The 144,179-nt window shown below is 39.1% G+C and overlaps 4 protein-coding genes, 1 long non-coding RNA gene and 1 pseudogene across 5 annotated transcripts; 2 read left to right on the top strand and 4 right to left on the bottom strand.

Annotated features, from left to right (window-relative positions):
* Nucleotides 1–12,505: 12,505 nt before the first annotated feature.
* On the bottom strand, nucleotides 12,506–13,452 carry LOC104098716 (uncharacterized). The gene is made up of 2 exons (XR_686820.4): nucleotides 13,195–13,452; nucleotides 12,506–12,927 (listed from the first exon to the last, which is right to left on the bottom strand). It is a non-coding gene; the product is annotated as an uncharacterized lncRNA (long non-coding RNA).
* Nucleotides 13,453–58,781: 45,329 nt separating this feature from the next.
* LOC138907613 (uncharacterized) lies at nucleotides 58,782–60,785 on the bottom strand. Its single transcript, XM_070198217.1, has 3 exons — nucleotides 60,497–60,785; nucleotides 59,564–59,753; nucleotides 58,782–59,445 (listed from the first exon to the last, which is right to left on the bottom strand). Exons 1-3 carry the CDS (start codon nucleotides 60,783–60,785, stop codon nucleotides 58,782–58,784), a joined length of 1,143 nt encoding a protein of 380 aa, XP_070054318.1.
* Nucleotides 60,786–68,047: 7,262 nt separating this feature from the next.
* On the top strand, nucleotides 68,048–69,848 carry LOC104098718 (AAA-ATPase At3g50940-like). Its single transcript, XM_009605528.3, has 2 exons — nucleotides 68,048–69,229; nucleotides 69,367–69,848. Exons 1-2 carry the CDS (start codon nucleotides 68,162–68,164, stop codon nucleotides 69,805–69,807), a joined length of 1,509 nt encoding a protein of 502 aa, XP_009603823.1. The 5' UTR covers nucleotides 68,048–68,161; the 3' UTR covers nucleotides 69,808–69,848.
* Nucleotides 69,849–70,268: 420 nt separating this feature from the next.
* LOC104098717 (bifunctional dihydrofolate reductase-thymidylate synthase-like) lies at nucleotides 70,269–80,319 on the bottom strand (annotated as a pseudogene).
* An 11,319-nt stretch (nucleotides 80,320–91,638) lies between these two features.
* On the bottom strand, nucleotides 91,639–93,268 carry LOC138907612 (uncharacterized). Its single transcript, XM_070198216.1, has 5 exons — nucleotides 93,158–93,268; nucleotides 92,531–92,576; nucleotides 92,109–92,399; nucleotides 91,880–91,995; nucleotides 91,639–91,776 (listed from the first exon to the last, which is right to left on the bottom strand). The coding sequence occupies exons 1-5, from the start codon at nucleotides 93,266–93,268 to the stop codon at nucleotides 91,639–91,641; spliced, it is 702 nt and encodes a 233-aa protein (XP_070054317.1).
* Nucleotides 93,269–129,987: 36,719 nt separating this feature from the next.
* LOC138907611 (uncharacterized) lies at nucleotides 129,988–130,524 on the top strand. Its single transcript, XM_070198215.1, has 2 exons — nucleotides 129,988–130,334; nucleotides 130,380–130,524. Exons 1-2 carry the CDS (start codon nucleotides 129,988–129,990, stop codon nucleotides 130,522–130,524), a joined length of 492 nt encoding a protein of 163 aa, XP_070054316.1.
* Nucleotides 130,525–144,179: the final 13,655 nt, after the last annotated feature.

The following is a 144,179-nucleotide window of genomic DNA, read 5'->3' as shown; positions in this document are numbered from 1 at the left end:
TTCCTTTTATAGGTTTGCCTAAGACCACCGAACTTAGGCCTTTGGAAGGGCTTGAGGACATGTCCTTGTCCATTAATCCATCTATTACGGGACAGCCCGGGGCTACCGCGGGGAAAAGAAGAAGAGGAAAAGAAAATCTTCGGGCTCCTCGGGTTTCGAGGTGACCAAAAAGAAGAGGGTGGCTCGTAAGCCCAAAAAGAGTACCAGCTCTGGGGTTCCAGATTCCGACTCACTTCTCAGGCTCAGGAATGAGTCGAAAGAAGACGATATTTTTGTTGCCCATGGATCGACTCCTCCCAGGGAGCAGGCCACAGCTGTGGGGATGGACCGTGAGACCAACCACCCTCTGACTCAAGAGATCCAGATGGAGACAGGGGCTGAGACCCCCGAGAAGCTGGTTGCACCAAAGAAAGCGACCGGTGTAATAGAAATCATGGGAATGCCTTCTTACACCGAGTCCATGCTTGAGGGGGCCCAAGCAGGAAAAGAGAAATCAAATGAAGGAGTCCACGGTGCACACGATCCACTTCATTCCTTCTTCAATGGTGTGGATTGTCTATTTTGGAAGATTTTTCAAGGCTGGGCGACCTGGAAGTCCCGAAGAATGATATATCTTCGGAGGCTGGTGGGCCGAGTTCAAGCCCAAAGCTGGTTGAACGGTTTCCCGCTTAGAGTGTTGACCTTGGTCACAAGAGAGCGGTTATTCTCACTGTCTCGGAGGATGCCCAAGTTCTATCTACTCCCGTGAGGGTAGCCAGGTACGTCTGATGCCTGGTGACCGAAGATGACTGGGCAAAAATGAACGAGGTGGATGTGCCGTGTCTTTCCAATGAGGCGGCAGGCGCAGTACCGGGTAAGGCATCATTATATTTTCTTGAATTTTACTTAGGTTTTGATATCTCTCACGACTTTCATCATTTTGCAGGCCTCGGTACTTCACCACGAGAGCTTCCTCCTGTATCGTGTCGAGGTTAATAAACTCAAACTCGAGCTCAAAGAGCAGGTTCAAAAGAAGGATACGTACAAGCTCATCAGTGAGAAACAAGACAATGTCGTCAAGGACTTTTAGGCCGAGCTGGATAGGGCTCAGAAGGAAGCATTGACCCTAAGGCGGGAACATGCCGACCTGATCGAAAAGGTAAAGGACTTTGAGGCTATAAATGAGGAACTAGTCATAGTGGATAACGACAAAACCTCACAGGTCTAACAGAAGATCGACCAGATCGACCAGCTCCGAATCAAGATAAATGAGGTCCAAGCCATGGCCGATGGGTGGAAGAGCAAAATGGACCTACTGGCTTCAGAGAAGGAAACCACCCAAGCAAAGCTTACATCGGTAGAAGTTCAACTTTGGGTGGCGAAGAAGAAAGCCAACAAGCGGTCCCAGCTGAATGACAATCTCCGAGCACAATGGAGCTCAGCTCTAGTAGAGCGGGACGCCCTCGGTATAGAAGACAAAGCAGTAAAGTCCAAGTTGGACACAACCTGCGCCGATGCCGAAGCGATGGTGGCCCTGTACAAGGCCGATGTCAAAGCAGCTGAGGCCCCCCGAACACCAATGCCGAATATATGAGGCGATTATCTCAAAGGGAAACCCTTGAAGAGATTCATGCCCGAGGCTTTGACATGTCGGCCGAGATCAAGGAAGCAAAAAATTTTAAGGCCAAGGCGAAGAAACTTTCCGAGCCCGAAGGTGCTAAAGACTCTAAGGGTTCTGATGGATCCGAAAGTTCTGACGATTTTGGCGACTAATCAGGCCCCAGTGAAGATCAGGCATGAATGCCTTAGAACCTTTTTAGTTTTTGTCTTATGTATATTTTTTGTTTATATTGAGGCCATTTTTGTTAGGCCTTTGTAAATACATTCTGGAATATATAAAATCTCCCTTTCTGGCAATTTTGAGTCTCTACCTTTTTAGCATCTTTTCATAATTTCTATTCTTGCAAATATTTCTAATGCCTTAGCATAGAATCAAATGTAGTAATAAATCGTTCAATTTCGGACGTCTGAACAGAGCCTGACTTTGATGCAACTTTATTTGCTCGAGGCTTTGAAAACTCGGAGTGACCAAAATATTTTAAGTGATTTTAGACAATGATTTTGTCGAGGGTAACCTTTCAACAGGTTTTGAATTTTTATGAAGGCCTTATGTTTTTATTACGATCTTCGGACGTCTCTGATCCTTTTTTAGGGTGGTTGTAGCCTTTGTGTTTAGGCACTACCTAATAGATTTTGTGCCTTCGGGATTTGGTAGCCCGAGTTGCCTGAAGACTATTAGTATAACAGTCCCCGAGTAGGGGTAGCCCTTGGGCTTAATAGTCTCCGAATAGGATTAAGATATATGTATTAAGAGGCAAAAATATGTGATAGCAATGTAGAAACCTTCTTTCATTTCTGTGTGTAAAGTACATGATCGAAAGCGGGCAAAATCTTGTATCACGGCTAAGGTGGCTATGTGGGCACGGTTCACTTGACATTTGGCCTGTACAATAAATCCTAACCACCGAGCCTAAGCTATTCAAGTATAATGTTTCCTTCTTTCCTTGCTAAGAACCTTAACTCGAGGGTGATTGCCCTTGTATTCGAGGTCGTTCTTGAGAGGACTCGGATATTGTTGATGCGCCCATTGACTTCGATTTAAGACCAGCCTACAAATCTAAGATAGCACGATTTGCTGTTGCCTTGTTAAAAAACTTGCCGAAAAAACCATCTGGGACAAAATTGGTTCGAGAAAAAAAAGAGTGCAACGCATGCTTTCGATCCCAATTGTAACATTCTACCTTGGTCATTGCCTGCAAGTGTTAGTCCGATTCATAATATTATTAAAAAGTAAATGAGATTGTACCTTAGCAGTAGTGCCACTTTAAGTGCGTCACGTTCCAATTATTCCGTAGCTGCACACTATTTGCTGCGGTAATTCTGACGACTCAATATGGTCCTTCCCAATTCGGCCCCAGCTTTCCCTCATTCGGGTTCCGGGTGTGTAGTGTTACTTTCCTTAACACCAAGTCCCTGATCTTGAAGTGTCATAGATTGGCTCTTCGGTTGTCATATCTTTCTATCCGATGTTTCTGGGCGGCCAACCGGACTAGGGCGCCCTCACGCCTATCATCCAACAGTTCCAGGCTCGTGCTTAGGGCCTCACCATTTGATTCCTCAGTCACATATCGGAACTTGAGGCTCGGTTCTCCCACTTTGACTGGTATCAACACTTCGGCACCACTGACCAATGAAAACGGGGTGGCCCCGGTACTAGACTTCGAAGTTTTACGCTATGCCTACAAGATTTCGGGCAATATTTCTTTCCATTTCCCGTTGGCATCAGTCAACCTCTTTTGTAGGTTTTGAAGTATGGTCGTGTTTGTTGATTCCGATTGTCCGTTCCCACTAGGGTAATATGGTGTCGATAGTATATTAATAATCTTATGGTCTTCGAAAAACTTATTTACCTTTCTGCCGATGAATTGCTTCTCATTATCACATACGATCTCGGTGGTATCCTGAACCAGCATATTATGTGGTCCCAAATGAAGTCAATGACTTCTTTTTCCTAGAATTTCTTGAACGCTTGAGCCGAACCTATTTAGAAGAATAATAGTTCATTAACAGTATGAATTGAACCTTACCAGGAGCCCACGGCAAGGACCAATGATGTCCATTCTCTACTTCATGAATGGCCATGGGGACAAAACCGAATGTAGTAGCTCTCCGGGTTGATGGATCATCGATGTGTGTCTCTAACAGTCGTCGCATCTTTGTACGAAGTCCTTTGCATCTTTTGCTATATCGATCCAGTAATAGCTGGCCCTGATTATCTTCCGAACCAAAGATTCTGCCCCTGAATGGTTTTCGCAAGTGCCTTCATGAACTTCTCTAAAGACATATTCGGTATCTCCTGGCCCCAATCATATGGCGAGCGGGCCATGGAATGTTCTTCTGAACAGAGTCCCTTCAGACTGGCTAAACCCAACCTCTTTCGTGCATAGAGCTCTAGATTCTTTAGGATTAGAGGGAAATTTATCAGTCTTCAAATAATCTATGTATTTGTTTCTCCAATCCCAAGATAAACTTGTTGATTTTAATTCGGCATGTCCTTCTTCTACTACCGATTCCATGAGTTGTACTACTGTTCTTGAACTGAATTCATCGTCATCAATCGATGACCCCAAGTTAGTTAGAGTATCGGCTTCACTATTTTGATCTCGGGGCACGTGTTATAGGGTCCATTCCATTAATTGATGAAGCGTTACCTGCAATTGTCTAAATACCTTTGCATTTGTACCTCTTTTACTTCGGACGTCCCATTGTCCCTTCGGACTGGCGCCAATTTTTGGAGGTGAGGATACCTTTTTTCGGCCTAGCCTAGAGTTCTACTAACATAGTAAATAGGAAATTGCATACCTTCCTCTTCTCGGACTAAGACTCCATTTACCACCACCTCGGGTACTGCCAAGTAAAGGTACACCTGCTCATCCGCCTTTAGAGTATGGAGCAGGGGTGGACTCTAAAGGTACCGTTTGAGTTCTTCAAAGCTAGTTGGCACTCTAGAGTACAAGAAAAGTTATTCTTCTTCTTCAGTAATGATACCGATGGCTTTTGTCTGAGGACCTCGATATGAACTAGACCAGGGCGACCATGCGCCCAGTTAGCCTTTGAACGGCCTTGACACTGTTCACCATGGTGATGTCTTCTATATCTTTGATTTTATCGGGGTTGATCTCGGTCCCTCAATTGGACACCATGAACCCATGAAATTTTTCGGACCAGACCCCAAATGTGCATTTTTCGGGGTTCAACTTCCTATTATATCTCTTCAATATGTCAAAGGTTTCCTGAAAATGTTTCAAATAGTCCTTTTCTCGAAGGGACTTAACTAAAATATCGTCACTATAAACTTCCATCGATTCTCCTATCTGTTCTTTGAACATCCAATTTACAAGGCGTTGATAAGTGGCACTGGCATTCTTTAGTTCGAACGGCAATACATTATAGCAATAAGTGTCAAATTTAGTGATAAAGGAAGTTTTTCTTGATTGCTCGGGTCCATCTAGATTTGGTTGTACCTAGAATAGGCGTCGAGAAAGTGGAGTATCTCGTGCCCGGTTGTCGCATCGATCATACGATTGATGTTAGGCAAAGGAAAAGAGTCCTTAGGGCATGCCTTATTCAAGTCTTTTTAATCTACGCACATACTTAATTTATTTTCCTTTTTAGGCACTACCACTATGTTAGCTAACCTGTCCGGGTATTTAACTTCCCAAATGAAACTTATTTTAAGGAGTTTAAATACCTCGTCTTTGATGAAGGCATGCTTGACTTCGGACTGAGGCCTCCTCTTTTGTTTAACCAACAGAACTTCTGATCCAAATTCAGCTTGTGAGTGGTTATCTCCAACGGGATCCCTGTCATATCAAGATGGGACCAGGCAAAACAAGATATGTTAGTTTAAAAGAAACTAATGAGTTCTTTCCTCATCTTGGGGGTCAACCCCGTGCCCAGGTATACATTTCAATCCGTCAGGTGTTCGGTCAATATAACTTGCTCCAGTTCTTCGACCGTAGATTTAGTGGTGTCGATATCATCAGGAGATATGAACGATCTAAGAACTCCGTAATCATCTCCCTCATTGACTTCTAGTTCCTCCGGTCCGATCGGGACCGGCATCGATGATTACTATTTAACTTTGGCCTTTCTGGTCGGCTCCCTGCTTTTTAATGTCCAAAAGGCAGGTACTGGGTTTACTTCATTGACTGCAAACAAATCCTTTACAACCGGCTGCTCTCCGTCCAATGTCTTGATCCCTCCCGATGTAGGTAACTTTAATGCATGTTACAAGGTTGAAAGTATCGCCCTCATGTTGTGAACCCATGGTCTTCCCAATAGAGCATTATATCTCATATCCCCTTAGATCACATAGAATTTTGTTTCCTGAATGGTCCCGACGGTGTTCAACGGTAGGGTTATCTCCCCTTTAGTAGTTTCACATGCCATGTTAAATTCGTTCAACACCCGGACTGCTGGCACTATATGGTCTTATAAACCCTGCTCTACAACCCTTGATCTAATGATGTTGGCCGAGCTACATGGATCAATCAACACACATTTAACTCAAGATTTATTTATAAGTACACATATTACCAGTGCTCCATTATACAGTTGTACGATGCCTTTGGCATCCTCATCGTTGAACGAAATGGTTCCTTCCGGGATATAGTCTCGGGTTCGTTTTTCCCTTGTGATGGATACCTTAGTGTGCTTTAGTATTAGTCCCTGGGGACATCGAATCCTCCAATGATCATGTTGATGATGTGTTGAGGTTCTTCTTGTTCGGTCTGTTTGTTGGAGTCCTTGTTCCTGAAGTGATTTTTGGCTCGATCACTCAGAAATTACCGGAGATGCCCGTTACTAAATAACCAGGACACTTCTTCTCTTAATTGTTGGCAGTCCTCGGTTCTAAGGCCATGAGTGCCATGATACTTACACATCAAGTTAGGGTCTCTCTGGGTAGGGTCAGACTGTAATGGTTGAGGCCACTTGGTATCCTTGATGCGCCCGATGGCAGATATGATACTGGCTGCATCGATATTAATGTTATATCCCGTTAACCTTGGTGCCTCCCTGGCCCGAGTGGCCTGTCGAAACCGTTTTTACTCATGAGTCCCGGCTATTGTGGCCTCAATCATTCCTCTATTTGTTTCTCGTAGTGTTAAGCCTAGATCTGTTACCTCTTCGATCTCCGTTATACAGTTGATACCGGTATCTGTTCAGTCTTGGTTCATGATCGATGACTCTCTTAGACCTGTCATTAGTTCTGATGGGATAACCAGACTCGGAGGGGCCCCCAAGTTGATCGTCCTCGACTCTAATTTTTGACTGGCACCTGCTACAGACGTCGGCCTACGTTACCGCCAGGTATTGTATCAAATTCTATTTCAACTGCTGTGAAGCCAAGGAGCTTCAGGGGGTTGAGTCCTTGAGTGAATGCCTGAACGACCCAATCATCCGCAACCAGAGGCAGGTCCATCCGTTCCATTTGAAACCTCGATACGAATTCCCTGAGCATTTCGTTGTTTCTTTGTTTTACCTTGAAAAGGCCTTATTTTCTGGTCTCGGCCTTGATGGCCCCGGCATGCACTTTCACAAAGGCATCTGTAAGCATAGCAAGCGAATCAATAGAATTTGGGGGGTAAGTTGTGATACCATATCATTGCTCCCTTTGACAGGGTTTCTTCAAACTGTTTTAATAAAACTGACTCGATTTTGTCATCTTCTAAGTTATTTCCCTTTATGGCCCACATGTACGATATTACGTGCTCATTTGGATCTATGATTCCATTATACTTCGGAATATCGGGCATACGAAACTTCTTCGGAATTGGCTTCGGTGTCGCGCTAGGAGGAAAAGGCTTTTGGACAAATTTCTTGGAGTCCAGACCTTTCAATATCGGGGGCGCTCCTGGGATTTGATCAACTCTGGAGTTATAGGTCTCCATTTGTTTGCCATTGGCCTCAATTTTCTTCTCCCCCGATTTCACACACTTTGTCAGTTCCTTAAGCATTTTTATTCTTTCGGGGTTGGCCCCGGGCTCAGCTTCACCCGGCCTTTCTGTGACTTGCTCATTTCTTTGGGTGTTTTCATGGGATGGTTCGGGCTAAAATCTGCTGGGGGTGTGGCTTTGATTCTGCAGTTGTGCTATCGCCGCCTGTTGGGCATGAAACATTTCGAAGATCGTCCGCATATTGATTCAGTCTCCTTCACCTTCGGGCGTACCTCAAGTCGTTGGTTGGGCTCTCCGCGAATGTTGTTTTCCGGGTCGGTCGACAGGTTAGCATCGATGGTAACATGTGAGTTGGCATCTATCGGGTCTGCAACTGGGACTCCGTTGGGATCAGCAGGGGGCACCTCGTTTCTAGGTACTACATTGTTATTTTCGCAATGATGGACAGACTCATCATCAACGTTTAAGTGAGCAGACTGAGAGTTTGACATTCTTAGGTAGATCTAAAATTAAAATCTCAAAGAACAAGCGCAAAATAGAGTGTGTTATGAAAAATTATATCAAACTACCACTACTATCCTTAGCCCCATGGTGGGGGCCAAATTTTTTACCCTTAAAAATGGATAACAGTTAAATTTATACACAATTTTAAGGATATGTGGACTAATTAACTACAAGTGTCTAATAACGTTAGATGAGAAAATTAAAGATAGAATAAACAACCAAATCAGTAGTAGTATTGAGCTCGGTTATGAGCTTAACAATTAGCATGCATTCGATTCGGAGCCAAATATTTATGAAGAACAATGAGCTAAAATAAGAACTTTGAATAACTTTTAGAAGCAGAGAAAAGAAATGTATGTTGCCTTGCTATGCCTGTTTTAGTGTGTCTCTTGAATAAAAATTATCTCCTTTATATAGTAGGAGAGTATCATCCCTAGTACAATTCTAAAAAAGGTAAAAAATCTTCTTTTTCATTAATTACTGATCTGCTGCCGATACAGGCCGAGATTCACATCGTAATACCCGGTCTGGCGCGGATATCACGGCCCTTCGCTAGCTGTGTGCACTGCTTTGTAGTATTTTTCAGAGTCATGGGGCTCGAACAGGGCCCGGGACATGGTCTCGATAGCTTCGAGGGCAGGTGTTTTGTTCGGGCCTTGATACGAGAGGTTCCCAAGTTCGATTTCGATTCCTTGTAGTTATGTCCTTGCTTCGTTTGTCCCACCGAAAAATCGGGGTGCTCATTAGCCCTGGTTACCCGTATACACTCTTCATATTCAAAACCCTACATATTTTTTGTCTTTCTCTTTAATATTCTTACTCACATTCTTTCTCCAAGATTTTATTAGTTTAAGTGTTCGACAATACTTTTAAACTTCCAATAGCTCTATATTTCTATTGCTCTATAATAACTTATTTAAAATTAACAATATCTCAAGAAAGACTAAATGAGTTGAGTAGAGTATCAATTGAAAAAAGAATTATTTGAAAAAATATTTATAAAAATATTATTAACAATTTTATACCTTATAAAGCTAGAAGAATATTTCAAACAAAAATATATACAATAAATTCTTTTTAAAAATTTATGCCTCATATTAAATTTTGACCCCGCATATACTTGAGCGGCCCCTAATTTCTTGGCGTTGAGCTATCTGCATGGAAGCCAACTCCCATGTCGCTTACTACTACGATGACCCTTACTTGATTTCTGCTCCGTTACATATTCACAAGATCTAATCATATCTTATAATTACCTACACTATCTTGACTATGACAATACGTAAAAGATTTGTATCATACTTTATATTCATAATACGTAGGAAGCTAACTCAATCCAAAAAGTATTAAAATCTCATGTTGAGTCATTATGGTTTTAGTATTCTCAAAAGAATAATTCTTTTTCAAGGAAGATTAGACATATCGCGTGTGGACAATAGAAGCAAGGTGATGATGGCTACTCACTTCATGCATTCACACGTATTATTAGCATAGTTCCATGACCTTTTTGGATCCTAAAAAAGTTTCATAACCTTTTTACTATTGATATTATTGTTATTTGTTTTGCCATTATTTTAAGATAAAATAACCAAAGTAAATATAGTTGTGGAATATAGGTATATAATATAAATTCGGATTTTAAATCATGCTACTGTTTTAGTAGTAAACCAGTAATATGAGTATTGAATATCTTAGATGTATAAGAAAGCATAAAGAAGTATATGGGCAAAAGCAGATGTAGAAATTGACTTGGTTTTGCCAGCCTTTGTCCTTTCTTCAATTTCCAAAGAAGCACCTCTACCTTTTAATGCACTTAACTATTTTGATATTTCAACAAATCGTCTCTACCCTACTTTTATTCCTAAATCCTAACTAAGACACATGATCTTAGAGTTTTTTTTGCAAAATTTCTTTCCTGAAGGACAATGTCGGATGGGATAGGCTAGATCATAAAAAATAGAAAATAATAAACAAAATTATAGCTATTGTCGTTTGTAGAGCTTAATAAGTAAAAGCTGAATCGGGATTTAAGCTTTATGGTTTTTAAATTTTAGGATAGCATCATCCGGTGTTAGTAAGTGGGTTTTGAATTTAATATTTAGATATACTTAGTGAATTTCATAATACAAATACATGATTTGAACTAAAGCTATTGAGTTTAACTTAACTAGTACATCGACTTCTAGCTCCACTCCTGTCAATAAAAGGTTGAGACCAAAATGTTAAATATATTTGAGGAAACAATCGAAAAATATGAACGCATGTTCATATCTATCACTAAATTAGATAAAATACTTTTTTTTTTAGTATGTTCCAAAATAAGTGACACATTTCTAAATTTAGAAATAATTCAACTTTAAACTATTCATTTTACCCATTTTACTCTTAATGAGAAGCTTTTATAACCACACAAATATCATGGCCCCACAAAGTTTTTACCCCTTAAGTTTTTAAGGTCATAAGTTTCAAAAGTCTTTTCTTTTTTGTTAAACTTCATGCAGAATGAAACTAACTCATCTAAATTGAAATGGAGGGAGTACTATTTAGCAATATGTATCTGATACCATCTACATCGATGTTCACCACCAAAATTATTAAAAAGATCTCTCTTACTATTAAGACATAGAGGAATATAACTGGAACACCCTCTGAATATAGTCGCAAGAAGTTATTTTATTTTATTTTTCTTGTTTATCCAAAGTGAGACAAAGAAATAAAAAAATCGTAGCTGCTTCTAATTTCACCTAACTAGTAGTGTTCCGAACCTATTTTCTTTTTGGTACATTTCAAAAAGAATGAACTTTTTCTAAATTTAGAAACAATTTAGTTTAAACTTCAAATTATACCTTTAATGAGAAGTTTTTATAACCAAACAATTACTCTGGATTTCTTTTAACTTATTTAGGACCACAAATTTCAAAAGTCTTTACTTTTTCTTAAACTCCGTGTCCACTCAAACTGCATCACATAAATTGAAACGGGAGTACTGTTTTAGTTAAATGGATTTTCGTAACCTTTTAAAAGCATTCCACTATCTCATACGTATTGTTTTATTCGACCTAACAATCTTATGTTCATAGGTTGGCCGCTTTTAGATGTCTATTTCCTTTTCTTTCTTCTTTTCACCAACCCATTGCTGTCTTACTTCCAATTTCCAAAAGTGGAAACTCCTGTAGAAGTAACAAGTGCCCCCAAGAGAGTTGAATTTTTCCCCGATTAGCCCTTAACTCCTAAAGTGCGCAAATATTAATTTATTTTAGGAACAGAAAGACAAAGAATCTTGAATAATAATGCTTAATTGGTAAGTATTACTCTGACATTTCTCCTTCCTTTACCACTTGCAAATCAAGAGAGAACGTACTTAACTCACAGCTACCAAGCTTCAGAAGGGTTAATTAATAGTCTTAACCGTGTACTTATAAGACCACAAACTGAACACAATTAACATAAATAATCTGCCACACCTCCTTTTTCCCGCAGGATAGGGATAGCGGAGTTTTTCCAATTTAAGTGACATTAATCGAATTGAGATTATTTGTTTATTTTCAGAGTCGTCACTCGGAATTATTTATTTACGGTGTTCCGAGTCACCATTTATTTTAAAATCTCAAATCGAGGAAGTTTTGACTCTGTTTTAAAGTCTGCAAAAACCAAAAAATCGGGTAAGGAATTCTGTTAACCCGGGAGAAGGTGTGAGGCACTCCCGAGTTTCGTGATTCTAGCATGGTCGCTTAACCATTAATAATTGGCCTAATTATCTGATTTATTATAAGTTTTAAACCTATTGTGCATTTTTAACCTTTTACCGCTTATAATTATTTATGGAATTATTTTGGAACAAGTCACGATGTCGTACACTTGTCGTTTTGGTACACGTCGCAAACCGCGACACATGAAATGCACCCGCAATTTACGACGTGTTTATTTTAATTATTGTTTGAAGTTATGGTCGGGTCACATGAAATCCACACCCAAATGGGATTTACGTATTACGACTATGCCACGGGAACCGTACCCATAGTTTTGATGATTTAATTACGCGCCTAAAGCAAACTACAATGTTTATGGATTGTTAATATCTAGGTTTGAGATAAAAACATGAAGGTCATTTGTTTTGGATGGACTGCAGATATTCTCGCCTAAGTCCGCTGGGGGTGATGAATTGGTAAAAAGGAAAAACTCTTATTAAGGATTTCAACATGGCCCAAGTATATAGGATGGGCCTAAGACAGATTCCAAATTTGTAGGGCATGGACTGAAGTTATACTAAAAAAAGATTCATAGAATCTTCAATTTATAAATACATCGTACTCAAAAAACCCTTCAGGGTCTGGCCCAATTATATTAGCTTGACTAAAATGAAACTGGCCATCATGACTAGCCCAATAGCACAGGAAGATTACATTGCACAAAGAAGCATTAATTAATAATTTAATAAGCATGAGAATTAGGAAAAAAAAAACTACTAGTTAACAGTTTAATTAATTACAAGTACTAAAGAGTTCGCAAGAATTTCACACGATGCTAAATGTAGTAGGATTTACAAAGTTTTTCCCTAATATTAATCTACATGCCATTAATGAATTAAAATAAACCGTGACAACCACTGTAATTATCACTTAATATATCTAAACACATATTTCTAAAACTCAATACAATGGAGCTTAAGGTTACAACAAACTGTCCATTAATCAAATTTTCCTAACAAGACAAAAAAAAAACTAAATGAAATTGTCTAAAACTTTATTAGAGCTGGTTCTATTTCAGCTGAGCCCTCTCCCATAGAATCAATCTCCTGAATCTTACTCCATTTGCCAGATTCTCACCTTACATGTTCCTGATGCAATCATGACTTACTCTGATTTACACATGGGTTGCTGTGGGCTGACTCCATGTCCTTAACTCAAACAATGCTCAATGGTCACTACTCAAAATGCCGTAAATTTCATAATAACAATTAGTTCAATTGAATGCAAATAAACCAAGTCTAGATCCAACTTTATAAAGGTTATGCAGATTTAACTCATTTCAATCATGAACTAAGCTTATACAAATATCATTTAGCTTGAAACCAATTAGCTATACCTTAACTAACTAAAAAAAACACAGCAACAGAATCAATAAGCACAGCTAAACAGAATTCCAGCTTTCATTAAATATCAAGTTCAACATTTGAGGTTTCAGAATATACCTAGATGCAGAAAACAGCACTTAACAAGACCAAATAAAGGTCAGAAAACCAGAAGGGCAAAGCTCAGCAATCCAAAAACAGCAGCAGCAAACAAATAATAACAAAGAACAGCTCCAGAATCAAACTTTAAACTTGAGATATCTTAGGAATTCTATGTGTGTTTTTTCTACTATTAATGCAGGAATTGAAAAGGAAAATGCAAGAGTTTTCTATTGAGAATGCAGAGAATTCAATGTGTTTTCAAATAAATCAGTGTGTGTGTTATGAAAGAATGTGAGTGCCTTTATATAGAGCAGGAATGTAAAGGGATAGGAATGAGAGGTATTCCCTTAAAATCAGGAAATAGGCATCTTCCAAAACAGAAAAATGGACAGCTGTCCAATTTCTGGCACCTTCCTAAAACAGAAAATAGACAACTGTCTAATTTCTGGATATTTCACTCTTATCCTTATCTTTTTTCTAATCAGCTTGGGACATCTGTCCCTGTTCTAGAAACTTCCTATCTATTTTACCTTATTCCAATTATTTTATTACACTTTAGTCCCTACCATTATCTTCTAGAACCTTCCAGACACTTCTAGATTTAGACTCCCTGATTTTAATTTTCAATTAACTCCCTTAAGGTTTCTATTATTACCCCTTCAACCCTTTTAATTCCAATTGACATTCAACATCAGCAACCAAACAATCAAAAACCAACTCAAAGATCAAATGAAAATAGAAACAAACGACTAATTCACCTAACTACATTACTAAACTAATTAAATTAATTAAATTAATCTAAATAATATGCGATTAAACTAAATATCATGCAATTAACTTAAATAAACCTATTTTAATTGAACTAATCAAATAACAAATTAAACACCTAAAATCAGTGATTCAGAGAAGAAAAAAATATAGAAAAGAGAAATGAGGGTATACCTAAATCGGATTGACTTGACAAAAGAGGTCTAGTTGCCAAAACTTCTTTTGCCAAGATACCCGTCTGGAACGTGAATCCCTGACAGGAGATCTTGGCAGGAGGATCTTTGAACAAACTAGTTAAGGGCTGAGGTTTGATTAGAAGAAAAAATCAGAAAAGGGGAAAATCTAGGAGTTTGGCTTTTTTAGATCTGAAATTGAAGGGATTTGGTGAGGGATTTGGGAAAACTAACGGTATATTTGGGTTGAGGGTGAAGAGGGGATTGTAGGGTAGGATTTTGAGGCGGTTTGGAGATCGATCGCCGCCGTGGGCGATTTCTGGCGGCGGTTTAGGGCGGCTATTAGAGAGAGGTGAGAGATGAAGGGTGAGGGGTTTAAGGTGTGATTTTGGGTGTATTTGGAGTGTCGCCGCCACCGTAGGCAGTTTTCGGTGTGCAGCGACATCGGAGGATTTTGTGGCGGCTAGTAAGTTGGGGGGAGATGGAGAGTGAGGGAGTGGAGGGGTTAGGGGTGTTGAGGATATATATATATATATATATATATATATATATATATATATATATATATATATATATATATATATATATATATGTCCTAACACCCCTAACCCCTCCACTCCCTCACTCTCCATCTCCCCCCAACCCCTCCAATATATATATATATATTTTAGGGGAGGGGAGTTCCGAGCCGTTAGATCCAAAAGGATCAACGGCCAGGATTGCTCATAATTAAAACGGGGTCGTTTTATTGGTGGGGGATTTGGACCGGACTAGGGCTTGAGCTGGGCGAGATTTGGTTAAAGGAATTTGGGCCATTGAAGCTTTGGCCTAGTTATAACACATTTCTTTAGTTCCTCTTCTTTGTATTTTCTTCTTTCTTCTTTTTTTTAAAATAATTTTAAACCCTCAACTAATTAATTAAAAACCTAGATTAGGTCCTAAATCAAATCTTAATTATGAAATGACCCTAATTAACTATTTCTTACATTTGAACAATTAATTTACTTTAAAACTAATGAAGGAAGTTACTAATTTAAAACTAGAAACTAAAAATGAGCAATATTGTTTTTTTGATTTTTGTTTTAATAGTGCATTCAACTTATGCAATTAGATTCTAAATGCAATTAAGACTTACAAATGCAATGTAATGATGATTTAGATATTTTTTGCTATTTTCTATGATTTTAAAATGCTAAAAATGCATGAAAAATGCGACTAAATACAAATAATTACCAAAAATTCTTAAAAAATCTTAAAAATAAATAAGAAAAATCTATTTATTGATTTTGTGGAAGTATTTTTGGTGAGGCAAAAATTACATGCTCACATAGTCAAGTACCAATTGAGAACTGATAGTGATTATGTGACGTTTGTACTATTTCTGCTGATACGTTCGATGCTAGCACACTTCGTCGAATTAATCAACAACAAAAAAATACAGTTGAGAAAAAAAAATTGTGACTTGCTTTACCTTTGGTATGTCTTATGTGGTCTATTTAGACTTCAAGCATGGACAAATTTGTTTGATCCTGCTCAAGCACCAAATCATGGTAATTTACTATGATTAAGTGATCAATGTAGATAAAGGATTCATGTTATTTAATTATGGTTAAGTAATAAATCTTATATAATAGACATATCATGCATGCATTACTTTGATAGTTTGACGCATAGGTTGCGTTCGGGATGTATTTTTCCTTTAATCATTTAGGGTGCCCAAGATAAGTATTCAAAGTAAACGGCAATTCAATCAACTGCAGTTTCTTCCTATTTTCGTGTTCTTTGGAAATGTCAATAGTTGTTACTTTCTTATTACTAAATTTATCTTCTTCTTTTTCTTTTTCTTTTTTATTATTATTACTCTTTCTCGAAGAAGATTGTCACAACCCAAAACTAAATCATGTCGTGATGGCGCCTATCATGGTACTAGGCAAGCCGACACATTACCAAAATACATCAATATTTCATTTAAAAGATAAGTCAAATCTTTTCATAATAGAATCTTCATAAAGGAGTTCAACTCAAAATAAAAATGCGAAAAAGACAGCCCGACATCGGGGTGTCACTAAGTCATGAGCAACTACTACAAACTATCTGATAACAACAAGACTAACATAGTCTGGGAGAAACCCATACAACTAACGGGAAGATAAGGAAGAAGAAAAGCAGGGCTGCGATCGCCAGGCAGCTACCTTGCTATCTCTGATGATCCGCTACTGAGTATATCAACAACCGTTACCATGGCCAAGAATGCCTGGATCTGCACACAAGGTGCAGGGAGTAACGTGAGTACACCAACTCAGTAAGTAACAGCAGTAAACAAAGGCTGAGAAGTAGTGACGAGCTAGATGCAAGTATAGTTCATATCACAAAATTCAGTAAGGTACGGCATGCTTTAAAACCAGTGTTTAAGTCAAATCAGCTTGTTTAAATCCAGTTCAGGTAAAATCAATTAAAAATATCTTTCAACAGTTCTCAAACAAGGACTCAAAGTATCTATGAGCCCAAATGATGAAATCATATACCGCCCCTCGGGAAAACATCACCCAATCCTCCCAATCACTCCAACCTCACAATCACTCATGCCTCACAATCACTCAGCACTCGGCACTCGGCACTTGCACTCAGTAGGTACCTGCGCTCACTGGGTATGTGTACAGACTCCGGAGGGGCTCCTTCAGCCCAAGCGCTATATCAATGCCCATCATGGCAGAATCAATAAAACATGCTGCAGCGTGTAGCCCGATCCCATAAATGTCCTCACAAATTAGGCCCTCGGCCTCACTCAGTCATAAATCTCTCCAGTCTCTCTGGCTCTCAGAAATCAAAGTAATCAGCCCAACCAACATTGATATGATGCATCAAATAAAGTGACAGAGACTGAGCTATGATGTAAAAATGTATGAACATGACTGAATACAGATTATCAACCAAAACAGTGAGAGGACAGCAAGAAAAAACCTCTAAAGATCCAAACAATACTGGCATAAGGCTTAAACATGGCATCCAGCATGATTTACAGTACATCTTTCTAAAACACATAGGAAGCATATAGCTACAACAGGATATTCAACTTTAAAGTTGCTAAGGGACGGACCAAGTCATAATCCTCAACGGTGTACGCCCACACGCCCGTCACCTAGCATGTGCGTCACCTCAAAAAATAGTCACGTGACACAAAATCCGGGGTTTCATACCCTCAGGACTAGATTTACAATAGTTACTTACCTCAAACCGAGCAAATCTCTACTCCGCGATGCTCTTGCCCCTCGATTCGGCCTCCAAATGCTCCGAATCTAGTCACAACCAGTACAATACTATCAACATATGCTAAAGGAATAAATTCCACAAGGAAAACTACAAATTAGACTCAAAACCCGAAACTGGCTCAAACCCGCCCCCGGGCCCATGTCTCAAAATCCGAAAAAAGTTACAAAACTTGAAAGTCCATTCACTCACGAGTCTAACCATACAAAATTTATCAAAATCCGACATCATTTGGTTCCTCAAATTATACTCTCCAAAATCCCAAGCCCTAACCCCCTATCTTTACTCCTAAATCCCACTAATTAGATGAGAAAATAACGGGAAAACACCATAGCTAGGAGTATTAGAGCTCAAGTAACTTACCTCAGTGAAAATCCCTTGAATCCCCTTCAAATATTACCCCAAAAGCTCCAAGGTCCAACTTGAAAATGGTGGAAATGAGTAAAAATTCGCGAAGTCTTCTATTTATAGGTTATGCCCAGGCTTTTTGCATCTGCGGCTCAAAATGCACACTTGCGGAGCCGCTTTTGCGCAACAATCTCCGCATCTGCGGAAAATCACTTAAGTGCCATCTCCTCACCTGCGCTCCCTATCCACTTTTGTGACCTCGCAAGTGCGGAAAAGACCTCGCACCTGCGGCCACTGCCAGTCCTCCTCTCTTCTGCTTCTGCTGGAAACTACCCGCTTCTGCGGGCTCACTGATGCGCACACCCATTCGCACCTGCGGTTTTCCCCAATCCAACTCACTTCCGCATCTGCGCCAATCCTACCGCACCTGCGGCATCGCACCTGCGGCAATACCCTCGCATGTGCGATAACACCAGCAGTAGGCCAACTTCAACAATTCTCCAAACGTCAAACTTGATCCGTTAACCACTCAAAACACACCCGAGGCTCTCAGACCTCAACCAAATATGTCAAAATGTCATATAACCCCATACGAACTTAGTCGAGCCTTCGAATCACCCAAAACAACACCAAAATACGAAATTACCCTCGGATTCAAGCCTAAGAACTTCTAAATTTCTAAATTTTACAAATAATGTTGAAACCTATCAAATCACGTACGAATGACCTCAAATTTTACACACACATCACAAATGACACCACAAACCTACTCCAACTTCCAAAAATCCATTCCGACCCCGATATCAAATTTTCCACTGTCGACCAAAATCGCCAAATTTCTAATTTTCGCCAATTCAAGCTTAATTCCACTAGGGACCTCCAAATTACATTCCGTACGCACTCCTAAGTCCAAAATCACCTAACGGGGCTAACAGAATCATTAAAATCCAAATCCGAGATTGTTTACACATAAGTCAACATCCAGTTAATTTTTCTAACTTAAACTTATCTCAAAGAGACTAAGTGTCTCAATTCACTCTGAAACCACTCCGGACCCGAACCAACTAACCCAGTATAACACAATAATGTTGAATAACACAAAATAAGCAGAAATGGGAGAAACGGGACTATAACTCTCGAAACGACCGGTCGGGTCGTTACAAAGATGATGGACATAAAGTCGGTTTAGTGGGAAAGAGTAGACTATAATTGACTGAAGAAGTGTCTGTTTTGGGAAATAAAATAGGGATCTTTACGCAAATGGACGGTCAAATTCGTTGTTTACTCTTTTTAGGTAATATACATAGATGATACAATAATTATACACGATTATACACATATTATTTATAGATATATATATATTATATAGTCGACGGCTATTTTAGGTTTAAGCACTTAAGTAGGAGGTATACTGGTTAGAAAAAGCAAACAGTAAATTCGACCGGCTATTTGGATAAAGATACCTATTTTATTGAAAATAAATTATTTCCAGTTTCAAATTGCTGAGGTGTTTGTGTTTAATAAAAAAATAGTTTTTATGGTCAAAACAAATAAAAGTATAATTCGAGTGTCTAATAACCAATTTTACTTCACTTTTTCAAATACAGATGAATAATAAATAATAAAAATAGAATATTGAGATAATAAGAAAAAAGAAATCTTATTGATAATTCCAGCTTCCTTCCAAAAGGAGAGAATAAGATCTTCAAATAGTAGAGAATAAAAATATAAATAATTGATAGTATAATTTTGTGAATTTCTTGATGAGAGTACAAGATATGGTAAGAGGGTATATATAAGGGTACAATTTGTAACTGTCTTACCCTACTTAATTCATGCCCGTACTAATATTTATTATATTGATTACCCGTTACATGGGTGATTTGCAATGGTTATGGTAATGTAACGATCCGACCAATCGTTTTGAGTATTTTTACTTTGCTCTGTGGTTTGAGAGCATGAGTATCTCCGTATGATGTATTATGACTTATGTGAATCGTCAGTTTGGTTTTTAGGTTATTCAGAATTGATTTGGAAGAATAAATTTCATGATTGAAGCTTTAAAGTTGGAAGAGTTGACCAAGTTTGACTTTTGTGAATTTGACCTCGGATTGGAGTTTTGATGGTTTCGTTAGGTCCGGATGGTAATTTTGGACTAGGGCGTATGCCCGGATTTGCATTTGGATATTTCTAGAAGGTTTCGACGCGAATTGGCGAAAGTTGGAAACTTGAAGGTTTGGAAAGCTCATAAGTTTAACCGGGAGTTAAATTTGAGGATATCATATTCGGATTGTGGTTCCGGAAATTGGAATAGTTTTTATGTCATTTGGGACTTGTGTGCGAAATTTAAGTTCATTCCGAGTTGATTTGATATGTTTCAACACGAGTTTTGAAAGTTGAAAGTTCATTAAGTTTGATTTGAGGTTCAATTCGTCGTTTCGATGCGTGATTTGTGGTCTCGAGTGGGTCCGTGTTATGATATGGGACTTGTTGGTATATTCGGACAGGACCCCGAGAGGCTCGGGAGAGTTTCAGTCATGGTTCAGATTAATTTGGAAAATTTAGTTAAGGCTTGTTTGTGCTGGTTCTGGTGTTTCCGCATCTGCGGAAGAATGAACGCAGATATGGACAATTGGACGCAAAATCGGAGACTGTGCTAGGGGCAGGAGTCTGCAAATGAGTTTTCTTCGTATCTGCGAAGGCGCAAATGCGACGCATAAGGGCGCAGAAGCGAGAGGCAGTGCATGTGCGTGAAGTTTGTTCGCACCTGCGTTTGTGCAGAAGCGAAGATTTTCCGCAGGTGCGATGGGCTGGCTGGCAGTGCTTTTCTGCAAGAGCGAGATTATGGTCGTCGCGCGAGTCCGCCGAAGCGGAACTTTGTTCGCAAAAGCAAAAAATGCTGGGCAGATGCTTTAAATCGAGGTTTTGCTTATTTTATTCATATTTGGAGCTATAGACCTCAGACTGAGACGAGTTTTGACTCGATTTTCACCATATTGATTGGGGTTAGTGTTCTCTATTCATTTTTATTATATTTCACGAATCTATCTTTGTTTTCGGCATTTGATTGAGGATTTCAAGAGAGAAAATTGGGGGATTTGGGGGGAGGTTGTCTAAAATTTCATAAAGTGAATTTTCGGGTTTTGAGCATCGATTCAGAGTCGGATTTGGGTAAAACTAGTATGGTTGGACTCCTAATTGAATGGGTTGTAAGATTTTAAGAGTTTCATCGAGTTTCGAGGTGCGAGCCCGGGTTTGACTTTTTGGTTGACTTTGGGATTTTGATTAAAGATTCAACCTTTATCATTTGGAATTGTTTCCTTAGGCAGTATTTGATGTATTGGAGTTTTTTTTTGGCTAATTTTGAGTCGTTTGGAGGTCGGTACATGGGGGATAGCATTTTTGGAGCGTCGTTTGGCTTGCTCGGTGTTGGATTTGGCTTGTTTGACGTAAGTAATACTTCTAAACTTAGTGCTAAGGGTATGAAATCCCGAATTTCATGTTATGTGATTGATGTTGAGGTGACATGCATACTAGGTGTCGGGCGTGTGGGCGTGCACCGTAGAAATTGTGATTTAGTCAATTCCATGGAACTGTATAGCTATCTTATCTGAAGATTTTTACTGTACTCCATGTGTTAGAGCACTTGAGCTGTAATTTATGCTAGAAATTATGTTTAGGCTATATGCTAGTACTATTGGGACCCACAGTGGTCGTTCTTTGTTGTTGAAATATTTGCGTAATTGCAGTTATGTACTTAGTCGCATTCATCATTACATATAATATCTCAGTCTCTATTATCGTATATTGTCACATCTCGTGTCATTGATTTGGGCTGCTTAGCATGAGTGTTGTGATTCCGAGAGAATGGAGACACTAATGACTAAGTGAGGTCGAGGGCCTGTTGTGAGTGATATTTATGGGATCGGGTTGTACGGCGTAGCAGGCTTTATTGATTCATTCCAGGATTTGGCTTATTATAGCGCTTGGGTTGGATCTGCCCCTACGGAGTCTGCACACCCACAGTGAGCGCAATTGCTATTGATTTTTGGGCTAGATCTACCCTGGATTTGTTTACATGTGGGTTGGATCTGCCCTGTACAATACTTAGTGATTGAGCGTGAGTATTATTTATGTTTGGGCTGGATCTGCCCTGCATAGTACTGAGTGACTGAGTATGCTGAGTATTGAGCTTGATGAGTGAGAATACGCGACAGTGAGATCGAGTACTCTGAGAGTGTGAGCACATGATTTCATCACTGAGATGCATTGCATTTGACATGCGTACTTGAGATACAAGCATAGAGATTCATTTCCTCATGCTACCCCGATTTGGTGACATTCATGATTTTACTTGCATATCGACATGTAGGTATAGAGATATACTTTTCTCATGCTATCTGAAAATAAAATATCTTAATTACTATTGAAAGATTTTTGGAAACAATCACAGTTTTCAGACTTACTCATATCTTTGGTGATTTGGTAAAAAGAATTGAGTTTTACTGACATTTTGGAAAACATGCCTATCTTCATGTAACTGTGAACGAGTTGAGAATCATACCTCTGAGTTATTTTTCTTGCACCATTTTTATTATGTTGTTATGAACTGTTGCTGGTTATTGGAGTTGAACTCTGACCCGTGTCCCAACTCGTCACTACTTTCAACCTAAGATTAGGTTTGTTACATATTGAGTACACATGGTCGGTTGTATTCATACTACACTTCTGCACCTTGCGTGCAGATGTTGGATGGTGATGTTGGAGTGTATGGCGGGAGATGGATTTGAAGATGTACATACGTTCCAGTTATGGCTATTACTTGTCCTAGGTAGCATTAGATTCATATTCTGTTCATTTACATTTCAAACAGATGTTATAATTATTTCAATTCAGTTTTGTGAAAATCTAAATCTTAGAAGCTCATGATTTGTTCTACCTGTCCTTAGGAAATTCTTTGTATAAAAAGCTATCTTTTCTTCTCTTAATAAATCTCATTAAACTAGTTAGTTTTTAATTGGCTTACCTAGCGGATTAGGTTAGGTGCCATCATGACTAGTTGGATTCTGGGTCGTGACAAGTTGTTATTAGAGCTTTAGGTTCATAGGTTCTACGAGTTATTAGCAAGTGTCTAGTAGAGTCTTGCGGATCGGTATGATGATGTCCATACCTATCTTCAAGAGGCTACAGGGCATTTAGGATAAACTTCCCATCTTTCTTTCCTTATCGTGCAGCATTGATTCAGCTTGAAGCGTAACTCTTTGAATTCCTTCCATGCACTCGTATGCACATGTGAGCGCTCGGTATCAGTTGCGCATCGACGGCTGGTGATTCCATGGATGAGGTGCGAGATATGATTTCTATGTGCTGATGATGGGCCAGTCTGGAGGACTTGAGGCCGAGTTTTGACTGTAGCTTGAGCACGAGGATTTCGGTTATCTGAGCACATGCTTTTAGACTTATAGGTCTGGTTATGTCCCTATGAGTTGAATTCGTGTCTCGATGAGTGGATGGATGGCTATATGATGAGTATGATGACAACAGAATGTGTTCATGTGGTTTGAATGTGACATGAAGAGTTTTCTTGAGATGTGAAAAGGACTATTGGGTGCTTGATTTCTGTCTTGATGTGATGTATAGTCTCGAGTTATGAGAGTGTTGAAAAGTTTTTCATGTTGTTTAATTGTGGAACAAAGTAGATTTTCATGTCTTGTTGATGAGTTCAGACTCGAGAAAATTAAGTGATTCCGTAGTAATTGTGGCTATGAAAGGGTATAAAGGGATGTCAGTTTGAGGCTAAGTACATGCGAGGTAATCTTCGGATGTGTGATACTTATGATGTTGTGTGGAGACTTTCTTTTCTACCAATGGGTTATAATTGTGCGATTTGAGTTTGGATTGGTTGTAATAGTTGACCTGACCGTTATGAGGATGAATGCGAGATTCGCAGATGATTTGAGGTATTAGATGGTTTGTGTTACATGGGTTTATGAAGGATTTAGTTGAATCTCACTGCGGTAGTATGGCAGTAATGCGGTATGGTTATTGTAAGTTACCAGATGTTTGATTCCATGGATTTGAGCCAAGTGGGGGAGTCTGCTATCGACGAGTTGATTGCACGGTTATGTGTAGTATCGGTTTTGATTTGAGGTATACTTGTGAATCAGTTATGACTTACAGAGGTTGAGATCGAGGATGACTCGAGTAAGGGAATTTCTGCATACGGGTTATATTACACTTTATGGGTATATGGAAATCATGGAATGAGTTGAGTTGTTATTTGTGATGGAAGTAGTGCGCAAGGTGTAGGAATTTGCTCAGTTACGTTAAGGCAAGGTTACTTCTTTGGGGTGTTGTGCTAATTGAGCATAGGTCGTCCGGCCCGTTTGGGCGGTGCAATTGAGATTTGAGCAGAGTGGATGACTCTCGAGAAGGTTCTAATGTATTCAAGATTATATGCGGCAATTGAGAATTTTCCAGATTTGTATATGGTTAAGATCTGAGATTCGTATTGGATGGTGTCGAGACTCGTAGTATTTCTATATCATTATAGATTCTATATTTCAGTATCCGGAAGGTGAGGGAAATGGCTTTAGATTCATATAAGGTCTCTTCAGAGTCAGTGTCTCGGTCGTGGTACTTTTGGGATGCTTAAGAGGGAATACGGCTTATGGGACTTAGGGAGATGTGGTTTTTTTGCTAAGATCTCTTATGGTGAACTTTGGGGTAAGGATCGTGGTGTTCTCGCAAGGAGAAGTATCAACTTGAGGGTAATTTGGAAGGAACTTGGATAAATGGAACAGCTTAGTAGTAGGTTATATCAACACGGCAATGGATATGATTGGTCCTTTAGGTACTTATGATGTGGTGAGTTCCAACAGGTGTTTTGTGTCAATACCCTTGGGCTTGGCAACCTGCGTGGCTTGGTTGAGTTAGAGAAATTCAGTTCCCGTGGCTTTATTATGTGCAAATGGATTTCAAAGTGTTCTCGATGGTTTCTACCACGGTTTGAGATAGATATATCCTACCGACGCGATGAGCATGCTGCGTATTGTGATTTTCTACTAGATGGGATCATATGAAAAATTCCTGGCTAATTGAGTATGTAGTTTGGACTCAGAGTGTTAATAAGGTTCTCGTGTCTTCGTATAATGGCCTAATAGAGGCGGCGCGTCGTGTGAGATTGACATTTGCATGTGTAAGGTCACAGATTCAGTTTTAAAGGGAAGGCCACGAATTCTTAGACAACATAGACAGTTTTAGATGACTAGATGAATGCTATTACTAATTGGTATTACCTGAGTAGAGTGTATATTCAGAAGGCGCAGTGTGTTTTGACTTGCGGATGCTTCATGGTATTGTAATACTCGCCTAGTTGATCAGCTGATGATATTCAGATTTTGCTATGTGGCACGTAAGAATTATAGAAGTATTCCTTTCTGGATGATCATGTATGAGAGATGTGTTAAACATTCGGGCAGTGGAGCTGGGATCAAATATAGTGACTCGTGTGTTCTATGGATTTGGAGACTGGGAGTTCTCAGAGGCACACTGTTTAGTGGTTGTTGACTATGAATATGTGGCCAAAGCTAGCAAGATGATGGTATGCGTTATGGTTAGGTCATTGTGGACGTTTGGAGGGTTTTGCATCTATTTGTTGATGACCAGAGTTGATTTGGGGTCCATTGGTAGGCCCAATGAGGATGTGTATTCTATACTAGGCCGGATTAGTTGACTCTGTACTGCTATAGTTGAGGGATATTCCATTTGGTTAGAATTGATCTCATTCGTATCTGGTATGATCTATGTGTTACTCTTCTATTCTACGAGGGGTTGTAATTTGTTGGCTATATGAGCACACGGTGTGGTTGTTTTTGGGCTTTATTGCGAACTTTATGTGATTTGGTGATTGGGGTGTGGAATGGTTGATTGCGCCTTGGTTATGGTCCTTTCGGGTTTTTGGTATTGTATTATTTGCTTCTCTGTGGTTATGGTGATGCACCTTGTGTACTTGAAATTGTGTGTGGTTGTGGATTTGGAGCATTGTGGTTTGAGGTATTTCATATGGACCGATGTTTGGATGGGGTCACGTATTGCAGCGAAGTTATGTCTTGGTTATACCATGTATGATAGGCTCATAGCATTGCGTTTGTGGTGGTACTTGTTGAACCTGCAGGACGGTTCTCTCGTTTGAGTCATTTTCCTTATTTGAGTACATTTGAATGGTTGCTTATTGGTGCACAGATTGCACGGTTGTGACTTTAGCTTGTATTGGTATGGCATGTCAATGGAATAGTTGTTCTTGATGAGGTAAGGTCATTGGACCTAGAATGGATACTATCGGATTTGATTGCGGTATGTTTGGAAGAATAATATCGGAAGTCAGCTCAGAACTTTCTTTGGTTCCTGTCAGACGAGAGAGAGCTCCATGGCTTGTTGATCTGATGAGTGGTTATAAGTTTCTGCGTGTTCATTTCATCATCTGCAGTGTACGAAGGTTTTTGAATGAGGTTTTGTTTGATATGAGGTTTATTACCAGTACCACATTTATTTTTAAGAAACTGCGGTGATTAGAAATTATTGCTATGAGTATTTGAGTTATGTGGTATATAATGTGATTGTGTCCTGGGTTATGGTTATGACTCGACCTAGTTTGTTCAGACTTATACAATGTATAGATGCAAGATTTGGGCCTTATAGGAAATTTCGGATGTTGGAAAAATTGTATTCTAAGGTTTATGGGCTAAGATTGAATTAAGATTCTTCAATTATGATGTGTCGGCAGGGTTATATTGATTATTGTGATGTGGGATCACCCCCGGGTATGTGCCTTGTAAGATTACACGGCGATTTGATGGCTTTGGAACGACGCTTGACACATTCGAGGATGAACGTATGTTTAAGTGGGGAAGAATGCAACGACCTGACCAGTCATTTTGAGCATTTGCACTTCGCTCGGTGGTTGGAGGGCATGAGTATCTCTGTATGATGTATTATGACTTGTGTGAATCATCGGTTTGGTTTTCAGGTTATTCAGGATTGATTTGGAAGAATAAATTTCATGATTGAAGCTTTAAAGTTGGAAGAGTTGACCAAGTTTGACTTTTGTGAATTTGACCTCAGATTGGAGTTTTGATGTTTTGTTAGGTCTGGATGGTGATTTTGGACTAGGGCGTATGCTCGGATTTGCATTTGGATATTTCTAGAAGGTTTCAACGCGAATTGGCGAATGTTGGAAACTTGAAAGTTTAGAAAGCTTATAAGTTTGACCGGGAGTTGACTTTGAGGATATCATATTCGGATTGTGGTTCCGGAAATTAGAATAGTTTTTTTATGTCATTTGGGACTTGTGTGCAAAATTTGAGTTCATTCCGAGTTGATTTGATATGGTTCAACACGAGTTTTGGAAGTTGAAAGTTCATTAAGTTTGATTTGAGGTGCAATTCGTCATTTTGATGCATGATTTGTGGTCTTGAGTGGGTCCGTGTTATGATATGGGACTTGTTGGTATATTCGGACGGGGCCCCGAGAGGCTCGGGAGAGTTTCAGTCATGGTTCGGATCATTTTGGAAATTTTGGTTATGGCTTGTTTGTGCGGGTTCTGGTGTTTCTGCATATGCGGAAGAATGGACGCAGATGCGAGTCCGTCGATGTAGACAATTGGTCGCAGAAGCAGAGACTGGTCTGAGGGCAGGAGTCCGCAAATGCATAGTTTTCTTCTCATCTCCGATGGCACAGGCGCATGAGGGCACAGAAGCGATAGGCAGTGCAGGTGCGTGAATTTGTCCACACATGCGTTTGCGCAGAAGCGGAGATTTTTCGCAGGTGCGATGGGCTGGTTGGCAGTTCTCTTCCGCAAGAGCGAGATTATGGTCGCAGACGCGAGTCCGCAAAAGCGGAAATTTGTTAGCAAAAGGGAAAATGGCTGGGCAGAAGCTTTAAAATCGAGGGTTTCGTCATCTTATTCATATTTGGAGCTATAGACCTCGGATTAAGATGATTGTTTAAGCAATATTCACCATATGAATTGGGGTAAGTGTTTATCTACTCATTTTTTATTATATTTCATGAATATATCTTTGTTTTTGGCATTTGATTGAGGATTTCAAGAGAGAAAATCGAAGGTTTTTGTCTAAAATTTCATAAAGTGCATTTTCGGGTTTTGAGCACCGATTCGGAGTCGGATTTGAGTAAAACTAGTATGGTCGGACTCGTTATTGAATGGGTTGTCAAATTTTGTGAGTTTCATCGGGTTCCAAGGTGCGAGTCCGGGTTTGACGTTTTGGTTGATTTTGGACTTTTGATTAAAGATTCGACCTTTATCATTTGGAATTGTTTCCTTCGGCATTATTTGATGTAGTCGAGTTGTTTTGGCTAGTTTTGAGCCGTTCAGAGGTTAGTACGCGCGCGGATGGCATTTTTGGAGCATCGTTTGGCTTGTTTGGTGTTGGATTTGGCTTGTTCGAGATAAGTAACACTTCTAAACTTGGTGTTTAGGGTATGAAATCCAGAATTTCATGTTATGTGATTGATGTTTAGGTGACGCGCATGTTAGATGACAAGCGTGTGGGCGCGCACCATAGAAATTATGATTTAGTCGATTCCATGGAACTGTATAGCTATCTTAGCTGAAGATTTTTACTGTACTCTATGTGTTAGAGCACTTGAGATGTGATATATGCTAGAAATCATGTTTAGGCTATATGCTAGTACTATTGGGACCCACAGTGGTCGTTCTTTGTTCTTGAAATATTTGCGTAATTGTAGTTATGTACTTAGTCGTATTCATCATTACATATCATATCTCAGTCACTATTATCGTATATTGTCACATCTCGTGTCATTGATTTGGGCTGCTTAGCATGAGTGTTGTGAGTCCGAGAGAATGGAGACACTAATGACTAAGTGAGGTCGAGGGCCTGTTGTGAGTGATATTTATGGGATCGGGTTGTACGGCGCAACAGGCTTTATTGATTCATTCCAGAATTTGGCTTATTATATTGCTTGGGTTGGATCTGCCCCTACGGAGTCTGCACACCCACAGTGAGCGCAATTGCTATTGATTTTTGGGCTAGATCTACCCTTGATTTGTTTACATGTGGGCTGGATCTGCCCTGTACAATACCGAGTGACTGAGCGTGAGTATTATTTATGTTTGGGCTGGATCTGCCCTGTACAGTACTGAGTGGCTGAGCGTGCTGAGTATTGAGCTTGATGAGTGAGAATACGAGACAACGAGATTGAGTACTCTGAGAGTGTGAGCACATGAGTTCATTACTGAGATGCATTGCATTTGACATGCGTACTTGAGATACAGGCATAAAGATGCATTTCCTCATGCTACCCCGTTTTGGTGACATTCATGATTTCACTTGAATATCGACATGTAGGTGTAGAGATATACTTTTCTCATGCTATCTGAAAATAAAACATCTTAATTATTATTGAAAGATTTTTGGAAAAAATCACAGTTTTCAGACTTACTCACATCTTTGATGATTTGGTTAAAAGAATTGAGTTTTACTCACATCTTTGAAAAACATGCCTATTTTCCCGTAACTGCGAACGAGTTGGGCATCATACCCCTGAGTTATTTTTCTTGCACCTTTTTTATTATGTTGTTATGAATTCTTGCTGGTTATTGGAGCTGGACTCTAACCCTTGTCCCAGCTCGTCACTACTTTCAATCTAAGATTAGGTTTGTTAATTATTGAGTACATAGGGTCGGTTGTATTCATACTACACTTCTGCACCTTGCGTGCAAATGTTGGATGTTGATGTTGTTGTGTACGGTTGGAGCTGGATTTGAAGTTGTACCTGTATTCCAGTTATGACTATCACTTGTCCTTGGTAGTATTAGATTCGAATTCTGTTCATTTACATTTCAAACATATGTTGTAATTATATCAATTGCAAAAATCTAAATCTTAGAAGCTCGTGATTTGTGCTACCATTCTTTGGGAAATTCTTTGTATAAAAGTAGTTGTATTATCATTTCTTCTCTTAATAAATCTCATTAAACTGGATAGTTGTTAATTGGCTTACCTAGGGGGTTGGGTTAGGTGCCATCACGACTAGTTGGATTTTGGGTCGTGACAGTTAATAACAACCGATTGCGCATAATCTAAGATTATGTTGATTTCTTTCCATATTCGCGGCTATTAATGAACCTTCCTCCTTCGTGATTTTTAATTATCCATCTCGCACTTATTTCCTCTTTTCCAGCTATTAGGTATGGTATCTTTGTGAACCATCCCATGGGTGTTTTGTCCATGCCTTCTCTAATCTTCACTTTTTTTTATCGTTTTTACTCCTACTCCACCTGTCAGCATATTATTAGTCCACGTTACGAGTTTATTTTTCTACCAATACAGATAGTCCCCCCACTTTCTGCATATTCTCAACTGAATATTTGGGAAGTGAAGATTTTATTTATGGCGGGAATATCTTATCGCTTCTTTCCGATATCATTATGATTTGCTTCAGAAGCAAAGAGATATATGTCTCTTCCTTTTAATTCTCTAGACACGTGTCTTATCTTGATTGGCTCTACAGTTTGCAGCAACTTTTTAGGGTTTTTGCGGTTGTGTCAGTTCGATGTGAAACTTCCATGATGACAGTCCATGATGACATTTTTCTCTTAAAAATACCGTATCATACATCTTCCAAAACTTCTTTTACTCTCTTTCATTTTCACTAAATTGTTTTTGCAACTCTCTCTTGCTCTTCGTGCTTTTGTTTTATTCAACAACGGCTTCCCAATTCAAACCCTTCTTCATCCTCTGATCCTCGTTGTGCTATTATAGTAGATGAACTCCCTTCTACTATGGCTTCAGTTAGAAGTAGGAACAGAGGTGGTAGGCTTCGTAGCCTAGGTTCCATATCAAGTCGAAGCACTACTTCTTCTAAGAAGCTTCTTCGAAACCTTCTTCTTCCTCCAAATCTAAATTCACATTCACTCCTGGATCTTCTTCTAAAGCTAGGGATCAAAATGAACCACTGCCTAAACCTTTAGTTTCAAAGATTATTCCTCAAGAATTTTCTTTTATCTCTAATTATGAGGCATGGAGTAAAGAATTTTCCTCCATAGCAGCACTTAACCCTGTTGATCACTATCCTTCCCTGATTAAATCAGGTCTTCTTCCTCTCATACATAGAGAATGTCATTGGAATCCTGATTTCCAAATCACAATCCCTAGTATTGATGATTAAATAACCACCTACCGTGAAGGTTATTCGTTCATCTACACTTATCATTTTACCTTAGGATTTAAGCCTCCAATTAACCCAGTGATTCTCGAGTTTTGCCACTATTTCAATGTTTGTCTCGGGCAAATAGGCTCGATAATATGGTGGCCAGTAGCTTGCCTTCGCTACTTGTCAGTCTTAGTTTCCGCCCCTTTCGTGTTTTGAAATCTCCCCCATCTGTATTCCCCAAAAACTTTTTGTGCGGGTGCTTTCACACTCGCAACAAGAAGTAAATACATCTTGGTTAGTTGTAACACCTCGGAAAATTTCGAAGTACTTAAGTGTAAAGCCCGGTAGAATTTGCAAAGAAAATAATATTTCATGGTGCCGGAAAGTAAAGGAAAAGTTTTGGCGAAAAAGTGCATTTCTGCGTCCATTATGCGACCGCAGAACCACTCTGCAGACCGCATAATGGCCGCAGAGTGAGGCAGTTAATTGGGTCAGTTGGAAGCAACTATGCAGTCGACTATGCGACCGCATACACAGACAGTTCTTTTGGCTATTTTGTAACCAATTATGCGGCCGTTATGTGATCCGCATATCGATTATGCGATCGCATACCTTGTTCCGGAGCTCCATTTTGGGTTTTTAAAACCCGACCCTATTTCGTTAAATACACTCTTTGGGCCATTTTTGAGACATAATATGATATTTTAGAGTGAGAGAGAGTGCCCTAGAGTGAGAAGGTATTCTTCAATAATTGTTCTTCAATTCTTGCTCAAATTTTGGAAGATTAAGTAGGGAAACTCACTAGGTCTTCATCCTAGAGGTAAAATTCTACACCCTAACCCTCAATTTCGAATTTTGTCTAGAAATGGGTAATAAGCAAGATAATTTCTGGGCAAGAGGGTTGTTTATTTTACATGCATGTGTTATCAAAGGGTGTAGAAAGATTGTTGAGCTAAAAATGATAAAGATTGGATTGTGGGATGATGGAATCCTCCATAAAAGGACCTTGAACCTTAATCCACACTTAGTGTTTGATAAAATGCTCAAATGAGCTGAGACCATGAATATCTTCCTAATTATGGTTCAATTTTGTTATGTCTCAAATAGATTGGGATTGCTAGAATTTCCGGAACGTTGTAGTAATTTAAGGAAAGCTCAATTGAGGTATGTTGGCTAAACTTTCTCTCTTGGAATTGAATTCCATACTGTTTTCGTGAGTTTCAAAGTATGGGTTGCGTATTAAAATGTTGTGGCTTGAATCGTATTTCAAATGAAAGCTAGTATGCCAAATTGTGTGAGAAAATCTCAATATTCTGAAGACTCTTAATTGCTCATACGTATACCTAAAGTCTTGATTGGGAATGTCTTATTGTTGATAACCTAAATAGATGGTTGGAAGTGAAATCAGTAAATTGGGAATATAAAGTGTGGCCAACGTGCCAATAGTGAAAGTTATACTTGTGACCAATGGTGCCAATGAAATGAAATAATGTGATAAAGATTATGAAATGAGCTTTGACTCAACTATTCCAAAATTGACTTCGACAATATAATCGGCTAAAAGTTTATGAACTCAAGTGATGCCCATATGTGGCTGTTTTAGCTAATGATATGCTTTGTAAGTAATTTTCAATGTGTTTTGCGTTCTTACATATTCGTGAGTGGAAATTGTGTATGATTTTAACTTGTACTTTGATTGCCAATCATTTTACTCCATTTATTGGAAAGAAATCGATTGTGTTTAAAGCCTTCATTACTAATGAATTTAAAGTTGTAATTTCCGGAATATTCTACTTGTTGATAATTATGATGATGATCTATGAAAGGGAAGAAATGAAAGTGTGGAATATGAAATACGGCCATTGCGCCATGAATAAAGAATCATATGTATGGCCAAGAGAGCCAATGAAATAATAATGTTGTAAGTGGTTGAAAGTACGGATTAGGTGATATATGGTGTGAAAGGTTATGAGATGTACGTATTTGTACTTTTGTTTCCAATATGTTATGAAACCCTATGGACGGTCTATGAAACGCATAGGTATATTGTGTTATGAAATCATGTGGACTGTCTATGAAACACATATATATATATATTGTGTTATGAAACCCTATGGACAGTCTATGAAACGCATAGGTATATTGTGTTATGAAATCCTATGGACTGTCTATGAAACGCATAGATACATTGTGTTATGAAATCCTGTGGACGGTCTATGAATGCATAGGTACATTGTGATATGAAATCCTGTGGACGGTCTATGAACGCATAGGTACATTGTGTTATGAAATCCATTGTGATATGAAATCCTGTGGACGGTCTACGAAACACATATGTGCATTGTGTATAAGAGGTATAGATGTACGGTATGAATAAACACTATGGACGGTCTATGAAACGCATAAGTGTATAATATGATATGTGAACACTAAGGACGGTCTAATGAGACACATTATTAATGTAGACAATAAGTGCCCCTTTTGTTGTCCTTGTTTGTACGGGTCGTTTCAATTACATTATATTATGTGTCCCACGTATAGATCATATGGGCATTCTATTTTGAAAGAGGATTTCTAGATATACATACTAGTGCTATTCGACAGTACTAACGTCCCTTTTGCCGGGGGCGCTGCATTTTTAATGGATGCAGGTGGTTCTACAACATGTGGCATTGATCAGTGATAGCAGTACACTCCTTTCAGCTGATTTAGTGAGCCCCACTTTATTTCGGGGTCATGTGTCTTTTGTTTCTCATGTACTTTGTGATTGAGGTATAGCCGGGGCCTTGTTGCCGGCATTTCCATATTACTCTTCAGTTGTACTTAGAGGCTCCGTAGACAGGTTATGGGTGGTATTTGATGTTGGGAATTGGATTAGAACTGTTGGTATTTGGCAACATATTTTTCATTAAATCTATAAACTCGTACTATTTTGGAAATATTGAATGATATTGTTAATGGGAATGAAATGGGAGCGGTTAATAAAATCTCTTCAGTATTTGATTAACGGAGTACATCTCCTCTTTATTCACGAATGAATTTGGGTAGAAGGAATCTAACAGGCTTACTCGGTCGGGTTCACTCGGTTGAGCGCCGATCTCACTCCTCGGTTTTGGGGCGTGACATTAGTCCTGAAGATGATCATGACTGAGGCTGATATGCTCGGTTAGTGGATGTCCCAACACATGCGTTAGTGGGAGAAATGAATATGATTTTTCCCGAAAAGTAAAATTTTGCACGTAAGTGTTTTCCTTTATTTTTACATTCTGCCATTTTTCCTCTCTTAGAATACTAACCTTATCGCTCATGTTTTCTTCTTTTCCAACAATAATAAAAGTCTTTGGTAAGCTTCTTGACTTCCATAATTGGGTAGAAAAGATGTTATCCGTTGATCCTATGGAGCAAAGATCATGGAATTTTCTATCCCTAAAATTTGAGTGGAAAGTCAAAACTCACGGTATGTTACTTTAGTTTGCCGTGAATTTTTTTATGCTTATTTCGAAATCCTTTTTGATTTTCAGGATTTGCAATCTGTGGAGTACGTTTCGCTCCTTCTCCTGCAGCTAGACTTGATGTCAACACTGCTTAGGAGTAGATTTTGAATGTGTCCTCTTCGAAGAGGGAGAATAAAGTATCCCTCGCCTCTGATGAAGAGGAAAAAGATGAAGGTTCCTTGAAGAGGCCTCGGGTTAGGAGGTGAGTCATTTTATATGATAAATCCAATGTCCCTCGAAACCAGCCTTCAAACTCTGTGCCTTTTCACTTGGTTGATGAGCCTGAAGATATCCCTGTGGAGATTTCAGAGGAAGAAGATGTTGAACCTGCCTTAAACAATCCTTCAAATCCTGTTGAAAGATATTTTGCTCAAGGATTCGAGGGTGAAAGGAATAATTTGGCTTCGTTTCTGAAGAACAACCTCTTGCTACTCTTCCTATGAGTCTCATTGCTCCCGCTGCTATCCCTCAAGATGAATCTGGTCCTTCTACTGGGAGCGGTATGAAACAAGTTATGATCGAAGTCCCCAAGGGTATGAACTTGCTGAAGAAATCTCACTAAGCTGCGATTTGGTTGAAGCCTTTGATCAGTCCCCTCTAGAGGAAAATAATTCATTCTACCATCAAGGTATGTCTTTCCTCTTTTACTTCTTTCATTTCTTCCTTCCTTAGGTTTATAACATCTTTCCCCTCGTCTTTTTGCATATCAACTTAACAGGTACGATGCTAATAAGGAGATTGGCTTGGCAACAAATTGCAGAGTTAAGCACGGAAGCTGACAACTGGAAAGAGAAATATGAGAGCCTTAAACTGGAGAAGGATGTCTTGGCCGGCGACAAAGATACTCTAGAGCAATAGCTTAGGATCATTATTGCTAAGTTAGCAATAATGAAGGCTTCTGTAAATGAGGCAGAGAAGGAAAAAGCAAGGATGGAGGGCACTTTGCTGAGCAGCATTCAAGGGTCACTGAGGAGATTTGAAGTTTGAAAGAACTTCTGAATCAAAAAGAAGTGTACGCAGGTGATCTGTTCCAAGCATTGACTCAAGCTCAAGAAGATCTTCACACCTCCTCCAACAGAGTTAAGTTCCTTGAAACTACATAAAACCTTTGAAGGTTTCATATGAGGCTGCCGAAGCTGAAAAAGAAGAATTGAGGGCTGAAATTGAACAGTCGGAGAAAGACTACGAGACTCTTGAGGACAAACTAACTTTGGACGTGAGTTGGGCCTTCCTGAACACTCGTCTTGAGACTTTGACTGAGTCTAGCCAAGATGTATCACCCCAGAAAATTTTAAAGTATTTTAAGGCCATTAAGAAGATTGACATGTGCTAATTATATTAATTCGGGTATGAACAAGGACTAATGATATGGATAATACCAATTAATCATGATAATATGTTTACAATGTATATTAATAATGGTTTATGGTCTAAGAAGTACCATAAGGCTAAGTTAAGTTGGAAACTATATGATGGGCTAAAGTTTCAAATGACTTTACACAAGACCTAAATTTAAACAAGAACAACTCCCAATATATGAAGTTATGTGGTTTAATACCTATAAAATTAAAGATCTATGTATCTAGTTTTTAATGCTTCAAACTGTTCGTCATTTGGATATTTCTACAAGATGTTATAATCTTTTTACTGAAGGGTAGCACTGTAGCCATGCAGCTACGCGAGCTGTGCGTAGCTACGCTGCCTTGTGCATAGCTGATTCTATCAACTAGTGAAATGAAGAGGAAGGGAGCGTAATCAAAATTATAAAAGTGGCTATTTCGGGGAGAGAGAAAGTGATGGAATTTTGGACAAGGGTTTGGGTTCTAGAGAGAAAGAGGAAGTCTCCCATCATGAATACACTTCAAGGTATGTTTATTTGGTATAAGAATGATTATATAACATCATTTGATATAACACTAACATTATTATGGATCAAAATCCATAGAAAATGGGTTAAATCTTCATGAACACCAAAAGGAGAAAAGTGAGATTTTTCCACCAAGAGAAAATTTTTTACTTGAGCTTCACATATGATGATATATTGGAGTATGAGTTGCATGTTTATGAAGTTTATTTGAAGTTATAATGGAGTATTATACAAACCTAAGAGTGGGTCTTGAAAATAATATTTTGAATGAAGAAGAAGGTGAATAGTTGTGAGTTGATATATATGAAAAGATTTTGAGTTTTTTAATGATGTCAATAGACTTGATAACCTAATTGATGGGCGAAATAAAGGGGGAATCGCCATTTGGCTAAGAAATAATACTAGTTCAAGAATTGGATGTTCGTGAGCATAGAGTTTTATTGGAGAAGATAATGCATAGTGACTTGGTGATGTAAAGTAAAGAATATAGTATCATTAATGACTCTGAATGAGTATTTAATGATACGAATCGAATTGAATAGGCTAATTGGTGGACCTATTAGATAATTTGGAATGGTTGAAGGCTTGTTGCCAAATTGTGATGCCTAAATAGATATTAATTAATATTTTTTTATTTGTTTTGATGTAAATAGGATACCTAATAGATATTGAATTGTTGGCGATATTTGAGCATTTTAATCAGTGTAGCATTATTTGGAGCCTGAAGGTTGAGGTAAGTTGATAAAGACTTACGCTTCTTGAAGGATTTTCTCTAAAAGCATATTTTGAGTTAATATGTGATATTATTTATAAATGTGCATCCATACTTGTGGGGAGAAGCGGGAAGGATGTCACCATGTGTTTCTAAGTTTGTTGCTTATGAAGTGTCATGTGATTTTATAAAATTCTTAGTTTCAAAACTTGTTCGCAAGATGACACTTAAGGAAAACCTTATAAGTATTATTAAAACTTATATGTGTATAAGAGTATAAAATATTTTAATGTTAAAGATACGTTTTCATGAAAAAGTATGCCTTTTGAAATTTGACCAGTAGAGTGGCACTTATTGTATCTTTAAAAGATTAATGTTAAATTGCTAAAGGCTTTAGCATGGAAAAGTTATTCTTTTGATATTGTTTAAATGGTTTGGATTGACTATGAAAATTATGATTTGATAAAAATAGATCATTTGAGGCTATTAGACTAAGAATCTATTTTTGAAATTTTAATTTTTTGGAAGTTACTAGTAGAGACTACCGAGATTCATTCGAATATTAAGTTCTTTACCATGGAACTACGTGTGTCGGTGTAGGGTCACATTCCAAGGTTAAGTAGAAGTTTGTGGGATGAAGTACCCATTGAGAGGGAAAATTACTATTACTTAAAGTAATAAGGTTAAGTCGACTCGTACGGGACTACAGAAAGCCGCCCAGACAAGTAGGGTCGAATACTTTTTGCTAGGTTGATCACCTAGTAGTTGTTAATTATGTCGGTGTCGCTATCGTACTCCTGGTGAAAGATAATGATTTACTTAAGTTTAGGCCTAAGGAGCCGAAACAGATTTCAGTGACCAAATGCAATTGAAATGGGTTTATATGACTTTTATTAAAACCTTGAATTGATATAAATGTTCTGAAAACTTATATTATGGTTCACATTTCAATTGTCTTTTCATTTAAAATGACAAATAGCACGATTTATATAACTATTTATCACTTTATATCAAATATTGGTTGCATAGTTTTTGTAAAATATTTTCTCAGGAACTTGAGTTAGAGATTGTCTATGACGCTTATTGAGTACCGTGGTGGTGTACTCAATCCTCAGGGGCCCCTCTTCAACGTTCCGCGTACTTTACATATTTCTGAATGAGGAGTATGATACGTGACATGCAGACATGGCTAGGGTGACTCTCTTCCCAAGGTATACAGTGAGGCACCACTCCTATTTTGTGGTAGCTATCATATTGTCTTCTTATTTTATGTTAGTCGGGCATTGGTCAAAATATTCAGTTATATTTCATGCTATAGAGGCTCCGTAGATAGTTGTTATGAGTTGTAGTAACGGGATGGTACACGACATATATGAAAAGATATTTGTTGTATTTGATCTCATTACTATTATGAAAGGGTTCATGGGTAAATTTGAATTGGAATAATATTTCATCATTTAACTTGAAAATATATATGATTTTCAAAGAGCTTCCATAGTTAAATTGGTTTTCATACATATGGTTTGGGTACATCATATAGTTTGGTTCGCTCGGATCGGGTAGTGTGCCGGGTGTCGATCATGTGGTTTTGGGTCGTGACACTAGAAGGCTTTGATCTCGAAAGATTGCCAGGGGAAAGGAAGAAATCGATTCTACTCAGCAAGATCAAAGTTTCTCTACACCCGAGGATGAAAACTCTAATGGTGATTTAAGCAAAGACGGTTCGGAGGCTAATCATGTTGATCCCCAGCCTTCATCTTCTAGTCCCCAAGTTTATCCTTCCGCTCCTTCCCACGATTCTCCTTACTTTTAAAACAATTATTTTTATGTTTTCTGGATACTTTTGGACGTTTTGATTTATTTTGTGGAAACGTTTATCAACATCAATGTTAACTTTCAACATGTTTTATGTGTGCAATTGGTCTTTAACTTTTGAGCCTTTTTTTGCTTTATATAAGTAGAATGAATACTTTAATATATCGTGACTTAATACACACAGTCTTACTTATAAAAGAGGGCCCCTTTATGCAATCGACACTAATGAAAATGATGTCTCATCTTCATGTTGGTGTAAGAATATTAATATGAAGTAATTTAAAGAAGTTTTATTTGAACTTCCGAAGCAAATATTCATATACAATATTTTCATAATTGCTTTCTTGTAGCAGGTTTATAAGTATGGGTATATTTATCCCGTGACTATTTTAATAGCCTTAACCTAATGGCTCTTTGGAGCTTTCTATTGAATCATTAATTCTTCACTTTCCATTCAATCTTTGAGCTTGAAAAATTAAAATTTTCTTCAAAGTTTTGTTTGAAAACAATCTTGAGATATGCTTCTCCCATATGTATAGTCCCCCTAGTGTTTGAGCTTTGATGTATGAAAACTTGAACACTGGATCAACTTTCCTCCACTGTCCTTTTCCTAAAAAGGAGAAACACACGAGACTTGGGGGTAATGTTTTAGATGATGACTGCGGAATGCTTCCCATCAGAATTGTTATAACCTTGACTGAGAATAATTAAATATTCCGCTTAACTTTTGGGTCTAATGTCATCATCTGGTATGGGTTAGCTTTTTGCCTATCATCTAAAAAGGTTAGTAAAAATTATATGAGAAAATAAATAAAGAACTTTGAGATACCTGACCGTAAGTACTTGTTCAAAAGTAGTATTTCTTCAAGTGTACTGCATTCCGATTGGAAGGTAACACTTTTCTGTCTATGGTCTCCAATTCGTATACTCTTTTCCCAACAATTCCTCGAACTTGATATGGTCCTTCCCGATTTGGACATAATTTTCCTGCATTTATCACTTCTGTTGACTGAAACACTTTCTTAAGGATGAAGTCCCCAATCTTAAAATATCGAAGATTTGCTTTCCTGTTGTAATATCGTTCAATCCTTTGCTTTTGCGTTGTCATCCGTATTAAAGTTGATTCCCTTCGCTATTCTGCAAAAATTCAAATTTGTTTGAAGTTCTTCCTCATTCGATTGGTCATTTGCAAGTTCAAGCCTCAGGCTTGGTTTTCCTATTTCTACTGGAATTAGTGCCTCAGTATCATAAACAAGTGAAAATGGTATTTCCCTCCGTGCCTTTTTTTTGTCGTTGTTTTATAGGCTCATAATACCCAGGTAGTACGTCAGGCCACCTGCCTTTTGATGCTTCCAAATGCTTTTTTATATTGTTGACAATGGTTTTATTTGTCGACTTCGCTTGTCCATTAGCTACGGGGTGATATGGTGCTAAAGAAATCCTTTTGATTTTTCATCTTTTGAAAAAATTAGTGACCTTTGCTCTCACAAATTGTGGTCCATTATCACATACAATTTCTCTTGGAACCCTGAATCTACATATTATATTTCTCCGGATGAAGTCGATAACTTCCTTTTCTCGTACCTGTTTGAAGGCACCTGCTTCAACTCACTTAGAAAAATAATAACTTAAAATTAATAAAAACTGCACCTTTTTGGTGCTTGCGGCAAAGACCTATGATATCCATTCCCTATTTCATAGACAGCTACGATGCGATAAATGAATAAAGCAATTCTAATGTTTGATGCATATTATTTTCATATTGTTAGCATTTAATGCACCTTTTTACAAAGTTTCCCGCCTCGTCTTCCATTTTTTGCCAGTAATACCCTGCTCTTACTAGCATTTTCACTAGTGACCTTCCACTAGCGTGATCTCCACAATATCATTCATGTACCTCTTGCACTATGTATTCAGTTTGTGAGGGCCCAAGGCATCGATCTAAGGGTCCACCAAACATCTTTCGATACAAATTGCATTCTATTAAACAATATCGAGCTACTTCCATTCGTAACCATTGGGATTGTTTTTATCCTCATGTATCCATAATTCAAATAATTCATGAATTTAATTCTCCAATCCCACGTTAAATTATTAAAATTTACCTCATTCTTGGCTTGATCAAGCACTGAGTGGAATAGATGCACTACGATTGTATTTTTGTATTTGACACGTCGGCTACTGCTCCCAAGGTTTCCTATGCATCAACTTACGCATTCTTTTCTCTTGGAATTTGAATTTCTTTCCACAATCGGAATTGGCGCAATAATTTCTATACTTTTTTCAAGTATTGCTGCATTTGTGTTTCTCTAGACACGTAATTCCCTTAAATTCGATTGACTACAAGTTGTGAATCGCAATTGATTTCAACCTGATCAATTCCCATCGCTTTTCCAAGTTCCAAACCTGCAATTACCGCCTCATATTCGGCTTCAATATTAGTTATAGGGACATTTTATTGCAGGTCTAATAATTTCCTATGAAGGTGAAGTCAATACTCAAACTTGTTCCTTTTACATTTGAGGATCTATCTTTGTATAATGTCCAAGTCCTCAGATTAGATCCGCTAAATACCCGCACCTCATTTTCAGCTTCAGGAAGGTACGCTCGAACTAAAATCTGCTACCAAATCGGGTAGTACCTGTGACTGTATGGCAGTTCGAGGCTGATAAACAATATGATATTCACTTAGTGTTATTGCCCATTTAGCTAATCTTCCTGATAATTCATGTTTATGTAACGTATTTCCTAATGAAAAAGTAGTTACAACAGAAATAGGATGATATTGAAAATAGGGTCGTAACTATCTTGATGTCATTATTAATGCGAGTGCTAATTTTCTAAATAAGGATATCATGTCTCCCCATCCAACAAAGAGTTCCTAATATAGTAAATTGGAGATTGCGTGCTTTTTTCTTTTGGCACCAATACCGCACTTACTGCCATTCTGATACAGCTAAGTAGATGGGTAATATCTCTTCATCCCTTGGCTTTGATAATATAGGCAGTTTTGATAGATATAATTTCAAATCTTTCAAAGCTTATTGACAGTTATCTGTCTAGTCAAATTGATTTTGATTTTTCAATAATAAGAACAATTTAAAACATTTCTTTGAAGGTCTATATATGAATTTTCCCAAAGCTGCTACTCTTCCAGTTAAACTTTGTACTTCCTTTTACTCGTAAGTACATCCGTTATCTCTTCTATTTCTTTAATCTGAGCTGGATATACTTCGATCCCATGTTATAAACAAGGAAACCTAAAAATTTATCTGAGGCTACACTGAAGGCGTACTTATCTGGGTTCAGCTTCATGTTGTACTTGCGAAGTATGTCAAAGGTTTCATTCAAATGTCTGAGATGATCTTTTGTTTACGGTGATTTTACTAACATGTCATCGATGTAGACTTCCATTATTTTTCCCAAATAGTCTTAAAATATTTTGGTCACCAACCTCTGATACGTGGCTCCATCATTTTTCCAAGCCAAAAGACATGACTTTGTAGCAATAAGTCCCCATGTATGTAATAAAAGAAGTTTTTTCGTCGTCTAGGGGATCCGTTTTATTTGACTATATCCAAAATAAGCATCTAAGAAACTTAAAAGTTCATGACCAGCAGTAGAATCAATTAATTGATCTATATGTGGCAAAGAAAATGAATCTTTAGGGCATGCCTTATGTAGATCAGTATAATCTACACATACTTCCCACTTTCTATTTTTCTTTGGCACTACAACAATATTGGCTAACCAGTCGCGGTACTTTACCTCACAAATTGAACCAATTTTCAGAAGTTTATTGTAACGACTCGACTGGTCGTTTTGTGTATTTGAGCTCCATTTCCCCTTTTGATGCTTCACACATGTGAATTTATGGTTTTATGACTTGCAGGGTTGGTTAGTTTCGTTTTTGAAAGATTTTGGGTTGATTTTGACCCTTGGTTTTGGCTTAGAAGTCTTAGTTAGAAATGTTGATCAAAGGTTGACTTTTGTAAAAACGACTTTAGAACGGTGTTTTGATGGCTCTGATAGGTTCATATCGTGATTTAGGACTTGAGCGTATGCCTGGAATCAAATTCGGGGGTCAGTAGGTTATTTTATGTTGTTTTGCTGAAAGTTGGCAATTTGAAGTTTAGAAGAATTTTCAAGTTTGACCACAGGTTCTTTTGGCTATCGGGTTCCGAATTTGGTTTTGGAATTTGGAATAAGTCTATTATGCTATTTATAACTTGTCTACAAATTTTGGTTTCATTTGGAGTTGGTTTGATAGGATACGGACTCTTGGTTACAATTCTAGAAAATCTTGAACTTTTCTTTGAAATTCATGTGTTTTGATGTATGATTTGTAATTCTAGAGGTTATTTTTGTGTTTCAATCGTACGAGTGAGTTTGTATGATATTTTTAGACTTTTTTGGATGTTTGGTTTGGAGCCCGCAGGGTTCGGATGAGCTTCAGACGTGTTTCAAAAAGGTTTGGACTGAAATAGGATTTTCTGGTGTGCTGGTGCTATGATGCCACAATTGCGTGCACCAGCCTCGCAATTGTGAAGTGGGAAAGGGAGATTAGATATTGCAAATGTGACTTTTCCCTTTGAATTTGCGAAGAAAGTACAGGTCTGGGTTGGGTCACATTTGCGACCAATTGGTCGCTTTTGTGAAGAAAGTCAGCTTTGCAATTGCGAAGCCTTGTCGCAATTGTGATGTCTTAAGAGGCTATCAGGGTTCGCAATTGCGATACCTGTTCCACAATCACAAAGGTTCGCGAATGTGAACTCAAGGCCGTATTTGCAATATCTGCAGCTAATCAAAAGGGTTGGGAGTTTGGATTTAAGTCTCATTTTTCATATTTCAGAACCCTAGAATTGGTAGGAGGCAATTTGGAGAGGGGATTGTTTTCTGCAAATATTAGGTAAGTGATTCTAATTAATTTCCAACTATATTTCATGATTATATCTTAGATTTAACATCAAATTTATGATAATTAAAGAATAAAATTGGAGAGTTATGTCAAAGTTTTGAAAAATGAAGATTTGAGTTTTGAGAGTTGATTTGGACTCTGATTTTAAACAAAACACATATATGGACTCGTGGGGTTACTTTATCTATTGTAATTGGTTTCCCTTGCATTTTTTGATCCTATTAAATTGTTTTTGGTTAGATTTGAGTCGTGTGGAGGCAAATTTTAGGGGAAAAGCTATTTTCAAGGGTTGATTTGACCTAGTTGAGGTATGTATCTTGCCTAGCTTTATGTGGGGGAACTACCCCTTAGGATTTGGGTTGTTGTGTATTAATCATACTATGTGTAAAATGTGTACACAAGGTGACGAGTGTGTATACGGGTTATATGTGGTATTTTGACCGGTTTAGACTTTTTGACTTTTTTCATGCATTTAATTAAATTTTTTATAACATGTTATATCCTTCATTGTTAAATTTACTCTCACATGCTCTAATTGACATTGTTAGTGTTTATTCTATCCTTTTTTGTTGTAAGTGCTCTCATATGCTTTAGTTGAAGTTACTACCTCTCTTCTTGTCTTGTTACTCCTTTATTATTAAATTATTGAAGTTGTTATTTCGTGGAATATCTTCTTGTTAGGTTATTGATGTTGAAGTTATGGAAGCCATTATAACATTAAGGTTGAAGTTGTAAATTGTTCAGATATCTTTCCTTTGAGTGTCCCTCATTCATTTGTTGTTATTGAGATTTTTGTATACACTGTGGTTGAGCCATGGGCTATTTGCTGTGGTAATATTGGTATTGTTGATTTTGGCAAGTTGTGGCATATGGGCACATGTAGTGCGAGTTGTTATTATGTTGTGGTATTGATACGCATGCGGTGGTACAAGGATAGGGGTTGATATGCATGCGGTGAGATAAGGTGAGATTTATACGTGTGTTGCTAGTAAGGGAATTACTTAAAGCCACGTGGTGAGATAATGGGGCTAAAAAGTGTATAGCTATTTCGGGAAAGGAGTTTTCAAAAATAAATGCAAGGCTTATGCGGTGATATAAGTAAAGGTTGTGATTTTAAATTGGGAAATGTGGAAATGAGGCGGTACCTCGGTTGTGATTCTTGTTGTGCATTCTATGTTAAAGAGGCTTGTTGGTTCAACAGTTTGTTATCTCTTTATTTGTCTTACTTGTACTTGTCATATTGATTTCTTGATGTTCTTATCATGTGCTCACTCCTTTTTGCCTTTATTTCTTTAAATTCCGTTGTTAGCTTACATTATTGATCTGCTTTATTGTCATTTTTTTCCTCCTCGTCCATTATTTGCTTGTACTTTACCTTGTTCAGTCTCTTATCTTAGTAGGTGTCTTGACTTAGTCTCTCACTTCTCTACCGAGGTTAGGCTTGATTCTTACTGGGTACCATTGAGGTGTACTCATACTACGCTTCTGCACATTTTTGTGCAGATCCAGGTACTTCACCTCATGCTAGGCATCAGTTATTTGACCATACATTTCAAAGACTTCAAGGTATAGCAGCTTTGCGCTTGCAGGCCTCGGAGTCACCTTTTGTCCTTACTTTTACTACTGTTTACTCTTCATTTAGATAGTATTGTACTAGGGATTTTCAGTATATCTTTATAGAACTTATGACTCAGTTCCACCGGTTTTGGGAGTTTTGTTACAGATGTTTTGTTTGGAGTTATTGTGAGTTTTATCGATTTATCTTTTTATCTTAGTTGTTAATTCTGTTAAGATATCAATAAATGTTAGGCTTACCTAGTCTTAGAGACTAGGTGCCATCAAAACATCCTAAGGTGGGAAATTGGGGTCGTGACAAGTTGGTGTTAGAGCTCTTGGTTCATAGGTCCTACGAGTCATAAGCAAGTCTAGTAGAGTTTTATGGATCGGTATGGAGACATCTGTACTTATCTTCGAGAGGTTACAGAACTATTAGAAAATTCCACTCCTTTGATTCTTTATCGTGCAAATTTGTTGACTTTGAAATCTGAATCTTTATCTTTCTATTCTCTCACAGATGGTGAGGACACACACTACTGGATCAGAAAATCAGACACTTACACCTCCTGCTAGAGTCGCGCGAGGTTGGGGCCGGTGTAGAGGCTGAGGAGGGGCATGTGTTGCAGCCAGAGCACCTGTCCGAGCAGCGACTGATGAGCCACCAATAGCTCCAGTTGGGGGACAGTCACCTGAGACACTTGTTGTTGCCCCTGGACTTTAGGAGACCCTAGCATAGTTTTTGAACATGTTCGAAACTCTAGCTCAGGCGGGATTGATTCCCATTGCACCAGCCACATCTCAGGCTAGGGAAGGAGCTCAAACTCCTGTGACTCATACCCTAGGGCCTGAGGTTCTGGGTCCACATTGATTAGGTTCTGGGTGTCATGCTAGAACAACTCGTTATACCAGTTCGGCCTGAGGTTAGGCGAGAGGCATCTAAGGAGGAGTAGAGAAGAATTGAGAGGTTCAAGAAGTATGATCCTCCTATATTCAATGGCACAGCTAGCGACATTGCTTTGGGTTTTCTAGAGAGGTGTCATCGTATTCTCCGCACCGTGGGCATTGTGGAGATGAGTGGAGTTGCTTTTACTATATTTTAGTTGTTAGGAGCAGTGTATTGGTGGTGACAATCTTATGAGGAGGGTAGGCCAGCTGATGCAGACCCACTGGCTTGGGATCAGTTTTCAGAGATATTTTTGAGAGAGTTTGTTCCCCTAATCCTTCGTGATGAATGGCGCACAGAGTTTGAGCAGCTGCTTCAGGGGACTATGTTAGTATCAGAGCATGCTATCAGGTTCAGTGAGTTTTCTCGACATGCACCTACCTTGGTTTCTACAGTTAGAGAGCAACTCCGCAGATTTATCGAGGTGCTCAACTATGGTCTTAGATTCAATATGGCTTGAGAGTTGGAGATGGATACACTGTATCACAGGTGTTAGAGATTACACATAGGTTGGAAGGTATGCGAGGTCATGAGAGAGAGGACAGGGAGGCTATGAGGCCTCGCGATTCAGGAGGATATAGTGGTGCCCGCACTCTAGTTGCAAATCGTCATGGCAGAGGCTATGTGCGCCACCCATTTTATTTAGCACTTCTAGCTACTAGCAGTGCTCCTGCTATTCCAAGGTCCCAGGTTGCCTATTTTGCTCAGTTACTTTCTAATGCACCTCTTGAATGGGATGCCTTCAGTGGTGAGTCTAGCCGACCAGGCCAAGGTTAGTTTCAGTAGCCACACCCACCGAGAGCGTTTTTTGAGTGTTGTGATACCAAACATTGGTGAGGGACTACCCCAGACTTTGGAGGGGTGTATCTCCACAGACTACATAGTTTCCACGGATTCCACAGGGCCTACAAGGTTCGCAGGTCATAGTTGTTGCTCAAGTTGCCATTCCACCTGCCCTACAAGCTAGGGGTGAAGGTCAGGCGGGTAAAGGTTGCCCTAGAGGGGGAGGCCAGGCTCGTTTCTATGCTTTTATCGATAGATCAGAGGTGGTTGCATCGGATATTGTCATCACACGTATGGTTTTGGTTTGTCATAGGGATGCCTCAGTCTTATTTGATCCGGGATCCGCTTATCCGTATGTGTCATCTTACTTTGCTCCATATTTCTCATGATTCTTTGAGTTCTCCTATATATGAGTCTATGCATATGGGAGATTCTATGGTTGTGGACCGTGTTTATCGATCATGCTTATTCGCTGTAGGTGGTTTTGAGACCAGAGTTGATTTATTATTACTCAATATGGTAGTCTTTGATATGATCTTGTGCATGGATTTGTTTTCACCCTATCATGCTATTTTGGATTGCCACGCCAAGACCGTGACATTAGCTATGCCAGGTTTGCCGCGGTTGGAGTGGAGGGGCATATTGGATTATATTCCTAGCAAGGTTGTGTCATTCCTTAAGGAACAGCGGATGGTTGAGAAGGGTTGTAAAGCATATCTATCCTTTGTAAGGGATGTTAGTGCTGATACTCCTACCATTTAGTCGGTTCCGGTAGTGAGGGATTTCCCAGATGTGTTCCCAGCAGACCTTCCGGACATGCCACGTGATAGAGCTATCGATTTTTGTATTGACCTAGTGTCGGACACTCAGCCCATTTTTATTCCATCATATCGTATGGCACCAACGGAGTTGAAGGAGTTAAAGGAACAACTATAAGAGTTTCTTGATAAGGGTTTCATTTGGCCTAGTGTTTCACCTTGGGTGTTCCAACTCTGTTTGTGAATAAGAAGGATGGTACTATGCGGATGTGTATTGGTTATAGACAGTTGAACAAGGTTACAGTGAAGAACAAATACTCACTACCATGCATTGATGACTTATTTGCCCGGCTTCAGGGTGCCACTGTTCTCGAAGATTGATTTGCAATCAGGGTATCATCAGCTGAAGATTAAGGATTCGGATATTCCGAAGACTGCTTTCAGGACTCGGTATGGTCACTACAAGTTCCTCGTGATGTCATTTGGGCCGACCAATGCCCCAACAACATTTATGCACCTGATAAATAGTGTATTCCAGCCATATCTTGACTCATTCATCATTGTGTTTATTGACAACATCTTAGTATATTCTCACAACTGAGAAGACCATGAGCAGTATCTAAGGATCCTGCCCCAGACCTTGAGGAAGAAGAAGTTATAAGCAAAACTCTCCAAGTGTGAATTCTGGCTTGATTCGGTGGCATTTTTGGGTCATATGGTGTCTAGTGAGGGGATCAAAGTAGATCCAAAGAAGATTGAGGCAGTTCAGAGTTGGCCTAAACCATCTTCATCTACTGAGATTCAGAGATTCCTTGGTTTGGCTGGACATTTTCGCCATTTTGTAGAGGGTTTCTCATCAATTTTTGCACCTTTAACCAGATTGACCCAGAAGGCTGCTCCTTTCAGATGGTCTGAGGAGTATGAGGCGAGCTTTCAAAAGTTCAAGACTGCATTGACTACAGCCCCAATATTGGTGTTGCCTACGGGTTTGGGGTCTTACACTGTGTATTATGATGCGTCATGTATCAGACTTGGCGCGATACTGATGCAAGACGGTAGGGTGATTGCCTATGCGTCTCGGCAGTTGAAGGTTCATGAGAAGAATTACCCAGTCCATGACTTGGAATTGACAACTATTGTTCACGCATTGAAGATTTGGAGGCATTATCTGTAGGGTTTCCCATGTGAGGTCTATACCGACCACCGGAGTCTCCAACATCTATTCAAGGAGAAAGATCTTAATTTGCAGCAGCTGAGGTGGTTAGAGTTGCTGAAAGACTATGATATCATTATTTTATATCATCCCTGGAAGGATAATGTGGTGTTCGATGCCTTGAGTAGAAAGGAAGAGAGCATGGGTAGTTTGGCATACTTATCGGCCATAGAGAGGCCACAACCCATGGATGTTCACTCTTTGGCCAATCAGTTTGTGAGACTGGATGTTTCGGAGCCCAACCAGGTTCTTTCTTGTGTGGTTTCTCGGTCTTCTATATATGAGTGCATCATAGAGCGTCAGTATGATGACCCCCATTTGCTTGTCCTTATGGACACATTACAGTACGGCGATGCCAAGGATGTTTCTATTAGAGATGGCAAGGTATTGCAGATGCAGGGTCGGATTTGTGTGCCCAATGTGGATGGGGTGAGTGAGTTGATTCTTGAGGAGGCCCACCGCTTGTGGTATTCTATTCATCCAGGTGTCATTAAGATGTATCAGGATTTGAGGTAGCATTATTGGTGGAGAAGAATGAAGAAAGATATAGTGGAGTTTGTGGCTCGGTGCTTGAACTATCAGCAGTTGAAGTATGAGCATTAGAGGTCGGGCGGTTTGCTTTAGAGACTTGAGATTCCCAAGTGGAAGTGGGAGCGTATTACTAAGGAATTCATTGTTGGACTCCTACCTACTTTGAAGAAATTTGATGCAGTATGGGTGATTGTGGATAGACTGACCAAGTCGGCACATTTCAATCCAGTGGTGACCACCTATTCTTCAGAGCAGCTAGCTCAGATCCACATCCAAGAGATTGTATGTCTCCATGGCATACCAATGTCCATAATCTCCGATCGAGGTACACAGTTCACGTCACATTTTTAGAGAGCCGTGCAAGGTGAGCTACGCACACGGGTTGAGTTTAGTACATCATTTCACTCCTAGACGGACGGACAGTCTGAGCACACCATTCAAATCTTGGAGGATATGCTACAAGCTTGCGTTATGGATTTCAGGGGTTCTTAGGATCAGTTCTTGCCGCTTGCAGAATTTTCCTACAAAAACATCTACCAATTGAGTATTCAGATGGCTCCTTATGAGGTTTTATATGGGAAGCAATGTCGTTCTCCAGTTGGTTGGTTTAACCTGGGAGAGGCTAGGTTATTGGTCACTGATTTGGTTCGGGATGCCTTGGAGAAAGTCAAGTTAATTCCGGATCGACTTCGTACAACGCATTCTAGATAGAAGAATTATGCTGATCGAGGGCTCGTGATGCAGCATTTATGGTGGGAGAGAGGGTTTTGCTTCGGGTTTCACCCATGAAGGGTGTGCTGAGGTTAGGGAAGAAGTGCAAGTTGAGTCCTAGGTATATTGGCCTTTGGAGATCCTTGAGAGAGTTGGTGAGGTGGACTACAAGCTTGCATTGCCACCCAATTTATCGACAGTTCATCCGGTGTTCCATGTTTCCTTGCTCGGGAAGTATTATGGTGATCTGTCCTATGTATTAGATTTCATCTCAGTCCAATTGGACAAGGATTTGACTTATATTGAGGAGCCGGTGGCCATCTTGGACCGACGGGTCTGAAAAATAAGGTCAAAGAACATTGCTTCGGTAAAGGTTCAATGGAGGGGTCATATGCTCGAGGAGGTGACCTGGGAGACCATGCACGACATGCGGAGTTATTATCCTCTCCTTTTCACCACTTCAAGTATGTCACTATGCACTTTCAAGGACGGACATTTGTTGTAAGAGGAGGAGAATGTAATAACCCGGCCAGTGGTTTTGATTATTGAGCCCCATTTCCCCTTTTGGTGCTTCACACGTGCATTTGTGGTTTTATCACTTGCGGGGTTGGTTAATTTCGTTCCGGGAAGATTTTAGGTTTATTTGGACCTTTGGTTCTTGGCTTAGAAGTCTAAGTTAGAAATATTGACAAAAGGTTAGCTTTTGTGAAAACAACCCTGGACCGGTGTTTTGATGGTTCCAATATATTTGTATCATGATTTGGGACTTGGGCGTATGCCCGGAATCGAATTCGGAGGTCCGTAGGTTGATTTGTTTTATTTTCCTGAAAAATTGGCAATTTGAGGTTTTGAAGAATTTCTAAGTTTGACCATAGGTTGACTTTTGGCTATGAGGTTCGGAATTCGGTTTTGGGACTTGGAATAGGTCTGTTATGCTATTTAGATATTGTCTGCAATATTTGGTGTCATTTGGATTTGGTTTGATATGATTCGGACACTTAGTTGCAATTCTAGAGATTTTTGAACGTTTCTTTGAAATTCATGCATTTTGATGTTTGATTCGTAGTTCTAGATGTTATTTGTATGTTTTGATCGTGCGAGCGAATTCGTATGATATTTTTATACTCTTTTGGATGTTTAGTATGGAGCCCCAAGGGGGCTCGGATGAGTTTCGAACCTATTTCATAAAGGTTTGGACAGAAACAAGATTTTCTGGTGTGTTGGTGCTCTGATGTTGCAATTGCGAGCACCAGCCTCATAATTGTGAAGTGGGCAGGGGAGCTCAGATGTCGCAAATGCGGCTTTCCCTTCACATTTGCGATTACAGTACATGCTTGGGTTAGGTCTCATTTGCGACCAATTGGTCGCTTTTGCGAAGAAAGTCAGCTTTTCAATTGCGAAGCCTTTGTCGCAATTGCGATATCTAAAGAGGCTGCCAGGGTTTGCAATTGCGATCCCTATTTCAAAATTACGAAGGTTTGCAAACACGAACTCAAGGTCGCATTGCTATATCAGCAGCTGATCAAAACGGTTGGGAGTCAAGATTTAGGTCTCATTTTTCATATCTTAGAACCCTAAACTCGGTAAGTGGCGATTTGGAGAGAGAATTTTCATCTCAAAATATTAGGTAAGTGATTCTAAGCACTTTCCAACTATATTTCATGATTATATCATAAATTTAACATCAAATTTATGAAAATCAAAGAGGAAAATTAAGGATTTTTATCAAAGCTTTGAAAAATGAAGATTTGAATTTTGAGAGTCGATTAAAAGAGGCTTGTTGGTTGAACAGTTCGTTATCTCTTTATGTGTTTTACTTGTATTTGTCCGTATTGATTTCTTGATGTTCTTATCATGTGTTCACTCTTTGTTGCATTTATTGCTTTAAATTCTGTTGTTATCTTACACTATTGAACTATTTTATTGTCATTTATTTCCTCGTCTTCCATTATTTTCTTGTACTTTACCTTGTTCGGTCTCTCTTATCCTAGTAGGTGTCTTGACCTGACCTCGTCACTACTCTACTAAGGTTAGGCTTGATACTTACTAGGTACCATTATGGTGTACTCATACTATACTTTTGCATATTTTTGTGCAGATCCATGTACTTCGGCTCAGGCTAGGAATCATCGATTTGACCATATATTTCGGAGACTTCAAGGTATAACTGCTTGGTGCTTGCAGGCCTCAGAGTCACCTTCTGTCCTTACTTTTACTACTATTTGCTTTTCATTTAGATGGTGTTGTACTAGGGATTTTCAGTATATTTCTGTACAACTTATGACTCAGTTCCACCGGTTTTATGAATTTTGTTACAGATATTCTGTTTTGGAGTAATTATGAGTTTTATCGATTTATCTTATTATCTTAGTTTCTAATGTGGGAAATTGGGTCATGATAGTTATTTACCTCCTCTTGAATTACGTGATTTTTGAATACTCCATGTTTTCTCTTCTTTTGCTTCACTGGAGGGTGTAATGGATCTTCATTCAACTTATGAGTCATTACCTCCGGTGAGATACCAGTCATATCTAAGGGCGACCAGACAAAACAATCAGCGTTAGTGCGTAAACAATTAACTTACTTTTCAACTTCGGGCTTAGGTTTTTCCCAACATAGACTTTTCTCTCGGGCTAGTAAATGAATAATACAACAACTTTGAGTTCTTCCATAGTTATTTTAATAGTTTCGTTCTCCTCTGGCTCTTGGATCATGTCAGGTCTCGCATTTATATCTGCTTCATTCCCCGCACTTTTAGTTGAGGTAGAAAATAAATTCTTCTCAGCTGAACAATGTAATTTCTATTTTTCATCTTCATCTTTGGATGGTTTGCTCGCCACAGCAACTGCGTTGGTTTCTCATGACGCTTGTTGATCTCCCCTGATCTGACGAATTCCCCACTGTGATGGAAATTTGATAACCTGATGCAAAGTTGACGGTACTGCATCCATGTAATAAATCTATAGCCTTCCTAAAATTATGTTGTAAGCCATGTATGCATCCACCACTTGGAATTCGGTGTCTTTCACGACACCCTTAGTAAATATAGATAGTATAATTTTTCCCTTTGTTATTTCACTAGAATTAACGAACCCAAACAAAGATCGAGCTGTGGGTATCACGCGATCAGTTGCTTGCATCTCATCGACCACTCTTAGTAATATGATATTCACAGAGCTACCTGGATCAATCAAAACTCGCTTGACATTAGTATCATGAACAAGTAAAGAAATTATCAGCGCATCATTATGATGGATGAACAAGCCATCTATATCCTCATCGTCAAATCTTATGATATCTCCTTCCAAGACTTATCGAATCCGCTTTCTGTGGGTCACTAAAATTTTGGTTGTTCTTTTTGATGTCATGTATGTAACTCCATTAACCTCCTCAACCTCGGTTATTACATTCACCATCCGTTTTTGGCGATGGAGGCTTCGATGGTTCTTCCCTATTTTTCATATAAGACTGCTTTCTTTTCTCACTAAATAGATCAGTGAGATAACCCTTTTTAGGAAAGAATCAACCTCCGCTTATAAGATCCTGCAATCTGATATTCTGTGAACGTGATCATTATGGAATTTACACCAGAATTCCTGACTTCTTTTTCTAGGATCTGATCTCATCTCTTTAGGCCACCGCACCTTATTACCCATGCCTCTTAACACATCTACTAAATCAAAAGTGCTGATGTTGAAATTGTAATCTCCTATTTTTGATCAAAAATTTTGATCGTTGATTTTTGTCATACCCCGTTCCTTTCCAAATCGAGAAGAAGAACCTACCTCCTTTTGTCGTGATCTTTGATCAAACCGTGCATGTTCTGGTTATGGCTTAAGATCTCGCCCCGCAGGTCCCATGTAAGGTTCGTACCTATTTTTTCTAGATCTCCTTTTTGGTCTGACCATCTAGATCCGAACCTCTCCTCCACCTTTGGTTGGGATACCTTATCTTTCTCTAGTCATAACTTTGTGCTATACCTGTTATAAATATCATTCCAAGTAGTTACAGGAAATTCATGTAAACTCTTCTTTGATCTTCCTGTAGCTTTTGAAATTCTCTCGTTCAGGTTGCTGGCAAATGCCATTGTTGTCCAACTATCAGGTACACGAGGTAACATCTTCCTTTAACGCCGGAATCGATCCATGAATTCTCAGGGCAATTCTGTACTTTCATGTTTCATCTCGAATATATATATTCCATTCTTTTTCTACTTTTTGAGCTCCCAAATATGTTTTTATGAATGAATCCGCAAGCTCAGCAAAAGAGCCAATTAAAATTTCAGGTAAGAGAGAGTACCATATTAGTGCCCCTTTCATAAGGGTTTCACAAAAACTTTTCACCAACACAGATTCAATTTCCTGCTTTGTCAAATCATTGCCTTTACTCCTGTAGTAAATGTAATAACGTGATCTCGTGTGTCACGATCCTAATTTCCCAACTTAGGATGTCGTGATGGCACCTAGTCTCTAAGACTAGGTAATACTAACATTAATTGATAGCTTAACAGAATTAACAAATAAGATAATAAGATAATTTGATAAAACTCATAATAACTCCAAAACAGAACATCTGTAACAAAATTCCCAAAACTGGTGAACTGGGTCATAAGCTCTACAGAGATAGTCTAAAAACCTCTAATACAAGACTGTCTGAGTAGAAGATAAACAACAGTAAAAACAATGACTGAAGGTGACTGAGGCCTGCAAGCACCAAGCATGTATACCTTGAAGTCTCCGGAATGTATAGCCAAATCACTGATGCCTAGTCTGAGATGAAGTACCTGGATCTGCACAAAAATGTGTAGAAGTATAGTATCATTACCCCACAACGGTACCCAGTAAGTATCAAGCCTAACCTCGGTCGAATAGTAATAAGGCCAAGTCAAGACACCTGCTAGGATAAGAGAAACTTAACAAGATATAGTATAGGCAAATAATGGAAGACGAGGAAATAAATGACTATAAAGTAGTTCAGTAATGTAAGCTAACAACGGAACTTAAAACAATAAAGGCATCAAGGAGTGAACACATGATAGGAACATAGAAAACAATACGAACAGAATTAAGGAAAATAAAGAGATACTAAAATTGTTCAACCAACAAGCCTCTTTAACATGGAATGTACAAAAAGAATCACAACTAGGGTACTACCTCATATCCGCATTTTATAATTCAAAATCGCAACATTTCCTTATACCGTCACATGAGCCTTACATTAAGATATTTTTTAAAACATTTTTTCCTGAAATAACTACACGCATTTTAGCTCCCTTATGTCACCGCGTGGCTTCAAGCAATTCCCTTACTAGCAACACTCACATAAATTACCACCTTATGCTGCCGCATGCAAATTAACTCCTATCCTTATACCGTCGGATGCGTATCAATATCACAAAATAATAACAATATGCCAAACTCAACAATACCAAAGTTACCACAACATATAGCTCACGGCTCAACCACAATACGAACAAGAATCTCAATAACAACAAAATGAGTGAGAATTTCTCAACAAGGAAAGATATCTCAATAATCAACAACTTCAAACAAGAAAAAACCAACAATAAAGGAGGTAAAATAACAATAAGAGAGATAACAAAGGCAATTCAAGCATATAATAGCATGTTTGAAAATAAAGGATAGAGAAGGGGATAACAACATCAAGTAAAGCATGTAAGAGTAATTTAGCAATGGAATATCTAACATGATATTTAAATTTCTAATTAAATCCATGAAAGAGTCTAAGAGTCTAAACCGGTCAAAATACAACATATAAGCATGTGTACACACTCGTCACCTCGTGTACACATCTTTCACATAATCCAGATAACACATATCACCCAAGTCCTAAGGGGTAGTTCCCCACACAAAGTTAGGCAACATACTTACCTCAAATAAGCTAAATCAACACACTAGTATGCCTTTCCCGCGAAAATCCAACTCCGGATGGCTCGAATCTAGCCAAAATAACTTAATACCATAAATAAAAACCATAGGAATCGATTCCGGATAATATAGTTGCGATCTTTAAAGAAAATCAAAAAGTCAACTCAAAAAGTCAACCCTGGGCCCGCACCTCGGAACCCGACAAAACTTATAAAATCCCAATACCCATTGTGATACGAGTCCAACCATACTAAAATTATCCAATTCTGACCTCAAATCGACCTTCAAATCCTCAATTTATAGTTTAGGAAAGTTTTCACAAAATCCCCAATTTCTCCAACACAGGTCACTAATTAAATGATAAAAATAATGATGAATCATGATTATTGAACAAAACCGAGTCAAAAACATTTATCCTGATCCAATCCTTGAAAATCCCCTTCAAAATCGCCCAAAATCGAACTCTCTAACTCAAAATATGAAAAATTGAATAAACCCTCGATTCACCTCTATTTTTGCCGAGGCATCCATACCTGTGGAAAACTTGTCGCTTCTATGACTCCGCGTCTGCAAAAAATGCATCGCAGATGCGGCTTCAACTATGGCTCAGGGAATTCTGCTCCTGCGGACAAAACGTGCACCTGGGCTTCCACTTCTATGAACCAAAAGGCGCTTTTGCGCGTCCGCTTCTATAGTACCTGACCGCACTTGCGGTCCTGCGACAACTGGCTATATCTATTTTGGCAGAAGATCCGTATCTACGAATACGCACCTGCGCAAGGACCTCCGCGCCTGCGGACCCAACTCACCTAGCCCCATTTTGCACCTATGGTCGTTGGACCGCTTCTGTGGTGCTGTACTTGTGATCATACCCCTTGCAGGTGCGGTTGTACCAGATCTCAGCTAATCTTCAGCGCAATCATCCTAAGTCCAAAATGAACCCGATTTCAATCTGAATCACACCTACAGCCCTCGGGACCCCGTCCAAACATACCATCAAGTCCCAAAATAAAACATGAACTTACTCGAGGCCTTAAATCACATCAAATAAAATCAAATCTACGAATCGCACCCCAATTCAAGCCTATTGAATTAATGAACATTCAACCTCTAAAACTAATGTCGAATCATACCAAGACAACTCCGAATGAGCTCAAATTTTCCATGCAAGTCCCAAATGACACAATGGACCTATACCAACTCCCGGAATCACAATCGGAGCCCAATATCAATAAAGTCAACCCTCGAACCAACCTACGGACCTCGAAATCAATATCTAGACATACGACTAAGTCCAAAATTACCATACAAAGCTATTAGAACCATCGAAACTCCATTCCAGAGTCGTCTACACAAAAGTCAAATTGAGTCAACTTTTTCAACTTAAGCTTCCAACTTTAGGACTAAGTGATTCACTCTGGAACTCGCCTGAAACCAAAATCAACCACCCTAGCAAGTCACATAACCATAATAGAACATAGCAGAGACAATAAATAGGGGAACGGGGCTACAATACTCAAACTGACCGGTCATGTCATCACATCCTCCCCCTCTTAAAAAGCGTTCATCCTCGAACGAGTATAGGGACATACCTGAAGTGCTGAAAAGGTGAGGATAATGGCTATGCATATCATGACTGGTTGACCCTTTCATTGAACCTTCACTGAAGCAATGTTCTTTGACCTCAACTTTCGGACCTGCCTGTCCAAGATGACCACTGGCTCCTCAACATAAGTCAAATCCTTGTCTAATTGGACTGAGCTGAAATCTAACATATGGGACGGACCACCATAATATTTTCGAAGCATCGAAACATGGAACACAGGTGAACTACCGATAAGTTGGGTGGAAATTCAAGCTTGTAGGCCACCTCCCCCACTCTCTCAAGGATCTCAAAAGGACCAATATACCTAGGGCTCAACTTGCCCTTTTTCCCGAATCTCATCACACCCTTCATGGGTGAAACCCGCAGCAAAACTCTCTCTCCCACCATAAATGCTACATCACGAACCTTCTGATTAGCATAACTCTTCTATCTAGATTGTGTTGTATGAAGCCGATCCTGAATCAACTTGACTTTCTCCAAGGCATCCCGAACCAGATCAGTGCCCAACAACCTAACCTCCCCGGCTCAAACCAACCAACTGGTGAATGACACTGCTTCCCATATAAGCCATCATAAGGAGCCATCTGAATACTAGATTGGTAACTGTTTTTGTAGGCAAATTCTGCAAGAGGCAAGAACCGATCCTATGAACTCCCAAAATCCATAACACAAGCACATAGCATACCCTCTAAGATCTGCATGGTGCGCTCGGACTGCCCCTCCATCTGGGGTGTGTACTGAACTCAACCTGCATGCCTAACTTATGTTGTAAGGTCCTCCAGAAGTGTGATGTGAGTTACGTGCCTCTATTAGATATAATGGACACCGGACGCCATAGAGACGAACAATCTCACGGATATAGATCTGAGCCAATTGCTCTAAAGAATAGGTAGTGACCACCGGAATAAAATGTGCCGACTTGGTCAACCTATCCATAATCACCCACACTGCGTCAAATTTCTTCAAGGTCCGTGGAATCCCAATAATGAAGTCCATGGTAATACACTCCCACTTTCACTAGGGAATCTCAAGTTTCTGAAGCAACCCGCCCGGCCTTTAATGCTCGTACTTCACCTGCTGACAAATCAAGCACCGAGCCACATACTCCACCATATCCTTTTTCATTCTTCTCCACCAATAGTGTTGCATCGAATCCGGATACATCTTAGTGGCACCCGGACGAATGGAGTACCGCGAACTATGGGCCTCCTCAAGAATCATCTCATGCAACCCATCAATATTGGGCATACATATCTGGCCTTGCATCCTTAACACCACATCATATCCAGCAGAAACCTCCTTGGAATCGTCGTGCTGCATCATGTCCCTAATTACAAGCAAATGGAAGTCGTCATACTGACACTCTCTGATGCACTCATACAAAGAAGACCGAGAAACCACGCAAGCTAGAACTCGGCTGGGCTCCGAAATATCCAATCGCACAAACTGGTTGTCCAACACCTGAACATCCAATGCTAATGGCCTCTCACCAGCTGGAATACATGCAAGGCTACCCATACTCTCCGCCTTCCCACTCAAGGCATCGGTCACCACATTGGCCTTCCCGAGATGATACAAAATAGTAATATCAGAGTCTTTCAGTAGCTCAAGCCACCTTCGATGCCTAAAGTTTAGGTCCTTTTTGCTTAAACAAGTGATGTAGACTACGATGATCTGTGAATACCTCGCAAGACACGCCATAGAGATAATGCCTCCAAATCTTCAAAGCGTGAACAATAGCTGCCAACTCTAAATCATGAATATGGTAGTTCTTCTCATGGGGCTTCAACTGGTGTGAAGCATAAGTAATCACCCTACCCTCCTACATCAACACACACCTAATACTAATTTGTGATACATCACAATAAACCGTATATGAACTCGATGCTGAAAGCAAAACTAGAACTGGAGTTGTGGTCAAGGCAGTCTTGAGCTTCTGAAAGCTCTCCTCGAACTCGTTAGACCACCTGAATGGAGCACCCTTCTGGGTCAATCTAGTCAAAGTTGCAGCAATAGACAAGAAACTCTCTACAAAACAGTGATAATATTTGGCCAAATCAAGGAAACTCCAAATCTTAGTAGCTGAAGACAGTGTAGGCCAACTCTGAACTACCTCAATCTTCTACAGATCTACCTTGATCCCCTCACTACACACCACATGACCTAGAAATGCCACTGAATCAAGCAAGAATTCACACTTTGAGAACTTTGCATACAACTTCTTCTCCCTTAAGGTTTGGAGCATGATCCTCAAATGTTGCTCATGATCTTCCCGGCTATGAAAATATACCAAGATGTCATCAATTAATACGATGATGAAAGAATCAAGATATGGCTGAAATACACCGTTCATCGGGTGCATGAATGTTGTTGGGGCATTGGTTAGCCCAAATGACATCACTAGGAACTTGTAGTAACCATACTGAGTCCTGAAGGCAGTCTTCGGAATATCTGAATCCTGAATCGTCAGTTGATGAAACCCTAACCTCAAACAATCTTTGAGAGCACTCTAGCACCCTATAGTTGGTCAAATAAGTCATCAATTCACGGCAATAGGCACTTGTTCTTGAATGTAACTTTGTTCAGCTGCCTTTAATCAATGAACATCCGCATAGAGCCATCCTTCTTCTTCACGAACAAAACTGAAGCACCCCAAGGTGAGACACTCGACCGGATGAAACCCTTATCAAGCAACTCCTGAAGCTGCTCTTTCAATTTCTTCAACTCCATAGGTGCCATACGATATGGTGGAATAAAAATGGTCCAAGTACCCGGCACCAAGTCAATACCAAAATCAATATCCCAATCATGTGGCACACCCGGTACGTCTACTGGAAATACATCTGGGAAATCTCTCACTACCAGAACTGACTCTACATTATGAGTGTCAGCACTGATATCTCTCACAAAGGCCAGGTACGCATCATGCCCCTTCTCAACCATCCTTTGTGCCTTAATAAAGGACAAAACTCTGCTAGGAATATAATCTAATGTACCCCTCCACTCCAATCGCGACAAACCTGGCATAGCCAGTGTCATAGTCTTGGCATGACAATCCATAATAGCATGATGGGAAGACAACTAGTCCATGCCAAGATCACACCAAAGTCTACCATATTGAGTAATAATAGATCAACTCTGGTCTCAAAACTACCAATAACAAATAAACACAACCGATAAATACGGTCTACAATAATAGAATCTCCCACAAACATGGACACGTATACGGGAGAACTCAAAGAATCACGAGGTATATCCATATACGGAGTAAAATAAGATGACACATATGAGTAAGTGGATCCTGGATCAAATAAAACTAAGGCATCCCTTGACAAACCGGAACAATACCTGTGATTACTGCATCTAAGGCGATAGCCTCTATCCTACTCGAAAAAGCATAGAAACAAGCCTAGCCTCCCCTAATAGGACAACATTTGCCTTCTTGACCTCCACCCCTAGCTGACAGTGCAGGTGAGGAGGAAACTGGAGTGACAACCATGGCTTGCGAACCTTGTGGACCCTGTGAAATCCGTGGAGCCTGTGCAGTCCGTGGAGGTGCACCCCTCCTAAGTCTGGGACAGTTTCTCACCATGTGTCTAGTATTGCTACACTCAAAATAAGCTTTCGGTGGGCGCGGCTACTAAAACTGATCTTGGCCTGGTCGGCTGGACTGGCCGCTGAAAGCACGCCAAGTGGAAGGTGCACCAAAAAGTGGTTGTGCATAGTGAGCAACCTGGGGCCTAGAAATAGTCGGAGCCCTGCTAGAAGTTGGAAGTGATGAATGAACTGGATGACTCATATATCCCCTACCATGACGGGTTGTAGCTGCAGTGTGGCCACCACTAAATCCTCCAGTACCTCGAGGCCTCTTGGCCTCCCTGTCCTCTCTATCTCGGCCCTGCATGCCCTCCAACCTCCACCTGCTGATACGGAGTGTCTGTCTCCAACTCTCGAGTATGCTGAATCTAATACCATAGTTGAGCCCCTTGATGAATCTGCGTACTGTCTCTCTAACTATAGAAACCAAGGTAGGTGCATATCGGGACAACTCACTGAATCTGATAGCATACTCTGACACTGACATAGCCCCCTAATGTAGCTACTCAAACTTTGTGCGCCACGCATCGCGAAGGGTCTAGGGAACAAACTCTTTTAGAAACATCTCGAAAAATTGAGCCCAAGTGAGTGGGGTTGCATCAGCTGGTCTACCCTCCACGTAAGCCTGCCACCACTGGTACGCTGCTCTTGACAGCTGAAATGTAGTAAAAGCAACTCCGCTTACCTCCACAATACCCATGGTACGAAGAATACGGTGGCAGTTCTCTAGAAAGCCTTGTGCATCCTTGGTAGTTGTGTCACTGAAGGTAGGAGGATCATATTTCTTCAACCTCTCAAGTCTCTTTTGCTCCTCCTCGAATGCCGCTAGCTTGACCTCAGGCTGAACCGGAACAACAAGTTGTGCTGGTATAACCCCCGGAACCTAATCAACATATACCCGCTGCTCTAGAGTGTGGGTTGTGGGAGTGTGAGCTCCTCCCATAGCCTGAGATATAGCTAGTGCAAGGGGAATCAATCCTGCCTGGGCTAGAGTGCTAAACATGATCAAAAACTGCACTAGGGCCTTCTGAAGTCCAGGAGAAACAACAAGCATCTCGGGTGTTTATCTCCCTACCGGAGCTACTGGTGGCTCCTCAGTCGCTGCCCAAGCAAGTACTCTGGCTGCACCATGTGCCCCTTCTCGGCCTCTACCCCGACCATCAGTGCGTGTCCTCACCATCTGTGTGAGAATAGAAAGACAAAACTCAAATTTCGAAATCAACAAATTCACATGATAAGGAATCAAAAAAGTGGAATATTCCTAACAGTTCCATAGTCTCTCGAAGATAAGTACAGATGTCTCCTCACCTATCCACAAGACTCTACTAAACTTGCTTATGACTTGTAACACCTATAAACCTAGAGCTATGATACCAACTTGTCACGACCCCAATTTCCTACCTTAAGATGTCATGATGGCACGTAGTCTCTAAGACTAGGTAAGCCTAACATTCAATGATAACTTAACACAATTAGTAACTAAGATAATAAGATAATTCGATAACACTCATAATAAATCCAAAACATAACATCAGTAACAAAATTTTCAAAACTAGTGGACTGAGTCATAAGCTCTACAAAGATAGTCTAAGAACCTCTAATACAACACTATCTAAGTAGAAGATAAACAACAGTAAAAACAATGACTGAAGGTGAGTCTGAGGCCTGCGAGCGCCAAGCATGTATACCTTGAATTCTCTGGAATGTATAGCCAAATCACTGATACCTAGCCTGAGATGAAGTACCTGGATCTGCACAAAAATGTGCAGAAGTGAAGTATCAGTACACCACAACGGTAACCAGTAAGTATCAAGTCTAACCTCGATAGAGTAGTGACGAGGCCAGGTCAAGACACCTGCTAGGATAAGAGAAGCTGAACAAGATATAGTATAGGCAAATAATGGAAGACGAGGAAATAAATGACGACAAAGCAGTTCAATAACGTAAGCTAACAACAGAATTTAAAACAATAAAGGAGTCAAGGGCTGAACACATGATAGGAACATCAAGAAAACAATACGAACAGATACAACTAAGGCAAATAAAGAAATAACAAAACTGTTCAACCAACAAGCCTCTTTAACATAGAATGTACCACAAGAATATCAATTGAGGTACCACCTCATATCCGCATTTTACAATTCAAAATCACAATCTTTCCTTATACCGCCACGTGAGCCTTGCATTAAGATATTTTTGAAAATATTTTTCCCGAAATAGCTGCATGTACTTTAGCTCCCTTATGACGTCGTGTGGTTTCAAATAATTCCCTTACTAGCAACACGCACATAAATTCTCACTCCTTATACCGTCGCATGTGCATGAATATCACAACACAATAGCAACGCACACCATAAGTGCTGATATGCCACAGCTTACCAAAATCAACAATATCGAAGTTACCAAAATATATAGTCCACGGCTCAACCACAATACGAGCAAGAATCTTAATAATAATAAAATGAGTGAGAACTTCTAAACAAGGAAAGATTTCTCAATAATCAACAACTTCAAACAAGAATAACCTGACAATAAATGAGGTAATATAACATTAAGAGAGATAACAATGGCATATAAGAGCATGTTTGGCAACAAAGGATAAAGCGGGTGATAACAACATCAAGTAAAGCATGTAAGAGCAATTTAACAATGGAATATCTAACATGATATTTCAATTCCTAATTAAATGCATGATAGAGTCTAAGAGTCTAAACCGATCAAAATACCATGTATATGCCTGTGTACACATTCGTCACCTCGTGTATGCGTCTTTCACATAATCCAGATAAAACATATCACCCAAGTCCTAATGGGTAGTCCCCCCCCCCCCCCAACACACACACAAAAAGTTAAACAAGATACTTACTTTAAACAAGCTAAATCAAATCACTAGTAAGCCTTTCCCGCGGCTCGAATCTAGCCAAAATAACTTAATACCTTAAATACAAAGGATAGGAAATGATTTCGGATAATAAAGTTGTGAGCTTTAAAGTAAATCAAAAAGTCAACCCGGGCTCACACCCGGAACCCGACCAAACTTATAAAATTCAAACACTCATTCCAATACGAGTACAGCCATACTAAAACAATTCCGACCTCAAATCAACCTTCAAATCCTCAATTTATAGTTTAGGAAAGTTTTCACAAAATCCTCAATTTCTCCAACTCAAATCACTAATTAAATGATAAAACAATGATGGAATCATGATTAATGAACAAAACCGAGTCAAAACACTTATCCCGATCCAATCCTTGAAAATCCCCTTCAAAATCGCCCAAAACCGAGCTCTCTAACTCAAAATATGAAAAGTGGAATAAACCCTTGATTCGCCCCTATTTCTACTCAAACATTCTGTACCTGCAAAAAACTCATCGCTTCTTTTACTCCGCATCTGCGAAAAATGCATCGCACATGCGGCTTCAACTAAGGCTCAGGGAATTTCGCTCCTACGGACAAAACGTGCACATGCTCTTCCGCTTTTGTACACCAAAGGGCGCTTCTGCGCGTCCAATTCTGCGGTACATGACCGCATCTGCAGTCTTGACACAACAGACCAATATCTGATTCTATGGAAGATATCCGCACTTGCGGATGCGCACTGCGGAAGGACCTCCGCGCCTGTGGACCTAGCTCACCAAACCCCATTTCACACCAGCGACCGTTGGACCGCTTTTGTGGTGCCATACCTGCGGTCGTGCCCCTCGTAGGTGCGGTTGCACCAGATCTCAACTGATCTTCAGCAATCATCATAAGTCCAAAATGAACCTAATTTCTATCCGAAATCACACCCGAGGCCCCTAGGACCCCGTCCAAACATACCATTAAGTTCCGAAACATAATACGAACCTACTCGGGGCCTTAAATCACATAAAACAATATCAAATCAATGAATCGCTCTAAATTCAAGCCTATTGAATCAATGAACATTCGACTTCTTAAACTAATGTCGAATCATATCAAACCAACTCCGAATTAGCTCAAATTTTGTATTCAAGTCCTAAATGACACAACGGACCTATACTAACTCCCGAAATTACAATCCAAGCCCGATATCAATAAAGTCAACCCTCATTCAAACCTATCAACTTTTCAAACCTTCAACGCTTCATCTTTCGCCAAAAAGCCTCAAACCAACCTACGGACCTCCAAATCAATATTCAGTCATACGCCTAAGTCCAAAATCACCATAAGAAGCTAATGGAACCATCAAAATTCCATTTCGAAGTCGTCTAGACAAAAGTTAAACTCCGGTCAACTCTTTCAACTTAAACTTCGAACTTTGAGACTTAGTGTCCCAATTCACTCCGAAACTCACCCCAAATCAGACGAACCATACCGGCAAGTCACATAACCACAATTAAACATAGAGGAGGCAATAAATAGGGATATGGGGCTATAATATTTAAAACAACTGGTTGGGTCATTATATCGTGGTTCGATAGTCCCATCATATTTAGGAATATCGGGCATTTTAAACTTTTTCGGTCTTGGTAATGGTGTTGCACTTGGCTTCCATGGTTGTGGTGAATACTTGTTAATATCCACTCCTTTAATCACAGGCGGTACTCCCGATATCTGTTCTATCTGCTTATTTTGTTTCTTGAGTTGTTTCTGCAAAGTTATAAGTAAATTCTGTAAATTAGAATTATTTGGCGTACCTAACCCTCTGGCTCCAAATTTATTTGGGTATTTCTCCACTTTCAGAGTTTTCAAGTCCTGACTGAGGATTTTTCATAGTTGTATTAACTAGTGGTGGAGCCTGAACAACACTCGGTAACCCAGTTGCAAAAGCACGCAGAGCTTCACCAATTTACTACGCAATAAATTGCTTCAAGTCATCTTGCACATTTAATTGTTCCTCATGTTGTTGTCCCGCATTACGATTAGCGGATCTGACAGGTGAATTTTCTCGTAAACACAGTGGAGAATGTGTGGTGAATTTTCTCGTAAACACAGTGGAGAATGTGTGGGCGTGTTGTGTGGAGGAGTCCCTCCTTGCTGTCTATCCTCAACCTGAACAATTTGATTAGTGACAGACATAATTTATTGCTAAAGACAAAATATGTAAATGAAAAGTGAAAAAATTACTAGATTTTTCGATAACTGAACCAATTTGTTTAACCAAAAAATAATTTTTGTGGCCCAAAACAGATAATACTATAATTCGGGTTCCTAATAACCAATTTTACTCATTTTTCCTAATATAGATGAATAACAAATAATGAAAATAAAATATTGAGAGAATAAGGAAATAGAAATCTTATTGATAATCGCAGCTTTCTTCCAAAAGGAGAGAATAAGATCTTCAAATAGCAGAAAATAAAAATATAAACAATTGATAGTATAATTTCGTGAATTTCTTGATGAGAGTACAAGATATGGTAAGGGGGTTTATATAAGAGTACAATAAGTAATTGTCTTACCCTACTTAATTCCTGCATGTTACTACAATATTTATTACATTGATTACTCGTGACATGAGTAATTTATAATGCTTATGGTAACAACAACCAATCGCACATAATCATGGATTATGCCGATTTCTTTCCGTATTCGCGGCTATTAATGAACCTTCCTTCTTCGTGGTTTTTAATTATCCATCCCGCACCTATTTTCTCTTTTCCTGTTATCAGGTACGGTATCTTTGTAGACGATCCCATGGGTATTTTGCCCGTGCCTTCTCTAATCTTCACTCTTCTTTATCATTTTGACTCTGCTTCTCCATTTTTATTTGGAAGTATCTAATTGGAATACCATAACCCAAAGTTAATCTTCAAAGTTGTGTTTGCTTCCCAGAAAATATGGAAAATTTTCGGAAAAGAAGCAAACGCATTAAACTGTTAGAACGAGGAGTATAATTTATGACCAAATAAAGATTTCTAACAATATCATAAATTGATGGTGGAAATTGTTGATACCAAAGAAACAATGTATTCCAATGGTATGTAAACACTAAACACGCTAAAGACTTGGGTCTTAGGCTGGCCGGTTGACCGTGAAAGACTCTGCAAAAAATTGACCTAAAATTTTATTATAAAGTCTATGTTTACAATGGATTAATATACTTATGTCGACGTATAAAACATTTTTACTACTATTGCATTTAAACTTCTTGCAGCAGGTTTCTAGATCTATTTCTAGGTTAGTAATCTCACTTATTTTGGATGATTACTTGTACTTACCTTTTACATAACCTGCTACTCCCTCTAGTCTAGTTTATTTGATTGTTTTTGGTTATTTTTACACATCCACCTTTTAGCATTAATTAACAATAAAATTGACCATATTAACCTTAATTTATTCATTAGAAATATAATAAATACTCCTATGCTCTTTACTCTAAGGACAACTTTGAAAAAAGAAAGTTAATTCCATTTTGATATCTGAAAAAATCAAATATTATGGACCACCAAAAAAAAGGCTAAAAAATTAATTAAAGTGGACCAGAAGGAGTAATATAAAACTCTTTTATACTGTCAGTATTTAAAATTTAAACTCATTCACAATTGCTTCAGAGTGGGCTTCTATGTACAAGAGCATGTAGTCTATGGAGGTATCTACAAAGTCATGCATTTCCAAGACAAAACAACCCAAGAACAAGGCAAAGTCATGCAAACCTAATCCTCCAAGTTCGATGAAATTCATTGGCCAAATACAATGACCTTTTAGTTCCAATGCATTGCTTTCAACGACATTATGTTTCAAGAGGACAATATGTAGATAAATAGACCTTGGCTTCATTACAGAAAACCAAAAAAAAATAAGCCTGAAAAATTCTTGAACATCTTGTTACCAGAAAAAGTAAGAAAATCAATTATCTTTTACCATTTCCAGCTACATGATTTCAAGTGTTCTTTCTGATATTAACATGCCATCAGCCAGAACGATCATTTCTTCCACAGCTTCCATAGCTGCTACAGCCATGGTGGTTCGGTCCGTAGCCCGAGACCTAATCCCTTATGAACTCCAACATTATGTTTACTTGAGCATCCGTGGCTTCTTCAAATCATTTTCTTCTGAAATGGTTTTGATCATTGAAGAATTTGATGGACTAGCCAGCAACCAAATCTATAAGGCTGCTGAAGTCTATTTAGGCACCAAGGTTTCCATTTCTGCTGGTAGCTTCAGAGTGAGTATGCCAGAGAAAGAGACTAAGATATCCACCTTGGTAGCCAAAGACCAAGTGGTGTTGGATAAGTTTAATGGTATTCAGTTCAAATGGAGGCAAGTTACTAGGCAGGTTCAATCCAAGAGGACCAATTACCCTGGTCAATCTTCTACTCAGTCCGAACTTCGGTACTTTGAGCTATGCTTTCACAAGAAATACAAGAATATGGTATTTGAATCCTATTTCCCTTTAGTCATCAACGAGTCAAACAAGGCTAAAGAAGAGAGGAAGACCCTCCAAATTTATACTATGAATAATGAACACATGAGGAGATACTCATACAATTCAGGAGATTATACATGGAACTCCATCAAGCTAGATCATCCTGCAACTTTTGACACATTGGCTATGGACAGAGAGCTCAAGGAAATGATTGTCTGCGATTTGGACAGATTTGTTAGAAGAAGGGATTTCTACAAGAAAGTTGGCAAGGCATGGAAACGTGGGTACTTGTTATATGGTCCTCCGGGGACTGGGAAATCAAGTTTGATAGCAGCCATGGCTAATTACCTTAACTTTGATATATATGATCTGGAGCTAACTGATATACGTGCAAATTCAGACCTTAGGAGAGTCCTACTTTCCACAGGAAACAGATCAATCCTAGTCGTGGAAGACATTGACTGCAGCCTCGATATTGAAGATCGCAAAGCAGAAGAACAGACTTTGAAGGCACTCAAACCTCATATAACGCAAGCTCAAACTATAAATATAGTTAGGAAGCCAAAACCTCAGGAGGTAAGTCTCACTTTTCTTGCATCCTATACCATCCCACGTTTAGATAAAAAATTAATGACATTTTTCAAAAAGCATATATTGTTGGTACACCAAAGTTAAATTCTTAATGATTGTGTTTCTTTATTGAATATTGTTAGGTTACGTTATCAGGGTTGCTAAACTTCATAGATGGGTTGTGGTCAAGCTGTGGAGACGAGAGGATAATAGTGTTTACGACGAATCACAAAGACAGGTTGGATCCTGCCCTGTTGAGGCCAGGCAGAATGGATGTGCACATCCACATGTCCTATTGCACTCCTTGTGCTTTCAAGACATTGGCTTGGAATTATCTTGGAATTGAGGACCATCCTCTTTTCCCTGAAATCCTTGATCTTTTAGACGAGGCAATGGTGACCCCTGCTGAAGTGGGTGAGCAATTGCTAAGGAATGAAGGGGTCGAGACTGCTTTGAGCAGTCTCCTTGATTTCATCTACAAGAAAAAGAAAAAAGCTGATGAAATCAAGGCAAAAGGTCTGGAAAATGAAGAAACCGAGGGAAAATTAGTTGTTGTGATTTCTCAAGGAGTAAATTACGATTAAGAATTTTATAGTTAATGGACATTCTTTCAGTTTAACTTCGATAGTTGAAGTGCATTTTGTTGAGAAAAGCATCATCTACTATAGTGAAAAAGAATGTTCTTCAAAAATAGAGAGCTGATGTTGGGTATATCAATGTACACTTAACTTGATTAATAAACCATTAGAGCACCTTTAATTGATAAGTAATAACTAAACAAACAGATGGTCTTTTCAGGAACTTTAATCTAATCCACTGACAACTGTCACACCTATACAGCAGGAGGATGTAAAAGGTCTAACGGGGTTAAACATCTCTAATAATCAAACTAAGACATCAAGAATTCACCCAGAGACAGTTGCAAAGCAACCCACCACAATATTTAAAAGTTGATTAGGCTGAAATTTCATTTCCATTCCCACTTTCCACAGTTAACCAAGTTATGTTAAGATGAGAACTAAATGGATTGTTCACACTTCGCAAATGGATTAAGACATCACAAATATAATAACTAGTGCTAGAAAATATATGATGTCAAGTACCAGAAGCTACACGCAATTCTCGTTCAAGCTTGTATGTTCTTAACAGTGATGGCTACAAATAATCACATTGGAACAATATAGTTGGGAAGACAACTACATCCACACAATAGCTCCTGCGTTTTGTTCAGCTCAAGAGAAAGGGCATCATCGAAGAAGTGATAGCCTCATTTCAATAACCAAAAAGCTAAAAGACAAAAGGAAGTAATGGCATTCTAGATCACCTTAGAAACTGTGACTCTGGAACTAAAGCATTCGGAATCCTACTTCAATAGAGGTGTACAGTACGTATAGATTCTCAATATGAGAATAGCTCCTCGACACCAAAGTTGTTCTACCTGCAAAATTGTACAAGCAATGTCAATATGGATTCTCCATTGAGATAGCTCAGATTAACGCAACACAAAAGAGGCAAATACTTATAAGACAAGGAAAAAATTACAAGTAATTTAAATAAAGAAGATAAGAAAGGGTAGATTCTAGCCCCTCTCCCACCCCCCCCCCCCCCAAACGCGTATAAAGTTAAACAGCGACACATAAGAGCCCTAAAGCATCCACATGGACTGGAGAGTAAAATATTTTCAAGAACCAACAGCTATGCGAGTTCAGCAACTTATCAGAAAGGAAACTTCAATTATTGCATTATACAAAATGAAAGCTTTGAAAAGCATTTTTCCAGCCTAATCATAAAAGAGATCTTATGCCCTCAGAAAATTATTAACTAAGTCTGGTTTCTGCATCATAGCTAGACGTGTAAAGGAGCTATGTTGAGCTGACTAGAATTCCTGCTGGGTGCAACTTGGCTTATCCCATCCTGGTGCAAGACACTGGTCAAGCTCAACTTGAGAAGAAAATCCAAAAGCACAAGCTTAACTCAGCAAGAAAATTCAAGATTGGGCGGAAATGCTCAAGAATTTGAATGAGTAACATGGAAACAAAATGCAAAACTAAAATCTGAAAATTCTGCCGTTTGAAATGTAAGCACAACAATCGTCAAGAGACCCATATTCAATCAGATCGATCTAGTCAACCATTAGCAAGATAAAATGATCTATAGCCAAGAAGTTCATCAATATTTCTTCGTCAACACGATAAAGAAAACAGTGTTAACAAAGATGGATTTTACTTGTTAAGTTAGCCAACATATGAGCCCCTCACCTTGAAGGATCGAGTGAAGCCCATAAAGATTTTATAAACTCATTCTCCCCAGCCCAAGTTTACAAGAACGGATGGTGTGTCTGTCCGAGGTAGTCCTAAAATGCACTTGAAAGTTTTTGTTCTTGTAAGGGCATGAGACTCGTAGAATCCATGGGCCCGAAAAAGCAGAGTGGGTGGAGAGAGAGAGAGAGAGAGCGTAGATGATGATTAAGGAAAAAGAGATGATTGGATGGCTAGTGGTGGTAGTCGTCCAGTGGCAAATTGCCAGAGAGAGAGAGAGAGAGAGAGAGAGACTGGATGTGTGAATTTAAGTGCAATAATTGCTGCTGAAAAGGTAATAGCATTAGCCAGAACAAAATAGTTTTTGTTAAGAGCATGCTTGGCTCAAGTTCGAAAATTATGAGCCGAGCTGAGTCGAACCACTTGCAAGATGTCTTGCAAGTTCTCCCCTCTCAGTCCCAATCATAAACAAACATTACTTATATAAAGCATGTAACATGTTAAAAAAAAATACTTGCTAGATGAAGCCATCCGTGACTTGAACACCGGCAAGAAACCATCAAAGGTAAAACACACAGGACATAGTGCTGATGCATATAACAAGTACTGTATCTCTAAACAAATACGGAAGCCATATCTTCTTCCATCATTTAAAGAAGCACCTAAGCTTTCTGAGCAAATAGAATATATGGAAGAAAAGCTCCACAGAAGCAGCCAGGAAAACAGAAAGAGAGGGAAAGAGTCCATGCCCCTTTTGAGCTATGCATATGGCACTAGGCTTACAAAAGTTGATTGAAGTAGGGCTTGAGTGGAGCTCAAGTGCTCAGAGTAGGCTTGACTTATTGCAGCCCATCTCTGAGAGATAGGTGATCCAAGTGCAAGTGATGCACTAGGTGGGCGACAGCCGGTACTTCTAGATGTGCACAGTGTCCAGGAGATTGAAAGATTTGTGAATCGTCAAGGGAAAGTAGGCTGTTCAAATAGATATGATAACTTCCAATAGTAGTAATCAAGTAGTTGATTTGGGACCAAAATGATGGAGTTCCGACGGCAATAAATAATTAGTTTCATAACCATCAACCTGAACTCTCCTCATTAGAATTGCTGCAGCCACCGGGGAAGGAAAAAGTTTGGATATTCACATTTTACACTCCTCCATTCAGGAATCAAGCAACAGATCTTACACAAAGCATTTAGTCATTTATTTTACCCAAAAGGGGCATTTTAATTCTCACATCAAGAATGTTAAATTTCAGCTTAATTCATCTAGACCATGAAAAATCAAAATTAGGTAAAATAAGTAATAACATGAGAGTAAACAAGACAGAACAAGAGAAGAAAAATGAAATTATTTACCTCAAAATAAGACCATATCCAGAGAGCAGAGTAGTTCCAGAAAATTTACAATGGAACTTCATATTGCCATTTTCATTTCTATTTTCCGGTGAGGATCATAACCGACAAGTGTGAAATCAGTAGCGACGAAGGAATCCATGTCCTTTTTCTGCGGATTGATATTCAGAATCTACTCCCATTCAGGAATAATAGAAGTTAGAGAGAGAGAATGTGTGTGTCTGTGTAAGACTAAAACAGCACAGCAATTAAGGTAGTAATACTTACTGGAAAAGGTCTAGGCATCTTCTGAAGCTGGTCTTGCAGAGGTCTGACATGAGTGCGATATACATGAGCATCTCCAATAACATGGACAAAATCACCAGGAACCAGATCTGGGAAAAGAAAGGTAATGAGAAAATCGTGAGATGCATCGTCTGAGAAAACATTATTGGGAAGCAACTTAAAGAAGAACTGGAGCTGTTAATATCGAGAAAATGTCTGGTTCGTGTCTCTAACCAAAGAACACAAGCATTTCTTGTTTGGAATTTCAGAAGTTCCAGTTCCTTTTCATAACCTCTCAATAGTTTTAGCTATCACGAATGCAGGATGGTAGAGAATAATTCATAACCCAAAATAAAATGCAGGACGATAGACCTGCTTCACAACGGTAAGATGAAATGACATATACACCATACTTAAAAAAATATACCAATATTACAATTAGAACCTTAAATTTGAAAAATGAACACATATGAAGAGGTTGGAGTAGGATGGCTAACCAAGCTATTTAATGCTATACTTGGAAGTGGTAGGATGCCCCACGAGTGCAAAAGACCCTAATCCCAATTTATAAAAACAAAGGAGATATTCAAAGTTGTGCGAACTATCGTGGCATTAAAATTATGAGTCAACACGATGAAACTTTGGAAAGGAGTGATGACCGTAGACTTAGGGACACTACAAGAGTGACAAAGAACCAGTTTGTATTTATGCCCGGTACATCTATGGAGGCTATATTTTTGCTAAAGAGACTGATGGAAGTTTATCCCCAGCGGAAGAAAGATTTGCACATGATGTTCATTGACCTAGAAAAAGCATATGATAGAGTACCAAGAAAGATCATTTGGTGGGAATTGGAGAAAAAAAAGACTTCACAGTACATATATATATGTCTTAAAAGGACATGTATGACGGAGTTGTTACTAGCATCACAACAGTAGTAAGAGATATAAAGAAGTTTCTCACAACCGTTGGTATACACCATGGATTGGCATTGAGCCCGTACTTAATACACTTAGTTATAGATACGCTAACCAACATAATACAAGATGAAGTTCCATAGTGTATGCTATTCGCTGACAATATTGTGCTAATTGACAAAAACAATGAGGGTGTCAACCAAAAGCTTGAACTATGGAGAAACAGTCTAACAAATAAGGATATTAGGATAAGTAGAAACAAGACTAAATATATGCACTGCGAGTTTAGTCAACATAAGAGTGAAATGGAGGTGAAAGTAAATGGGATTGCAGTGCCTAAAGGAAAGCAATTCAAATATTTAGGCTCGTTCTAGGAGAATGGGATGATAGATAAAGATGTTACACATAGAATCAAAATCAAATGGCTGAAATGGAGAAGTGCTACAGGGATGTTATGTGATAGAAGAATGCCTACCAAAGTGAAAGGTATAAGACCAGTAATGCTATAGGAGAGTGAATGTTAGGCCGCTCCACAAGATGAATGTCGCAGAGATATGAATGCTAAGATGGATGTCTGACCACATAAGATTAGACAAGATTAGAAATGATCACATTCTAGAGAACGTTCAAGTAGCACACATCGAGGCTAAAATGAAAGGTCGCTTAAGATAATTCGATCATGTCCTGCATTGACCTACGAATGCACCGGTCTATACGTGCGAAAAGCGTTAAAAGAGGACCAGGTAAACCTAAAATTATATGGAAGGAAGTTGTTTCTAAGAATTTATAATCTTCAGGGATCCATGCAGACTTAGCAAAAGATAGGGCACAATGGGAAAAAAACATCTATATAAGTGGCACCTATTAGTTAATAATGTGTTTTAGACATGTTAGCACTTTCGTTGTAGGTCCTATGCTTTCTAGGAGTGGTTTAGCCTTTCAAAAATTATACGTTTAGATAATATAGAGCACTTATAATACCTTTAATGGTATTGCATACTATTGGCAGTAGATTATTTTAAACGGAGTAACATGGTCAGTGAAGATTCATATAGCCGAACCCAACTTGTTTAGGAGTAAGCCATAGTTGTTGTAAGACATCCCCTTTTCCAAATTCCTGACTTCGTAAATGTGTTCGGGGAGATCTTATTCACTTAATTACAGTGTTTTTTCATCCACAGTCTAGCACCTTATTGATAGCTCACTCTCTATTATATTGACAATTGCCCGTAATACAAGTGTGAAATTAGGCACAAGCATCTTGACAGCATACCAGTAACATGAGCTACCATGCATGTCAACAAAGCATATGATGCGATGTTAAATGGCACTCCCAAACCCATATCTGCAGAGCGCTGATACATTTGACAGGATAACTCCCCATTGGCAACATAAAACTGCAAACAAGACGGAACAAAGCTTTATAATGTTGACAATACTTTAAGCTTTACATAAGCATCATGATAATACAGACTTGAGCAAACATATGACAAGGTGGGAGTGCCATGAGTTTAATATCAGAAGGATTCCAAGCCGAAAGTATAATATGTCTATCATCTGGATTATTTTTAATCTTGTTGATAACATCAGCCAATTGGTCAAACCCTTGCCCAGAGTAGTCAGTGTGCATGTCGATGTACCTGTATAGAGCTAGTGCAGTGGGACAAGTTACAACTGAATTCAATGAGTTTTGACCAATTATATGTCAGAGAAGTTCAAAAACCAACCTGGCACCAAAGTGTCTCCACTGAAACCCATAAACTGGTCCCAGATCACCCTCTTCCCTGTCCTTCAAACCGATACTGCAATGGGAAGCCTAACTTGTGATCATTTCGAATTGTAAAACACTGCAAGAAAAAAAAAAGAACAATCTTACCTGTCAAGGTAATCTCTGGATGCATTGCCATCCCAAATATGAATGCCCTTCTGTTGTAGGACCTGAGAGCTACACCAACTTCATTATGCAGCTTAAATGGCCAAAAATCACTAACTAACTGAAACAAGCTCTAAGGGGCCATAACATTTAAAGAAAGCATTACTGACATTGAAGTAGAACCTAAAATATATATAGACTATTGCGCAACAGACAGATACCTTAGAACTAGTTGATCCGCTGATAAACCACAAGAGTTCTTCAACAACACCTCTCCAGAAGACTTTCTGAAAGCCAAAAATAACAAATTTAAATAAGATAAGTGATCTACAGAGGAATGCGCTTATGATTCACGTGATTGTACTAGTATACGCTACAGCATTATCCTATACTTGTAATACACATTGCAGTAATAGAATGATGGGACATCAGAATAACAAAAGCAGCGTAACTTACGAACTGAAAATAATAGATCATACCTTTGTTGTAAGAAGCGGGAAAGATTTGCGCAAATTGAACCTCATCTGTAGACATAATAAAATATACAGCAAAAAAAGCAATCAGATATTAATTAATACTACATAGAATTTAATTTCTTCCATAGGGGTTAATACGCATTCTTCAATGTCATTTGGTATGACTAGACAGAAGTGATGCAGTACTATGATGATGTTACTTCTTTACACACCATAAAGAGAAGAAAAAAGATCAAATATAGCTGAGCACTATTGATGCTTCAGATTACCTGGCAACCGAATTTTGACAGAGTTCCTGTTCCTGTCCTGTCATCCTTTGGCATGCCATTTGAGATGATTTCTTCAACCAATCTCAGATACTTGTATTCTTCATGTTTCTCAAAAATCATGTTAGGCAAGAAAGAAAATGTCTTAACCTCATCCTGGGAATCCAAGGAATTATCAAGAATCTTGCTATTGGTCTGATTAATATGTTTTACTCCAGAATTCTTCACACGAACATAAGGTGGTAATAGAAAACCGAATATTGTTTTCAACCAAAGGAAATGATGAGTGCCAGGGTTGAAATAAAGAGACATCAATTGCAGGAACAAAAGTGTCACATTCAAAATTAGTCCCAATTTCAGTGACATGAATTGCTTCACATCCATGACCATTGAGGGAATCCCTGCGTCAAGAAGATCATAGTTACAAAATTAAAGCATAAAAAGCTAGAAAGTTAACTAACTAAAAGAGCAGCAAAATCTCTACCTGAAAATCTCACCACCTCCTATAACAAACACTCTCTCAATTGATAGACAATGAGGGGAGACTGCCAATAATTGCAAAACGGAACTTAAGCTTCCGCATATAACGACATTTTCTGCAGTAGCGATGTCAAAACTCCCTGAACGCGTAAGAATAACATTGAGACGGCCAGGAAGAGGCCGATTTTTAAGAGGAATACTTTCCCAAGTCTTTCTGCCCATAATAACAGCATTCTTTTTTGTAGAATCTGATGTAGTGCTAGTGATCTCCTTGAAGAACTTGAGATCTGAAGGCAGTTTCCAAGGTAACTTCCCCTCCTTACCAATACCCATACTTCGAGTTGCAGCTAAAACAACTTGGTAAGTCCTTTGTGGAGTAGAATAATCATTGGTGCTACCATTGGAAAGGCCAGTACTGGTTTCAGTTTCCATAACTGAGTAAGAGGCTTGGAAGAGACTAAATGATAAAAAGTTGCACCTAGGATCAGACGATCAGCTTCTACCAAAATGAAGTAAAGCCTGAAATTTACAGAAGGAAGAAAAATCATCAATAATGTGTTAACAGCAAAACTCTTTACAAAAAATGAGCTACTCATGGAGATGCAAACATGATCCAGTCAATTAGTAAACAATATGACTAATCAATAAATACATAAAAGGAGACCCCTAAAACAGACCAATTCTCAGGGGGTGCTGTTACAGATCAATAATCCAGAGCAAGAGAATATAAGCAATTGCAACCTCGTCAACAATATACAGCAAGTGCTTATCTTTTCGTTTTTTTTTTTTGGTTTTTCACCCGATGTCTGGTACCCGCATTGGGGACTCGGCTAAATCCAGATTCGTGCCAAGAAGTCCCACATTGGTGGGTAAAGCGCTCCCTAATTATGTAGTGTACCAAACAAAACGTAGAAAATAGGCAAGAGAATAATAATAAATGAGTTTAGGTAACACCATATCATTATTACTCTTTCGCACCAAGTAATAAATGGTTTCAGGCACTTGCCTGACTAGACATTGATTGGCTTTTACTTATTAGCATGTAATTGATAGAAAAAAAACATATTAAAAAGCTTCAGAAAGCTCACACTCCATGCAAACTAATCATTAGAGTAGATCCAGTCTTCCTGCAAAGAACTAGACCACACAACACATTCAAAAAGCAGGACATGTAACCAAAATAATCAGCAGCACTTCAATGCAAAATAGTTTGAGTCAGCTGCATGAATCCTCTGTATTATTCAGGTCCATTTCTTTATAAGAGGATTTACTGTAATTACCAAATTTTAAACTAACATCAACTTACCGCAACGCTCCTCCTTTACTCGGTATTGGGACCAGCTAAATTCTAACAAATTATTGCATAGAGTCATTGTGATTGCTAATACACTTATTTTGAACCTCATTTATAAGGAAATTTAATGCGTCCAATAATCAAATTCGTCAATTGAGCTTGAGAAAATCAACAAACTAATATGAGTAAAATAAGTAATGAACTGCGTCTTGAGAAGTGAATAAAGCAAATGCAGCAGGAAATCACCAAACCTAACTATTCTGAACTAAAATCCATAAGATCATAATACTCACTTCAAAGAGAGAAAAATGCAAAATCAATAATTCACTATTCCCATAAAGAATTATGCCATACAATACAGTCAAAAATCAGGACGGTAACCAAAAATGAAATAAAAAACAAAATAAAATGGAGATATTAACTAAGCTCACTTGTTTTTAAACTGACCTTTATAAAGATTAAAATCGTCTGATCATCAAATTCCTTAGTTAGGTTTGAGAAAAATAACAAAATAAATTGAGTAAATTTAGAGAAGAGAACATCTTGAAAAAGGTCAATCAATCCCAAACTAGTAGGAGTCGGCTATATATATATATTCCTCTATATCACCACTAACTTTTATCATCTAGTGGTACCGACGGGACTCTTCTACACAATAGGTGCGGGTTTCATTCTCATTGTTCCCTTCCCTTCCACCTCACCCATGTAATAGAAAATTTCTATTAAAAAAACATACCTCTATATCAATTCAACTCTATTTTCTTTTTCTTTTTTTTCAATAACCAACAAATCCCCGAGACAGTCATGAGGTTGGAAACTCAGTGAATAATAGCGCCTCACTTAAGAACAAAAATTTTTTACACACTTTTTACGGACGAAAATCATCACAATCAATCTTTTCGGATTGTACCTAAGACATCACTACTATTGCTGCGTGACAGACACGTGCATAACCAAAATAATAAAGAGCGTGAACACTTGAGAACAAAAATTTCAATCCTTGTTTAAGTGCCACGTTCAAAATTATAATTATTTTCTTTATTTCTTAAATTATTTGCCCCCAGAACTCCACCCCCTCGCTTCTCTTCTTCTTCCTGATACATTGTCCCTCTTTTCCAACTTCCTTTACACATAAATTTTACTCACACTTTTCACAATTGCTCCACCAGTTTGCCACCAAATATGATCTCGCTGGGACATCACAGAATAACATCTTAGCATCTCATCTCGACTAAGATTTGAGTTTCACTTCAATAATAAATTAATTACTGCTCTTCGAAGTAATCTATAATAGAGTTTAAACTTGTAATGTATCTGGAATTTGGTGATTTGCTGGTCGGAGAAGTTGACGGGGAATTGGGCAGCCATAATATCTTTGTTTTGGGTCTTGAGTTTCTTGTGTTAGATCTGAAATTAAAGTCAAAAAATTGGAACTAAATATATTACTAAGTTTTGGTTTGAAATCGGAAGGTGGTGGTTCCAGTATTATCGATAACAATAGAGAGCGAGGGAGAACAAAAAGAAATGAAAAGAAGGGTGTAATTATAATTTTCTTGTCGGATATAGAAGATAGATGAATGTGGAGAAGGGTGGCAGTGAAGATGTCTAATTTCATGGTTATAGGGTGTTCAGCGAGATGAGATGAAAGGGGGTAATTTCTAGAGGAGAGAAAGAGATGAAGTGGAAAAGATGGTTAAGGGGTGTAATTGTAATTTTATGTGGTTTATTTTTTTAATAAAAATAATGACACGTGTCATGATTTTATTGGTGCGTGAAATTGCACATGTTTGAAAAATAATGGGAAAAAAAGGTAGTGTGTCTTAGGCACACACTATAAGGGTTGAGTGTGTAAGATAATTTTCATCCGCAAAAAATATGTGGTAACTTATATATTTTGTCTTAATAGAATAATGTGTTCCAGGAGAAAGAGCATTTTCCCGACCGACGATGGTTTGAGAGAAAGATCAAATGCTTAATTAGTTGTGATTTTATTTTTTTATTTTTTTATGTTGAGCATGATTCAGTAAATAAATAGAGGATCATAGGAGACTAAGACCTCATTTGTTTGAACTTAATGGAGATCTGAATCTTAATTATTCAGATCTCAGACATTAAGTACGTTTGTTTTCAAAATTTGAATCTTAATTATTTAGATTTTAATCGTTAAGTGTATTTTTTTTTTACTTCACAATCACTTAATGGATCTGAATAGGTCTGTATCATTAAGATCTATAACAGAGACTTAATTTCATTAAGATGTTATCATCCATATTCATTATAAACTGCAGCCACCGCCTACCATTATCAACTACCACCATGCCACCCACCACCACCATCATCCTCAATCATAGCCGCCACCATTGTCGACTACCACCACTCTCACCACCATCATTAACGACAACCAACACTCATCCACCTCAACTGCCACAACTAACTACCCCATCACCATCAACAAATATAGCTGGCACTGCCCATCATTATAAACTATCACCGCCATATTCCTCAATCACAACTACCACCACCACCACCCGTCATTATTAAATATCACCACCACCACCACCATCCTCAATTATAATAGCTACCACTATCAATCACCACTAGCTACTACCCTAAATTACCACCAACCACCGCTTTTAGTCGGCATTCACAAGCACTACCATTAGCCATTACCATCAGCAACTATCATATTTTAAAAAGCTATATATTTTAGTGATGCAATATTAGATTAATTAGTATTTTATTTGAATTTTATGTTTATTAATTTTCAAATAAACGTAAACTTTATACATTCAGATGTTAAAAATCAAACAGTCTTAATTATTTAGTATTCAGATTTTAATACACATCTTGACATTCAGATGTGTATTCAGATTCAGATGTCTTAATCTTAATATACATTTTGATATTCAGACGTGTATTCAGATTCAGACGTCTTATTCTTAAAAAAAAAAACAAATGAGGCGTAAGACTGGCATATATTGTACCTGTAGAATTACTTCAACTTCTCACAAGTTAGGTTAGTGTGAAAGTTAGGAGTTGAAAGGACTCCAACGCATTTCGCCATTTTAAAAGTTGATATAAATTGTACCTTTAGGATACTATATTGGAAGATAGAAAGTCCAAGATATTGAATAGGATGCAATAAGTGAGAACTAAAACGTGTTTATTTACCGAGAATTAAGTCCAGTTTTTGGTAATAATTTTTTTTAAAATTAGTTATAAGCTAAGGGTAAAATGGTCGTTCGATTTTTTATGGGTAATTTGGTATTTTAAATTTCACTTTGTAGGTTCCCACTTATAATATAGTATGATGATGATAACAACAACAAATAATAACATACCCAGTATAATTCTACGAGTGGAGTCTGGGGAGGATAATGAGTACGCAGACCTTATCCCTATCCGGAGAGGTAGGGAAGCTGTTTCCGATAGACTCTCGGCTCAAGAAAGGATGGAAAGGAAGAATAGGGGAGAAGAAGAGGAGAAAAGATGGGGGAGAAAGGCGATAAGCAAATAGGAGAAAAAGTAGCATAAAATAGTAGCCATCAGGGAGCAACAATATCCAGTAAAAGGGGAGAAAAAGTAGTATAAAATAGTAACAGTTAGAGAGCAACAATCCCACTAGTAATTTATAAAAACAAAGGACGTGGTTGCAAAGTACCAGATACGATAACAAACTAGAAGAAAGTAACTTTCAACCCACAACAAGAATATTACTAGTACTACTGGTGAACCTATGAAAAACTCGCAACTACCTGTCAACCCACCACCTTAATCCTCGACCTCCATACCTTCCTATCGCTAGTCAAGATAAGTGTTTTATATGATGATAAGTGTTTGATTATATGTCAAGACTTAATGGGCGTTTGGACATAAGAATTGCAAAAATCCAAAATAGGGGAAAAAAATTTTCAAGTGAAAATGGTATTTGAAATTTAGAGTTATGTTCGTACATGAATATAATTTTGGGTTGTTTTTGAAGTTTTGTGAGTGAATTTTGAAAAATAACTTTTTAAAATTTTTCAAAATTTTAAAAATTTTCAAAATGCATCTTCAAGTGAAAATTAAAAATTTTATGAACAAACGCTGATTCCGGAAAAAAGTAAAATTTTTTTGAAAAAAAGAAAAAAAATTCTTATGTCCAAACGGACTCTTAAAAAGTTATTTGGTGATCTAGATGGTTAGCGTCAGTAAAGGATCGTTTGTTTTTAATGATTAAAATATTTAAATTTGAATATATATTTAAATGTTAATATGTTGTATTTTGATATAAATATTGAATAATTACGACAACTTATTTTCTTCAATATCTAAATGTTTAAAATTCAACTTTATTAAAAAGACGAATAAATAATTTAAATGTTCTGTCAAATTGTTATGTTTTAAGGTGGTGGTGGCTAGTAGTGGATGGTGGTGATAGTTGTGTTGTACGAGTAGTGATGATTGTTGCACAATAGTGGTGATTGGTGGTAGTGGCTGGCGGCAGATAGGGATGGGCGTTCGGTATTTCAGTAGGTATTTAAGAACCACTGTTTGGTACTTCGGTATTCGGTAAATCAATTATACATACCAAACATCGTACCAAAGTAATTCGGTACAGTTTGGTATTTCTTGTTTGATTCGGTACGGATTTGGTAGCCAACCAAATTAACAGTTTTCAACTTTTTATTTTTTTTTTGCAAGTAGCCTAAAGTGGATACATTTCATACGAAGCGTAGCAAAAACAATATAGCAAATTACATTTCGAAACAATTTTTGCTATATTGACTTCTGAAAAAACATTGCAACATAGCTTATATCAGACTAACAATGGACAAAACAAAAATGGAAGCTCCATGTTATCTATTTGCCCAAAAAAATTATGATAATACTAGAAAGGGCACACTTGTTAACGAGCGTTATCTCGTCACCCAAACATCAATGAACCATTCCTCCTAACTGGAGGTAAGGAATATGCATAACTATATAAGGTAGTAAATTATTTCATCGTGCTAAAAACTTGCAATAAGATGGACAAACAAAATAGTTATTCATTATCTTCCACGACCACAACTTGCTATGGACTTACATTTTCATCCAGCAATAAAAAAAATATTGTGATATCAACCTACTGCAATTGGGATTAAGCATAAATAACCGAAAAATTTATACTGAAGTAATACCGAAATACCGAAGAAATCGATACCCAAATACCGAATTAATTCGGTCCTGTTCGAAATTCGATTTTTTCGGATTTTTTTACCATCCTAGCGGTGAAGGCGGATCTAGGATTAATGGGTGCACCACCAACGACGAGATTAAGACACGTCCTGACTGCAGGATGTATAAAATATAATTCCAACAATTGCAAAGCTAATTTGAGAGTTGATGAGATAGGGAGTTAGATAAGAGATATTGGAGGATGAAAATACTTTTTAACAAATTCAGTGATTAACTATATAACAAATGTGGGAAAAAACAATTTTCTATCTAATAGTTATATATAGCATAACAAACAATAGATTTACAACATGCAAAAGACATCAATGACAAATTACAATAGATAAAAGTTGTGCTTACACTATGCTAGATCATATATAATCAAAATCTTTGATAAAAAGGAATAGCAAATTTGAAAAAATGAAAAAGAAAATAGAAAATAAAGAAATAAGAGGGAATAACATACATAACTTGGAAAATGACAACAAAAAAAAAGAGAGAAGAATAACAGGTGTGGAAAAAGTAAAAAAACGAAAGAAAGAAAAGAACAAGAATGAATATCAAATTTGACAAGAAAGAAAGGAAAGAGTAAAAACAAAATGAACATTGGTTTGTGAACACATATAATGGCCATTGCTGAATGTAACAATCACTTTATTCTTTAGCCAAAGTACACCAAACTCTTTTTATTTTGATGGGTTCCCAAGTAGACATTAAGTCAATGTTTTAGCATATTAACACTATATTTCATAGTTTGGGGCAAGAGAGCATGGGGTCCTGTGAACCATACTTATAAGTATGAATCCGCCCCTAGCTGGCGGTAGTGGTTGATAATAGAGGTTGTTATGATGATGGAGGTGGTTGCTGTGGAAGTGGATGGGGAGCGTGGTGGTTGGTTATAATGATCGGTAGTGATGATGTTGCTTGACAATGTTCTTGTTTGTTGTTGGTGGTTGGCAATAGTAATAGTTGAGATGGTAGAATTGACAGTGGTGACGATAGTTGGCAGTTATGATGGTGGTTAGGGGTGATGGCAGTTGGTAACAATAATTGATAGTGATTTGTGATGGTGGAGGTAGTTGGTAGCGATGATTGGCAGTGATGGTTGACGGCAGAGATAATGGTGGCTGATAGTTGTAGTTGTGTGGTGGTGGCTAATGGTGGTTATGGATACAATGGTGGTTAAAGGTTCATCTTTGGAAAATATTTGGATAGCCTTTCAATAATTGTAAGACTTTGTTCAATATTTGTATGATTCAGATCTCTTCGTTGAAAAAGTAAATCTATTCAAATTAATTAAGTGATCAAACAAAGAACACTTAATGTTAAAACTCGTAAATTTCGCTACCCAGAGATAATGTTTCACAATTAAAAGCATACTGAAGTTTAAAAATGAACCAATTGTAGGCAATAAATTTTGTTACAATCTCTATAAATTCTCCTTTTTCAATATAAATTCAAGGGCCTTTGAGTTTGATCTTTAATTTGAATTTGATTTATCCGTCGCGAACGCTTTGATTGTTGCCACGAACGATGATCTTGAATTCAACTGGCACGAACTTTAATTTGAATTCGTACTTTTTGAACCTTGATTTGTTCTTCAATCTTCAATCTTGAGCTTGAACTTGATTGCTTGAGGCTTGAAACTTGTGGAGGAATTTGTAACGTTTGATCCACGGGCTCTTTCTTGCATTTTGTTATAACTTCTGATAAATTTTCTGAGTTTATGAAGACCCCTTTTTATAGTTGTGGAAGAGAAGAGTTGTGATGAGAACAAACTCTTTCCGACCAATCAGATTGCAGAGTGACAAAGCCGCATTTGATTGACCAGAACATGCCACTTGACATGTGGCGCGATTTCATTGGCATTTTAATTTGACTTGGCATGTCTTGTCATTTTGGGACGTGGAATAATCATATTGGCTCTTCCGTCTGATTTGGCGTGCCACGTTATTTGACACGTGATACCAAACTAAACTTCTAGAAAGAAAATATATTGAGCCTAATGAAGTGGGCTTATTACTTGTAGCCCAATTAATATTTATTGGAGTGGACTTAGCATCAATTACTAGATACATGCGCATGTAAGTCAATATCTATGAAATACGTGGACTAATATAAGCAAGTAGGTCAAGATTTGGAACTTTACCTAATATTAGCACCATATACTAAACATCTTAATTCCTGTTCACATGGCATATTTACACGGAAATCCACGTGGAAGACATCATCATATCCATATATCCCTACATGACTAGAAAACCGTGAGCTCTTAAACTTGAACTTTGTGGAATTTTTGATTCCTACTTGAATTTGAAGAAGCTAAGTAATATTAGAATTAGAGTCAGCCAAGTAGATCTCGTGCAATTATACCGCTGCCTTAGCAATTCAAATTCTCTTCGGTATCTGATTTCGGCGATCCCACGTCGAAAAATAGATTCTTGACAGCCGCTATTCTTAGCTATATATAGCGCCAATGTTCTTCAATCGTAAGCATCAAGACATATCGCCCTCAAGCCTAATTGAGTTTGTATTCAACAGGTAACTCGCTCTTCTGTGTTTTCTCGTTGTCTTCTTTTTTCTTTTTTTTTTGGTTGTTGTAGGTTAAGAAGAGAAGAGTCGTCGAGTGCCAAGTTGACGGACAACTCCATGACGTCCCATAGAAGGATAAATTCATCACGATATATAGATGATCAAATCTACAATAACATATAGGAGGATAAATCCCTCGCAACATATAAACGGACAAATTCACATTGCCATATGGACGGATAAATCCATATCATCATATAGACGGACAAATCCCTATCACCATATAGACAGACAAATCTATATCACTATATAGACACGGACAAATCTCTATCACCATATAGACACGGACAAATCCATATCAACATATAGACGACAAATCTATATTTTCTTAATCACATCTAGAAATTAGCCTAAAACACAAAGGACTAGAATTTTCTCCTCCTTTTGTCAATTGTCGTTGACTTAATATTTTTCGCATATGCAGTTTTGAAGAGATGGTTCACTTCAGAGACTACACATCTCCATCCTCCAAGCGCAAGTATCTCGTAATTGTGGCCACCTCTGCAGAATTTCCTCCATATGGTAGATTGGACTTCGGAGCACAACCAAAAGCCAACTAAAATGTGGTCTCTTCAGACTCCTTACCAATAAAAACTCAATATCGGGAGTACCATTCCTTGCCTAGGACGACGTATGATTCAAAGGGAGATACATTGGGGAGATACTTTGAGAATTGACGGTGAATATCATTATATCCCGGGATATTGGGAATGGGCTGAAAACATACTTGGCAGAAGTCAACGAAATTTGGAGACAACAAGAATTTATGATATCGTCTATGCTTCTTTATTTATATATGATCGAAATTCAAACATCTTGTTTCTTGAAACTTGGTGTCCCACAACAAATACCTTACCGGAGAACTATGAATATCTCTTTGGGATTTATATACTACTGGCATTTTACCTATTGGAGGTTCTCCCTACGAAGAAGTTGTGCCCGAAGCTATCGAACTCACAGGTGTTGATGAGAAGAATTAAAGATTTACTCCTCGAGCTTGTGGATACCTGTTTACTGCCTTTAACCATCTTCAAGAAGGGGAGAGTCATGATCCAAAGGTCTCATTTAGCAAGTGGATTAAATTTTGGTGCATGAGAGACTTGAGATATAAACTTGCTCCAGCAAGGAGGGAGAAAAAGCCTACCCGTTTGAAGTCAACGCACAATTCCACTGGAGCTATACTAGAAGTAGTTGCATGGTCTAGCACGAATGAGACGATGTTTGATAATCTTGGGTTTCGACATGAAAAGAGAGAAGCACGTATCTGGCGGTATTCTTATTTTGTTATTTGTGTGCATTTGTATTTCCCTCTGAAGATGGTGATTTTATTCGACTCGATACCTTTAAAACGACGAGCATGATGTCATATGGATGAAAATTCGGCCTTGAAATCCCAGTTCTGGCGAGCATCTACTATGGTTTGAACAAGATCTCCAAGTCCTCGCAGCTCGAGCATATCAAAATCTCTTTTTCCATTCATTATGTATATGGTTGGCTTGCTCACTACTTCAGGACACACTACGGGCTTCCAAAAGGACCATAAGTTCCATTTATGGTGGCGTATTCTGGGGAAGGCGTGCATGGTATTTGGATTATACAAATGCAAGAAAACACACCCATCAAGCGGATAATGTATCTTGGACTTCTACCATGTCGGAGGGGTCCGAACCGTACTATTTTTAGGATAATGATAAAGCATCGGAACCGAAAGTCAATTATTTTATGAGTATCCATTTTAATTATATCCCTTTGAGGCGTGGGAACTCTTTCGTTCTTGAACCATATAGTCCACATCGATTCAGCCGTCAATTTGGATTAAATCAAACTAGTCCTGGTATTTTGAAAAATGACCTTCGTAGCGCCTCATTAGAAGAAGGACTCAGATTTTGGCAAATTTGTGTGTCACATAATTCCACCAATGCGAGGGAGACCTTTCCCCTGGCTATATCTATGGCAAAAAAGCTATTTTCGTCAAAGTACAGATCCTAGCGGACAAGAGTGCATGAGAGCTTTCTTGAAGATCATTTAGAATCTTTGGTGACTTTTGTTAGGCCAGTCACTAATGCGCCTTTAGAGATCACGCCTCAAGAGCATAACAAGGAGGACAAACCTCCTACTTTAAAATCCAAAGTGGTTGCACCACGCGACATCAAGGAACCTCGATATAAAAAAGTTCAATAAAAGAAGGGACCTTCTAAGGATCATCAAGTCAATGAGAGTTCCTTTCCATTAGGCATCGGTGTCCCTACCTCTAACAAATGTACTTCCCAAAATAAGAGTGATAGTAGCCATGGCAATCAAAACTTCAAGCGGGTGAAGCCATATTCAAATAAACAAGCAGACACTGATTTGGGTGTAGTCGAGATCACTGACAGTATTGGCAGTGCTTCAAAGACTTTGAAGGCCATTCAAGAGATAATGCTTATAACTTTCATATTGTCTTATAATATACAGGTAACTTCACTTGCCGTCTATCTTTTTTTTATTCAACCAAACGGTGATCATATTTCGATAGCGTCACCCCAAAGCAAGCCACGAGGTAGTACTGAATCTGTGGCGGATCCGGGCTCGAGGAAATCACTTCCAATATCTAAGTCGGACCTAGAGATGACTTCCATTCCTAATATTGGAGAAAAATCGGGGCCTAATTTTCACCAACGATTAGCACCAACGATGTCTATCTTTGACGGGAGAAAGGTTGTCTTGACTCTTCGCAAGGATTTCATCTTGAATGCCTAGGCTAAAATTCATGCCAAACTTTCGACCTTACTGTAGACAATGCTTCTTCTCTTCAATTCGAGATCCAAGTGATTCTCGAGGAGATGGATGGAAAGGGCGTGGATATTTCTCCTCTAAAAGACCTGTTGACGTCTTTCTTTAAGCTTGCACTTCATATGATCAGGAACGATCAACTCTATTTGATAAGGTTGTGGACATTGAAATATCATAGCCATTTTTTAAAACCAAGGAACATCTTGATCTTGTCTTGATTGAAAAAGGGGATAAGGTCGAGAAACTATCTGTTACCAGTCAATCTCTCAAAGAGGCCAAGGAGAAGGTAAAACTGTTAAGAGCTCTCCGAGATGCTGCCAAGAAAGAGGTTGAAGAGATTAAATCTAGAGACTCATCTGCTAAAGAGGAGTACTGTAGATGTTCTCATGTTTCCTTGGCGACTGCTGATGACTTGGCCGACATGGAAACGAAGAAATAACACTTAGAAGCCACCCTTAAGGACTTGGTCAATTACAAATTTTGTTTAGATTAGCCTATATAGAGTATTTTATTTGCCTTTTATTTTTTTCTTGGCTTCGGTCAACTAGCAACTATTCTTGGAAATGAAAACTCTATCTGTTTTACTTTATATTGCGTGTTTTCATTGATGTTTACTTTATATTGCGTGTTTTCATTGATGTTTTCCTTTTTCTGGATCAATATCAATAGTTGCTTGCTTAGCACGATGCATTGACGTCTATGTAATAGAATTTGGCTTTCTTTTAAACATCGTTGCCGTTCATGTCTTGAATTCTCTGTATTTGAAGATACATCCTCCTTTTTCTTTGAACATAATATTGTTCATCACCTTTATAGCTTTGCGGTAGGAAGTACATATCTCAATGTGAGAACGTCAAAAATATGAGCCATCTAATTTCGTAGAAATTAAACTTTAAAATCTAACATGTATCCAATATTCGCAATCAAGCACCTTTAAAATCGTCCTAGACAATATTTTGAAACTAACTTTATATTGCACCACGTTGTCAATTTCAAATTTGTGCAGTCTCATCAAAAAATTCGTATCTTGGTGTAGAAACATCGAAATTATGAACCGTTTGATTTTCTGAAAACTAGACTTCAAAATATAAGACATATACAAAATTTGGAATCAAACACATTCAGAATCATATCAGATATTATTTTTAAAATAAATTTTAAATTCCAACATGTTGATAGTTTTAGATTTGCACAGCTTCACCAAAATATTTTTTTATCTTGGAGTAGAAATGTCAAAATCATGAACCGCTTAATTTTTCGGAAACTAGACTTCAAGATCTAAGACATCCAAAATTTGGAATCAAACACCTTTAGAGATGTCCCAGATAATATTTTGAAATTAACTTTAGATCCCAACACGTTGATAGGGTCAGATTTGCCCAGTTTCACCAAAATATTTGTATCTTAGTGTAGGAACATCGAAATCATGAGCCGTTTGAATTTTGTGAAACAAAACTTCAAATCTAAATCATATCCAAATTGAAAGATTTAATACCTTAAGGATAGTTTCAGATAATATTTTAAAGTCAACGTAAAATTCTGACATGCTGACGATTTCAAACTTGCGCGACTTCACCAAAACTTTTATATCTTGATGTAGGAATGTCGAAATCACGAAACGTTTAATTTTTTGAAAACAAGACTTCAAAATCTAAAATATTTCCAAAATATAAAATTTAATACCTTAAGGATAGTTTCGGATAGCATTTCGAAATCAACATCAAATTTTAATATACCGACAGTTCCGAATTGGCGCGACTTCAAAAATACTTTTATGTTTGGTATGGAAGCCTCGGGATCACAAGACATTTTTCTTGCTATCAATAAAAATTCAAGTGCTTAATTCTCATAAATATCTTGGGTTTAAGTCTCACTAAATTTGAAACGTTGTGTCAAGCAATCTTTCTTCTTATACTTGTGTTCCCTTTTGATGCCTCTCTTCTCTTCCCTTTTTTTAGGGCAGTGAGCGAATATGAAGACCAACAAACTTGAAAGTTATGCGAACATGAAGACATAGCGAATCCCCAGACTTTCATTCAAATAATTTGTAGCCTCCTAAAAGAATATAATCATCTTATTGAAGACACCGATTTACCATAGCGGCTTGGCCCCTTTAAATCAAATGTGACCCAAGTTTAACAAAAGAATGGTATCTCAGCTCGATTTTCAATGCTAATTGAATGGATTACATTTTGTCGTACTTCATTCGAACAACGATTGGGGCAATATGTATCTTTTGAACTCATGCGACTGAACTTAGAATGAAACTCTAAGTTGCCTATGTACCTTGGTGAAGAGGATCAAGTCATACCGTAGTTCAGAATGGGTGAGTTTTATTTTATTTTATTATTATTTATTATTATTATTATTATTATTATTATTATTATTATTATTATTATTATTATTATTATTATTATTATTATTTCCCTAAATTTTTTCTAGGCCGCCTCTTTCGAGGTTTTCAACCTAGCGGACTTTCTTTTGGGCCGTACACAATTTATACTCTTGCGGGCAATGAGTAACATGCAGTTTATGCTCTAGCGTTAAGGAGCGTAGCAATTTGCAATTTAAGCTCGTATTTTGAGGAGCTTTGCAACCTGAAGATTTTGCTCAAATTTGAAGAGCTTCATGACATGCAGTTTATGGTCGTGCGTCCAGGAGCGTTGCAACTTCAAGGATAATACTTCTTTGAAAACTTGCCATTGATAGGGAAAATTCTCATGCCATCTGTATCAACCAGCTTGTAGGCTCCACTTGAATTAGCTTCTTGCACGACATATGGACCATCCCATTTTTGATGTAAACTTCCCTACAGATTTATGGGAAGTAATAATGGGTCTTCGTATGGCAAGGACTTGATCTCCTACTTGAAAAGATCTTGGGCAAACTCTTTTATTGAAGGTGCGAGACACTCGAGCCTGATAACATTCAATACTCTGTTGAGCTTCCAACCTCTTTTCATCAAGAGGCTCCAACTCTGCTAATCGAAGTCGAGCATTTACTTCATCAGTGATCCCTTCTTGAATAGCTAATCATAATGAAGGTATTTGACACTTGAGTGGCAAAACGACTTCGACTCCATAGATGAGTGAATAAGGGGTCGCTTGTGTTGGCATGCAGTGAGTTGTCCTATATTCCCACAGAGCTTCTTCCATACGGTCATTCCATCTCGTTTGGATTTGGAGACAACTTTCTTTAACAAGTTGCATAAAGTCTTGTTGAATGCCTCAGCTAGACCATTGGCGGAAACATTGTACACAGAGGAGTTACGTTGTTTGAAGCCAAAGAGATCACAAATCTTGTTCATCAACCTATTATCGAATGGCTTGCCATTATCCGTTATTATGTAATAAGGAATTCCAAAGCGATAAATTATGTTTACTCGGATAAAACTTGTAACATTTTCCTTCTTTACTTCCTTAAGAGCAACAACTTCAGCCCATTTTGAGAATTAGTCAGTTGCAGCCAGGATGTATAAGTGTCCACCAGAGGATTTTAGCAATGGTCCAACAACATCCAGTCCCCAAGTGTCAAATGGACATGATGCAACAGTCGGATGAAACTTGCAATATTTTCCTTCTTTACTTCCTTATAAGCAACAACTTCAGCCTATTTTTAGAAGTAGTCAGTCGCAACCAAGATGTATAAGTGTCCACCAGAGGATTTTGGCAGTGGTCCAACAACATCAAGTCCCCAAGCGTCAAACGACCATGATCCAACAGTCGGATGTAACACTTTAGGAGGCTAATGAATAAAATTTGCATGGAATTGGCAAGCTTTGCATCTTCGAGCGTAGTCCAAGCAATCTTTTACCATTGTTGGCCAATAATACCCCATCCTTTTTATATGGAAGTAGAGCTTTGGTTAAGACTGGTGTGACCCACATACCCCAGAATGTGCTTCTTGCAAAGCTTGGAGTGCTTCATCTTCCCCTAAGCATCATAAGAGTACTCCCTCAAATTATCTTCTGTATTGAGTATCTTTGTAGTAAAGGAAACAAGGTGCACGATGACGGATTTCAGTCCTTCTCCTCTGATTTTCTGGAAGTATTCCATAGCTTAAGTAGTCGATAATGGGTTGTCGTCATTCTTCCTTCTCAACTTCAGAAACTGCGACCAGATGCTCGAATTCATTTTTTTCACTCCCCCCCCATTTGGTGGCGGTACTACCCATTTTTTGAAGATAGTAACTTGCGCTTGATCAGGCAGGGTTAACGATGAAGCTAGGGTAGCTAAAGTATCAGCCTTCTTGTTTTCTTTCTTAGGTACATGTTGAATATTCACATCACCAATCCATCCCATCGATTCTTAGCATAATTATGATAAAGGCGTAGTTCATGTTTCTTGACCTCGTAGCTACCTAAAAAATGATTGACCACTAACTAGAAGTTACCAAAGACTTGCAATTACAATTGCTTCATATCTATAGCCATTTCAAGCCCAAGTATTAATGCTTGATACTCAACAACATTATTGGAACATAGTAGTGTCAAAGTGAAGGAGTAGGCCAGAACTTCCCCTTGAGAAGTGAAAAAAACTACGCCAGCACCAGCTCCTCCATGATGTGTAACACCATCAAAGTACATCTTCCAAGGAGGTTTTACTTTGACGACCATTGCGTCTTTGTCAGGTAGTTCAACACTAAGTACCCAATTATTAGGTATCGGGTGATTTGCCAAGAAGTCAGTCAATGCTTGTCCTTTTACAACCTTTTGGGAAATGTATACAATCTCGAATTGTTGAAATTGGAGGTATCATCTTACTAATGGATCGCTAAGGACTGGTTTTGACATTACAAACTTGATGGGATTTGCCTTAGAAACAAGGCGAACGACATGAGCTTGAAATTAGTGCTTCAACTTTTGAATTGAGAAGACTAGGGCCAAACATAACTTTTCGATTGGCGAATAATTCAGCTCATTTGATGTTATCATCCTGTCAAGTAGTAAAGGGAATTTTCTTTTCCCTCATTATTTTCTTGGGCCAATAGTGTTCCAACAGACCTTTATTGTACCGAAATGTATAGTATCAACGGCTTTCCAGGCATAAGGGCTGCCAAACGTAGAGGCTTCATCAAGTAAGTTTTAATACTTTCAAAGTCATTGCTACGAGCTTGGTCCCACTTGAAAAGAACGCCTTTTTTCATAAGGTGACTGAATGGTTGGTACCTCCCAGCTAGGTTTGAGATGAATCTCCTAAGGTATGCTATCTTTCCTTGTAGGCTTTTTAATTCATGAATATCTCGAGGCTCAGGCACTTTCAAAATTGCATCTACTTTGGCTTGATCAATTTTGATCCCTCGATGCTGGACAATGAAATCAAGAAGCTTTCCAGAAGTAACTTCAAAGGCACATTTCAATGGATTCATCCTAAGTTGCTACCTCCGGAGAAACTCAAACACCATTCTCAAGTCTTTCAAGCGGTCGCTCTTCTTTCTTGATTTTACCACCAAGTCATCAACATAACATTCGACATTCTTGTGGAGAAGGTCATCAAAGATATTCTTCATAGCCCTTTGGTAAGTAGGACCACCGTTCTTCAAGCCAAAAGGCATTACCTTGTAGCAATAAATACTCTTTGGGGTACGGAATGCAGTAAGCTCTTTATCTTTTGGCGCCATGCAAATTTGGTTATAGCCCGAAGAACCATCCATGAATGACATTGCCTCGTACCCAGTCGTAGTATCAATCATAAGCTCTGGAATAGGAAGCAGAAATTCATAGGTCATGTATTGTTGAGATACCTAAAGTCAATACACACTCGAATTTTGGCCATTCTTCTTCCTTATAGGGACAATACTTGAAATTCATGTTGGGTATTTAACTTCACGAGTAAAGCCAACTTCGATGGTTTTGTTAACTTCAGTTTCAATTAGGGGAACCAAGTCCGGCCTAAAGCGCCTTTGAGCTTGCTTAACAGCATGAGCGCCATTCTTAACTGCAAGGTAATGGACTGCTACTTTCGGGTCCAAGCCAGGCATCTCCTTGTAACTCCAAGCAAAGACATCCCTAAACTCCTTGAGTAACTTAACATAAGTGCTTTCTTCATCAACTTCTAGTAAAGCACTTAGGTAGGTGGGTCTTGACTCTTCATCAGTTCCAAGGTTAACTTCTTTTAAGGCATCCATTGTTGTCTTCACCCCTTCTTCAAGTTCAGGTGAAACATCTTTTGCGTTATCATCTTCTTGAGGGTGCCCATCGTTGAAGCATATGTGATAACACGGTGAAATATCCTCCAATTTCTCATCATCCTCCATTAGAGACAAAATACCATTCTTGCCTTGTGCAGTAACATGATACGAAGAACCCACACTTTCTTCGTCCTCGACACGTTCCTTAGTGTAGACCATACTATATGGCTTTACCTTCAGTACTTCTTTACATGAAACCACAAGTTTTGTTTGTCCCCTAATTCTAGAAGGAACCAGACTTTAGAAATCCTTAGAGATTTTCTGAATTATGGGTGAAGCGGGTGTTCTTGTATTTCGATAATTTCTTTGGAACTTGTTCCCCTTCTTTAATGGACCCAATCTCTCAAATACAAAAGTCCTCACAGTTGGTTTTCCAAGTCGATCAAAGACTGAAGGTCTGTTAGAAGCAACAGATTCATCTTCTACAGTGATATAATTATTGCTTGCCCTTCTTATGGAGATGAGAACTGGGGATGGTTGCTTGTATCCCAGACCTTCACGTGGTTGCCTTGTAGTAGCTTCTAATGGGAGATTACCTAAATTTAATGGCTCATTAGGATTATATCCAGCTTTGCAAATAGCATGTAACGATTAGGATCAAAGCCTTCATCTGCACGCTTTGTAGGGATTGCCACATTCTGCGAAAGATTTTGGTCCACAGATCCTACAAGTAGCGTTGAGGGCAACTTTACTGCCTCAGTTCATTTGATCGGAAGAGTTAAATCCCTTAGCATATTGGTTTGGAGTTTGGCTGATTCTCCATCTTCTTTCTTCTTTTTAAGGACATAGCGGAGTGCAGTTACTTTCTTGCATAAGATACATCATTCCCTCTATGAGATTTATTTGACTTAGGGGTATACCTCCTCAGCAGCAACTTTGGTTTTATCGGCAACCACCTTAGCTCTTTTAGTCGTGGACTCGTCATTCTTCCCATTCATGACATCATCGGCTTTTAGTTCCTTCACAATGCGGTTCTTAAAGTAGAACTTTGCATCGATGAAGTGTGACTTAGCCTCGGTGAATGGCTTATCATCATCAACTATCTTCCTCTTGACTTCTCCCTCGTAGTACTTCAAACATTGATGGTAGGTAGATGGAACCACTTTATTCTCATGTATCCAAAGCCTTCCAAGCATGATGTTGTATGAAGTCTTTGCATCGATCACATGCAGCCATGCACTTGATTGCGTATTTTCAATGGTGATCCCCAAACTGATCGTGCCTATGGCTCTTTTTCCCCCTTGGTTGAATCCTTGAATCATCACACGACTTTCTGAGAGTTTGTTCATGGAAATACCAAGTTCTTTCACAATGAGAATTGGCAAGATGCTCACTGAGGATCCTCCATCAACCAAAATTTGATTTACCCTTTCATCGCGCATATAGCCAACCAGGTATAATGGGCGGTTATGAGGAGTGTCACCTAGTAAAAGATCGTCATTTGTGAACGTAACTTTTTCCTCACAAGCATTAACTTATTGAGGAATGAGCTCGATGAGATTTTCTAAAGATGGTGCCAACGGTAGGTCATCACTCTTTTCTTCCCCTTTGCCAGTATGGAAACAAAAGGCCTCACTACCATTATGGGAAATCTTTGTGCGGAACCAATTTGGCAAGAACTCCTCCAAGGTCACTGGATGTCATGGCTTTTGAGGCTGGTATACCTCCACCTTTGCTTTCTTTAAACGTTTAACTGGATTTTGTTTCTTTGGTCTCTTTACCATCATTTTACTTGTTGGTTGTTCTTTTGATTCTTTTTCTGGGCTTCTTTTGTGGCACCTTCGACGAGTCACCAACGTCTAACCTTCATCATCATCAGGTTGATCAACTTCAACCTTGTTGTTCTTTAGTAATTCTTCATTTTTACTTTCTTTGAAAGTATATAATTCATCTGGACTGAATGAGCCAAAGGTGATAGGGACTTGGTTTGAGCTTGCTTTCTCATCTTCAAGCATAAAATTCTTTTGACGAGCCAAGTCCATAACTTTTTCCTTGAAGACAGAACACTTCTCCAGAGGGTGGCTCACAAGTCGATGGTATTTGCAGTAATTTGGGTCATTCATTTTCCCAGCTTCATTTGGTCGCTTCATCTGCGGAAGCTCAATGAGATTTAACTCGAGGAGTTCTTCAAAAATAGCTGGCACATTAGAATCTAAAAATGGGTACTCCTTCTCCTACATTTCTTTTAGAGTCAACATTCCACTTGGCTTATCTTGAAAAGAAGTGGATTTCGTACTTTGCTTCTTGCTCGCTTTCGTTTTGAACTTCATAGGTTATGTGTTGACATTCATAGCTTCTTTATTTTCAGACTTGGGTACAAACTTGCTCTATTTCCTGACTTTTTGCTTGTCATTCCCTTTGTGAGGCTCATAGATAGGCAGCCTTTCATTTCCAGCGGAGGCCATGCTCAAGTCCATGTCATGGGCACGAGTCACAAGTTCTTTAAATATGATAGGTTTGATAACTTGCAAGATGTAGCGCAATCCCCAATGCATGCCTTAGATGCACATATCTATGCCAGAAGCTTCACTAAGCCTGTCTTTGCAGTTGAGGCTAGCATTCCTGCAACGATTGATAAAGTCAGTAACTGGTTCACCCTTTCGTTGACGAGTATTTGTAAGTTTTATCAAACTCACAGTATGTCTCGTGCTATAAAAGCGATTGAGGAATCTTGCTCTAGTTGATCCCAGCTATCAATAGATCCAGCCTCGAGGTATGTGTATTAATCAAAAGTATTTCCTTTTAGTGAGAGGACAAACTGCTTGACGAGGTAATCTCCATAAGTCCCAGCACTGTTGCACGTCTCAACGAAGTGTGCCACATATTGCTTTGGATTGCCTTTGCCATCAAACTATTGAAATTTTGGTGGTTGATAGCCAGTCGATATCTTCAACATATCGATCCTTGAAGTGTATGACTTTGTGTAGGTAAGGGAGGACTTGGAAGCAACTTCATATTTGTTTTTTATAGTCCCTTCAATGAACTTCTTTAGTTGATTGATCGGAATCATCCCTTCTAAAGAGACTAGAATTTCCGTAGTTGATGCAACTTGTCGTGGGGGAGGATCAATCTCTTGAACTTTTGGGAGCTTTCCAGGTGCATGGGTGGATTCTTCTTCCTTCAAGATTCCCACCCTGTTAGTTAACTTGTCAATTCTAGCATGTTGATTTTGCATGCATTTAGTCAGGCTAGCGATTGCTTCCGTCAAGTTTTCCAACTGCTCCTCCACAGATGCAGCGTTTGTCACCATGGCTTGCATGATTGTTGTGGATGATGAGGAGTAGCATGTATTGTCACATAGATTGATCCTTGATTGGCTCAAGTTATGCGGTGTAAATGGGGAGGATCTATCACTTGAAGCATCATCATCTTCCTTCACAACAAAGTTCTTGGATCCGGAGAGGTCAAGCATAGCAAGAATTTTCTTAATCTTTTTAGCAACATCACTTCCTCCTTCGGGTGTGTTTGTGAAAGATCTTGCTCCTTTGAAGATGAAGATCCAAAAACAGGGGTTGATGCGGATGACACTTGGAGTGCTTGTTGTCCTAAAGAAATTGCTTTGCTCCTTGTAGTTGGTCCAAAGCTTCCAAATGTAACATTAAGGATGCTTTCTACATCGGCATAAAACCTGAAATTAGTAGCCTTGGTGGAAGTTTATCTGGAGTTAACTTTCTTTGAAGCCATTTCGATGTTCTTGAACTTTGGTGATTGAAAAATTGAGATGAGAGGTAGAGATTGTCCCACTGGGCGTACCCGAATTTGTAAACAATAAATTTTGCGTCAGGAAAATTATCGAGACCTAAAAATATTGTAACAATCGTAGTATTTGATTTCAAATATTTGAGTGTTACAATTTCTATGAATCCTATGATTCTACTTTTTCAATTTAAATTTAAGGGCCTTTGGGGTAGATCTTGAAATTGAATTTGGTTCTATCGCGAACGCTTTGATTATTGCCACGAATGATGATCTTGAATTCAACTAGCACGAACTTTGATTTGAACTCATACTTCTTGAACCTTTATTTGTTCTTTATTCTTGAGCTTGAACTTGAACTTGATTTCTTGGACTTGAACTTGATTGCTTGAGGCTTGAAACTTATGGAGGAATTTGTAGCATTTGATCCACGATGTAACGACCCGACCGGTCGTTTTGAGCTTTAGCGCTTCATTCGGCAGTTGAGGCCATGAGTAGCTTCATTTCAGGTATTATGACTTGTACGTGTAGTCGGGATTGAATTTCGGGAAGTTCAAAGGTTATTTGGAAAGAAAATTCTAATTTCGGAAGCTTTAAGTTGGAGGATTTATCTAAGGTTTGACTTTTGAGTAAACGACCTCGGAATTGGGATTTGAAGGTTCCAACAGGTTCGTATGATGATTTTGGACTTGGGCGTATGTCTGGATCGGGTTTTGGATAACCTGGGGCGCTTCGCCACCTATTGTGGAAAGTTGGCATTTTGGAAAGATTTCATAAATTTGGGTTGAAGTGTATTCTAATGTTATCGATGTCCGATTGGAATTCCGAGTCTGAGAATAGCTCCGTATGGTGATCCTGGTCTTAGAAGCACATCCGAGTGTGGATTTGGAGGTCCATACGTCATTTTGGGGTCATTTGGCGAAAGTTGGAATTTGAAGGTTTTTTGGAAAAGTTTGACCGGGAGTAGACTTTTTGATATTGGGGTTGGATTCTAATTTCGGAAGTTAGAGTAGGTCCGTAATGCCGAATGTGACTTGTGTGCAAAATTTGAGGTCAATCTGACGTGATTTGATAGGTTTCGGCATCGAATGTAGAAGTTTGAAGTTCTAAAGTTCATTAAGCTTGAATTTGGGTGCGATTCATGATTTTAGCGTTGTTTGATGTGATTTGAGGCCTCGAGCGGGTTCTTGTTAAGTATTGGGACTGGTTGGTGTGATTGGACGGGGTCCCGGGGGCCTCGAGTGTGACTCGGGGCGATTTCAGACCAAGTTGGGATGTTTTGATGTTGTCGATTTCTGGTGTTCCTGTTAAGCATCGCGATCACGGTTGAAGGAACGCGATCGTGAAGAGAAGCTGGAGCTGGGGAGGAATCATGCATTGCAAATGTGACTATGGGCTCGCAAACGCGGAGAGGGGGAAGAGGTGTCCTACGCGAACGCGAATGGGCTTCGCGAACGCGAAGAAAAGGGGAGCTGGGCCTGGTGGCGCTAAGCCATCACGAACACGGCTCAGGGACCGCGAACACGAAGGAGTGAGATGTGGAGGCATCGCAAACGCGGGAAGGTCTCCACGACCTCGGAGTAGAAATTCCGGGCGGTTGGCTTTTGGCCTTCGCGATCGCGAGGGTGTTTCTGCGATCGCGAAGAGGGCAGTGCTGGGCAGTGTCATTTTAAAGACGGGATTTGGCCCATTTTCCTTCGTAATTCTTTTTGGTTAGGCGAGTTTTGGAGCTTTTGAAGAGTAGATTTCATCATCTATTATGAGGTAAGTGATTTTTACTAGTTGTGAGTAAAATAAAAGGTTAATATATGGATTTAGACATGAAAATTTATAGAAATTTGGGATTTTGAAGAAAGACATAGAAATTGGCATTTTTGGATTTTGACCACGAATTTGGGCATGGATTTGGGAAAAAATTATATATTTGAGTTCGTGAGGTTATGAGTAATGTTCATCTTCGAAAATTTTCGAAATTCGGGCACGTGGGCCCGAGGGTGATTTTTATCGACTTTTCGAGCAGAGTTGGAAATTGGATTATAATGAGTATTATAGTATATATTTACGGATTTGCACATTTATTGACTAGTTTGGGAGCGATGGGCATCAGTTTGAGTTATTGGAAAGGCTTTGGACCGGGTTATAGATTCTTTTTGCTACGGGTCTGTAATTACGATATGGATCTAATGCTTCAATCAAAACAGAAATCGGAGCTCATTTGTTCAATATGATATCATTTATGCTTGAAGAAACGGCGTCGAAACATAAGGAAAACGAGCGCAACACAACCCAAACCTATCTGAAACTCACCCGAGCCACTCGGGACCCCGTATGAACATACCAAAAAGTTTCATAACATAACACAGACTTACTCGAGGCCTCAAATCATGCATAACAACATCAAAATGACGAAACACACGTCAAATCAAATTTAATGAATATTTGAATTCCAAAAACTCGCGCCGAAACATATCAAATCAACTCGGAATGAACTCAAATTTTACACGCAAGTCCTAATACATTATATGGAGTGCTAAAAACGACCGTTCGGGTCGTTACATTCTCCCCCACTTAAACATACGTTCATCCTCGAACGTGCCAAGAGTTGTTCTCAAAATCATCAAACTGCCATATAACCTTACCATGCACATACCCGGGGGTGATCCCACTTCACCCTATCCCATATAGGTCCGATAACACAATATAACTGAAAATTCTCAATTCAACCTAGCCCATAAGCCTTAGAATCCAATTTTCCAACATCCGGAATTCCTTATAAGATCTGAATCTCGCGACCTACACGTTGTATAAGTCTGAACAAGCTGTACCAACCCGCAGCCATAGCCCAATCTACAATCATCGGGTATACCACATGACTCAAATACCCATAGCAAAAATCTTCGATCACAGTAACTGCTCGGAACAACCCAATCCTTGTAATAAACCTCGTACCTAACAAAACCTCATCCTAAAACCTTCGTACACTGCCGATAATGAAAGAACACGCATAAACTCATAACCATTCATCAAATCAACAAGCCATGGAGCTCTCTCTCCTTCAACAAGAACTATAGCCAATTCTTAAGCCGACTTTCAATATTATCCTTCCAAATATACCGCAATCAAATCCGATAGCACCCATCCTAGATCTGACAACTCCATCTTATCAAATACCCACTACTCTACTGACATGGAACACCAATACTACTCAGAGACACAAACCGTGCAATCCATGCACCAATAAGTAACAATCCAAATGTATTCAATCACGAAAATGACTCAATCAAGAGAATCGTCCCGCAAGCTCAACGGGTACCACCACAACGAAATGCTAAGAAACTACCACCCGACTCTAACAAAAAGGATCATACCTCAACATAACTCTGCTGCAATGCGCGACTCCATCCAAACGCTGGTCCATATCATATACCTTGAGCCACCCTGCTCAAAATAAATAACCACGCGAAATTCGACATCAAGTACCCAAAGTGCATTACCATAACCATGAAGAATCAGATGACACAATGCCACACAAATCCCGAAAGGACATAAACAATACGCCCTCAATCATGCAATACCCAATTACTCAATTACTCAAATTCCGCTACAAGACCACCATAGAACCGCACCATGTGTGCTAAAAACTAATAAATCACAACCCCCCGTAGCATAGCAGAGTATTTTACAGGAAATTTCAGAACACGAATAAGCTTAGCAACAACCGAATAGCACATCCCTCAACAATAGCATTATGGAGCCAACCAATCTTACTCGGTGTAGATTACACATCCTAATTAAGACTACCAATGGACCCTCAAATCAACTCCGAGTGCCCACAAATAGATAAAAAAAGAAACCTCCGAAAACCCACAATGACTGAATCATAACACATACCATCATCTGGCTAGCTTCGACCATGGCTTCACCATTCACAACCATGAAACCATCCGCTCCTGAGAGCTCCCAGTCTCCAAATCCATAGAACACACGAATCACCATATCTGATCCCAACTCCACTGCCAGAATGCCTGACACATCTCTCATACACGATCATCCTACGAGGAATTCTCCTAAAATTCTTCCGTGCCACCTAGCAAAATTTGAATATCAACAGTCGATCAACTAGGAGATTGTCGCAGAACCAGTGAAGTATCCATAAATCAAACACATTGACCCTTCTGAAATGTATACTCTCATCAAGCCATACCAAATAGTAATATCATTACCTAGTCATCTGAAACTGTCCATGCTGCCTACGAATTTCATGACATTCCCTTCAAAACTGAACTGTGATTTCACGCAAACTCGAAGCTAGCCAGATGATGGTATGTGTTATGATTCAGTCATTGTAGATTTTTGGAGGTTTCCTTTTTATCTATTTGTGGGCACCTGGAGTTGATTTGGGGGTCTATTGGTAGTCCCAATTAAGATGTGTAATCTACACCGAGTTGGATTGGTTGGCTCTATAATGCTATTGTTGAGGGATGTGCTATTTGGTCGTTGCTAAGCTTATTCGTGTTCTGAAATTTCCTGTGAGATACTCTTCTATGCTACGAGGGGTTGTGATTCGTTGGTTTTTGGCACACATGGTGCGGTTCTATGGTGGTCTTGCAGTGGAATTTGAGTAATTGAGTAACTAGGTGTTGCATGATTGAGGGCGTATTAGTTATGTCCTTTCGGGATTTATGTGGCATTGTGTCATCTGATTCTCCGTGGTTATGGTAATGCACTTTGGGTACTTGATGTCAAATTTGGCGTGGTTATTGATTTTGAGCAGGGTGGCTCGACATATATGATATGGACCAATGTTTGGATGGAATCGCGCATTGCAACGGAGTTATGTTGAGGTATGAACCTTTGTGTTAGAGTCGGGTAGTAGGTTCTTAGCATTACGTTGTGGTGGTACCCATTGAGCTTGCGGGACGATTCTCTTGATTGAGTCATTTTCTTGATTGAATACATTTGGATTGTTGCTTATTGGTGCATGGATTGAACGGTTTGTGGCTCTAAGTAGTATTGGTGTTGCATGTTAGTAGAGTAGTGGGTATTCGATAAGATGGAGTCGTCGGATCTAGGATGGGTGCTATCGGATTTGATTGCGGTATATTTGGAAGGATAATATCATAAGTCGGCTTAAGAATTGGCTATAGTTCTTCTTGAAGGAGAGAGAGCTCCATGGCTTGTTGATTTGATGAATGGTTATGAGTTTCTGCGTGTTCTTTCATTATCGGCAGTGTACGGAGGTTTTAGGATGAGGTTTTGTTAGGTACGAGGTTTATTACCGGGATTGGGTTGTTCTGAGCAGTTACTGTGATCGGAGATTTTTGCTATGGGTATTTGAGTCAAGTGGTATACCCGGTGATTGTAGATTGGGTTATGGCTGCGGGTTGGTACAGCTTGTTCAGACTTATACAATGTGTAGGTCGCGAGATTCATATCTTATAAGGAATTTCGGATGTTGGAAAAATTAGATTCTAAGGCTTATGGGCTAGGTTGAATTGAGAAATTTCAGTTATGTTGTGTTATTGGACCTATATGGGATAGGGTGACGTGGGATCATGTCACGACCCTAAATTCCCTCCGTAGGATATCGTGATGGCACCTAGTCTCTAAGACTAGGTAAGCCTATCAATGCGGAATAATAATAATATCTGAAATAGATAAACTACAATTCAAACAATTTCAACTTCCAAAACTCAGTAGAAATAAATCACAAGCTTCTAAGAATTTATTCTCAATGTCTCTATAAGTCAAGGTATAAATAAAATATAAGGAAGCAACATAAAATGATAGAAGGGTACTCTGGAGTCTGCGGACGCTGGCAGATATACCTCGAAGTCTCCGTGCACAGGTAACTCACTAACGTCTAGGCTGGTAAAATGTACCTGGATCTGCACAAAAAGATGTGTAGAAGCGTAGTATGAGTACACCACAGCGGTACCCAGTAAGTGCCAAGCCTTACCTCGGTAGAGTAGTGACGAGATCAGGTGAGGCCCTACTGGAATAAAATAATGACATGGTAAAATGTTTATCAATGTAGTAAAATAAAATGACATTGGAAATGAATCAAATAGTATGTCACATTTAATGACACCAAATAATTGCAAATAATATCTCGTGGAATCAAAACAGAATTTCCTTCAACTTTATGAAAATCACAACAATTAATCAATAGCAACTATGGCCATAAATCAATATCAACAAGGGCACTACCGAGGTACCGCCTCGTAGTCCCAAATTATAAATAATTTTACAATATCTCATTTCCTTATATCACCGCACGAGCCTTCACAATTTATTTAAAGAAAATATTTTTTTTCGAAATAGCATCCCGCGTTTTAGCCACCCTTATCACACCGCATGACTTCTAGTAGTCACCCCTACTAGCCACGCATATCAAGCCACCCTTATCTCACCGCATGCATTTCAACACCCAGACCTCATACCACCGCATGCGTATCAATATCACAATATATTACAATTTGCACCTCAAGTGCCCAATATTTCAATTTTCCACAAAATAATCAACAACAATATTTTTCAATAATAAAGAGCTCACGGTTCATGCCAGAATAATCCAAAAAAAAAATCTTAAGAAAATATTCAAGAATAAATAATTCAGAAAAATAATATTTTAAATTTTTAATACGTTGCTTCAATATCAAATTTAAAAATGTCAAATACTTCATATTAATAATATTTAATTTAAAGAAAATCAACCTTCAAATAATGCACAGTATAAAAGAAACTAAGTTTCAATTAAACAGGTAAAACAATTAGCAGGAAAAGGCAAACAAATTTAAAATATATATATATCACAGATCAATGATGAAGAATATAACAAGATAAAATAATTTAATAAATGCGCAACAATGATCTACACAATTTAAAAATATAATCTTTCACATTTAGCCCGTGTACACACTCGTCACCTCGTGTACACGACTTTCAACACATTTCAATAATCACATTAATATCAATTCTAGGGAAATTTCCCCCACACAAGGTTAGACAAGTCACTTACCTCGACTTGCTCCAATTTAATCAAGTATTATGCTTTTTCCTCGATTTTCCGACTCCAATCGACTCGTATCTAGTCATAATCAATTCGATACAGTCAACAAAAATTATAGTAATCAATTCCATAAGAAAATATTACATTTTTCAATAAAATCCGAAATTAGCTCAAAATTTTCCCGTGGGGCCCACATCACGGAATCCGGCGAAAGTTACGAAATATGAACGCTCATTCAACCACGAGCCTAACCATACCAAAATGACTAAATTCCAATAACGATTCGACCCTCAAATCCACTTATCTATCCAAGAGGGTTTTCAAAATTTTCCAACTTAAATCACCAATTAAATGTTAAAAACCGTGCTGGATTCGGGTAATCTAACCAAGATTGAGTTAAGAACACTTACCCCAATGTTTTTCCTTGAAGATATATATCAAAAATCGCCTCTGCTCAAGCTCCAAGTTGTTAAAAATGGCGAATGGGACGAAGCCCCCCTGATTTTATATCTTACAGATCTGTCCAGGGTGACCTCGATCATAGGAGTCCGATCATGGGGAGTCCGATTAAGGGGAGTCCAATCATGGTCCTCGATCATGGGCCTCGGTCATGGCCTTCGATCATGGCCCTCGACCCTAGGGCTCAATCACAGCCATCAATCCTGGCTATCGATCATGGCTTCGATCTTTATGGCCTTCGATCAGTGGCCTTCGATCACCGGCCTTCGAGCTTGTCTTCGATCACTGGATCTCGAGCCTGCCTTCGATCCTCGGCTCGATTTCTGGGAGCTCGATTTCACAGCAGAAGAGAATTTGCAGCAGCTGTTTAAGTCCCATTTTGATCCGTTAACCATCCGAAACTCACCCGAGGCCCTTGAGACCTCAACCCAATACACCAACAAGTCCTAAAACATCATACGAACTTATTTGAAACCTCAAATCACAACAAACAACGCTAAAATCATGAATCACACATAGGTTCAAGCTTAATGAACTTTGAAACTTTCAATTTCTACAAACAACACCGGAACCTATCAAATCAAGTCCGATTGACCTCAAATTTTGCACGCAAGTCATAAATGACATAGCGGAGCTATGAAAATTTTCAGAATCATATTTCGACCCCGATATCAAAAAGTCAACCCCTCGGTCAAACTTTCCAAAAATTCAACTTTCGGCATTTCAAGCCTAATTCCACTACAGACATCCAAATAAAATTCTGATCACGCTCCTAAGTCCAAAATCACCATACGGAGCTGTTGGAATCATCAAAATTCTATTCTGGGGTTATTTGCACATAATTCAACATCCGGTCACTATTTGAACTTAAACTTTAAATTTTTCATCAAAATTCCATATCTCGGGCTAGGGACCTCGGAATTTGATTCTGGGCATACGCCCAAGTCCCAATTCACGATACCGACATACCAGAACTGTAAAAACACTGATCCGAGTCCGTTTACTCAAAATGTTGACCAAAGTCAACTCAGTTGTGTTTTAAACATCTAATTCATATTTTAATCCAATTTTCACCTGAAAACTTTTCGAAAAATTTTTACGGACTGCACACGCAAGTCGAGTAATGGTAAATAGTGCTTAGATCACATAATTAATCATTAAATTTAAAGATGACATTTTGGGTCATCACATTCTCCACCTCTAAAACAAACGTTCGTCCTCGAATGGAGTTAGAAAAAGTACCTGAGCTGGTGAATAAGTGTGGATAACAGCTGCGTATATCATGCTCGGCCTCCCAAGTCGCCTCCTCGACCGGATGACCCCTTCACTGAACCTTTACGGAAGCAATGTTCTTTGACCTCAGCTTTCGAATCTGCCTATCTAAAATAGCCACTGGTTCCTCAACATAAGATAGATCCTTGTCCAACTGAACCGAACTGTAGTCTAACACATGAGACGGATCGCCGTGATATTTTTGAAGCATAGAAACATGGAATACCGGATGAACCGCAGAAAGACTAGGTGGTAGTGCAAGTCTATAAGCCACCTCTCCAACTCTCTCAAGAATCTCAAAAGGCCCAATATACCTAGGGCTCAACTTGCCCTTCTTCCCGAATCTCATCACACCCTTCATAGGCGAAACTCGGAGCAATACTCGCTCACCAACCATGAATGCAACATCACGAAACTTCCGATACGCATAACTCTTCTGTCTATATTAGGCTGTACGATGTCGATCCTGAATCAATTTAACCTTTTCCAAGGCATCCTGAACCAAGTCTGTACCCAAAAGTCTAGCCTCGCCTGGTTCGAACCAACCCACTGGAGACCGGCACTGCCTACCATACAAGGCCTCATACGGAGCCATCTGAATGCTTGACTGGTAACTGTTGTTGTAAGCAAACTCCGCAAGTGGTAAGAACTGATCCCAAGCACCCTCAAAATCTATCACACACGCACAAAGCATATCCTCCAGTATCTGAATAGTGCATTCGGACTGCCCGTCCGTTTGAGGGTAAAATGCTGTACTCAACTCTACACGAATACCCAACTCACGCTGTACTGCCCTCCAAAACCGTGAGGTAAACTGTGTACCCCGGTCAGAGATGATAGATACTGGTACACCGTGAAGTTTGACAATCTCGCGAATATATACCTGAGCCAGCTGCTCTGAAGAGTAAGTAGTAATCACATGAATGAAATGAGCTAATTTGGTCAGCCTATCCACAATCACCCAAACTGCATCAAACTTCCGCTGAGTCCGTGGGAGCCCAACAACGAAATCCATAGTGATCCGCTCCCATTTCCATTCTGGAATCTCTAACTTCTGAAGTAATCCACCCGGTCGCTGATGCTCATATTTCACCTGTTGACAATTTAGACACCGAGATACATACCCCACTATGTCTTTCTTCATCCGCCTCCACCAATAGTGTTGTCTCAAGTCCTGATACATCTTTGTAGCACCCGGATGAATGGAGTACCGCGAACTGTGAGCCTCCTGGAGAATCAACTCACGCAAGCCATCCACATTAGGCACACATAGCCTGCCCTGCATCCGTAATACATCATCATCTCCAATAGTGACTTCCTTGGCATCACCGTGTTGAACTGTATCCTTATGGACAAGCAGATGAGGGTCATCATACTGGCATTCCCTGATACGATCATAAAGAGAAAACTGAGAAACCACGCAAGCCAAAACTCGACTCGGCTCGAAAACATCCAATCTAACAAACTGGTTAGCCAAGGCCTGAACATCCAAAGCCAAAGGCCTCTCTGCTACCGAAAAATATGCTAAGCTGCCCAAACTCTCCGCCTTATGACTCAAGGCATCGGCCACCACATTGGCCTTCCCAGGATGATAGAGAATGGTGATATCATAATCCTTAAGCAACTCCAACCACTTCCGCTGCCGCAAGTTAAGATCCTTCTGTTTAAACAAATGCTGTAGACTCCGGTGATCGGTGTAGATCTCACAATGGACACCGTACAAATAATGCCACCAAATTTTTAAGGCATGAACAATAGCTGCTAACTCCAGGTCATGTATAGGATAATTCTTCTCATGCACCTTTAACTGTCTGGACGCGTAGGCAATCACCCTACCGTCTTGCATTAACACTGTGCCGAGACTAATACGCGACGTGTCATAATACACAGTATAAGATCTTGTACCTGTAGGTAATACCAATACTGGGGCTGTAGTCAAAGCTGTCTTGAGCTTTTGGAAGCTCTCCTCACATTCCTCGGTCCACCTGAACGGAGCACCCTTCTGGGTCAATTTGGTCATAGATGCAGCAATAGAAGAGAAACCCTTTATAAATCGGCGATAATACCCAGCCAAACCAAGGAAACTCCGGATTTCCATAACTGAGGTCGGTCTGGACCAACTCTGCACTGCTTCAATTTTCTTTGGATCTACCTTGATCCCCTCACACGAAACTATATGACCCAAAAATCCCACTGAATCAAGCCAGAATTCACACTTTGAAAATTTTGCATATAACTTCCTTTCTCTCAAAATCTGAAGCACAGTCCTCAGGTGTTGTTCATGATCTTCCCGACTCCAGGAATACACCAGAATGTCGTCAATAAACATAATGATGAAGGAATCAATATAGGGCTGAAATACACTATTCATTAAGTGCATAAATGCTGCTGGGGCATTGGTCAGCCCAAAGGACATCACAAGGAACTCGTAATGACCGTACCGGGTCCTGAAAGTAGTCTTCGGAATATCTGGCTCCCGAATATTCAACTGATGATAGCCTGAACGTAAGTCAATTTTAGAGAATACACTGGCACCCTGAAGCTGATCAAATAAGTCATCAATATGTGGCAACGGATACCTGTTCTTTACTGTAACCTTGTTCAACTGGCGATAATCAATACACATCTGCATAGAACCATCCTTCTGTTTTACAAATAAGACAGGAGCACCCCACGGCGATACACTAGGCCGAATGAAACCCTTATCAAGCAATTCCTGTAACTGTTCTTTTAATTCTTTCAACTCTGCTGGGGCCATACGGTATGGTGGAAAAGAAATGGGCTGAGTAACCGGTAATAGATCAATACCAAAATCAATATCCCTGTCAGGTGGCATACCCGGAAGATCTGCTGGAAATACATCAAGAAAAACCCTTACTACAGGAATTGACTCTACAGTAGGAGTATTAATACTAACATCTCTCACATAGGCCAGATACGCATCATACCCCTTCTCAACCATTTGTTGAGCTATAAGCAATGAAACAACCCTGCTAGGAACATGATCTGAGGTACCTCTCCACTCTAGCTACGGTAGACCCAGCATAGCCAATGTCACCGTCTTGGCATAACAATCAAGAATAGCATGATAGGACGACAACCAGTCCATGCCCAAAATAATATCGAAATCCACCATACTGAGCAATAATAAATCAACTCTGGTCTCAAAACCACTGATAACAATTAAACACGACCGATACACACAGTCCACAATAATGGATTCACCCACGGGTGTAGATACATAAACAGAAGAACTCAAGTAATCACGTGATATGCCCAAATACGGGGCAAAATAAGATGACACATAAGAATAAGTAGAGCCTGGATCAAATAAAACTGATGCATCTCTATGACAGACCAGAATAGTACCCGTGATAATAGAATCAGATGCAACAACATCTGTCCTAGCAGGAATGGCATAATATCTGGCCTGGCCTCCCCCTCTAGGGCGACCTCTACCTGTCCAACCTCCACCTCTAACTGGCTGTGCAGGTTGAGTGGCAACTGGTGCAGTAATAATGGCCTGAGAAGCTCGAGGACCCTATGGAATAGGTGGGGCCTGAGAAATTTGTGGAGGTGCACCCCTCCTAAATCTGGGGTAATCTCTCATAATATGATGAGTGTAACCACACTCAAAACAAGACCTCGGAGGACATGGCTGTTGGGACTGGCTCGGGCCTGATCAACTGGACTGTCCGCTGAAAGCACCCCATACAGGAGGTACAGAAGACACTGGTGGTGCATAATATGGAACCTGAGGTTTGGGAGTAGTCAGAATACCACTGGAAGCTGGAAATGCTGAATGAATAGGATGGCTCACATAACCTCTACCATGATGGGCTGCAACAGGGGCACGAGAATTATTATATGTTCCAGAATCTCGGGGTCTCTTAGCTTCCCTCTCTTCCCTCTCCCGAGTCCGCATACCTTTCAATCTTCTAGTAATTGACACCACATGTTAGTATGTGATGTCCATCTCTAGCTCTCGGGCAGTACTGTATCTGATACTAGGGTGAAGACCCTCAATAAATCTGCAAACCCGCTCTCGAACAGTAGCAACTAAGGCTGGTGCATGCCTAGCCAAATTACTGAATCGGACCGCATACTCTGACACAGTCATAGAGCCCTGACGCAACTGCTCAAACTCTGCGCACCATGCATCCCTAAGACTCTGAGGAACATACTCCCTTAAGAACATATCCAAAAATTGAGTCCAAGTGAGTGAAGATGCCTCAGCGGGACTATCTAACTCATATGCCTGCCACCACTGGTAGGCTGCTCCTCTAAACTGGAATACAATGAAAGAAACCCCACTGGAATCCACAATACCCATAGTATGAAAGATACGGTGACATTCCTCCAGAAAATCCGGAGCATCCTCTGAAGCTAAACCGCTGAAAGTGGGAGGGTGGTACTTCTTATACCTCTCGAGCCTGAGCTGCTCCCCCTCTGAAATTGCTGTCCTAATATCAGGCCAAACTGGGACAACTGGTTGCACTAGTATAACCTCTGGGGCATGGTCAACTTGGACATGTGGCTCTGGAGTACGGACGGTGGGAGTCTGCGCTCCTCCCCCAGCCTGAGATGTGGCAGGAGCAATTGGAATTAATCCTGCCTGAGCTAAAGTGCCAAACATGCTCAAAAACTGGGCAAGAGTCTCCTGAAGTGCAGGAGTAGTAACAGGCGTCTCAGGTGCCTGCTCTCCAACTGGAGCTACTGGTGGCTCTGGTGCAGCAGTTCGTGTAGGTGCTCTGGCTGCACCACGTGGTCTTCCTCGGCCTCTGGCTCGGCCTCTGCCCCGACCCCGGCCTCTTGCGGCTCCAATAGGTGGCGCGGGTATCTGATCATCAGATCCAGTTGTGCGTGTCCTCACCATCTGTGAGAGAATAGAAAGACAATTGTTTAGAACTTTGAAATCAACAAAGGCGCACGATAAGGAATCAAAGAAGTGAATATTTTCTAACAGTTCCATAGCCTCTCAAAGATAAGTACAGACGTCTCCGTACCGATCCGCAAGACTCTAAAAAACCTGCTTGTGACTCATAACACCTATGAACCTAATGCTCTGATACTAACTTGTCACGACCCCAAATTCCCTCCGTAGGATGTCGTGATGGCACCTAGTCTCTAAGACTAGGTAAGCCTATCAATGCGGAAAAATAATAATATCTGAAATAGATAAACTACAATTCAAATAATTTCAACTCCCAAAACCCGGTAGAAATAAATCACAAGCTTCTAAGAATTTATTCTCAATGTCTCTATAAGTCAAGGTCTAAATAAAATATAAGGAATCAACATAAAATGATAGAAGGGGACTCCGGAGTCTGCGGACGCTGGCAGATATACCTCGAAGTCTCCGTGCACAGGTAACTTACTGACGTCTAGGCTGGTAAAATGTACCTCGATCTGCACAAAAGATGTGCAGAAGCGTAGTATGAGTACACCACAGCGGTACCCGGTAAGTGCCAAGCCTAACTTCGGTAGAGTAGTGACGAGGTCAGGTGAGGCCCTACTGGAATAAAATAATGACATGGTAAAATGTTTATCAATGTAGTAAAATAAAAATGACATTGGAAATGAATCAAATAATATGTCACATTTAATGACACCAAATAATTGCAAATAATATCTCGTGGAATCAAAACAGAATTTCTTTCAACTTTATGAAAATCACAACAATTAATCGAAAGCAACTATGGCCATAAATCAATATCAACAAGGGCACTACCGAGGTACCGCCTCATAGTCCCAAATTATAAATAATTTCACAATATCTCATTTCCTTATATCACCGCGGGAGCCTTCAAAATTTATTTAAAGAAAGCATTTTTTTTTCCGAAATAGCATCCCGCGTTTTAGCCACCCTTATCACACCGCATGACTTCTAGCAGTCACCCCTAATAGCCATGCGTATCAAGCCACCCTTATCTCACCGTATGCGTTTCAACACCCAGACCTTATACCACCGCATGCGTATCAATATCACAATATATCATAATTTGCACCTCAAATGCCCAATATTTTAATTTTCCACAAAACAATCTACAACAATATTTTTCAATAATAAAGAGCTCACGGCTCATGCCAGAATAATCCAAAAAAAAAATCTTACAAAAATATTCAAGAATAAATAATTTAGGAAAATAATATTTCTAATTTTTAATACGTTGCTTCAATATCAAATTTAAAAATGTCAAATACTTCATATTAATAATATTTAATTTAAAAAAAATCAACCTTCACATAATGCACAGTATAAAAGAAACCAAGTTTCAATTAAACAGGTAAAACAATTAGCAGGAAAAGGTAAACAAAGGCAAACAAATTTAAAATATATATATATCACAGATCAATGATGAAGAATATAACAAGATAAAATAATTTAATAAATGCGCAACAATGATCTACACAATTTAAAAATATAATCTTTCACATTTAGCCCGTGTACACACTCATCACCTTGTGTACACGACTTTCAACATATTTCAATAATCACATTAATACCAATTCTAGGGGAAATTTCTACCACAAAAGGTTAGACAAGTCACTTACCTCGACTTGCTCCAATTTAATCAAGTATTATGCTTTTTCCTCGATTTTCCGATTCCGATCGACTCCTATCTAGTCATAATCAATTCGATACAGTCAACAAAAATTATAGTAATCAATTCCATAAGAAAATATTATATTTTTCAATAAAATCCAAAATTAGCTCAAAGTTTGCCCGTGGGGCCCACATCACGGAATCCGGCGAAAGTTACGAAATATGAACGCCCATTCAACCATGAGTCTAACCATACCAAAATGACTAAATTCCAATAACGATTCGACCCTCAAATCCACTTATCTATCCAAGAGGGTTTTCAAAATTTTCCAACTTAAATCACAAATTAAATGTTAAAAACCGTGCTGGATTCGGGTAATCTAACCAAGATTGAGTTAAGAACACTTACCCCAATGTTTTTCCTTGAAGTTATATCAAAAATCGCCTCTGCTCAAGCTCCAAGTTGTTAAAAGTGGCGAATGGGACGAAGCCCCCCTGATTTTATATCTTACAGATCTGTCCAGGGTGACCTCGATCATGGGGTCCAATCCTGGACTTCGATCATAGGAGTCCGATCATGGGGAGTCCGATTAAGGGGAGTCCGACCATGGGCCTCGGTCATGGCCTTCGATCATGGCCCTCGACCCTGGGGCTCAATCACAGCCATCAATCCTGGCTATCGATCATGGCTTCGATCTTTATGGCCTTCGATCACTGGCCTTGGTCATAGCCCTCGATCCTGGGCCTTCGATCAGTGGCCTTCGATCACTGGCCTTCGAGCTTGTCTTTGATCACTGGATCTCGAGCTTGCCTTCGATCCTCGGCTCGATTTCTGGGAGCTCGATTTCACAGCAGAAGAGAATTTGCAGCAGCTTTTGCAGCAGCTGTTTAAGTCCCATTTTGATCCGTTAACCATCCGAAACTCACCCGAGGCCCTCGGGACCTCAACCCAATACACCAACAAGTCCTAAAACATCATATGAACTTATTTGAAACCTCAAATTACAACGAACAATGCTAAAATCACGAATCACACATAGGTTCAAGCCTAATGAACTTTGAAACTTTCAATTTCTACAAACAACACCGAAACCTATCAAATCAAGTCCGATTGATATCAAATTTTGCACGCAAGTCATAAATGACATAATGGAGCTATGAAAATTTTCATAATTGGATTTCGACCCCGATATCAAAAAGTCAACCCCTCGGTCAAACTTCCCAAAAATTCAACTTTCGGCATTTCAAGCCTAATTCCACTACGGACTTCCAAATAAAATTCCGATCACGCTCCTAAGTCCAAAATCACCATACGGAGCTGTTGGAATCATCAAAATTCTATTCCGGGGTCATTTGCACATAATTCGACATCCGATCACTATTTGAACTTAAACTTTAAATTTTTTCATCAAAATTCCATATCTCGGGGTAGGGACCTCGGAATTTGATTTCGGGCATACGCCCAAGTCCCAATTCATGATACGGACCTACCGAAACTGTCAAAATACTGATCCGAGTCTATTTACTCAAAATGTTGACCAAAGTCAACTCAGTTGTGTTTTAAACATCTAATTCACATTTTAATCCATTTTTCACCTGAAAACTTTCCAAATTTTTTATGGACTGCACACACAAGTCGAGTAATGGTAAATAGTGCTTAGATCACATAATTAATCATTAAATTTAAAGATGACATTTTGGGTCATCACAGATCACCCCCGGGTATGTGCATGGTAAGGTTATATGGTGGTTTGATGATTTTGAGAATAACTCTTGGCACGTTTGAGGACGAACGTATGTTTAAGTGGGGGAGAATGTAATGACCCAACCGGTCGTTTTGAGCATTTGCACTTTGCTCAGTAGTTTGGGGCATGAGTAGCTCCGTATAATGTATTAAGACTTGTGTGCAAAATTTGAGTTCATTCCGAGTTGATTTGATATGTTTCGCAGCGAGTTTTTGGAAGTCGAATGTTCATTAAGTTTAATTTGAGGTGTATTTCATCGTTTTGATGTTGTTATGCATTATTTGAGGCCTCGAGTAAGTCCGTATTATGTTATGAGACTTTTTGGTATGTTCGTACGGGGTGTGGGTGAGTTTCGAATAGGTTTGGGTTGTGTTGCGCTCGTTTTTCTTATGTTTCGACGCCGTTTCTTCAAGCATAAATGATATCATATTGAACAAATGAGTTCCGATTTCTGTTTTGATTGAAGCACTAGATCCGTATCGTAATTATGGACCCGTAAAAAAAAGAATCTTTGAATTTGGACATCGTATGAGAATTTTATGGTCATTTTACTAAGAATTGGGTTGCCAGATTTGTCAGCTTAATTACGAAATTGCCACTGACTGCGTATTTAAAAATCTACACATTTCCAAATATTGAAACCAACATATCTCCTTCATTATAAGGTCAAATAGAGTAATTCAAAAGCCTATCGTGACTGAAATTTCACAAGGACTCCATTGGAGGCATCAAAAGCAAGTTTTGGGATTGTTTAGCATGCTAAACAAGGCAGAACAGCTGAGCAAAAATACTTAATATCGACGGTTTGTTCATTTGGTCATATTTTGAGTTGGGGAGCTCGGATTTGGACAATTTGTGGTGGCATTTTTTATTATATGGATTGGGCTAAGTGTTCTATACTCGATTTTGATTATATTTCATGAATCCATCTTCGTTTTTGGCATTTGATTGATGATTTCAAAGTGAAATTTGGGGGTTTTGTCTAAAATTTTATAAAGTGAATTTTTGAGTTTTGAACATCGATTCGGAGTCGAATTTGAGTGAAAGTAGTATGGTTGGACTCGTAATTGAATGAGTTATCGGATTTTGTAAGTTTTGTCGGGTTCCGAGGCGCGGGCCCGGGTTTGACTTTTTGGTCGATTTTGAAATTTTGATTAAAGATTCGACCTTTATTGATTGGGTTTATTTCCTTTGACATTATTTGATGTATTTGAGTTGCTTTTGGCTAGTTTCGAGTCGTTCAGATGGTCGTTACGCGCGAGATTACCTTTTTTGGAGCATCGTTTGACTTGCTGGGTATTGGATTTGGCTTGTTCGAGGTAAGTAACTCTTTTAACTTAGTGCTGGGGGTATGAAACCCCGTAATACGTGTTATGTGATTAGTATTGAGGTGACACACATGCTAGGTGACGGACGTGTGGGCGTGCACCATATAAATTGGGACTCTGTTGCTTCCATGGCACTGTATAATGGCCCTAGTTTGTTGATATTTGTAATTTCACCATGCGATAAAGTAATTGAGCTGTCAATTATGCTAAATATCATGTTTAGGCTTCATGCTGAAGTTGTTAGGACCCATAGTGGTCGTTTCTTGCTGTCATCTCACTGATTTCATTGATATTTCGTACTCAGTCATATTCATGCATACATATCATATCTCAGTCTCATTTATTGTTATTGATACATCATATCGTTGTTGTCGGGCTAGTTTTATGACATTGTGAGCCCGTGAGTGAGACTGGAGAGAGTGATGACTGAGTGAGGCCGAGGGCCTGAGTGAGAGTGACATTTTGGGATCGGGCTGCACGCCGCAGCATATTATATTATACTTAATAGGATCGGGCTGCACACCGCAGCATAGTATATTATACTTTATGGGATCGGGATGCACGCCGCACCAATATATTGATTATATTTTATGGGATCGAGCTGCACGCCGCAGAGATATATTGATTACATTTTATGTGATCGGACTGCACGTCGCAACGATATAGCGCTTGGGCTGAAGGAGCCTCTCCGAAGTCTGCACACCTCAGTGAGCTCAGTCGACTATATATATATATGTGGATCGGGCTGCACGCCGCAACGGTTATTGTACAGCGCTGAGTGATAGAGTTTGCTGAGCATTGAGCATAGTGAGAGAGGATGCGAGACAGTGAGATTGAGTACTCTGAGAGTGTGAGTACATGATTCATCTCTGGGATACATGGCATTTGCATGCACACATGACATACATGCATAGAGATGCATTTTTCCTCATGCTATATAGTATCACGTCATTCATGACTTTTTACACACATTGATATGTGGGCATAGAGAGGTATTTTTCACTTGTTATCTAGAAAGAAAATGAAACATCTTATTTATTGTGGAAAGAATATTTGGAAAAATTATAGTTTTCAAACTTACTCGTATTTTTGGCATTTTGGTAAAAGATTTTGGGTTTTCACTGAGATACTAGAAAAGCATGGCCATTTTCTAGAACTGTGAACGAGCTGAGCATCTTACTTCTAAGATACCTCTTTTATTACCTGTATTATGCTGTTATAAACTGATGTGGAATATTGGTATTGTACCCGACCTTGTGTTAGCTCGTCACTGCTTTCAACCTAAGGTTAGGTTTGTTACTTACTGAGTACATGTGGTCGGTTGTACTGATACTACACTTCTGCACCTTGTGTGCAGATGTTGGCTGTTGATGTTGTTGTGTTCGATGGGAGCTGGATTGGAGATGTACCTGCGTCCCGGTTGTAGCTGCCCTTTGTTCGTGGTAGCTTTAGATCTATAAAGCTCTGTTTATGTACTTTTCAAACAGATGATATAGTTATTTCCTTTCAACTTTGTAAATTCTATTCTTAGAAGCTCATGATTTGTATTACTAGTTCTTGGGAAATGTATAGGATTTAGATATTTTGTTTTACTTAGTTGTCTTATTAAATTTCATTGAAATTGGATAGTTGTTAATTGGCTTACCTAGCGGGTTGGGTTAGGTGCCATCACAACTAGTTGGATTTTGGGTCGTGACAATTTCGAAGCGAGGTAAGTCTCCTTTCTAACCTTGTAAGAGGGAATTAACCCCATAGGTGAATTGATATAATATGTGCTTCTATTTGTGGGGGCTACGTATGCACAAGGTGACGAGAGTCCATATGTAGCTACTATTATGCTTATGTCCAGGTAGTCTAGTACCCAAATCATGTTATACTTGCGATGTTTGCACCCTACTTGTTAATTTAATTGCTTAAATCATATTGAAACTTGATAAAGGAATTTATAAAAGGTTAAACTTTATTTTCTTGACCGTTAATGAGAATTGGTATTTCCTTGAATAATTACCCCTTAATAAATCTTTAATTGGTTGTTTTAAATATATTTTCTCTATTGTGGAGCGGGCCGAACGTCTCGGTTACAGATAGGTGCATCTATGGTTCGCGTCGTTCGACCCTCGGCAGTGCACAGTTTAAATATTTATGTTGGATGGGGCCGTACGCACTCGGCATGATTTGTATATGATAAATCTTTGGAATTAATAATAATCGATATTGCTTTATTGGCCTGAGATACAAAATATTAAATGACAAAAATAAATTTGAAAATTTTCTATTAACAAAAGAATTGTTTACTTACTTCATATTATTGAGTTACAGTTGTTCTATACAATCCATGCTTAATTTTAATATTGATATTTTATTGTTAGCCCATAGTAAGTGTCAGAGTAGACCCCTCGTCACTACTTCTTCGAGGTTAGACTGGATACTTACTGGGTATGCGTTGATTTACGTGCTCATACTACACTTGTTGTACATTTTTGTGCAGGTGCATATATATCTAGTGGCCTTGTGGGCTCAGAGGCACGGTTATTGCGGGGACTTAGGTAAGCTGCATTCCACGTTACGAGTCCGCAACACACACAGAGTCTCCATCCGAGTTATTTATACACTCTTGTCTAATTGTATCCCAGACAGATATAGTATTTTACTGTATTTCTGTGATGACCCAAAGGGTCATCTTGTGATTTAAGACTCTATTCCGGGCTCGTTAGCCTTAAAAGCCTCATTTTTATTCACCTCGATTTATGTGCGCAGTCCGGACGTAAATCTGGAAAGCCTTTGTGTGGGAATTTATGAAATAATAAATTTTGGAATTTAAAAGTGATTTTTAGTTGACTTTGGTCAATGTTTTGAGTAAACGGACCCGGACCTGTGTTCCGACGGTCCCGGAAGGTCCGTAATAAAATATAGGACTTGGACGTATGCCCGAAATCGAATTCCGAGGTCCGTAGCTCGAGAAATGAATGTTTAATGAAAATGGTAAGACTGAAATTCGAAGGATTTAAAGAAATTGATTAATACTTGATCTCGTTGGTATCGGGCCCGTATTTTGGTTCCGGAGCCCGGTACATGTTTAACATAATATATAAGTCATGTCTGTGAAATTTAGTAGAAATCGGAGTTGATTTGACGTGGTTCGGACGTCCAGTTGAGAAGATAGTAATTTTGAAATGTTCTTGAGAAATTCATGAGTTTTGGTGCTATTTTCGTAGTTTTAGGTGTTAATTTCGTGATTTGATCACACGAGCAAGTTCATATGATATTTTTAGACTTGCGTGCATGTTTGGTTTGAAGCCCCGTAGGCTCGGGTGAGTTTCAGATAGGATACGGAGTGATTTTAGAACTTAAAAATTTGCTGGTGTAACTGATGTCTGTAGCAGGCCTCTGATCTCGCAATTGCGAGATCAGACTTCACAAATGCGAACTAAGCAGGCATGGCAATTGCGAGATTTTTATCGCAATTGCAAAGAAAGCCTGGGCCAGCAGTTCTCGCAATTGCGAGCTTACCTTCGCAATTGCGAAGGGGGTCTGGGGAAGGGTATGTTCGCAAATGCGAACTTCTATCCGCAATTGTGATGGGTCAAATTGTCGCAAATGCGACATATTCTTCGCATTTGCGAAGGCAGCGGAAATATGAAGGTTCTCGCATTTGCGATGACTCCTTCGCATTTGCGAGCTTCGCAATTGCGAAGCTCAAGTCGTAAATACGACATCCGCAGCTGATAACTTTGGACTTAGACGAGATTTTTCATTCATTCTTCAATTTTTCGAACCCTAAACCTTAAGAGGCGATTTTTCAAAGACCAAATCTTCTCCATATCATATGTAAGTGATTCCTAACTATTTCCTTTCAATCTTTTAACAAGATTTCAACTTAGAATCTAGGATTTTCATGGTGGAATTAGGGATTTTTGGGTAGAACTTAGGAATTTCGAAATTTGGGGATTTAGACCTCAAATTGAGATCGGATTCTAAAACTAATTATATATCCGGGCTCGGGGGAGAATGGGTAAACGGATTTTGGTTCGAGCCTCAAGTTTGGACCAAGCGGGCCCGAGGTCGATTTTTGACTTTTGTTGGAAAAACTTAGGAAAACTATAATTATGCATTAAAGTTGATTCCTTAGCGATAATTGATGATATTAAACTAATTATTACTAGATACGAGTGGGTTGGAGGTGAATTCTAAAGGAAAAGCGGTACTTGAGCAGTGATTGGCCTGCGAAATCGAGGTAAGTATTGTGTCTAACTTTAACTTGAGGGAATAGGTATTGTGTGAGTATTTGCTACATGTTTTTGTTGTTGAATACGATATATAGATGAGGTGATGAGCATCTATGCATTGTGGTCGAGTCATAGTATGCGAGTGAAATTCCATTCTTGCGAATGTGTAGTCTTAAACTTTGTTATCCATGCTTATTGTTGGTATTGAAATGTTGGGAGACCTGTATCCAGTTCTACCGAGGTTGATAAAATTGTGAATATTGATTCAAGATTGAGGTGTTAAATTGTTAAAGTAATCGTTGATGAAATATTGATTTCTTTGTGAAACTTCTCCCTATCCGTTGTTATTGATTCTGTGAATTGTGAGGAAGAGTGTAAAGCACGAAGGGTGATGCCGTGCATGATTTATTTATATTGCGAGGAAGAGAGTAAAATCACGAAGGGTGATGCCATACATTCTTAGGGTGATGCCGTGCATTCTTATCTATTATTTGGTGAGGCTAAGAGTAAAAACACGAAGGGTGATGCCGTGCATTCTTATCTATTATTTGGTGAGGCTGAGAGTAAAAGCACGAAGGGTGATGCCGTACAGTTTTTCTTTCTGTTTTAATTGCTTAAATTGTTACTGTGTACCGTTTAAATCTGTGTTTTTGTTATTCTCACTCCTTATATTGAAATCTCCCACTGTATGCCCCTCCCAATTGTTTTCTGTTTATTTCTTTATTTGCTGTTATTTCCACTAACATGATTATACTATTCAGGTTTTATGTGGTGTCCTGTCCTAGCCTCGTCACTACTTCGCCGAGGTTAGGCTCGACACTTACCAGTACATGGGGTCGGTTGTACTGATACTGTACTCTGCACTTTTTGTGCAGATCCAGGTACCGGTCCGAGCTGATTTGAGATAGTAGTTGACTTCACCGCATGAGACCCGAGGTAGATCTGCCGATGTCCGTAGATTCCTGGAGTCTCTTCCTTATTATTCATTTACTGTTTTATTTAGTTCACAAACAGTTATACATTTTTCTTTCAGCCAAATACTTGTAGTAGATTCTTAGTAGTCCGTGAGTTGTGACTCTAGATCATGGGTAGTTAGACACTAGTATTATTTTTGAAGTATCGTTATACCATTTCGTTTGTTATCTTGGTATCATGTGTTGAATGGTAGTGGAACTTCGTATATGTTTTTAAATGTTTTAAGGTCGTAAACCTCTAATGTTGGCTTGCCTAGCAAGTGCAGCGTTAGGCGCCATTATGGTCCCGATAGTGAAAAATCGGATCGTGATAATTTTCTAGTTGATGCTCATACACGCGTGACTCCGGGTTTTGGGGGTGCTCTTGGGTTGTTCAGTATTAAAGTTATATTGTCATTTACTCTGTAAATTTTATCTCTTACTATGTAATTGAAGGAAATTATGATTTTAAAAATACTAAAATGAGTAATAAAGTTAGTCATTTAATTGTTGGCTTTCCTGACTACAGTGTTAGGCGCCAACACGACCTTTACACGAGCTCTTTCTTGCTTCTTGTTATAACTTCTGGTCCCTTTTCTGAGTTATGAAGACCTATATTTATAGCTGTGAAAGAGAATAGTTGTGATGAGAACAATCTTTCTGACCAATCAGATTGCAGAGTGACAAAGCCGCATTTGATTGGCCAGAACATGTCACTTGCACATGTGACGCTATTTCATTAGCCTTTTAATTTGACGTGGCATGCCTTGTCATTTTTACACGTGGCACGATCCTATTAGCTCTCTCGTCTGATTTGGCGTGCCACATCATTTGACACGTCCAAACTGGGCCTCTAGGAAGATGACATCTTGGGCCTACTGAAGTGGGCTCATTACTTGTAGCCTAACTAAATGGGCTAGCCCAATCATTGTTTATTGGACTTAAATAATTAATCCAATATTTGTCCATAATATTTATTTGGACTAATTGATTTAAAAAATGGTCCAATTTATTTTATTGAATTTAGATCCAATAAATTTTATATGCCTACATCAATACCAACATTAAGAAAACCAATACCAATAGCAGAATTACAGAAACGTAAGCATTAATATAGTGCTTTTGTCTCTCCTTTTACCAATAGATAATTATAAGATATCTATATTTATTAATTCAAGTAGAGTAACCAATTAATTTAAAATTTAAAAATCAAAAGTTTTTTTTAATTAGAAAGATAATTTATTTTGTCTTAACAATGCCACTTGGCTTTTTGTGGTTATGCCACTTGGCTTAATATAGTGATTTGCTTGTCCTTTTATATTTTCACTAGTATTAGTACTTGCACGATGTGGGGTGATATTAAAAGAAATTTATCATAATATATTTTATATATCAAGTAACAAATATGTAAATTATGACTATTGAGTTTTAAAGCTCAACTATTTGTCTCCTTGCATTGTGTTTAATTAATCCAATTTCTCATATCAAAATTTTATTACTTAAGTTAAAAACATAGCATTTTAGTGATATGAAACACAAAATAAAAATATATAATCTGCGATACAAATAATTTGAAATGATCAATTAAAAATACATAATAATTAGATGAAAACTAGATTCAATGACGCCTCAAATGAAATTGTAAAATTTATTTATACACTACATTTATAGGTGCATTCGTTATTTGTCTATCATCTATTACACTAACATCTTCAGCCCCTTCTATTTGTCAACCGTGAAATAGCAACATAATATCGTGCTCCTACTAATATTGATTTCTTCAAAACCAACCCGCTTGAGACAATAATTGATTTCAACTTATATTATGATACGCCTCTTTTTGTTTTAGTTTTGGAATTTTTTTTGGGGTTTTCAAACTTACCTCTTTTATTTGACTAAATTATTTTCTCAAGTTTGAATTTTTATGTTGTTACTACTACAAAATGCATTTTCTTTCAATGTTGTTTTTCTTGTTCTTCTGTTATTTTTTTTAATTTTTTTTTACTAATAAGCTAAACATGATCGTTATTGGGATTTTTACCTAGTTATACTATATTAGAAACTTATTTACTTATATTCTCTATGTTTTGTAGTTTTTAATAAGTATCTAGGTTTTTCTTACAAATTGTATACATTGCTCCTTAAAATACTCTCACCCCATTATTAGTACTTTCAATTAAGGAATTCAATTACATCCTATCCTTTTTTCCCCTTTTCCTCTTTTCTCTTCTTTTTTTTTTACATCAAAATCCCTTAATTTACGCCAAGAATCTTCATCTTCTCTCTTTCCACAATTGCTAACAACTTTATATTATTAAAAAATAAAGAAATATTCCAAAATTGTATGATAACTGTATCATAATTGTATTTGAATTATATCAGATACATCAATCATAAAACATAATTGCATCATACTTGTATCATAATTGTATCTAACTTGTATCTGATACATTAATACCCAAAATAATACCTGATACAATACTAATAAATTAATATACAATTATCATATATTTGTGATACAAACTGTAAAATTCGTCATGGACTAACAACTGCTCGTAATAATATACAATGAATATACAATTATCATACATTTGTAATACAATTCCTGCAACAATTATGATACATATACAATTATAATACAATCGCGATACATTTCTGAAATATTATGATACAATTATGATCTTCATCTTTTTCAAATTTCAATCACAACTCTACTAAAAATATAATATAATCGTATTATAATTGTATTAGTATTGTATCGAGTATTCTTTTGGGTACTGATGTATCATATACAAGTCACATACAATAAAGATTTTAGAAAGAAAGAAAAGAAGATTCAAAACTTAACCACATCTTGATTCTAGAGCAATATTCCGAATTTCATCTACATTGTATGAATAAGAAATAGAGATTTTGGGCGATTAGTAAGATTTTAGAAAGAGAGAAATTGGGTATAAAAATCTTTGGAAAAGGAAATGAATCGGAAATGGGGGGGGGGGGGGGGATATAAAAATAATTTTGGGTGATTATTAAGAAAGAGAGAGAAAAAGAAACAGAATCTTAAATGTAGGGGAGAGTTTTTGGAAATGGGCTAAAATTAAGGGATCTTATATTTTTTTTTCTTTTTTAAGGTTTTGTATATAACTTGTAAATATAGATATACAAAGTAATTAATAAGGAACCTAAATAAAAATGGTAAATAGGTTTCTATTATAGTATAGCTAGGTAAAAATTCCATCGTTATTGCACCAAACATCAACTTCATACCACTTCAACACTCAGATGTTTTCAAGATAATAGTCAATGTGCATAGAAACTATAACAAATACAAATCAAACTCTAGTATTGCCATATAATAGATAGATATTTAAAAGTAGATTGTGATGACCCGATAGGTCATCTTATGTTTTAAAACCTAATTATGTGATCCGAAGCCTTAAATATCTTAATTTAGCCTTTCTCGATTTGCGTGCGCAGTCCGGGGGTCTTTCTGGGAAGCTTTTATGTTAAAAACTGAGAAAAGTATGAAATTTTGCCTTAAAATCCATGTGAGTTGACTTCGGTCAATGTTTCAAACAAACGGACCCGGATTCCTATTTTGATGGTCCCGATGGGTCCGTATCGCGATTTAAAACTTGGATGTATACCCGAAATTAAATTTGGAAGTCTCTACCCCGAGTTATCGCATTTTATATAAATTTGAAAGTTTAAAGCTTAATGAACTTGAAATGTTTGACCGATGTTTGACTTTTGGATATCGGATCCGTATTTTGGTTACAGAGACCGGTATAGGTCCAATAGTACATTTATGACTTGTTTGTCAAATTTGGTGAGAAACGGGATAGGTTTGATGTGATTCGGATGTCCGGTTGTAAAAATAGAAGTTTCAAAGTTTTCTTGAAAATTTTATTTGATTTGGTGTTCAATTCGTAGTTCTATGTAACGACCCGGTCGGCCGTTCCGAGAGTTGTAGCCCTGTTTCCCCCATTTCTGCTTCCTTATCTGTTGTTCAGCTTTATTTATTTGCATCGGGTTGGTTGGTCGGGGTTCAGAGTGATTTTGAAGTGGAATGAGACACTTAGTCTCTTAATTTGGATATTTAGTTGGAAAAGTCAACCGGAAGTTGACTTAGAAGTAAATGATCTCGGATTAGGGTTTTTATGGTTCGGATAGCTTCGTTAGGTATTTTTGGACTTAGGGATGTGTTCGGAATGTAATTTGGAGGTCCGTGGTAGAATTAGGCTTGAATTGGCAAAATTGGAAATTTGGCGATTTTCGGTCGGCAGTGGAAAATTAGATATCGGGGTTGGAATGGAATTCTGGAAGTTGGAGTAGGTTCGTAGTGTCATTTGTGATGTGTGTGCAAAATTTCAGGTCATTCAGACGTGGTTTGGTTGGTTTCGGCATCGTTGGCGGATTTTGAAAGTTTAGAAATCCTTAGGCTTGAATTCGGGGTTAATTCAGTGTTTTGGTGTTGTTTTGGGTGTTCCGAAGGTTCGACTAAGTTCATGTAGGGATATGTGACCTATTGGTGTAATTGGTTGAGGTCCCGAGGGCCTCAGGATGATTTCAGGTGGTTAACGGGAGTTTGAACTTGGGAAAATACAACTGAAGCTGCTGTGTTATGTGATAACCGCACCTGCAGTTAGGGGTCCGTAGGTGCGACGCCGCAGAAGCGGTAAGGAAGCCGCAGATTCGAAATTGGAGGGCTTGAGGAGAAACCGCAGATGCGGTGAATTTGACACATCTGCGCGCCCGCAGGTGCGATGCCTGGGGCACATGTGCGATTTTCGGAGTTTTAGTGATTTTCGCAGATGCGGACTTTTGGACGCAGAAGCGGCACCGCTGGTGAGCTACTTTGACCGCAGATGCGGTAATGCCTGGGCAGAAGGTATAAAAAGGACCCTTCGCGAATTTTGGCAATTCTTCACCATTTTTCATCCGGGTTTTGGAGCTTTCGGAGGGTTTTGAAGAGGGATTCAAGGGGAAACTCGTTGAGGTAAGGTTTTTTGAACTTAATACTCATATCTATGATGAATTTCCGTTGATTAAGCATGAAAATTGTAGAAAGTAGAGGTGAAAATTGGGGAAATTAGGGCTTGGAATAGGAGTGTTTAATTTGGGTAATTGAGGGGCCAAACGAGGTCGGATTTTGGTAAATTTGGTATGTATGGACTCGTGAATGAATGAGGTTTCCAGTTTTGTATTTTTTGTTGGATTCCGAGATGTGGGCTCGGGGATCGGGTTTGGCCAATTTCAGGAATTTTGGTTTAATGTGATATTTTTGATGTGGACTTCGTTCCTTTAGCATATATTAATGATATAATACTGATTTTGGATAGATTCGGGGCGATTTGTGGCCGAATCGAGCGGCAAGGGCATTGCGGAGTAGATTTTTGTCCGGTTTGAGGTAAGTAACGATTGTATATCTAGACCCGAGGGTATGAAACCCCGAAATTTCGTACTATTTCACTACATCGAGGTGACGCACATGCTAGGTGACAGGCGTGTGGGCGTGCACCGTTAGGGATTGTGACTTGGTCCATCCCGTAGCAACTATAGAGTTGCATATTTTGATTAAGCTGTATAATTTGCTATATGTTTTAGAAAGAATTCTTATAATTTGGGCTGAACGCCATGTTTGGGGCCTTGTACCTGTACTGTTTGGACCCACAGGGGTATTTTATACTATCCTCACACTGTTTTGATTTGAAAGCATATCCTTAGTCATGATTTTTCTTGTTCACTATTTAATTCAGTTTCATTTCTCTATTTTAAATATGTGAAAGTTGTTTTAGGCTGAGTCCCCTGATTTTTACCGAAACGCCCCGAGTGGCTTGTGAGGTTGATGGCTGAGTAAGGCCGAGGGCCTGATTGTGAGGATATATAGATCGGGCTGCACGTCGCAGCAATATATATATATATATATATATATATATATATATATATATATATATATATATATATATGGATCGGGCTGCATGCCGCAACGATATATGGATCGGGCTACACGCCGCAATGATATATGGATCGGGTTGCACGCCGCAACGATATTGGGTCGGGCTGCACGCCGCAGCGATATAGCGCTTGATCTGTAGGAGCCCCTCCGGAGTCTGTACACCACTAGTGAGCGCAAGTACCTACTGAGTGTGAGTGCTGAGTGATGAGTATTGAGTTATGAGTGACTGTGAGGCTTGCCCGAAGGGCTGTTTATGAGTGATATTTTGCCCGAGGGGCTTGTTTATGAAATCGGTTTTTCCACTCTATTTTTATATTGAGCCTCTATTGAAACTGTTGAAAATGTTTTCATATGATTCTCATTGAAACTGGAGTCTTACGAGATATTTTGATTTGGATACTGATTTGGCCTTTATTGTTTTCACAGAGCGTTTATGTTGTGATCTTCATGTGATTTTACTGCTCGTCACTGCACTCAGCCTTTATTTATAGTTTTTACTTACTGAGTTGGCGTACTCACGTTACTCCCAGCACCTTGTGTGTAGATCCAGGTGCCAGGACATCTGAGTGAGTGCTGATTCTTCCTCAGTTTATCCCGGAGCTTAGCAAGGTAGCTGCACGCCGACCGCAACCTTGCCTTCTCCCTCCTATCTTCTAATTGTTCATTTTTATTACTTATCTTGTCATTTGAGTAGACTGTATCAAACTTGTATTCTAGATGCTCATGACTAGTTACACCGAGGTCGGGCCGTTGATTTTTATGTTTGTTTATTTTCACTTGTTTTGAAGTGTTTAATGAAAGATTTATGAAGAAAAAGGTTAGTAAATGAATTATTGAAAGGAATCATTTTATGCTTTGAATAATGAATCGGCTAGCCTAGTACTGCGATAGGCGCCATCACGACCGGGATAGTTTGGGGTCGTGACAAGTTGGTATCAGAGCCTAGGTTACATAGTTCTTACCAGTCATTAGCAGGTTTAGTAGAGTCTTGCAGATCGGTGCAGAGACGTCCGTACTTATCTTCGAGAGGCTGCAGAGCCCTTAGGAAAATCTCACATTCTTGAATTCTTGTCGTGCGAATCTATTGATTCTGGTAACTAAACTTCTGTTATTTTATTCTCTCACAGATGGTGAGGACACGTGCTACCGGGCAGGATGATCAGCCACCAGTTGGACCCACGAGGGGCGAGGCCGCGGTCGAGGCCGTGGTAGGATTAGAGGTGCAGGCCATGCAGCAGTCGGGGCAGCACCCATAGACCCACCCGTTATTCTAGACCAGGTCCCAGTCGCAGATGTTCCAGCGGGACCAGCCCAGGAACCGACTGTGCCTATTATTATCCCAGGTCTTCAGGAGACCTTGGCTCAAATCTTGACCGTGTGCACCAGTCTTGCTCAGGCGATCGCTGTTTCTACTACAGCAGCTACTTCTCAAGCCGGGGGAGGAAATCAGACTCCCGCCGCTCGTACCCCCGAGTAGGTTGTTCAGGGACTTCAGACACCGGGGGCACCTCCAGCCCAGCCGGTTGCACCTGCTCAGGACTATGTGGTTCTAGTCATGCCTGATGACGAGCATCGTAGATTGGAGAGGTTTAATAGACTTCAGCCTCCGACTTTCAGTGGTGCAGAGGGCGAGGATGCCCAGGGTTTCTTGGACAAGTGTTAGAGGATTCTTCATACAACGGGTATTTTGGAGACCAGTGGGGGTCTCGTTCACTACTTTCCAGTTTTTAGGAGCTGTCTTTACTTGGTGGGAGGCTTATGAGAGGCGTAGGCCTGTTGGTGCAGCGCTTCTTACCTGGCAGCAGTTCTCCGCTCTCTTTTTGGAGAAGTATGTGCCACAGTCCCACAGGGAGGAGCTGCGCAGGCAGTTTGAGCAGTTGCGTCATGATGATATGACTGTGACGCAGTATGAGATGAGATTTTCAGAGCTAGCTCATCATGCTGTTTGGTTGGTTCCCACAGATAGGGAGAGGATCAGGAGGTTCGTGGATGGTCTCACATATCAGCTTTAGATTCTTATGACCAGAGAGAGGGTGTCAGGTGCTACTTTTGAGCAGGTTGTTGATATTGCCCAAGAGATTGAGTCAGTTCATCGCCAGGAGCGAGATGAGAGGGAGGCCAAGAGGCCTTGGGGATCTGGTAGTTTCGGTGGTGTTCCTTTGAGAGGCTAGTTTCAGCACAGCAGAGGGCGTCTATTTAGGCTTGCTCAGCCAGCTCGCGCAGTTTATAGTGGTGCACCATCGGGGCATGGTTCCCGCAGTTCTCATCCGGGCCGCTCATCATTCAGTGCCCTTCCAGCCCAGATTCATCCCGTGCACCATCGGTTCAGGGCTCCTCCATGTCAGGTTCTTCTATCAGTTATCCCGGTGCTAGGGGTTTCCTTCAGTCCCCGTCCCCCGCACTAGGGAGTTGTTACGAGTGTGGAGAGTTTGGGCATATGAGGAGGCAGTGTCCTCATTTTCTTGGGGGTCCATCTCAGCAGAGGAGTCATCCCTTGACTTCAGCTCTAGTTACTTCACCACCTGCCCAGGCAGCTAGGGGTGGGGGTCAGGCAGCTAGAGGCCACCCTAGAGGGGGAGGTCGATTAGCTAGAGGTCAGGCCCAATTTTATGCACTTCCAGCCAGACCAGATGCTATGGCCTGAGATGCCGTGATTACAGGTATTGTTTCAGTTTGTCACCGAGATGCCTCAGTCTTATTTGATCCCGGTTCCACATATTCATATGTTTCGTCATATTTTTCTCATTTTTTGGATATGCCCCGTGAGTCCTTAGTTATATTTGTTCATGTGTCGACTCCGGTGGGCGACACTATTATTGTGGACCGTGTGTATCGGTCATGTATGATGTCTATCGGGGGGTCTGGAGACCCGAGTGGATTTGTTATTGCTCAGTATGGTGGACTTCGATGTGATATTAGGCATGGATTGGCTTTCTCCATGTCATGCTGTTCTAGATTGTCACGCTAAGACCGTGACCTTAGCGATGCCGGGATTTCTGAGGGTTGAGTGGAGAGGCTCCATAGATTATGTGCCTAGTAGGGTGATTTCATACCTGAAGGCTCAGTGCATAGTAGAGAAAGGGTGTCTATATTATTTGGCTTTTGTGAGAGATGTCAGTGCAGAGACTCCCACTATTGATTCTGTTCCTGTGGTCCGTGATTTTCCGGATGTGTTTCCTGCAGACCTGCGGGGCATGCCGCCTGACAGGGATATTGATTTTGGTATTGATTTGGTGCCAGGCATTCAGCTTATTTCTATTCCATCGTATAGTATGGCACCGGTGGAGTTGAAGGAATTGAAAGAGCAGCTTCAGGAACTCTTAGATAAGGGGTTTATTCGGCCTAGTGTGTCACTTTGGGGTGCACCGGTGTTATTTGTGAAGAAGAAGGATGATTCCATGAGAATGTGTATTGACTACAGGCAGTTGAACAAGGTCACAGTCAAGAATAATTATCCTTTGCCTCGTATCGATGATTTATTTGACTAGCTTTAGGGAGCCAGGGTGTTCTCTATGATTGATTTGAGGTCCGGGAATCATCAGCTGAAGATTCGGGATTCAGATATCTCTAAGACGGCTTTCAGGACCCGTTATGGCCATTATGAGTTCTTGGTGATGTCTTTTGGGCTGACCAATGCCCCAGCAACGTTCATGCATTTGATGAACAGTGTATTTCAACCATATTTGGATTACTTCGTTATTGTGTTCATTGATGACATCCTGGTGTACTCTCGTATCCATGAGGAGCATGCTCAGCATTTGAGAGTTGTATTGCAGAGATTGAGGGAGGAGAAACTTTATGCAAAGTTCTCCAAGTGTGAGTTTCAGCTTGGCTCAGTAGCTTTCTTGGGGCACGTGGTGTCCAGTAAGGGTATTTAGGTAGATCCGAAGAAGATAGAGGTGGTGCAGAGTTGGCCCAGACCGTCCTCAGCTACGGAGATTAGGAGCTTCCTTGGTTTGGCGGGCTATTACCGTCGCTTTGTGGAGGGATTTTCTTCTATTGCTTAGCCCTTGACCAAATTGACCTAGAAGGGTGCTCCGTTCAGGTGGTCAGACAAGTTTGAGGAGAGCTTTCAGAAGCTCAAGGCTGCCTTGACCATAGCTCCAGTGTTAGTTCTGCCATCAACTTTAGGTTCTTATACCGTGTATTATGATGCCTTGAGGATAGGGATTGGTTGTGTCTTGATGCAGGAGGGTAGGGTGATTGCCTACGCCTCACGCTAGTTGAAGACCCATGAGAAGAATTATCCGGTGCATGATCTTGCGTTAGCAGCCATTGTTCACGCCTTGAAGATTTGGCGTCATTATTTGTATGGGGTTCATTGTGAGATTTATACTGATCATCGGAGTCTGCAACATCTGTTTAAGCAGAAAGATCTGAATTTGCATTAGCGGATCTCAAGGACTATGATATCACTATTCTATACCATCCGGGGAAGGCCAATGTGGTGGCTGATGCCTTGAGTCTCCTGGCGGAGAGTTTGGGGAGTTTAGCATATCTTCCAGCAGTAGAGAGACCTATAGCACTTGCTGTTCAAGCCTTAGCGGGCCAGCTTGTGAGATTGGATATATCGGAGCCTAGTCGGGTGTTGGCTTGCGTAGTCTCCAGGTCTTCTCTTTATGACCGTATCAGGGAGCGCCAGTATGATGACCCACACTTGCTCGTTCTTCAGGATAGGGTCCGGCGAGGTGATGCCTGGGATGTGACTATTGGTGATGATGGTGTGATGAGGATGCATGGTCGGATATGCGTGCCTAATGTGGATGGGCTTCGGGAGTTGATTCTTGAGGAGGCCCACAGCTCGCGGTATTCCATCCATCCGGGTGTCGTGAAGATGTACCAGGATTTGAGGCAACATTATTGGTGGAGGCGGATGAAGAAGGATATCGTTGGATTTGTAGCTCGGTGTCTTAACTGTCAGCAGGTTAAGTATGAGCACCAGAGGCCATGTGGATTACTTCAGAGGCTAGATATCCCAGAGTAGAAGTGGGAGCGGATCACCATGGACTTTGTAGTTAGGCTGCCATGGACTTCGAGGATGTTTGATGCTATTTGGGTTATTGTGGATCGGCTGACCAAGTCCGCACACTTCATTCCTGTTGGTACTACTTACACTTCGGAGCGGTTAGCTGAGATTTATATCCGGGAGATTGTTCGACTGCATGGGTTTCCAGTTTCCATCATTTTTGATAGGGGTATTCAGTTCACATCGCAATTTTGGAGGGCCGTGCAGTGGGAGTTGGGAACACAGGTTGAGTTAAGCATAACTTTTCACCCTCAGACGGACGGGCAGTCCGAGCACACTATTTAGATATTGGAGGACATGTTGCGCGCCTGTGTTATTGATTTTGGGGGTTCATGGGACCGGTTTCTGCCACTCGCGGAGTTTGCATATAATAATAGTTATTAGTGGAGTATTCAGATGGCTCCATATGAGGCTTTATATGGGAGGAGGTGTAGATCTCCGGTTGGTTGGTTTGAGCTGGGTGAGGCTAGACTCTTGGGTACAGATTTGGTACAGGATGCTTTAGATAAGGTGAAGTTGATTCAGGAGCGGCTTCGCACAACGCAGTCTAGGCAGAAGAGCTATGCGGACAGTAAGGTCCGTGATGTATCTTTCATGGTTGGGGAGAAGGTTCTGCTGAAGGTGTCACCCATGAAGGGTGTTATGCGGTTTGGGAAGAGGGGCAAGTTGAGCCCCCGATTCATTGGGCCTTTTGAGGTGCTTTAGAGCATAGGGGACGTGGCTTATAGGCTTGCTTTGCCACCTAGCTTGTCGAGTGTGCATCCGGTATTTCATGTTTCCATGCTTCGGAAGTATGTTGGTGACCCATCCCATGTTTTGGACTTCAGCACGGTTCAGTTAGAGGGTGATAAGACCTATGATGTGGAGCCAATGGCTATTTTGGATTGGCAGGTTCGAAGGTGGAGGTCAAAGGATATAGCTTCAGTTAAGGTGCAGTGGAGAGGGCAGCCAGTGGAGGAGGCCACCTGGTAGACCGAGCGGGAGATGCGGAACAGATATCCACACCTATTTGAGACTCCAGGTATGTTTCTAGACTCGTTCGAGGACGAACGTTTGTTTAAGAGGGGGAGGATATAACGACCCGGCCGGTCGTTCCGAGAGTTGTAGCCCCGTTTCCCCCATTTTTACTTCCTTATATGTTGTTCAACTTTATTAATTTGTATCGGGTTGGTTGGTCCGGGTTCAGAGTGATTTTGAAGTGGAATGAGACACTTAGTCTCTTAATTTGGATATTTAGTTGGAAAAGTCAACCAGAAGTTGACTTAGGAGTAAACGATCTCGGATTAGGGTTTTTATGGTTTGGATAGCTTCGTTAGGTGATTTTGGACTTAGGGGTGTGTTCGGAATGTAATTTGGAGGTCCGTGGTAGAACTAGGCTTGAATTGGCGAAATTGGAAATTTGGCGATTTTCGTTCGGTAGTGAAAAATTAGATATCGGGGTCGGAATGGAATTCCGGAAGTTGGAGAAGGTTCGTAGTGTCATTTGTGACGCGAGTGCAAAATTTCATGTCATTCGGACGTGGTTTGTTAGTTTAGGCATCGTTGGCGGATTTTGGAAGTTTAGAAATCCTTAGGCTTGAGTTCGGGGTTAATTCGGTGTTTTGGTGTTGTTTTGGGTATTCCGAAGGTTCGACTAAGTTCGTATAGGGATATGTGACCTATTGGTGTAATTGGTTGAGGTCCCGAGGGCCTCGGGATGATTTCAGGTGGTTAACGGGGAGTTTGAACTTGGGAAAATGCAGCTGAAGCTGCTGTGTTCTGTGATAACCGCACCTGCGGTTAGGGGTCCGCAGGTGCGAGGCCGCAGAAGCAGTAAAGAAGCCGCAAATGCGGAATTAGAGGGCTTGAGGGGAAACCGCAGATGCAGTGAATTTGACGCATCTGCGCGCCCGCAGGTGCGATGCCTGGGGCGCAGGTGCGGTTTTCGGAGTTTAGTGATTTTCGGAGATGCGTAATTTTGGATGCAGAAGCGGCACCGCTGGTGCGCTACTTTGACCACAGATGCGGTAATGCCTAGGTAGAAGGTATAAAAAGGACTCTTTGCGAATTTTGGCCATTCTTCACCATTTTTCATCCGGGTTTTGGAGCTTTCAGAGGGTTTTGAAGAGGGATTCAAGGGGAAACTCGTTGAGGTAAGGTTTTTGAACTTAATACTCGTATCTATGATTAATTTAAGTTGATTAAGCATGAAAATTATAGAAAGAAGAGGTGAAAATTTGGGAAATTAGGGCTTGGAATTGGAGTGTTTAATTTGGGTAATTGAGGGGTCAAACGAGGTCGGATTTTGGTAAATTTAGTATGTATGGACTCGTGAGTGAATGAGGTTTCTAGTTTTATAATTTTTGTTGGATTCCAAGACGTGGGCCCGGGGGTCGGGTTTGGCCAATTTCGGGAATTTTGGTTTAATGTGATAATTTTGATGTGGACTTCGTTCCTTTAGCATATATTAATGATATAATATTGATTTTGGATAGATTCGGGGCGATTTGTGGCCGAGTCGAGCGGCAAGGGAATTGCGGAGTAGATTTTCGTCCGGTTTGAGGTAAGTAACGATTGTAAATCTAGACCTAAGGGTATGAAACCCCGGAATTTTGTACTATTTCTCTACATTGAGGTGACACACATGCTAGGTGACGGGCGTGTGGGCATGCACCGTTAGAAATTGTGACTTGGTCCGTCTCGTAGCAACTATAAAGTTGCATATTTTGATTAAGCTGTATAATTTGCTATATGTTTTAGAAAGAATTCTTATAATTTGGGCGGAACGCCATGTTTGGGTCCTTGTGCTTGTACTGTTTGGACCCACAGGGGTATTTTATACTATCCTCACACTGTTTTGATTCTAAAGCATATCCTCAGTCATGATTTTTCCTGTTCACTGTTTAATTCAGTTTCATTACTCTATTTTAAATATATGAAAGTTGTTTTGGGCTGAGTCCCCTGATTTTTACCGAAACGCACGAGTGGCTTGTGAGGTTGATGACTGAGTGAGGCCGAGGGCTGCACGCCGAAGCAATATATATATATATATATATATATATATATATATATATATATATATATATATATATATATGGACCGGGTTGCACGCCGCAGCGATATATGGATCGGGCTGCACGCCGCAATGATATTGGGTCGGGCTGCACGCTGCAGCGATATAGCGCTTGGGCTGTAGGAGCCCCTCCGGAGTCTGTACACCCCCAATGAGCGCAGGTACCTACTGAGTGTAAGTGCTGAGTGATGAGTATTGAGTTATGAGTGACTGTGAGGCTTGCCCGATGGGCTGTTTATGAGTGATATTTTGCCCGAGGGGCTTGTTTATGAAATCACTATTTCCACTCTATTTTTATATTGAGCCTCTATTGAAACTGTTGAAAATGTTTTCATATGATTCTCATTGAAACTGGAGTTTTACGAGATATTTTGATTTGGACACTGATTTGGCCTTTATTATTTTCACAGAGACTTTATGTTGTGATCTTCATGTGATTTTACTGCTCATCACTGCACTCAGCCTTTATTTATTGTTGTTACTTACTGAGTTGGCATACTCACGTTACTCTCTGCACCTTGTGTGCAGATTCAGGTGCCAGGACATCCGAGTGAGTGCTGATTCTTCCTCAGTTTATCCCGGAGCTTAGCAAGGTAACTGCACGGCGACCGCAACCTTGCTCTTCTCCCTCCTATCTTCTAGTTGTTCATTTTTATTAGACTTCTCTTGTCATTTGAGTAGACTGTATCAAACTTGTATTCTAGATGCTCATGACTAGTGACACCGAGGTCGGGCCGTTGATTTTTATGTTTGTTTATTTTCACTTGTTTTGAAGTGTTTAATGAAAGATTTATGACGAAAAAGGTTAGTAAATGAATTATTGAAAGGAATCATTTTATGCTTTGAATAACGAATCGGCTAGCCTAGTACTGCGATAGGCGCCATCACGACCGGGGTGGTTTGGGGTCGTGACATTCTATGTGTTATTTTGGCGATTTGATCGCGCGAGCAAGTTCGTATGATATTTCTAAACTTGTGTGCATAGATAGTTTAAAGCCCCGAGGCCTCGGTGAGTTTCAGATAGGCTATGGAGTGAAATTTGAACTTAGAACTCAGCTGGTGTCTTCAGTTTCTGGTGCAGGTCTCAGACCTCACATTTGCGAGGTCTAGCCTCGCATTTGCGATAAGGCAGCTAACCTGTCATTTTTTCATTTGCGACATTGTTCTTCGCATTTGCGAAGAGGCCCAGTTGCGCAATTGCGGCCAGGCCTTCGCATTTGCGACGGGAACTGGGGAGGGAGATTTTTCGCATTTGCGATCAGGTCAGAGTTCGTAATTGCGAACTATTCTTCGCATTTGCGAAGAAAGCAGAAGTGTGATGGTCTTCGCATTTGCGATTGACTCTTCGCATTTGCGGGATTCACATTTGCGAACCCAGGTCGCAAATGCGACATTTGCAACTGATCAAATATGACTTAGACAGGATTTTTGGTTCATTCTTCAAATTATCAAAACCTAGAACTCTAGAGGCAATTTTTCCAAGACTTTTTCTTCCCCAAATCATTGGTTAGTGATTCTAACCTGTTCTTTCAATCTTTCATTATATTTCACAAGCTTTTAACCTAAAATCTAGTGTTTTCATGGTGGAATTGGAGTTTTTTAGGTAGAAATTAAGGATTCGGTAAATTGAGGATTTAGACCTCAAATTGAGGTCAGATTCCAAAATAAATTACATAACCGGGCTCGGGGGTGAATGGGTAATCTGGTTTTGGTCCAAACTTCGGGATTAGACCAAGCGGGCTCGGGGGTTGACTTTTTCAAAAATGTCCTAAATTGAATTCTTTGCAATCGTGGGTAGTTCCTAAGGCTTAATTTGAATTGTTTGGTTGGTAATTTGATAGATTCTATTGGAGGCTTGTTTGAGAGGCAAAGTTGTGATTGAGCAGTGAGTGGTCTTTAAAGCGAGGTAAGTGTTGTGTCTAACCTTGACTTGAGGGAATTAGGAACCCTCGGACTATGTGCTATGTGAATTTCATGTGAGCGGCGTATATGTGAGGTGACGAGTGCTTATGCGCCGCCGAATTATCTGTTTTCCCTATTTCCCTGTTCTTCTTAGATTATCTCTTTCCCTGTCTTAGTTGTTATATGCTCTAAATGTGTTCCCATGCCTAATTGCTACATGTTAGTCATTGTTTCCTCTTGTTCATGATATTAGTTCTTTCCATAGTTTCATGATCTCCTACTATTTGCTCAAGTTGGTTTATTTATACCTTCTAGTTGTAAATTCTGGATTGGTCTCATTGTGTAGTATTACTTATGTAGATTATCATGTTGTACAAGGTGTCCTATCTGTTTCAGTTTGGTGTTTAGGAATTGTAAAGGGTTTTCTGTGATTTGAAATGTGAGTTTTACTGTGCATATTGAGTACTTAATATTGATATGGTGGGATCGGGTTGCACGTAGTAATATGTGAAATAAGGGTGGTATGTTGAGGTAGAATAAGGATGAATCTATATTGTACGGTGAGAACGGGTTGCACGCCGCAACAAGTGTAAAAAGAGTGGATTGTTTTGATGGAATAAGGGTGAACTATGATTATGATATTATGATATGGTAGGATCGGGTTACGCGCCGCAACACTTATATATATATATATATATATATATATATATATATATATATATATTCATTGTTGTTCATGTTGTTATGAGGAAATAAGGGAGGGTTATATGACGTACTGTGGGATCGGGTTGAGCGCCGCAACAACCTGTGTGTCTATGTTTCCTTTGGGATGTGATAGTCTTACGGTATTTCCCTTTTGCACTTAAGGATTGGTATATTCTGAATGTCGCTGACTTATTCCTGAAGCTGTAGCTATCGTTTTCAATTGACTGCTTTACTTCGTTCTGCATTTCCTTTTTCTGTCTATATTATTTATATTGCGTACAGGTTGTAGTGTGAGTGACCCGCCTTAGCCTCATCACTACTTCATCAAGGTTAGGCTCGGCACTTACAGAGTACATGGTGTCAGTTGTAGTCATACTACACTCTGCACTTCTTGTGTAGATTTTAGTGCCGGCCCGAGCTGATCGTGAGGTTAGCAGCTGGATTCATTCGACAAGAGACTCAAGGTAGATCTGCCGGCGTCCACAAACCCTGGAGTCTCTTCCTAGTCACTTTACTTTACTGTTTCTTTTCTTTCAGAACAATGTATTTCCTTTCAGACTCTGTTTGTAGTAAATTGTAGTAGCTCGTGGGTTGTGACTCCAGATCCTAAATGTAGCAGATATTATGACATTTATATTATTTCGCACTCGTTTTATTTCGTTTTAGCTTAATTTATTTACTAAAATGTATAAAACTTGGCTTAATGATTCTCTAACGCTGGCTTGCCTAGCAAGTGAAATGTTAGCTGCCATCACGGTCCCGAATATGAGAATTCCGAGTCGTGACATAGATAAATCACAAAGATATGTCAAGCTTGAGATTAGTAAGCAAACGGACATGAATACAATTATAAACTCATCAAAGAGAAATCTTGATCATGAAATTATATTTTTCACTTCCCACTTCAACTACATAAGATAAATTACCTCAAACATGTATCGTAATTGTACTTTAAATATGGCTTAAATTAAGCAAATCGGTACTATTATAAAACTAATGCCTAAAAAATTTGATACGGGTTGGACATAAATTTCTTTTTTTAAAGAAAATCAGGAATATTTCTTCTTCATATGGCGGACCATTCACTTTTCTTAAAAACTTAAAAATATTCATTTTTTAGTTTTAAAATATTTATGTTTTTAGTTTTTATAACTATTGTTTGTAAATCATGCATTGAGATCATCACAAATATCAATCACATAGGATCCATTCTCCAATCTATGTCTCTTGGTAAGGGTCTTTGTAGGAAAACATAGTTCCGTATAATATGCAATATTTTCGCACGATATGTAATAGGCCATAGTCAAATCTACCACATAAAAATCTAGCAATTTATTTTTAATAATTGTTACCTTCGTATGATATGCAATAAGCAATTAACATTTTCTTTTATTTATTCATAAACTTTGAGATTTAATATAATTTTTTTAATTCTATTATTTACAATACTTTCATTATTTAATATTTTCAGATATTATCTTTTAAGATTTTAGTTGTGTGTTATTATGCATTGTATGACATTTTTCATTATAATTAAAAAATATTTTTTGATTACCTTTAAATGGGTCTTACTTTTCTATTATTTTGCATTTATTATTTTATTTTTTTTTCTTTTTGTTCATTGCATATCATTGTTGTATTATTCGCTGTTTAATATTTTTGTCGCATGACTTATTTTTTATATTTCCGCTTGAAATTAGCTAATTATCAACTAAATGTCTTAATTTCTTTTTGGTTGACAATCTTATATATTAGCTAAACGAATGCCATCGCTTTTTTTTAAAAAAATTATTATTTATTTAGACTAGCCTAAATATTTTAACTCCTTAATTAATTTAAGTCCACATGACTTTCTAAAAAAATTCAACTGGATCTACAAAGAAAATTCAAGATCATTTTTCTAGATAGGAAGAGTAAGATGATAATGAATATAATTTTAGATTTCTTTATGCTAATGTAAATTTTACCTACTTGGTAATGTTTGCAATTATCTTTAAGTTTTTGTATTTTTGAAATAAAAAAAAAATCAGCTTTCTAAGTGCATTAAATTGCATATTTTTTATTTTATTATAATTTTTATCAGTATCTATAAAAAATAAAAAAAATAGTCTCCTCAAAGTAGAAAAAATAAATACCATATATAACTAATTAATGCATAATTAAAGAAACCCTAAGACGTGATATGAAATAAATTCAAATTCAAATTTGTATTTTTTGTATAATTGAATTCTTGTATGATACTCCCTCCGGTCCATAATAAGTGACCAATTTACTTTTGGCACGCCCATTAAGAAAATACTAAATTCTATACAAAAATACCTAGTATGGCTAAACTACCCTTAATTAAATATTTAATGTGAGGAGTAAGAAAACTTTTTAGGGATATGTACATAAGAGTAATTTTGTAAAAACAAATTGAATTCTTTCTTGATTATATAAATGGACACTTATTTTGGACCAAAATAAAAAAATAAATTGGTCACTTATTGTGGACCGGAGGGAGTATATTCTTATAATAAATTGCAAGTAGATATTTAATATCCATTGGTATGCTCATCAATTTCTTTAGCCTATCGATGAATATTTCTTGAAATCTTCTCTCTATATATATATAAAATTGAGGGACATCAAATCAAAGAGGTGATGTGGCATGCTATAAAGTCAGAATTTGTATTTATCTTTTTCCTGAATTTTTTTTAATTTTCTCCTTATGATGATTTTTAAAAAACCCATAAACCACCTCTTTAACGTTTGGTACATACTAAAGACCGAAAAGTCACGTCTATTACACATTAATTCCTCGTAAATAAATTAATGTGTAAAGATCAGTTTCAATATAACAATCGTTTTCACCAATTCAAACCGATCGAAATGCCTCATTAATCAAAAACCATTTCCCTTTTGTTAGAACTTTAAAAGCCTCACAAATTTTTCTATTAACTATAAATCCCATAAGCCACCATCAGAAAGATAAGAAAGAAATTTGAGAAAAAATAAAGAAGCAGAGGAACTGTTTTGAAGAGGACTTGGAAGAACATTCACATTTTCCCATTTTTCTTACATTTTTGAATGTGGTATGTCTGCTTCGATTATTTCGCCCCTTTCGGTTTGATTCTTTCGTTTGAACTTTTGCTATTTAATTTTCTGTTTATAAATTAGGATGTGTCAGTATATTGAGTTAACACATTGCTAATACTAATGGATTTTAATTAATTTTGTACTTTCCCTTTCGGTTTAATCTTTGGTAGAAATTTTAGCTTTACTGATGGGTTTTTAATTAATTTTGTTCTTTTGTGTTTGATGGATTTTCATATTATGTTGTTCTTCTGCTAATGATTATGCATATATATGGAAAGTGCAATAACCATAAAGTTAGTATTTAATGTTAAGATAAAGTATCGAAGAAGAAAGTGTTTGTCGTTCTCTCTCTTTCTTCTTCTTTTTCATGCAACTCTTGCCATTTTGAGTTTACATCCTATCTTCTAATAACTTGTAACGATTCGATTGGTCGTTTTACTTTCTAGAATCCCGTTCTCCTAAATAAGACTTTCTATACTTGCTTTTACTGATTTATGACTTGCGGGGATGGTTGGTTCGGGATTTGGAAGAGCTTGGATTGAAATCGGAAGACTTGGTTCCTTAAGGTTGGTTTAAAAGGCCAAGTTTGATTTCGGTCAACATTTTGAGTAAACGACCTCGGAATCAGGATTTAACGGTTCTAATAGGTTCGTATGATAATTTTGGACTTGAACGTATGTTCGGATCGGGTTTCGGATGACCCGAGAGCGTTTTGGTGCCCAATAGTGAAAGATGGTTCTTGAAGAACTTTGAAGTTCTTTAAATTTAGTTTGGAGCGGGTTTTGGTGTTATCGAGGTCCAAATTGAATTCCGAGATCGGGAATAGTTCTGTAATGTCATTTTAGACTTGCACACAAAATTTGGTGTCATTCCGAGTAGTCTAAGTATGATTCGACGCATTCGGAGGATTTAGAAAATTTGAAGTTCAAAGTTTGATTCAATTTGGTTTTGGGGTATGATTCTTGGTTTCGTTGTTATTTTTCGCATTTCGAGAGTTCGAGCAAGTCCGTATTATAATTACATACCTGTTAGTGCCTTTAGATGGAGTCCCGAGTGGCTCGGGTGAGTTTTGAACTCCTCGGAGTAAAGTGTGAGAAACCAGAAATTTCCAGTTCTGGTTGCCTTCTTCGCAATCGCGAAGGGACCATCGCGTTCCCGTAGAAGGAGTTGGGGTTGGGGGTAAAATGTGCTACGCGTTCGCAATAGCTTGTCCGCGTTCGCGAAGGTCTGGGGCCAGTGACCTTCGCGTTCGCGTGAGGCGACTCGCGTTCGCGTAGAGTAGCTGGGCTGGGCTGGGGCCGCTTTGTTCTTCAAGTTCACGAAGCAACCCTCGCATTCGCGTAGGGTAAGTCAAGCCAGCCTCCGCGTTCGCGAGACATTGACCGCGTTCGCGATGAAGGGTCTTAGGGGGCCTGAGTCTTTTGCCTTCGCGAATGCTAGGCCTCTTTCGCGTTCGTGAAGAAGGAGGCAGCTGGGCAGTGAGTTTAAAATCGGGACTTAGGCATTTTTGGGGTCATTTATTACACTCTTGGGCAATTTGAGGGCACTTAAGGAGGATATTTCGACCTAACTTTGTGAGGTAAGTAATTTCTACCTAATATGAGTTTAACACATAGTTTATGGGTATATTATAACATGTAAATTAGTAAAAATCATGAGTTTAGAGGAAAATCTAGGTTTTTAATAAAAATAGAGTTTTACCACGAAAATGGTTATGGCACTTAATGAAAATCATATATTTATGTTCCTAAGGTTATGGGTAACAACTTTCTTCGAAAATTTACGGAATCTGGACATGTGGGCCTGGAGATGAATTTTTAGGAATCTTGTAATTTGAGTCGGAAAATTACTTTAATAGTTGGGATATGAACTTTTAAGCATATATGGATTAGTCTTTACACTATTTGGATAGTTTTGGATTATTCGGAACAAAATTGAGGGTTTGGGGCATAAGCTTGGACCGGAAAGTAGGCCTTGAAGCGAGGTAAGTCTCTTTTCTAACCTTGTAAGAGGGAAATTTTCCCGTAGGCGAACTTAATTAATATGTGTTGTTATTTGTGAGA

Source organism: Nicotiana tomentosiformis, chromosome 3 (assembly GCF_000390325.3).
Source record: "Nicotiana tomentosiformis chromosome 3, ASM39032v3, whole genome shotgun sequence".
In the NCBI taxonomy this organism is placed as follows: Eukaryota; Viridiplantae; Streptophyta; class Magnoliopsida; order Solanales; family Solanaceae; genus Nicotiana; species Nicotiana tomentosiformis.
The sequence above is the reverse complement of the archived record's forward strand: the minus strand, read 5'-3'. Positions and strand labels throughout refer to the sequence as shown.

Coding starts and splice junctions, on each gene's coding strand:
- LOC138907613 (XM_070198217.1), bottom strand. CDS start 60,785: ATGGATTGTCATGCCAAGACTATGACACTGGCTATGCCAGGTTTGTCG. Junction 59,754..60,496: donor TGGTATTGACTTGGTGCCGG/GTACTTGGACCA, acceptor ACTGTTTTGTAG/AGAGTTTCTTGTCTATTGCT. Junction 59,446..59,563: donor GTATCACAAATTAGTATTAG/GTGTGTGTTGAT, acceptor CACGCTTTGAAG/ATTTGGAGGCATTATCTCTA.
- LOC104098718 (XM_009605528.3), top strand. CDS start 68,162: ATGATTTCAAGTGTTCTTTCTGATATTAACATGCCATCAGCCAGAACG. Junction 69,230..69,366: donor GGAAGCCAAAACCTCAGGAG/GTAAGTCTCACT, acceptor GAATATTGTTAG/GTTACGTTATCAGGGTTGCT.
- LOC138907612 (XM_070198216.1), bottom strand. CDS start 93,268: ATGGGATGGATTGGTGATGTGAATATTCAACATGTACCTAAGAAAGAA. Junction 92,400..92,530: donor AAAGAAGGAAAATATTGCAA/GTTTCATCCGAC, acceptor AATGGGCTGAAG/TTGTTGCTCTTAAGGAAGTA. Junction 91,777..91,879: donor TTGAATGTTATCAGGCTCGA/GTGTCTCGCACC, acceptor ATAAATCTGTAG/GGAAGTTTACATCAAAAATG.
- LOC138907611 (XM_070198215.1), top strand. CDS start 129,988: ATGCCCAGGGTTTCTTGGACAAGTGTTAGAGGATTCTTCATACAACGG. Junction 130,335..130,379: donor GATAGGGAGAGGATCAGGAG/GTTCGTGGATGG, acceptor TCTTATGACCAG/AGAGAGGGTGTCAGGTGCTA.